The sequence below is a fragment of the Somniosus microcephalus genome, chromosome 10, assembly GCF_052327205.1.
Source record: "Somniosus microcephalus isolate GS21.2 chromosome 10, FLI_Smic_1.0, whole genome shotgun sequence".
Classification (NCBI taxonomy): Eukaryota; Metazoa; Chordata; class Chondrichthyes; order Squaliformes; family Somniosidae; genus Somniosus; species Somniosus microcephalus.
The window spans coordinates 93441679-93585857 of record NC_140996.1 but is presented as its reverse complement, the minus strand read 5'-3'; the positions used below and the strand labels follow the sequence as shown (position 1 = coordinate 93585857).

Below are 144179 nucleotides of genomic sequence, written 5' to 3'. Positions count from 1 at the left end.
GATTCACTCTATCAAAGCCCTTCATTCTCCTGGAAACCTCTATTAAATCTCCTCTTAACCCTCTCTGCTACAGTGGAAATACTCGCATTATCTTAAGCCTCTACTCATAACTATGGTTTCTCATTCTAGTGAATCTATGTCATACACTTGTTATAGCTTTAGTACCCCTTCTATTATGAAGAACCCAAAGTTGCACAAATGTAGTCTAACCATTGCCGTGTAACAAATGATCATATTCTCTTTGCTCTTATATTCTATACCCCTTTTTATACAACTCAAATGGTATTGCCCTATTTGATGGCTTACATGCACTTTCAAGAAAATATGTATAATGCTGAAACCTAACCCACGATGGACATATGTTCATGAACACATTCCAACCTGCAAATTTTCCTGACCAAACAATTAAAATCTGATTGACCTGAAGCAGTGTTTACTGAACAAATAATCCATGTGGCCCAAAGGAGACTGAGGGGGGAAATAATGAATTGTGTGTAATGCGGTATAATGCGCCTGTCTTTATAAAGCTGTGTATACTGTGCCTAATTATGAGCACTACCACAGGAGATCTGCTTTTATAAAAACGGAAGTACCAGCTGGTAAATCCAGTCCCCCTGTAACTGCAACAACCCTCAAAAAGTGATGGATTTGAACTTTTTGCTTGCTGAAGACTCAGTTTCCCTCATAGTGCAGAACACAAGCTTGCTAACATATCTTACTGGCCAAAACCTGAGCTATGTAGTTCCAACTGAGCTGAGGAGGAATTACAGGAACAGAAATATAATTATGAAAATCCTTCCTGGAATGCAGTACACAGAGCAGGAGGAAAGTGCACCTTTGGAGCAATGTCATAGCCTGGATACAAGCTTCAATACAAGTTGCACTTGTTCAGAGCACTTAGCAGGAGTTAAATCACGTTCAAGAAAAAAATGTAGTACTTAAGAACAAAATTTTCTGCTACTTTTCTTTGGCCTGCAAGGTAAATGGAGGAATGACTGCAATGGTTCTGAACCAATGGACCTCTTTCATAAGCTATTACTTAGATGACAACTCTACAAGTAGCCTTGGCTAATTTTTGTTTGGTTTTGGCCAACCAATCTGACAAGCAAAGCACATGGCCATCTACAATCCAGGCAGCCCACTGAGGGGATTAGAGACATCCTCTAATGGAGCACTGAAAAATGTCTTCTGTCAAGGATCGCATGTGTGTGCTTTTTAAATGCAGGAGTCCATTCCAATTTCAATTTCAATTTTATTGGTCACATAACTAAATACAAGAAGTGTAATCTAGTCAGTGAAATGTTTTTTTCTTGACAAGCCGAGAGCACCAAGCAGCAAGAACACTTAGCTGCCTGGTACGCACGGAGCTCGCAAGGACGGCAGCCATCTTCATCGGCGCCATCACAAAAAAACACATACCGACATATACACGCATACATACTTTAAAATATAAATTAAGCAGACATAAAATAAATAAAAGACATAAAAAGACAGCACATAAAATGAACAAGCAATAACGTAAAAAAAGTAATTTCTACAGTGATTACATTGATATTTCTACCCAGGCTTCTAGAATAATCTCTGGTTACAGGGTGACCGTACTGGGAGAGCATCGTGAGGAACTCACAACTTATAATTAAATAAATTAAATTAATTAATTAATTAATTAATAAAATTAAATAAGTAAAGTGCCCCCTCAGTCTTTCTCAATGTTTCCATCTTGGCCTCTCTCGATGTTTCCCCTCTCTCTCTCTCGATGTTTCCTCTGTCTTTCTCGATGTTTCCTCTCAGTTTTTCTCGATGTTTCCCCTCGGTTTCCTCCACACACCTGCCCTGCACATTACCCCTGGCTGTCCAACTTGGCATCCTGGTAACCGGGTTCCGCTCCAGCTCTCATCCTTCAAACTGTCACTCCAGCTCTCAACCCTCAAACTGTCTCTCCAGCTCTCATCCTTCAAACTGTCTCACCAGCTCTCGACCTTCAAACTGTCCTCTCTCCAGCTCTCGACCTTCAAACTGTCTCTCCAGCTCTCGACCTTCAAACTGTCTCTCCAGCTCTCGACCTTCAAACTGTCTCTCCAGCTCTCGACCTTCAAACTGTCTCTCCAGCTCTCGATCTTCAAAGGCAACATTTGGTCATTTATAATGTGATGCCTAAAGTACAAATAGATAAACTTATGGGATCAAATTAAAATGATTCAAGTTACAGTTGTTGTGAGGATAGGCTGGCATTAGTCTGTAGGGGGTGGCGGGTGGTGCGTGCGCCCAGTCAGTTATGCCCCTGACTGTTGGTGAGCGGTTCAAATTGCTCCCACGCCCCTGGGTTCTAGACACCGGACTTAGGTGCAGGCGGCAATACAGAAAAATCGAGTGGACAAGTGGTTTGGTGTAAGAAAACCAAGATTTTATTAAAACAGGAATAAAAACACAGTCATGAGAAATTACTGGTATAACGATTACAGGCATAAACAAATAACTATACTTATACAGGGAATGGGGAACACATGGCACATCGAGGGAAAAACAATTACTTTAACAATCCTCTTATCCTTATCCCACCCCCTATACCTAACTAGATTATGCTATGAGGGTCCAGGAATTCATGCTCACCAATCCAAGGCTTGTTGCCTTAACCGTTGCGAGTTTTGAGGTTTGGTCTCCTGTCCTTTGGGGTACTCCGTCGCCACGTGGTCTCAGGGCACGGTGCTGGAGCTGTTGCTGCGGCACACCTTTCCTCTCCTCAGCTACCATCATCGTCTCATCACGATGGGTTCTCTTCTTTTTCTCCCTCGGGCGGTCTTCGGTGGTAACGTTGCGTTGGCAGTCTTTACTGCTTAGATTTTCCTACCCATTATTAGAACGCCAGCATGTTCGTAATATAAATTCCTCCCCAAGCGGCAGTTTATAACTAGGCGCTCGGTCTTTATCAATACATCTTTCGCTGTCCTTCTCTGCTCTTGTCGGGTCTGTACCTTGTTCTTTGTCTCTTTTCATTTTGCCTCATTTCCTATGCCCTCTTTCATGGCCTGGGTGTCCTGGGTGACTTTGGACTCGGGTCTCGTTCCCCTCTCCGTGTTTGGTATGGATGTCCTTGGTTGTTAAAACAAAACGGAGAGCAAGAAGAGAACCCGCCACGAGGCCAGGGCACGAGTACAGGTGGCAGCAGCCCAAGACCAGACAGGAAGTCAGAGACAAGAGAAGAGAGTGATTGCTACTCATGGGCCTACAATTTTCCTCCTTCTGATGGCCCTTATCTGAGCGCCAAATCAGTTCAGTCTTTTTAAATTATCCATGCAGGGTCCCTTTTATTAATAACCTTGCGGGAATGTGGGAATTTTGTGAATCTTACACTCCCCCCTGTGATACTAAAACTTGCTTGAAGTATCATCCTTACAAGGTGAGCAAAATTTCTGACCCTCCATAGTCAACCTGCCCCTGCAATTACCTATCTAATATACCCACGACACATGCACTTCCCATTCCGTGAAAATGTAGTGTACATAAGTATATATAGAATAATTACAGTCTTTTACACACATCCAAGCATGGAGGGTGTCAACACCCCTGCACCACTTGGTACACATACATCTTTATTAACAACGCGTCACAAAATCTTTATTGAACACAACAAACAAAAAAACAACAATCTTTAATCAAAAATACAAAAACTCAAACAGGCGTATCTCCCTTCACCTTCACATAATGTTCCTTCCAGATCCTCTGGTTTGGAATTCTAGCATCTGGCCTTTTCCCTTGCACTGGATGCAGACTAGATACAACAGTATCCCTAACTGGCAAACCACGAGAATGTGGGAAGCCAGTCTGATCCTATTTTCTATGTTATTGAAAATGTCCCACCAGGGTGGGATCACAATATCCAAAATCTTAGACCCTATCTCTACTGTTTTCTGCTCTAGAGTGTAAAAATGTTTCTGCGAAACTATAACGGCTTTGAGTATTTTGGTAAGGTGTTCTCGGAGAGGGGGAATTTCATAGCCGAAATGCGCTACGTACTTTTGCAAATTGGTAAAATTCTCCTTCACAGTGAGGTGAACAGTGGAGGGTTCAGGTAGGGGACAATTCGCTCCTGGGCCACTTGAACTTCTGCCTTGGGTTTAAAGCAGAAACTGCTGTCACTTACCGGACACCAACTATGCTGTCCATGCTGGTAGTGGGACGCGCCTGTGGTGACACAATGTCCCACCTACTATATATGCTACCTGCAGGGGAACATGGCCTTGTGCCATTGCCTCCATGGTACAATTTATAGGTTTCACGCCAGCAGCTCTGAACCCGCACTGCAGTTTTGAATAGGCATTCAAGTGCTGGGGACACAGGATTATGTGTGCTCCCCGGCTCCGACACCCTGAGAGGTCAGTACCTGTCATAGCGTGCTCCCACTTAATGACGTAAGTCGGGACCGCTGTGAAACAAATGTGTGCACCCCCTTGAATGACTCCAATGTTCTCAACCCTGTATATCGGTGCGGGTCGAGCTGTCCTACCCATGACCAGCATCCTAACTACTACTCCCATGATCGTGTGGTTGGACTGTCCACAATCCACTGGGACTGGGTAGGCTTCGGAAGCTAGTCGGAGTTGGCACGGGCTTAATGCATTCTCAAACGGGTGGAGGGTGGGAGGTGTTTGTTGCTGATCCAGGAGGGGACTAAACCCTGTTTTAAATCCTCCAGATTACTGCGGCCCTCACCCAGCAACCATGCCCCGTATAGCACGCACACCTCGTTCTGCGCAGCCTGGTCAGAAGCATTTCTGTCCTCCCTTATGAGGGCATTTACCGTCTTTGCGTGCTTCACCAACTCCGCTATAACCTCCTTTAAATGGACCGTCATGGCCTGGTCCTCATGTAACTCTGAGCCCACTACCTTGTTCTCATCCATTAATATCTTCCTTAACTGTGTTTTTAAACCGTTTATCTGGGTCTGCATCTCTATGTCATCCAAACTGTTGATGACAAAGGACCCAGTATTAAACGCAGCAGAAACATCATTCCATACTACCCTTCTTTGTCTTCCTGCATTACCCAAAATCTCGCGGTGTGTGGTGTAGAGTTCGGTTTTGTCAACATTGGCGAAATCGAACCCATAAAACTTCTTGAACATGTCCTTTAATAGGGCCTGGTATAGCTGCTCTGTTTCTTTGGGACACCACTCTGGCAAATGTACCTCGGTGAGATTTAAAATCACGGAGGCTACCGCGTAGTGTACTCCCTGGTACAGCATCTGGTCGGTAGGCACTAGTACCAGTCCATTCCCTTGGTGGTGATGGGGCAGCCTTCCCTGGGTAAACTCGCCGCCTGCGCCATGGGTGGGGCACAAGCTCAGTGGCATTGACTGGGATCGGGGTGTATGGGACCGCACACACCTTCAGGCTCATATCCCACTTCATCCCCTCCCTGGTGTCTTGCCACTGTCGGTGGAAAGCAATGGATATGCCTGAGGGGCAGACCGTCTCTGGCCCCCACATACAGATGTAAATCCCTTGATCCGGTTCCCACCACTTGTCCCAACACACGCTTAATGCCCCGTGAGTCCCTGTAATCATCCGGTGGGTATTGTTCCCCAACCATTCCCACTCGACTGCAGGGTTTCTCATATCTTTACTCAACTTCCTGAGCCACCACCACCTATGCAGAGGAATGTGTCCCTTGCACATTAAACATACACGCTTCCCTATGGTGCCGCTGACCCTTGTGGTAATGACCCGTACCCTGGGGCACAGGAGGGAGGACTCCCCGTACGTGAGCCCGGTCTGGCTGGAGTACTGAGACGAATTGGACCCCAGCCACCCTGGCCACCTTCCCTTGTGGACGTAGATGGCGGTCTCCTCCACATCCCGTTCGCCGCTTCCGTCGGTTGCTATCGGCGCTCTGTCTCCTGAGCACCCATAGATGTGGGAGTCTTCTACGTCACCCCACTTTCCCAGGCTCAGTCCTGTCAGGGCGAGTAGGATTACGATCCCCTTCATCCTGAACGTCTTTCTGCAACAGATACAAAAACATGCAGCCAGGTCCCCAAGAGATTCTCTGGCTTGGGTGAAGCATAGTCGAGCCTTGCGGCATCGACTCAAATACACACACTCTTAGCAGATTACTACTTAATTAAAACTACCCATTACCTTACTTAACTTAAGCTAAAAAAAACACCCAAACTTAAGCTAAATACCTAACTTAAATTATAAACTTACATTACCTAAACTATGTACATCTGCCGCCCGTCTCTGGGCAGCCAGGCTAATTCCTGGTTGGACTGCGGCACACCCCTTCCTCCCGCGTGGCCGCACCGTCCTGCACTGTTGGTCCCTTGCTGCCCATGGCTGCTGGCTGGGGACCTCTGTCCTCGGACCTCCCCCTAACTCGAGGGGCGGCCCTTGGTAACTGGGGAGCTGGTGACAATGGCTTCCTTGGCTGGGGCATTCATGGGGACCTTCTAGGGGCCTTGGCGGGTGGGGCTTTCTTGGCCGATGGGCCTTTAACCCGAACTGCCGCTCCCTCAATCTTGACCTCTCCCGAACCTGGGCTAGGGGCAGGTAACTCCTCGCAGCCTGTTGCTGCAAGCTGAGAGTCTCCGCTCCCAGGTCACATGGCTGGGGTTTGCGACCTCAGGTCCCTCCTCCTCTACACCTGGGTTAGGGGCGGGGTTTTCCCCCTCGGGTCCCTCCTCATCTGGATCCCAGAAGAGCGGGGCAGTGTCCCAATCGGTGGGCGGGATGGCTCCTCCCTTTAAGCAAGCCACAGCGCCTGCCTGTGCAGTCTGTGAACTTGCTCCTGCTGCAGGCTGAGGACTTCTATCATCAGACCTTACCCCAACTGGCTGTTTTCTCCTTTCAGGTTTAAACAGTTTGCACTGATTAATGTGAAAACATTTTGTGCGCCGAGGCATCTTAACGGCGTATACCATGGGGCTGGCTTTGTCTACAATGCTGTAGGGCCCCATGTATGATAGTTCAAACTCCCTACTTGGGCATAGTTTCTCACCATGACCTGATCTCCTACCTCCCACTCGTGGTGCTTTCGGGGTTCGAGCAGCAATCGGTTGCTCTGATGCTGCTTTCCCATGTTCCCAGCCGTCTGCTCGTGGACCTGCTTCAGGTGCTCAAAGAGGTTTCGGGCGAACCTGTCTCGGATTACCTCTCTGAGCTGACCCTCCGTGAGCACCGGGGCTAGTATATGGATGGGGGTCCGCATAACCCTGCCAGTCATCAGCTCATACGGGGAGTACCCCGTGCTTTTAGACTGGCTGGCCCGGATCCCCATCAGAACCAACGGTAGGACCTCGGCCCATTTACGGGGCGAGTCCACCGTCTCCTTCCTCAATCTTTCCTTTAGGGTCCTATTCATTCTCTCCACAATTCCTGATGACTGCGGGTTGTGGGCCACGTGCCATTTCCCCTCGATGCCTAGCAGCATAAGGGTATTCTGCATCACCTGTCCAGTGAAGTGGCTCCCTTGGTCGGACTCCACATACTGTGGTAGTCCCCACCGCAAGAACACTTCCTGGACCAGGATCCTGGCAGTACCCAGAGCTGTGGCTGTTCTGCAGGGGAAGGCCTCTACCCATTTGGTGAACACGTCCACCAGGACTAGGCAGTACATATAGCCTCCCTGGGCGGTGGGCAGGGGCCCGATGTAATCAACTTGTATCGACTGCCATTGTCCCTCTACCCTCCTGATGTGTCCCATAGATACCTTCCTTTTATGGGGGTCAGGGTTATTAGCAGCGCACACAAGACAGCCTGCACAGAACTCGCGGACATCTTCCCTGAGTCCCGGCCATCATCCCGCCTGTTCCACCCGCTGCGAGGTGGTCTCAGGCCCGGGGTGTCCCGCTCCTGGACCCTCATGGGCCAGTTGAAGGAATTCCCTCTGGTGCTGCTGCGGCCCAACCCACTGTTCCCCCCGGAACAGCATGCCCTCTTTTACGGAGAGGGTTGCTGCGCTGTACGGACACTCTACCCTTTTTCCCTCAGTTACTGCACTGAGGACTGCCTCAAGGACGGGGTCTTGGGCTTGGACCGTCATAAGGTCCAGGGCTAACGCTACCCCTGCACTCCCTTGGGTCCCGTCCCTACCTCTGACCGCCGCCATGGGTCTGGACCCAAATGTGTCCCCTAAAGTGCCTGTGCGGGCACCCTCCTTGGCGAGCAAGTCAGCTTGCTGGTTGCCTTGGCCGCGGGGTTCTGTGGAGGAATGGGCTTTCACCTTGTGGATGAAAACCTCCCCTTCCTCCCCCACTGCTGCCAGGATCTTTTCCAGCAGGGGTTTTACTGTGAGGGGTCTCCCGTCGGCGGAGGTGTATCTGCGGCGGAACCAGATGGCCAGGTACTCCGTACATGAATTGCACGTGAACATGCTGTCTGAGAAAATCGTGTAGGGGGTGGGGAAGGACGTACAATACTGCGGACAGCTCAGCCTGCTGGGCGCTCATGGTGCTGGGGAGCTTAATCGCCAGGGCAATGTTTGGCGTTGGGTCGTAAACTCCACACCCCGTGAGACGCTCACCAGCAGATACCGTGCTGGAACTGTCTAAATAGATCTCGCGGCCCGTGGGATGTATCCCGGCCTGTAAACCTATGTTCCTTCCCAAACCCCTTCTATGGAACACCGGTGGGCTGTTCCAGGATATACCAAGTTGGCTGCGAGCTTTGGCTCAGAGAGACCCTTCACCTTAAGATCCATCTGCGAGAGGAGCAAGGTCCAGCGGGCAATGCAGGCACTGCTGACGGTTCCATCCTTGATCCTCCCATCCAGAAGCATCTGGGTGGGTGTGTGATGGGTGAGGAGGGTGATGGGAGAGGTGCCTGTGAAGATCAGTGATCTTTTCACAGCCCAATGTGTGGCGAAGAGGTGCCGCTCACAGTTGGATTAGCTCCTCTCCACATCTGTGAGTATCCTGGAGGAGTAGACCACCGGCTGCAGCCAGCCGTGCCGCTCTTGGAGCAGCACAGCACACAGGCTGTCCCCACTGGCTGCTACCTCCAGGAAAAACTCTTTCCCCCCATCTATGGCCCCTAGAGCCAGTGCAGTCTGCAAGTCCTCCTTGAGCCTGACAAATGCTGCCTGGCAACCCTCATCCCAAAGCCACTCCACTCCCTTGTGTAGGAGTCGGAGCAGAGGGGCTGCATAGTCCTCAATAAAGTCTCTACAGTACCCAGTTAGCCCTAGAAACGACCTCACACCCGTCACTGTGTTGGGGACTGGTAGCTCTTGTACCGCTTATCTCCTAGCCTTATCTATGGCCCTTTCTCCAGCGTGCACGGTCAGGCCTAGGAATTTCACCTCCTGCTGGCCGATCTGCGCTTTCTTGGGGTTTACCTTAAAACCCTTTTGCCCAAGCAGCTCCAGCAGTTCGGCCAATAGTGGGCCATGCTCCTCTCTCGAATCGGTGAAGAGAAGCAGGTCATCCACATATTGTACCAACTACCTGGGCTGGCTGAACTCTTTTAAACTGTTTGCCATGCACTGATGGAAAATGCTGGGGCTGTTGTGGAAGCCCTGAGGCAAGCAGTTCCACGTGTACTGTTGCCCTTTGAACGTAAAGGCAAACTTGTACTGATCCTCCCTCCTTAAAGGGATGGACCAAAAACCGTTGGAAATATCCAGCACCGTGAAAGTGGCCGCGGATGCTGGAATACTTCCTATCAGGTCGGCAACTGCTGCTACCGTGGGTGCAAAGGCTGGGATGTTACTATTGAGCACCCGATAGTCCACCGTGGCCCTCCAGGAATTGTCTGGCTTTCTAGCCGGCCACAATGGAGAATTCACGTGGGTAGCTATCGGGCTCAGAACTCCCTGCTGTACTATCGAGGACATGGCTGCTTCCATGTCTGGCTCTGCTTCCCTGGGGAAGTTATACTGTTTCTGTGGTCGTGCCATGGGGTCCCCGTCTACGCTGACCTCAAACCTTTTGACCCTCCCGCAGTCGTGTTTGTGTGTGGCAAATGTGGCCAGGTGGGCCTGCACAAATGCCTGGAACTCCTGTGGGGTGTTACTGACCATAAGCTCGAGGTTATAACCCTCTTTGGGCTTCATGGTGCACAGGGTCCCCTTCCCTTCCTTTCCTGGGATCACTACTACGATCTCTCCGTTCTTTCCTTTACCTGCCCCCCATAGGCAATGATTTCTCAAACCTACTAGGATCCCATGGCCTACAACAAAGTCGGCTCCCAGGACCCCTCTTCCACCCTCCACTTCCCATTTCATCAGGACACAGGTCCACTTAGCGCGGAGCGGTCCTAAACGAATGGCGAGCGGGATGGAAAACGAGCTGGCCTGTTCTTTGCCTGTGAGCCCCGACAGACTATATCGGACCCCGTTAGATAGAGGCGAGGTGGTGGGGTTAGTTGAGTAGACCACGGTGCATGATGCCCCCGTGTCCAACAGATAGATCCCCGTCACCTTTTCCACCTCCATCTCCAAGAGGGGTCTTTTCCACTCATCATACTGGAGAGAACACAGGTAAACAGGCTGCGCTGGCTCTAGTCAGGGCTGCGGGTTGGATGGGGCTGACGGGGTCAGAGCACCGGTAGCAGCTGCTACTCTCCCCTGGCCAGTCAATAAGGACCTCATGGTGGCCAAAAGTGACTCGACCACTGCGGGAGTGATTCCTGCCTCCGCCTTTTGGGCTGGGGCTGTGGAATTCTTTCCCTTGTTATCTTTCCAATGGTTCTTGCACTCCTTCCGCCAGTGACCATCCTTCCCGCACCTGTAACAATTCGTCTTTGTGTTAGGGGGGTTATTCCCTTCCTGGTGCCCCTCTTTCCTACCCAGTCCGGGTTTTACCTCATGCACCTTCCCCTTAGGTGGGTGTGCACCTTCCCCTTAGGTGGGTGTGCATCAGCTCCCCTACCGTTTTTGTAGGCTAGAGTCAACTGCCTGATCACCGTAAGCTCGGTGGTCTGGGGGTTCTTGTGGTCAAACCAGACTTCTGCCTTGGCCCGGACCTGTGGCAAGCTGTTCGCCACCAGGCAACGGAGCCAATGGGCCAGGGGATCCCCATTCAGGAACACCTGGTTCGGCGCCCCCGGACAGGCCCTCCGGTACACTGGCCACAACCGGTCCGCGAAAGCCTGCAGGGATTCCCCTGTGAGCTGGACTGTCTTCTCCACACGGGAGAAAGGACTTCCCTCATTCATCCCCATGGCCTCCAGAACCGCATCTCTAAGCTCCTCGTACCCGCTCTGCCCCCTCTCACACTCGTCAGAGAGGGATTGGAGGAGACTACTCTCCAGGGAGAAAAGCAGCATTTGGCCTGCTCAGCGCCATCGCATTTGTTGATGCTGGCTGCCTGCTCTATGTCCCTGAAGTGGATCGAGGGGTCTCCCTTTTTGGAGAGCTTTGGGATATGGTTGACCATAGCCCTAAGCTGTTGGGTGGTATAGGGTAATACGAACTGGCTTTGGAGGGGTCCCTCATCGTCGCCATTGACGGGAGGGCCGAACCTCCGATGCCGTGCTGGGCACATCGATCCCGGCGCCGACCTCTCTGGTGGGGGTTGCTCCACCTCCACCCCCCCTTGCTGCCAGACCTCGCTGAAACTTGGTGCTACGGGTGGTGGTCGTGAGACCTCCTGTCCCTCAACCGGGTCGTCCCTGGGCACTACCGGTGACGTTGGAACTGTCCTCCCCTCATTCCCCATAAAATCCGCCTGACCTGCCTTTGGGCTTATAAGGCCTTTTGCCTTCCTGAGGGCCAGGCTCAGATTTTCTATCTGCTCTTTACAGGGGCCGTGGTCTGCCTCCTCGAACCCCCGTTCGCTCACTAGCTTGTAAGCTGTACTTTCTCTTCCTGTTCCCTACCTTGCCTTGCCAAGCGAGCGTTCTTTTCCCACAACCTGAACTAATTTCCCTTGGCTTCGGTGACTTGGCACTGTAGGTATTCCAACTGGGCCTTGTGTTCTCCCATTAAATACACTCTCTCCTGATTCAGGTTCTGCAATGCTACCAATAACCTCTCCCCTGCTAGAGCCTTATCCTGGATCTCCAGGGCTGACTCCTTTAACTCGGCTGCCTGTGCTGCAACGAGCCTGTCCAAAAGCTGGACCTGCTTTTTGAAACACATCCGCCATACTGCCTTCTCTAAGGACTTCTTGTGTTCCTTTCCCTCTGTCCACTTAGCTGCTGTATCTACCGGATGCCCAGCCCTTAACAGAGTGGTGATCCACTTCTTTGTGATATTCACCTTGCTAAACACATAATCAGAAATCCTAACCTCCATCATGGTTTGCTTATCCGAACCATTGTCTACTGTATCGCAACCCTGCTGCCGGAGTCCTGCCGTGGTTGCCATTTTCTGTAGGGGATGGCGGGTGGCGCGTGCGCCCAGTCAGTTATGCCCCTGACTGTTGGTGAGCAGTTTGAATCGCTCCCACACCCCTGGGTTCTAGACACCGGACTTAGGTGCAGGTGGCGATACAGAAAAATCGAGTAGACAAGTGGTTTGGTGTAAGAAAACCAAGATTTTATTAAAACAGGAATAAAAACACAGTCTTATGAGAAATTACTGGTATAATGATTACAGGCATAAACAAATAACTATACTTATACAGGGTATGGGGAACACACGGCACATCGAGGGAAAAACAACTACCTTAACAATCCCCTTATCCTTATCCCATCCCCTATACCGAACTAGATTAAGCTATGAGGGGCCAGGAATTCATTCTCATCAATCCAAGGCTTGTTGCCTTAACCGTTGCGAGTTTTGAGGTTTGGTCTCCTGTCCTTTGGGGTACTCCATCGCCACATGGTCTCAGGATGCGGTGCTGGATCTGTTGCTGCGGCACACCTTTCCTCTCCTCAGCTACCATCGTTGTCTCATCGTGATGGGTTCTCTTCTTCTTCTCCCTCGGGCGGTCATCGGCGGTAACGTTACGTTGGCAGTCTTTACTGCTTAGATTTTCCTACCCATTCTTAGAACGCCAGCATGTTCATAATATAAATTCCTCCCCAAGCACCAGCTTATAACTAGGCGCTCGGTCTTTATCAATGCGTCTTTCGCTGCCCTTCTCTGCTCCTGTCGGGTCTCTACCTTGTTCTTCATCTCATTTCATTTTGCCTCGTTTCCTCTGCCCTCTTTCGTGGTCCGGGTGTCCTGGGTGACTTTGGACTCAGGTCTCGTTCCCCTCTCCGCGCTTGGTATGAATGTCCTTGGTTGTTAAAACAAAACGGAGAGCGAGAAGAGAACCTGCAACGAGGCCAAGGCACGAGTACGGGTGGCAGCAGCCCAAGACCAGACAGGAAGTCAGAGACAAGAGAAGAGAGCGATTGTTACTCATGGGCCTACAATTATCCTCCTTCCGATGGCCCTTATCTGCGCGCCATATCAGGTCAGTCCATTGTTTAACTTTGGCGGGCAGTTTTAAATGATTATACCAATGTAAACTAACTGGCTTTAGATGGCCGTTTATCACACCTGATGGCCTGATGTCTGAGCTGTATTGTCATTAATGCATTTTAATCGGCTTGTCCAGCCTTGGTGGCTTCCTTAAGCTGTTTCCGATTATTTATGCGGACAAACTAATGGCTTTACGCTTAGGCCTAACTGGGCTGATCTGTTCCAATCTGATGAAATGCATATTCAGTGTTTGCTTAACTGTCTGGTTTTGTTCAAACACAAAGTCCATTTCACAGAAATGTATTTTAAGTTTCGATTTCCCGAAACTGCCTGTTCTGTGCTGCAGAGTCCAAGCTTTTAAAATCTTACAGGCTTTTTGGTCACGAGGTGCAGACGCCATCTTTTGGGTCCCCTTTTTAAATTGTCCATGCAGGGTCCCTTTTATTAATAACCTTGGGGGAATGTGGGAATTTTGCGAATCTTACAAGTCCCACTCCAGAGACTTGAGCACATAATCCAGGTTTACATTGCAGTGCCATACTAAGGGAGTGCTGCAGTGTCTTTTGGATGAGACATTAAACCGAGGCCCTGTCTACCCTCTCAGGTGTTCGTAAAAGATCCCATGGCATTATTCACAGAAGAGCAGGGGATTTCTCCCAATATGTCCCTCAACCAACACCACCAAAAAAAACAGATTATCTGGTCATTATCACATTGCTGTTTCTGCGAGCTTCCCTTAAGTGTTTAAATACTGTAATGTAGCCTGCTTTAAGTGGTTCAACCTTCCCAAGTAAAGAGCTTAATTTACATTTTTCTGATAGTTTTGGGATTTCTCACGTGATTGCGTGGTACTCTGCTGTCAGAAAAAATTCTAACGTGTGGAATCTAACCCCCAATATGCTTTAATTTCAGCCTCAAACTACTAACTTTTGCTGAACCAGTGTAAATTTATCCTCTTCTCACACCAGCTTTTCTTATGGGATCTCAATGGAAGATTGCCAATTTTCTGCCAATTAGTGGCGTGCCAAACAAAAATGTCACTGAGGACCCTTGTGGTCTACAAAAAACATAGGCCTAGAAATTCAGTATAGCCACTTTTGGGGCGGTAAAGTCAGGCGGTCGCTAAAGTTAGCGCCCGCCGGAAAGTGCAGGTCAGTTCGCCGAAATTCAGTAGATTTGGCCAAGAGTTTGGGCGAGCGCTGAAACTGGCGTTGCACTCCTATCTTTAGGCGCTAAGCCGGCGGTGCGGACTGATAACGCCGAGGCCAGGCGCAGCACAGGTGCGGTCATGTTTTGATTGACAGCAGACACCCTGACGCCGGCCAGCTCTTAAAGGGGGAAGGGTCGACTTGGTCTGCAGCCACGCCCTGGATAGTGGAGCCCTGCAGCTAGGCCTGGACACTGCTGGTGGACCCAAATAGCGCCTGAAGCCATGGAGAAGGCCCGTGAATGAGCGCAGCGCTTCTCCCAGCATGCTTTGAGGGTGCTGGTTAGGGGGTTGGAAAGGTACAAAGAGATCTTGTGCCCGGACAGTGGCAAGAAGGCTCCCAGTAGGCAGTACAGGAGAGCCTGGAGGAAAATCGCCCACAGGGTGTCAGTCAACAGCGATGTCCCCAGGACTGGTGACCAATGCCGCAAGAAGTACAACGACCTCACTCGGATGGTCAAGGTGAGTACCCTTTCCAGTGTCCTCCTCATCCTTGCATGTGCACCTCACATTATGGGCAAAGGGACCTCAAAGGCCTAATGGCCAGCCCTCCTCCCGCAGCTATGGCACTGGCATGATCCTCAATAGCACTTTCTGCACTTAACACACTGGCCAAGCTATTCGACCATGGGAGGCAGTGCACACAACAACAGGCCACCACACTGGCCAAGCTATTCCACCATGGGAGGCAGTGCACACAACAACAGGCCACCACAATGTACTTAGAGGCCGTCCTTTCTCTTGCAGGCCAAGATGGCCCGGAATTTGAAGAGCCAGAATGTCACCGGGGGAGGCCGTGCCCAGTTCCAGGAGCTCAGTGAGCTGGAGGAGAGCGTGGCTCGACTCATGCGTGGCCGGGTGACTGGCCCTGTTGCCATTGGAGATGCCGACCCTGTGCTGCGACCCAATGGTAAGGACATGACCGTTTGGACCTCTCTCGTTCCCCTAGCGCATCAGATCTACATTCTTTGCCACTGTCCGACCAATGCGCTGAATGCCACCACTCATGCCTCCCTCGCTGATGCCCTGTCCTCACTCTAAAGCTACTCTTGTGCCTTCCTGCTTTCAGCTGGTGAGGAGGAGGTCCTTGAAGCTGAGAGTGCCAGTCCCTCGGAAGAGGAGGACGACGAGGACCAACAGGAAGGCGGCACATCGGGCGAAGCCTCATCCGCGCCAGGGGATGGCAATGGAGGGGAGACGTCTTGCCTGGAGGAGAGCCAGGGGGAAGTGCTGCAGGGGGGTGTAATTCCTGGGCCCAGTGGCATCCAGGCACGTGGGAAGGGTCGGGCAGAACGGCGGCCTTCTCCCCAGAGGGGGCAAGTGTTGCAGGGGAGGCCAGTTCCTGGGCCCAGTGGCATCCAGGCACGTGGGAAGGGTCGGGCAGAACGGCGGCCTTCTCCCCAGAGGGGGCAAGTGTTGCAGGGGAGGCCAGTTCCTGGGCCCAGTGGCGTCCAGGCATGTGGGAAGGGTCGGGCAGAACGGCGGCCTTCTCCCCAGAGGGGGCAAGTGTTGCAGGGGAGGCCAGTTCCTGGGCCCAGTGGCGTCCAGGCACGTGGGAAGGGTCGGGCAGAACGGCGGCCTTCTCCCCAGAGGGAGAGTCCGGCCTCCAGTCCGGAGACGGTCCTCGCCCAGGAGGTGCGCCTCCTAGATGAAATGTCCGCGGATTCTGAGCGCCGCCACAAGGAGTTCATGGGGGTTGTGGGACAGTTGCCTCAGCCATTGAGTCCCTGGCTCATAGTGTGGCCGCTTTCGGGGACTCACAGGCCAGGGGTGTCGAACAACTCGCGGCAGCACAGGCCAGGGGTGTCGACCAACTCGCGGCAGCACAGGACAGGGGTGTCCAGCAACTCGCGGCAGCACAGGACAGGGGTGTCCAGCAACTCGCGGCAGCGCAGGACGCGAGTCGCGAGTTCATGAGTGGTGCCGTGCAGACACTCATTGATCTGATGCGGGCACAGACCAGGGCAGTTCGGGCACTCACTTCTGTCACACTCGCTGTGTCGCGGAAGCATCGCCAGGGCACCTGCCGCCCTGCTGCAGCACAGCGGTCTGGCCTCCACCAGATTGCTGCGCTTGTTGCACTGCCAGCCCGGCCGAGTGCCAGTGAATCTGACGACCAGCGAGCGCCTGGCATCAGCTAGCTTGCCCCCATTGCTGCAGCTGCCACTGCAACTCCCCCAGCCAAGGTGCGACGAGCTGCTGCAGAGACTGATGCTGCCCAGCCACAGCTGCAGCAGTCAGCAGCCGGCCCCTCCAGGGCCGGTCCTCGTCTAGGCCGACCCCCAAGGGCATCTGCCGTCACGCATTCTGCCCCTCAGGAGCCTTCCCCCAGCCTTGCAACACCCACAGGGCCCAGGTTGAGGCGGAGCAACAGGTCGGGCAGGGGCCGCACAAGGCTGCACAAGGACCCGCCCTCTCGGCACACCCAGTAGAGTGTGTTGGCAACGGTTTTTTTTATATGGGGGTGTTTGTGTTGTGGGGGGGCTTATTTTGGTAAGGCCAAGGATGAAGGCCAATTGGATGGGCAAGTTTTGTTATTCCTCCCCAGGTTGTGGGAGTGAGATATTTTTGTGACTGTTTTTTGGGGGTCTTGTCTGTTTTTCTGTTTCATGTGGGAAGGGCCCTGAGTTTGTTAAATAAAGCTTTTTATTTATTCAGCTTGTCCAGGTGTCATGTTTCCAGTGGTTGTTGCGTTAAGCGGCTGAGGGCTTGCGGCGCGGCTGCTTTCAGGTGCGTTCATTGCCACAAGCCATTCCCTGACAGGGGGCCTAGAAGTGTCGTTCAATAAGCCGCCGGCGGACGGCCCTTGGACCTTGTGGCTCCCTCCTGGGCTGGTACTCCTCCTCCTCCTCCTCCTCCTCCTCATGGTCCTCCTGCTCGTCCTCCTGAGGTGGTGGTCCAACGTGGGGTGGCAGTGCCTGAGTCCTGCGGATAGCCAGGTTGTGCAGCATGCAGCAAACGACGACGAACTGGGAGACTCTATCCGGCGAATACTGTAGAGATCCGCCGGAGCGATCCAGGCAGCGGAACCATTGCTTGAGGACGCCAATCGTTTGCTCTATGATGTTCCTTGTGGCTTGATGGCTTTCGTTGTATGCCTCCTCCGCAGGGGTCCTGGGCGCACGGAGCGGGGTCATGAGCCATGTACACAAAGGGTAGCCCTTGTCCCCAATAAGCCATCCCCTTGGTGGAGGCTGTGCCTCGAACATGTCAGCCACAGTAGTCTGGCGCAGGATAAATGCATCATGGCTGCTTCCTGGAAAGCGGGCATTGACAGCTAGGATGCGCTGCCTGTGGTCACACACCAGCTGTACATTGAGGGAATGGTAGCCCTTCCGGTTGCGGTAATTCTCGGCATTGTCGATAGGTGCCCGCATAGCCACATGCGTGCAGTCAATGGCGCCCTGCACCATGGTGAAGTCCGCGATCCTGCCAAATCCGACTGCACGCTGCTCCTGCCTCTCTAGGGTCATGGGGAAGGAGATGAATTGGTGTCTCCTCGCGAAAAGGGCATCATTGACCTGCCGGATGCAGCGATGCGCGGCGAACTGGGAGATGTTCGCTATGTCCCCAGCAGCGGCTTGGAAGGAGCCGCTTGCATAAAAGTTCAGAGCCACCGTGACCTTCACTTCCACCGAGAGAGACGTCCTGCACATCAGCTGTGGACGCAGATCTCTGTGAAGCAGCTGGCAGATCTCTGCAACCACCTCCCTTCTGAAGCGCAGCCTCTTAACACAATGCGCGGCAGTCATGGTGAGATAGGACACCTGCTGCCGGTATTCCCTGAGTGGGTAAGGCCTACGTTGCCGACGCCTGATGGCCCCTCTGCGTCTAGGCATGGCTGGCCCTCTCACACAGCGTCTGCGAGCCCTTCGCACATAATGCTGGAGCTGAGGGTTGGAACCCCATACAGCCCCCATAATAAACTTGCAAACAGTTAAATCACAATGATTCAAATTTCCAAGCTCTGGCCAGAAACCAAAAATACCTCTCCTATGTTGTCCCAAATCAGTAAGCTCTGTTCCTTGGTCTCTGTCCAGAAATCCAAAGCACTGAAGTCATTGCAGCAAAATGGCTGGGCTTTATAGGTCAGTGTAAGTGCCCTTTAATTAGCGCTCCCCGAGGCCCACAGGGCCTCTGTTGCGTTCCACTTCACAGTTCTTAACAGCGCCACGGCCACATTGGCCGGGCACCACTGAATTTCCGGTTTGGGGTGCACAAACAGCGTTGCACGACGAAATGACGTCATAAGCTGTGCGCGCAGCTGAGCGGGCGCAAACACTTTGCGCCGGCGCTAAATGTCAACTGAAGTTGGGCGTAGGCGCAGATCGTTCTGCGCCCGGGCGCTAAGTGCCTAGCGCTGCAAATCTACCCCTCTTATGGCGTTAGCGGCTGGCGAACGCAACTGAATTTCTAGGCCATAGACTTTCATCCAATCAATCTGGGTTAAGTGTAAACCCAAATTCCTAAGGTGCACCATACTAGATATTTTTCCTTTCACTATGCTGGCCATGATATAAGTTGCATACACAATTGTCAAATTGGGTTTGACGACACCTGGGGATCACATGAAGACAGCTTCCATTCCCTCATAGATAAAAGTTCATGGGCTATGAAATCTAATGCAATTTGCCCATAAATAAAAATAATATGGGCATCGTTTTATATTTGTACCAAACCATTGCAACAAGTCAGGATGGATAGAAAATCCGCACATAATCAGATTTGCACGTAAAAATGGTTTACTGAATGAAACAAAGCATGAAAATGTTTTACTCCATGATCCTGCTCATTAAACCAAAACAAGTCCAATATTGAGACTGTGACTGAGTGAACCATACCTGGGAGCGGAGCTCAGTGGCGGACCTGCGAGAGGCACAGAGTCAGTGAGAGGAGAGAGAGAAGTAAAAAGTAATCGAAGTGTGACTTCGCCAGAAAGCAGGTAAGTGATTGGTAGGTAAGTATTTCTCTCATTTTTGCATTTTTCCAAACTTAATTTTTGTGGTTTATAGTTTCTAGGGTCTCTGTTGTGTAGTGGGGAGTGCTGGTAAACAAGGGCCCTTGAGTATATCATTTAATTGTAGTGTAATTAGTGGTATTGATTTGATTTAATTTATTTTGAATTAATTAAAGGGTAAGTCATGGCAGCACAGCTCGGCCCCATGGCATGCTCCTCCTGCGCTATGTGGGAAATCAGGGACACATCCTGTGTCCTTGACAACCATGTGTGCGGGAAGTTTATCCAGATGCAGCCACTGACAGACTGCATTGAGGCGCTGGAGCTGCGAATGGATACATACTGGAGCATTCGTGATGCTGAGCACATCGTGGAAAACACGGTTAGGGAGTTAGTCAAACTGCAGACAAAGGCTGCACAGGCAGGAGGGGAATGGGTGACCACCAGGCAGAGTAGTAGGCACAGGCAGGTAGTGCAAGGGTCACCTGTGGCCATTCCCCTTTCAAACAGATATACCACTTTGGATAATGTTGAGGGGGATGGCTTATCGGGGGAAGGCAGCAGCAGCCAACTTCCTGGCACCATGGGTGGTCCTGCTGCACAGGATGGGAGAAAAAAAAGCAGGAGAGCTATAGTGATAGGGGATTCTATTGTAATGGAGTTTAGAAGATTGAGAGGGGATCTCATCGAAACCTATAAAATTCTGACAGGCCTGGACATACTAGATGCAGGAAGGATGTTTCTGATGGCCAGGGAGTCCAGAACCAGGGGTCATAGTCTAAGGGTAAGGGGTAAGCCATTTAGGACTGAAATGAGGAGGAATTTCTTCACCCAGAGAGTGGTGAACCTGTGGAATTCTCTGCCACAGAGGGCGGTGGAGGCCAGTTCATTAAATATACTCAAGACGGAGTTGGATATATTTCTTAAGGCTAAAGGGATCAAGGGATATGGGGAGAAGGCAGGGGACAGGGTACTGAATTTGGATGATCAGCCATGATCTCATTGAATGGCGGAGCAGGCTCAAAGGGCCGAATGGCCTACTCCTGCTCCTATCTTCTATGTTTCTATTTCTGCAGCCGCAAACGAGACCCCAGGATGGTATGTTGCCTCCCTGGTGCAAGGGTCAAGGATGTCTCGGAGCAGCTGCAGGTCATTCTGGAGGGGGGGAGGGGTGAACAGCCAGTTGTTGTGGTGCATATAGGTACCAACGATATAGGTAAAAAATGGGATGAGGTGCTAAAAGCTGACTATAGGGAATTAGGAGGTAAATTTAAAAATAGGATCTCAAAGGTAGTGTAGGGGGGCTTCTTTTAACTGGTTTAAGGTAATTTACCTGGTCAGGCAGCCTGCTGCTCCACTGTAAACCAATTTCCAATAAACCAATTTTAAAACAGCGGTTTCGAATCGCTACCCCACCTTCATGTTCTGACTGCAGGACTTATAATTAATGATAATAAAATGGACACGTGGTTTGGATGAGAGAAAAATCAAGTTTTATTAACTAAAAGAAACTATAATCAAATATCAAACTATACCACACGAACACAGTAATTACAGTAAAATTGCTTAAATGGGGGAATGCAGACGGTAAAAATGAGGGGTAAGTGACTACAATGTTAATTAAACAATCTTAGCAATATCCCCTTAATTACCATCCCTCAAACTCCTTACTAGGTTGCTTTGCTGAGGAGTCAGAAACTCTGCTCACATGTGGTCCAGCGAAGTGAGAGAGAGAGAGGGAGAGGCTCACCTGTGGTCCCAGGAAGTAAAGAGAGAGTGATAGCTTCTCAGGAGCTATCGTATATACCTTGTGAGCCCCCGCCCCCCCACTGCTGTTTGCCTGTGTGGAAAATTCACGCCCAAAAAGTTCCAATTCACAAGAGAAAAGCTGTGATTGGCTAACTCAAAGTGGTTGGACTGGGTTAGTGTGTCTGCACTGTGGGGCCAAAATGTTCCCGCCCACATCCGGAGTTTACCTGGGCTGAAACAAAAGGGAATGCAACAGCCCTATTGTCCAGACTGATGGGTGATTTAAACACATTCAATGCTTAAACGGTTCCCATTCAAGATCCGGTTCCATGGTTTCAATGTCTCATTGACTGTGAGTGCCTTGAATTGCTGTGTAAACAAGCAGTTACAAATCGATTGTCCTGCGGTCAATTCTCAAGTGGGCAATTGCTTAAGTCAATAAATAACTTCAAGTGCTGAGAGGGAAACGCCCTTTGATTGGTAGGTCTGACTCACAGCCCCTGTATCCTCCCACTTTTTCACACAGGCAACTCGCTGTGAGCTGTTTTGCTGCTTTGTCCTTTTGGCCAAGCTTTCTGTGGCCATTTTAAAACCTTTTGTGATTGCCCAAACTCCAGGGAACAATTTTATTACTAAAAGCACTGTCTCAAGGTGTGTGAATATTTTGCACAGAGCTCTATGACTCCGGTGTTGTCCATGTTCTTTCCATCTCAGAATAGTCTTTTTGCAGTTCTAGGCACATTTTAAAACATTGTAGACAACTCACATCACCCAATTCTTCGTCCACGATGTGGACCAATATTTTCAATCTTCAGGGAAATAGGGGAAATTTTGCAACCCCTACAGTAGTAATCTCAGGATTGCTACCAGTGCCATGTGCTAGTCAGAATACAAATAGAAGGATATTTCAGATGAATACGTGGCTAGAGGAATGGTGCAAGGGGGAGGGATTCAAATTCCTGGGACATTGAAACTGGTTCTGGGGGAGGTGGGACCAGTACAAACTGGACGGATTGCACCTGGGCGGGACCGGAACCGATGTCCTAGTGGGAGTGTTTGCTACTGCTGTAGGGGAGGTTTTAAAATAAAATGGCAGGGGTTTGGGAACCTGTGCAGGGAGACAGAGGAAAGGGAAGCAAGGATAGAAACAAAAGACAGGAAGGAGAAAAGCAAAAGTGGAAGGCAGAGAAATCAAGGGTATAAATCAAACAGGGCCACAGTAAATAATAATTCTAAATGTTAAAGAATCAAGCCTGAAGGCTTTGTATCTTAATGCAAGGAGCATTCATAATAAGGTGGATGAATTAGCTGCACAAATAGATGTAAACGGATATGATATAATTGGGATTACGGAGACATGGCTCCAGGATGACCAAGTCTGGGAATACAACATCCAGGGGTATTCAATATTCAAAAAAGGACAGGAAAAAAGGAAAAGGAGGTGGGGTAGCATTGCTGGTTAAAGAGGAGATTAACACAATAGTAAGGAAGGATATTAGCTCTGATGATGTGGAATCTGTATGGGCAGAGCTGAGAAATACCAAGGGGCAGAAAACATTAGTTGGAGTTGTATACAGCCACCCAAACAGTAATGCTGAGGTTGGGGATGGCATTAAATGGGAAATTAGAGATGCGTGCAATAAGGGCACATCAGTTATCATGGGTGGCTTTAACCTACATATAGATTGGGCTAACCAAATTAGTAACAATACTATGGAGGAGGAATTCCTAGAGTGTATATGGGATGGTTTCCTGGAACAATATGTTGAGGAACCAACTAGAGATCAGGCCATCTTAGACTGGGTATTATGTAATGAGAAAGGATTAATTAGCAATCTTGTTGTGTGAGGCCCCTTGGGGAGGAGTGATCATAATATGATAGAATTCTACATTAAAATGGAGAGTAAAGTAGTTGACTCAGAGACTAGGATCCTGAATTTAAATGAAGGAAACTACGATGGTATGAGGCACAAGTTGGCTAGGATGGATTGAGGAATGTTAATTAAAGGGCTGACAGTGGAAAGGCAATGGCAAACACTTAAAGATCGCGTGGTGAACTACAGAATTTGTTCATCCCTGTTTGGCATAAAAATAAAACAAAAAAGGAGACTCAACCATGGCTAACAAGGGAAATTAAGGATAGCATAAGATCCAAGGAGAGGAGATATAATTTGGCCAGAAAAAGCAGCAAACCTGAGGATTGGGAGCAGTTTAGTATTCAGCAAAGGAGGACAATGGGATTAATTAAGAGGGGGAAAATAGATAATGAAAGTAAGCTTGCAGGGACCATAAAAACTGACTGTAAAAGCTTCTATAGATATGTAAAGAGAAAAAGATTGGTGAAGTCAAGCGTAGGTCCCTTGCAGTCAGAATCAGCGGAATTTATAATGGGGAACAAAGAAATAGCTGACCAATTAAATACATACTTTGGTTCTGTCATCACAAAGGAGGACACAAATAACCTCCCAGAGATGTCGGGGAACATAGGGTCTAATGAGAGGGAGGAATTGAATGAAATCAGTATTTATAGGGCAATGGTGTTAGAGAAATTGACGGGATTTAAGGCCGATAAATCCCCAGGGCCTGATAATCTACATCCTAGGGTACTTAAGGAAGTGGTACTAGAAATAGTAGATGCATTGCTGGTCATTTTCCAAAATTCCCTAGACTCTGGAACAGTTGCCATGGATTGGAGGTTAGCTAATTTAACCCTACTATTTAAAAAAGGTGGTAGAGAGAAAACGGGGAATTATATGGTGTGGTATACCGGTATGTCTGACATCGGTAGTGGGGAAAATGATAGAGTCCATTATAAAAGATGTAATAGCAGAGCACTTGGAAACAGTGACAGGATCGGACAAAGTCAACATGGATTTACAAAAGGTAAATCATGCTTGACTAATCTACTGGAATTTTTTGAGGATGTAACTGCTAGAATAGATAAGAGAGAACCAGTGGATGTGGTGTATTTGGGCTTTCAGAAGGCTTTCTACAAGGTCCCACTAAGAGATTAGCATGCAAACTTATCGCACACAGGATTGGGGGTAAGGTACTGTCTTGGATAGATAACTGGTTGGCAGACAGGAAGCAAAGAGTTGGAATAAACGGATCTTTTCCCGAGTGGCATGCAGTGACTAGTGGGTTACCACAGGGATCGGTGCTAGGGCCCCAGCTATTCACAATATACATAAATGATTTAGACAAGGGAACTAGATGTAATATCTCTAAGTTTGCAGACGACACAAAGCTGGGTGGGCGTGTGTGCTGTGAGGAGGATGCAGAGAAACTCCAGTATGATTTGGACAGGTTGGGTGATTGGGAAATGTAGTATAATGTGGATAAATGCAAGGTTATCCACTTCGGTGGCAAAAACAGGAAGACAGATTATTATCTGAATGCCAATAGATTGAGAAAAGGGGAAGTGCAATGAGACCTGGGTGTCCTTCTGCACCAGTCGCTGAAGTTGTGTATGCAGGTGCAGCAGGTGGTTAAGAAGGCAAATGGTATGTTGGCCTTCATAGCAAGAGGATTCAAGTACAGGAGCAAAGATGTCTTGCTGCAGTTGTACATGGCCTTGGTGAGATCACCTTGAGTATTGTGTGCAGTTTTGGTCGCCTTATCTGAGGAAGGATGTTCTTGCCATGGAGAGAGTGCAGCGAAGATTCACCAGACTGATACTTGGGATGGCAGGAATAACGTATGAGGAGAGATTGGGTCGTTTGAGCTTATATTCACTGGAGTTTAGAAGAATGAGAGGGGATCTCATTGAAACTTTTAAAATTCTAACAGGACTAGACAGGCTAGATGTAGGAAGGATTTTCCCGGTGGCGGGGGAGTCCAGAACCAAGGGTCACAGTCTAAGGATAAGGGGTAAGCCATTTATGACTGAGATGAGGAGGAATTTCTTCACCCAGAGAGTGGTGAACCTATGGAATTCTCTACCACACAAGACAGTTGAGGCCAATTCATTAAATATATTCAAGAAGGAGTTAGATATATTTCTTAAGGCTAAAGGGATCAAGGGATACGGGGAGAAAGCAGGGACAGGGTACTGAATTTGGATGATCAGCCATGATCTCATTAAATGGCGGAACAGGCTCGAGGGGCCGAATGGCCTACTCCTGCTCCTATCTTCTATGTTTCTATACTATTTACTCCTGCATTTTTTGGCCGACTGTTTACTGTAATCCTAAAGTGAGTACAGCTTTTGTATATCATCTACAGTTTAGATTCTTTAACAGTGATGAATATACAGTCCTGAGCATTAAACACTGATATCGGGTATTAAGGGATATGCAACATAGGCAGGTAAATGGAGTTAAGCTTCAGATCAGCCATAGGAACATAGGAGCAGGAGTAGGCCATTGAGCCCCTCGAGCCAGTTCTGCCATTCAATGAACTCATGGCTGATCTGTGACCTAACTCCATATACTCACCTTAACCCCATATCCATAATACCTTTGATTAATAAAAATCTATCAATCTCAGATTTAAAACTAACAATTGATCTAGCATCAATTGCCATTTGCAGAAGAGAGTTCCAAACTTCTACCACCCTTTGTGTGTAGAAGTGTTTCCTAATTTCACTCCTGAAAGTCCTGGCTCTAATTTTTAGACTATGCCCCTCGTCCTAGAACCCCCAACCAGCGGGAATAGCTACTCTCTATCTAGCCTATCAGTTCCTCTTAATATCTTGAAAACTTTGATCAAATCACCTCTTAACCTTCTAAATTCCAGAGAATACAACCCTAGTTTGTGTAATCTCTCCTCACAATTGATATCATTCCGGTTAATCTATGCTGCACTCTCTCCAAGGCCAATATATCCTTCCTAAGGTGTGGTGCCCAGAACTGAACACAGTACTGCAGGTATGGTCTAACTAGGGCTTTGTATAGCTGTAGCATAACCTCTACCTCCTTGTATTATTGTCCTCTAGATATAAAGGCCAGCATTCCATTAGCCTTTTTGATTATTTTCTGTATCTGTTCATGACATTGTAACAATCTAGGTACATGGAACTTTAATTCTTTTTGGACCTCCACCATTTTCAGCTTTTCACAATTTAGAAAGTATCCTGTTCTATCCTTGTTAGGTCCAAATTTGATGACCTCACACTTGCCTATATTTAAATCCATTTGCCACAGTTTTGTCCATTCAATTAATCTATTAATATCACTTTGTAACTTTATGCTTCTATCTACACAGCGTACAATGACGCCTATCTTTGTGTCATTGGCAAACTTGGATCTGTGGCTCACTATCCCATCATCTAAGTCATTAATGAGTGTGGTGAATAGTTGTGGCCCCAACACAGATACCTCCAAGACACCACTAGTCACATCCCGTCAATTAGTATACCTGCCCATTATCCCTACCCTCTGTCTCCTACTGCTCAGCCAATTTCCTAACCAGGTCAACTATTTGCCTTCAATTCCATGAGCTTCAACTTTAGCTACCAGTCTCTCATGAGGGACTTTATTAAATACCATCTGGAAGTCCATATATATAACATCCATCCATAGACATTCTCTTGTCCACTACTTATTCAATCTGGTTCGTCAGGCATGACCTACCCTTTAAAGTCCATGCTGACTCTCTCTGATAAGATGAACACTTTCAAGGTGTTCAGTCACTTTATCCTTAATTAAAGAGTCTAGTAATTTCCCAACAACAGATGTTAGGCTAACTGGCCTATAATTCTCTGGTTTCCTTCTCCCACCTTTCTTAAATTGTGACATGTGCAATTTTCCAACCTAAAGGAACAGTTCCTGAATCAAGAGAACTTTGAAAGATTATAGTTAGGGCATCTGTAATGTTCTATCCTACTTCCTCTAAATCCCTGGGATAGAAATCATCTGGCCCTGGGGATTTGTTACTCTTTAGTGCCATTGTTTTCTTCATTACTGTTATTTTGCTTGTGTTAATTTTGGTGAGTCCCATCCCTGATTCAATATTAGTTTCCTTGGGATGTCCAGCATGCTGTCCTCTTCCTCTACTGTAAATACTGATGCAAAGTATCTATTCAACAAGTCTGCCTTTTCTTTATTTTCATTTATATTACCGTTAGCAGTTTTCAAGGGGTTCAATTTGCTCCTGACCATGGACACAGACTATGCATGACACCATTAACAAACAGACAGCTTTGAGGCACATTTTTAAAATGAGAACATCAAAAAGCTAATGCCTAAAATTGAAACCTGGGAGACAGTGTACCATTCACACAGACGGTTCCAAATAAAATTTAGAAATATCGAGTTACATCGAGTCTACAGCATGGAAACAAGCCATTCGGCCCAACTGGTTTATGCAGGCGCTTATATTCCACACAAGTCTCCTCCCCCACTTCATCTAACCCTATCAGAATACACTTCTATTTTTTTCTACCTCATGTGCTTACATGTGCTTACATAACTTCCCCTGAAATGCATCTATACTATTTGCCTCAAATATTCCTTATGGCAGCACATTCCAGATTCTTACCATTCTTTGGGTAAGAAGTTCCTCCTGAATTCCCTATTGGATTTATTAGTGGATATCTTATATTTATGGCCCTTAATTTCTGAATCCCCTACAAGTGGAAACATCTTCGCCATGTCTACCCTATCAAACCCCTTCATCATTTTAAAGACCTCTATCTGATGACCTCTCAGCCTTCTCTTTTCGAGAAAAAAAAGCCCCAGCCTGTTCAGCCTTTCTTGATATTTGTAACCTCTCAGTTTTGGTATCATCCTTGTAAATCTTTTTTGCACCATCTCCAATACCTCTACATCCTTTTTATAATATGGAGACTAGAAATGTGCACAGTAATCCAAGTGTGGTCTAACCAAGGTTCAATACAAGTTTAAGATGACTTCTCTGCTTTTCAATTCTATCCCTCTAGAAATAAATCCCAGTGCTTGGTTTGCTTATTTTATGGCCTTATTTACCTGTGTCACTACTTTCAGTGATTTGTGTATCTGTACCCCTAGATCTCTTTGCTCCTCTACCCCATTTTGACTCTTATTAGCCAAACAGTATATGGTCTCCTTATTCTTCCTACCAAAATAAACCACATCACAATTAAATGTATTGAAATTAATTTGCCAGTTAAATGCCCATTCTGTAAGTTTATTAATGTCTTCCTGTATTTTGTCACAATCTTCCTTTGTATTAACTATACCCCGCAATTTGAGGACGTCCACAAATTTAGAAATTTTACTCCGATTCCCAATTCTAAATCATTAATGTAAATTGTGAACAACAGTGTTCCCAGCACCAATCCCTATGGAAAGCGACTTCCCACCTTTTGCTAGCCTGACTAGCTTCCCTTAAGCCCTACTCTCTGTTTTGTAGACAGCTTGCTATCCATTCTGCTACCTCTCCCCTGGCTCCACATGCTCTGACCTTAGTCATGAGTCCACTATGTGGTACTTTATCAAAGGCGTTTTGAAAATCCAAATATATTACATTGATTACATTACCCATATCTACTCTTTCTGTTACTTCCACAAAGAATTCAATAAGGTTGGTCAAGCATGACTTTCCCTTTTGAAATCCGTGCTGACTACTCTTTATTATATGTTTGGTTTCTAGATGTTTTTCTATTACTTTTTTGAGTAAAGATTTCATTATCTTTCCTATCACTGATGTTAAGCTAACTGGTCTATCATTCCCTGGACTTGCTCTATTTCTCTTTTTAAATACAGGAATAACATTCGCTGTCTTCTGGCACTATTCCCTTTCCTAATGAATTGTTATTTTTCCTGTTCTTTAGCAGAATATATTTATTTTGAACTCTATTGATCTCTGTTTTAAAAGTTTCCCACAGCTGTTTTATCTCTTTCTCTGTCAACAATTTTTTCCACTTTATCCTCCTGAGTTCCATTCTCATATGCTCAAAATTTACTTTTTTTCAATCTATTAGTTTGGTCTTTGTCTTACTTATGTCTTTCTCAATTATTATTTTAAAGCTTGTTATGTTACCATCGCTATTGCCTTGATATTCCCCTATGCTCACTTCTCTTATCTGCTCTGGTTCATTTCTCATTATCAGGTACAACAGTGATTCCTCTCTTGTTGAACTTATTATGTACTGGGTAAGAAAGGTGACCTGGACACACTGTAAAAATTCCAATCCCTTTTCCCCTTCATCTGCCTCTGTTGCCAATTTATTTGGGGGTAGTTCAAATCTCCCATGATTATTATTCAATGCTTTTTACTCAGTTGATAAAGTTGTCTACCTATTATTCCTCCACTTTCATTCCACTATTAGGTGGTTCACAGAATATCCCAATTAACATGATCTAGCCCTTCTTATCCTTTGTCTCGATCCATATTGATTATGCTTCTATCTTAATGTTAATTTTATGCCCCTTTTTTCTATCATCATTATATTGTCTCTAATTAGTACAGCTACCCCACCACCCATCCATTTTCTTTCCCAATCCTTTCTAAATACGTTATATCCTGCAATATTTAATTGCCAATCCTGCTGTTTATGTAGCCATGTTTCAGTTATCCCTACCAGATTGGGCTCCATGCTATAAATTATTGCCTCCAGTTCCCATGTTTTGTTTCGGATGCTGTGCACAATGAGGTACAGGCAAATTAATTGGTCTTTACTAAATGTTCCCCATGCTTTATTTTTAACAGTCATTTTATACTTATGTTCTATAAATAAATTAATTCCCTGACCATTTATGTTGTCCATATTCCTTACCTTGGTCTGGCCTATACTCTCTTCCTATTTCTTTTATCTTCAGACTTAAGTTATTTTCATCAGCTCCTTCCCCCCATCTTATTAGTTTAAAATCCTATCCACAACCCTATTTATTCTTTCCACTAGGAGACTGGTCCCATTCTGGTTCAGCTGAAGCCCGTCCCAGAAGTACAGCTTCTTCCTGTTTCGGTACTGGTGCCAGTGTCCCATGAAATGGAACCCGTCCTTCCCCCACCACTCTTTCAGCCACACATTCATCTTCCTGATCTGTCTATCCCTATGCCAATTAGCATGTGGGTCAGATTTCCACCCGTGAGACCCTGTTTTTTAAATTTAGTTCCTGACTTCTGATATTCCCTTAGCAGGTTCTCCTCCCTTTTCTTCCCTATGTCATTGGTCCCAACATGGACCATGATAACTGGATCTTTCCTCTCCCTTTCTAAGTTCTTCTCCAGTTGCTCCAAGATATCCTTTAACCTTGCACCCAGTAGGCATCACACCCTTCTGGACTGCAGAGGATGCTATCTATCCTTCTAATTATTGAATCCCCTATGACTACAACCTTTCTATTTTGCTCCATTCCTCCTTGGACCATGGTGCCATGGTTAGCATTCTGGCAATCCTCTTAGCAGTCTTTCTCCTTATCTTTAAATTTTAAAGAAATTATTGTTTTTTCTGATTTGCACTGAGAACGGCACCAGTGAAGGCTAATCCTTCAGTTACTAAAGCTCTGCTCTTAGAATCTCTTTCCTCAGACCACAATGCCTCCCTCTCTTTTATGTCTCCTCAAAACATCTACCTTCTTTTAACCTTGCCTTTGTTCTTTTCCTAACTTCCTTCATTTATTGTTCCAAATCTACTTCACCCCATTGTAAGTTGCTCTGAGATGGTCTTCTATGTGAGAGACTCCACGTAAATATAAACAGCAGTTGCATTTTCTGCAAACTCAAAAGTTTTTTTTCTAATATATTCCTCTGTCAGCTGTCATACACATCTAATCATTATACTGTTTTTTCCATCTGCTAGATCTGAATATCATTACTGATAACCTTCAGCCATGAAAAGTCACATCGCACTGCAGACCAACGATGACACAAGCAAGGCTTCAACAACCAGCCTATATATAATATATATATATATATGTAAAATTGAATGACCACAACAAAACAGAATGGAATTGGGAAGTAAATCAGAAAAAAAACATTTGGGTGTTGGACTTAAATTTCACAGCTTTTTAAAATAAGATTTTTGTTTTGGAAAGTCTTTGGAATGGGCACAGAGGAACCATCATAGATATCAAGATAGGCTAAAAGTTCTGGGACTCTACACTTCAGAGAAGCGTAGATTTACAAGGTTTATAAGATGATGAAAGGAATAGATTGTGTTCGAGAAAACAATTTGTTACAATTAAATAGGTTAGGGAGGTCCAAGGGTCATGATTTTAAGTTGTATAAGGCCAGATGGATCATTTGCCAGAGAATAGTGGACATAAGAACATAAGAATAAGAGCAGGGGTAGGCCATATGGCCCCTCAAGCCTGCTCCGCCATTCAATAAGATCATGGCTGATCATCAACCTCAACTCCACTTTCCCGCCCGATCTCCATATCGCTTGATTCCCCATGAGTCCAAAAATCTAACTATCTAAGCCTTGAATATACTCAAGGACTCAGCATTCACAGCCTCCTGGGACAGAGAATTCCGAAGATTAACAACCCTCTGAGTGAAGAAATTCCTCCTCACCTCAGTCTTAAATGGCCTAACCCTTATCCTGAGATGATGCACCCTAGATCAAGACACTCCAGCCAGGGGAAACAACCTCTCAACTTCTACCCTGTCAACCCCCCTCAGAATCTTGTATGTTTCAATGAGATCACCTCTCATTCTTCTAAACTCCAGAGAATATAGGCCCAATCTACACAATCTCTCATCATAGGACAGCCCTCTCATCCCAGGAATCAATCTAGTGAACCATTGTTGCACTGCCTCCAAGACAAGTATATCATTCCTTAGATAAGGAGACCAAAACTGTGCACAGTACTCCAGGTGTGGTCTCACCAAGGCCCTGTACAATTAGAAACATAGAAGATAGGAGCAGGAGTAGGCCATTCAGCCCCTCGAGCCTGCTCTGCCATTTAATGAGATCATGGCTGATCATCCAAATTCAGTACCATGTCCCTGCTTTCTCCCCATATCCCTTGATCCCTTTAGGCTTAAGAAATATATCTAACTCCTTCTTGAATATATTTAATGAATTGGCCTCAACTGCCTTGTGTGGTAGAGAATTCCACAGGTTCACCACTCTCTGGGTGAAGAAATTCCTCCTCATCTCAGTCCTAAATGGCTTACCCCTTATCTTTAGACTGTGACCCCTGGTTCTGGACTCCCCCGCCATTGGGAACATCCTTCCTGCATCTAGTCTGTCTAGTCCTGTTAGAATTTTATAAGTTTCAATGAGATCCCCTCTCATTCATCTAAACTCCAGCGAATATAAGCCTAATCGACCCAATCTCTTCTCATATGTCATTCCTGCCATCCCAGGTATCAGTCTGGTGAATCTTCACCGCACTCCCTCCATGGCAGGAATATCCTTCCTCAGATAAGGTGATCAAAACTGCACACAATACTCAAGGTGTTGTCTCACCAAGGCTCTGTATAACTGCAGCAAGACATGCTTGCTCCCGTATTCGAATCCTCTCGCTATGAAGGCCAACATACCATTTGCCTTCTTAACCACCTGCTGCACCTGCATGCTTACCTTCAGCGACTGGTGCACAAGGACACCCAGGTCTTTTTGCACTTCCCCTTCTCCCAATCTATTGCCATTCAGATAATAATCCGTCTTCCTGTTTTTGCCACCAAAGTAGGTAACCTCGCATTTATCCACATTATACTGCATCGGCCATGCATCTGCCCAATCACCCAACTTGTCCAAATCATACTGGAGTTTCTCTGCATCCTCCTCACAGCACAAACGCCCACGCAGCTTTGTGTCATCTGCAAACTTGGAGATATTACATCTAGTTCCCTCGTCTAGATCATTAATATATATTGTGAATAGCTGGGGTCCCAGCACCAATCCCTGCGGTACCCCACTAGCCACTGCCTGCCACTTTGAAAAAGAGCCGTTTATTCCAACTCTTTGCTTCCTGTCTACCAACCAGTTCTCTATCAAAGTCAGTACCTTACCCCCAATCCCATGTGCTTTAACTTTACACGCTAATCACTTATGCGGGACCTTATTGAAAGCCTTCTGAAAGTCCAAATATACCACATCCACTAGTTCCCCCTTATCTATTCTACCAGTTACATCCTCAAAAAATTCCAGTAGATTAGTCAAGCACGATTTACCTTTTGTAAATTCATGTTGACTTTGTCCGATCCTATCACTGTTTTCCAAGTGCTCTGCTGTTACATCTTTTATAATGGACTCTAGCATTTTCCCCACTACTGATGTCAGTCTTACCGGTCTATAATTCCCCATTTTCTCTCTACCACCTTTTTTGAATAGTGGGGTTACATTAGCTACCCTCCAATCCATGGGAACTGTTCCAGAGTCTATCGAATTTTGGAAGATGGCCAGCAATGCATCTACTATTTCTAGTGCCACTTACCCTAGGATGTAGATTATCAGGCCCTGGGGATTTATCGGCCTTCAATCCCATCAATTTCCCCAACACCATTTCCCTACAAATACTGATTTCATCCAGTTCCTCCCTCTCATTAGACCCTATGTTCCCCGACATCTCTGGGACGTTATTTGTGTCCTCCTTTGTGAAGACAAAACCAAAGTATGTATTTAATTGGTCAGCTTTTTCTTTGTTCCCCATTATAAATTCCCCTGATTCTGACTGCAAGGGACTGCAAGACTTCCTTACTCTTATACTCCAACCCCCTTGCAATAAAGGCCAACATGCCATTTGCTTTCCTTATTGCTTGCTGTACCTGCATGCTAGCTTTCGGTGTTTCTTGATGAAGGACACCCAAATCTCTCTGAACACCAACATTTAAAAGTTTCTCACCATTTAAAAAATATTCTGTTTTTCTATTCTTCCTACCAAAGTGAATCACCTCACATTTCCCTACATTATACTCCATCTGCCACCTTACTGCCCACTCACTTAGTCTATCTATATCTCTTTGCAGACTCTTTGTGTTCTCCTCACAGTTACTGTCCCACCTAGCTTTGTATCATCACCAAACTTGGATACATTACACTCGGTCCCTTCATCTAGGTCATTAATATAGATTGTAAATAGCTGAGGCCCAACACTGATCCTTGCGGCACCCCACTAGTTACAGCCAGCCAACCTGAAAAAGATCCCTTTATCCCTACTCTCTGTTTTCTGTCCGTTAACCAATCCTCTATCCATGCTACTATATTATCCCCAGCCCTAATCTTGTGTAATAACCTTTTATGTGGCACCTTATCGAATTCCTTTTGGAAATCCAAATATACTACATCCACTGGTTCCCCTTTATCTACCCTGCTAGTTACATCCTCAAAAAACTCTAATACATTTGTCAAACACGATTTCCCTTTCAGAAAACCATGTTGACTCTGCCTAATCATGTTATGATTTTCTAAGTTACTTGTTACCACTTCCTTAACAATGGATTCCAGCATATTCCCGATGACTGATGTCAAGTTAACTGGCCTGTAGTTCCCTGTTTTTTCTCTCCCTCCTTTTTGGAATGCATTTGCGACCTTCCAATCCGCTGGGACCATACTAGAATCTAGGGAATTTTGGAAGATCAAAACCAATGCATCCACTATCTCTTCAGCCACCTCTTTTAGAACCCTAGGACGTAAGCCATCAGGCCAGGCCCCATTAATTTCTCTAGTACTTTTTCTCTACTTATATTAATTACATTAAGTTCCTCACCCTCAGTAGAGCCTTGGTTCCCCACCATTATTGGTATGCTTTTTGTGTCTTCTTCTGTGAAGACAGATACAAAATATTTGTTTAATGTTTTTGTCATTCCCTTATTCCCCATAATAATTTCTCCTGTCTCAGCCTCTAAAGGACCAAGGTTTACTTTTGCTACTCTTTTCCTTTTTACATACTTGTAGAAACCTGCTTTTATATTTCTTGCTAGTTTTCTCTCATATTCTATTTTTTCCTTTTTTATCAATTTTTTGGTCATCCTTTGCTGGTTTCTGAAACTCTCCCAATCCTCAGGCTTACTATTATTCTTTGCAACATTATAAGCTTCTTCTTTCAATCTAATGCTATCCTTAACTTCTTTAGTTAGCCACGGTTGGCTCATTTTTCCCGTGGAATATTTGTTTCTCAATGGAATGTATCTTTGTTGAGAATCATGAAATATTTCTTTAAATGCTAGCCACTTCTTATCTACTGCCATAACTTTTAATCTATTTTTCCAATCTACATTAGCCAACTCATCCCGCATACCTGTATAATTGACTTTATTTAAGTTTAAGGGCTGGAATTTAATTCAGGGATGGTTGGGGTCATTTAATCCGCATTTTGTGTTATCCACACGAATGTAAATTGATGTGGGAGATTGATGCGAATTTAACTTAATTGCCCAATTGAGTTCCAATGTGTGGGAACCCTTGGCAAATGAGTTTTTCCAGTCTGAAAGTTGCCTCCAATGATGTCATCATTGCTGCTGCATTTAAGGTCTACAGCAAGCCTTGCTTCTTCTGCAGACTGCCAACCTTTTGGCCTTTGGTGTGGGAGGGACCTGGAGGCACCATGAGCAGCGGGAAATCTAAGTCTGCTCCCAGATTGGAAGATGTGGCACTGCAGGCATTAGTTGATGGAGCTAGAGCACATAAGGAGGAAGAAGCCTCCCCAGCAGACCAAGGCCGTGTGGATACAGGTGGCAGAGGAGGTCAACTCCTTAGCAATGACCCGCAGGACCTGGATACAGTGTAGGAAGAGATTTCATGACCTTCAGCGCACTGGAAAAGTGAGTATGATTTTCCCATCACCCTCAATCTGATCCCCATTGCCTTTCCTCACCAGCACTCAGCTTTAGCAATCTCTTCCACCACATCCCACTTGATACTGACATCCATGCACCCTTACCCATTCCCTTTCTCTCTATGGTCACATTCACCTAACTATTCGACTATGCAGCCCTCACACTCCTTATCACTGTGATGCTATGCAGACAACTGACAACACACAGGGAGGGCCCTTGGTCTTGCCACCTCACTCCATCTTTGTCTCCTTCTAAGTATCTATGCTATGCAATCCCTGCACTCACTCCTTCATTCTCACTCAACCTCCACTTGTCTCCCTCATTGCAAGAAAAGAGAGCTCACAATAAAAGAGAAAGAGCAAGGACAGGAGGAGGGACACCTTCAATAGCCCACCTCAACCTCTGGGAGGAGGCGGTCCTGGAAATCGTTGGAGTTGAGGACGATGCGCAAATGGGGGACGGACAGAGGGGTGCATCACAGAAAGCTGGTGACAGAATAGTTTACCATCTCTCTCTTTGACATTGCATGAGTCGCTGATAATGATTCTGAAGCTCTAACAGATGGACTTATGAGCATCTGCAATATGCAATGTGCATGTAACCTTGGCATCACATCTCTGACTCTTTCCTTTACTCCCCCACAGGACCATCGCAAGCAGCCGTCTCCACTAGCCAGGAGGAACAGCCTGAGCAGCCAGACTCCTCAGAGAAAGCTGCAACCTCTGAGGGCGCAGCGTCGGCAGAATTCAGCGCACCCAGCACCAGAGCAGACACTCACACCTCGGTGGGAACTTCGGGACATAGAGTAGTGTTGTCACGTGGTGTATCATAGCTCACAAGTGAGCATCAGCAGATTGTGGAGACAGGGACAGCAATGGAGAGTCCTCATCGGAGGGCGCAGGACTCTGCCAGCTCGGCTCAGCTGCATGTTGACCCTCTGCCTCTGGGTCCATCCATAAGATCAGCGGTGCTGGAACTCCAGGAACAGATGCAGGAATCTCTGGCAGGTTTTGTCTCTAGGGTCGCTGCGAGTGTGGACCGAATGGAGGAGTCCATAGCGAACATGAACAGAGCCTTTGTGGAGTCATTGACGCATGAACGCATCACCACAGAAAGGATGGCAACCTCCATGCAAATGATGGCAACCTCCGTTGAAAGGATGGCTAAAGTAGACGAGAGGATGGCTGCGGCCATGGAGGAGTTAAGTCGCCAGAGTGCAGGAAACATGGTGAGTGTTCAGAATAGAATAACATCTCTGGAGGAGCGATGGTCATCTATTGAACAGAGAAACCAGACCTTCATGGAAGTCCTTCTGAGTAGGACTGCCAGTGCAGACACGGGTCCCCATGGCCCCCCCTGATGTGCAGCAATGTGCTGTCAAGCCACCTGCAGGCGCTGCGGGGGCCCTGACCCATGAGAGGGAAGTTAGTGGCAGACATCAAGGAAGTGGGGGCTCCTCTCCAAGCACTCATACTTCCATGCCACTGCAGAGCCCTCGATCAGAGCCCCACCAAAGTCCACACCCAACTGAGATCGGCGTCTCAACCCCTGCACAGCCGCAGGAGCAGCAGACTGTTGTCGAGCCCTCACAGGCTCGCAACCTCAGAGGATGCCCGCCAAAGGTGTCGAGACAGGAGCAGCAGGAAAGTGAGCAAGGGGCCTCCACATCTACTGAAGCCACAGGGGAAGCACCACGTAGGAGCACGCGTAAGAGAAAGATTCTGGACAAATACTCACAAGGGTAGTCACTTGGGTGAAATTTGATGTATTGTTAGAAAAAGCCATCAGATTAATAATGTTAATAAAAATTCTGATGGCTACTGCTGTAGTTGTGGCGTCTGTCATTTCGCAAATGGGACTTTCACATTGAGGGCTTAGGATTACTTGCAATTGTCAGTATGCTGGTCAAATAGCTAGGAATCCGCAGGGTCTTGGCCATTGTCGATGCTCAGGTAAGAAGCTGTGAGGCAAAAGTGCTTGATCGGCTAGGCTAAGCAAATCTCGCCAAGATGAGTGCGTTCCTTGCATCCCGGGCAGCAATGTTCTCGCATAATGCTGCCGCTGGTTGATGGGCCTCTGCAGGATGTTCATTTTTGCCTCCTCCTCCTCCTCCTCCACCTCCTCCTCCTCCTCATCATCATCTGAGGAGGATATGCGAGGAGCCACTTGGTCCTCAGGAATCTGCAAGCCATGACGCTGTGCCATGTTGTGAAGTGCACAGCAAACAACGACGATTCTGGAGACCGTGGCTGCTGAGTACTGCAGGGCTCCACCAGATCTATGCAGGCATCTGAAGCGCATCTTCAGCAAACCGATGGTTTGCTCAATTATGGCACTGGTGGATATGTGGCTGGAGTTGTAGCTCTCCTCTGATCCTTGGATGGTCTCCTCAATGGTGTCATTAGCCACGGCCTCAGGGGATAGCCCTTGTCTCCAGGTAGCCATCCGTTAAGTTGGTCTGGCGGACTGAATAGCGGAGGCACACTAGACTGGCGCAGTCTGAAGGAGTCATGGCAACTGCCAGGGTACTTGGCACAAACATGCAAAATTTTCTTCTTGTGGTCACACACCAGCTGAACGTTAAGGGAGTGGAAGACCTTGCGGTTGACAAAAATACCTGGATCGCGAGGGGGTGCCTTAAGAGCCACATGTGTGCAGGCAACAATGCCCTGCACCCTTGGAAAGCCTGCCAGATTAGCTAATCCAACCGCGCGCTGTGGCACTAGCTTGATCCTTGGTGAAATGGATATGATTGTGCACAATGGCAAAGAGGGCATTGGTTACCTGCGTGATGCAAGTGTGTGTGGCCACCTGGGAGATGCTGCTGATGTCTGCTGCTGATCCCTGGAATGAGCCTGAGACAAAAAAGTTGAGTGCGGTGGTGACTTTGACGGCCACTGGTAAGGGTTGTCCACCTGGTCCTCTGGGCTGCAGGTATTGTTGCAGCATTGCGCAGATGTCACTCACTACCTCTCGCGAAAGTCGGAGCCGCCTTTGGCACTGATGCTCACTCATGTTGAGATAGCTTACCCTATGTCTGTAGACCCTGTTTTGGGGGGTATCTCCTGTGCCGACGGGCTTCCATGCGCTGGCCCCTTCTGTCCTGTGCAGCTTCAGGTGAGTGAGCAGCAGCCTGGCGCTCCTGTTGTTGCTGCTGTTGTTCCTGGTTCTGCTGCTGCCGCGGCTGGTGCTCGAGCTCATCTAATGCCCAGAAGGGAAGAAAATAAATGGCTCCCATGCTTCTGGTATATGCCTCAGTTAAGGAAGCGCTCAGTGAAGGTGGCGAGAGGGGTTTCCCAGGAGGTCACACTGCAGATGGGTGTTAGGCTCCAAACTTCCACAGCTGTGGTTAAGCCTTCTAAAAGTGCCCCCAGACCTGAAACAACAAATTCCTACCACCTGCAAATGATGGCTGATCAAATCTCCTCTTTAATGGTTGACCTGCAGCTGACAGTCAGCAATCCAATTGTGCTCCCGCCAGGTTTCACCGGCGTGTTTCACACCAGGCGTGTTTCACATGGGAAAAGGGTTAAAATCACAAAGGTCTTTCAAAATGGCATTATAGAGGCAATTTAGTGCTTGTTAAGGGCCTTAACGAACAGTCCTGCCTCTTGGAGGTGGGACGGAGACGGGTGTAAGGTTCTCAAAATTCCCACATTCCCCCAGGTTATTAATAAAAGGAACCTGTATGGACAATTTTAAAAGGGATACCCAAAAAGATGGCGTCCGCACCTCGTGACCAAAAGCCTGTAAGATTTTAAAAGCCTGGACTCTGTAGCACAAACAGGCAGTTTTGGGAAATCGAAACTTAAAATGCATTTCTGTGAAAAGGACTTTGTGTTTGAAAAGCCAGACAACTAGGCAAACACTGAATATGCATTGCGTCAGATCGAAACAGATCAAGCCCCGTTAGGCCTAAACATAAGGCCATTAGTTTGTCCGCATAAATAATCGGAAACAGCTTATGGAAGCCACCAAGGCTGGACAGGCCGATTAAAATGCATTAATGACAATACAACCCGGACATCGGGGCCATCAGGTGCGATAAACGGCCATCTAAAGCCAGGTAACTTAGATTGGTATAACGATATTAAACGAGCCCGCCTAAATTGGACAATAGACTGACCTGATTTGGAGCGCAGATAAGGGCCTTCGGAAGAAGTATAATTGTAGGCTCATCGGTAACCAACGCTCTCTTCCTCCTGCGCTCGCTACCTGGCCACCGCCCGTGTTTTCCCCAAATCCATCAGGGACGCCCGGTCTCGCACCAGGCAAACACGGGCAGACCAGGCCAGACGAGATGAGATGAGATGAGATGAGACGAATTGGAAGAAGATTGAAGAACGCTTCGAATAATCAGGCCTTCAATCCAGCAAACCTGCGACTAGCTTCATGCAAAATTCAACTGCTGCCACCCGAAGAAGAAGAGCCATCATCCCTGCGAGGTAAAGTACCCAAGCAAAACTTTAATCTTGGGGTACTTTACCTGGATGACGCCCTTGCAGTGCCCTGAGGCCACGTGATGATGGCAGGCCCCAGAGAGCACAAAGAGCAAACCCCAAACCCCACAACCGTTTTAACTCAGCAGATTTTGACTTGGTGAGCATGTATTCCTGGCTCCTCTTAGCTTGATCTAGTTAGGTATAGGAGTGGGATAAGGATAAGGGGATTGTTAATGTAGTTGTTTTCCCTCGATGTGCCGTGTGTTCCCCATTCCCATTTAAGTATATATTTTTTGATAAGCCTCTGACTACATAGTGATTTCTCAGCATTTGTAATTTTTATCGTTGTTTTAATAAAGTTCACAGTTTTCTTGTACCAAACCAATTGTCTACTCGTTTTTCCTGTATCGCCGCCTGCACCTAAGTCCGGTGTCGAGAACCCAGGGGTGTGGGAGCGATTCAAACCGCCCACAGGCAGTCAGGGGCATAACTGACTGGCCACACGCCACCCCCTACATGCGACCATTAGACATGAATGAATTAAAATTGCTCAGAGGCGGGATGGAGGCGGGGATGGTCCCGCCCACCAGTTTTTGTGATTTTAACCCCCCACACGCCTCCAATCCCATCTCCATGGCTCAATAAAAATCCTGCCCTAAGACTCTAGTTTCGGACTTAGGTAAGTCACTCTCCAAATTAAGGTGAAATTCTATCATATTATGATCACTCTGCCCCAGAGGATCCTTTACTATGAGAGTGCTAATTAACCCTGTCTCATTACACAATACAAGAGCTAAAATAGCCTGTTCCCTGATTGGTTCCATGACATATTGTTCTAGGAAACTGTCCCGAATGCATTCCATGAACTCGTCCTCCAGACTACCTTTGCCAATTTGATTTGTCCAGTCTATATGAAGATTAAAGTCCCCCAAAGTTATTGCATTACCTTTGTTGCAAGCTCCTACTATTTCTTGATTAATATCCTGTTCAATGGTATAGCTATTGTTAGGGGGCCTTTCTACTACTCCTACCAGTGTTTTCTGCCCCTTGTTATTTCTTATCTCCGCCCATACTGATTCTACTTCCTGATCTTCCGAGCCGAGATCCTTTCTCACTACTATCCTTATGTCATCCTTTATTATCAGGGCTACTCCCTCTCCTTTTCCAATCTGCCTGTCTTTTTGAAATGTTAAGTACCCTGGAACATTTAGTTCCCAACCTTGGCCACCTTGCTACCATGTCTCTGTAATGGCTATTAGATCAAACCCATTTATCTCTATTTGTGCCACTAGTTCATCTATCTTGTTATGAATGCTTCATGCATTCAAATGAAGAGCCTTTAATTTAAAGGCCTCTGGGACAAACTGCTGGCATGTTTGGTGAATGCTGATTTGTTGAATTCCTTCAAGCTAGAGCTGGACCTATTGCTGGCTGGGGCGGAGATCACCTCGTACAAAAGGTTGGTACATTAATCGGGGCCAGAGTGGTCTCCTAGATTAGTTTTGATCACCTAAGGGGGTCAGAGAGGAATTTCCCAGATCTTCTTTCTCCTAAATTGAACTGGGGACTTTATGTGGTTTTTCATCGCTCCCAGGAGTTCACCTGGCTTTGGGCAGGGTAAGGTGTATATATTGTGATACACAAGGCATCACAATTGTGTGGGACAGGCTGGATGGACCAGAGGGTCTTTTCCTGTCCATCATTGTTCATATGTCAAGTGTCAGCTGTGTCTCAGTTGATAGCACCCTTGCCTTTGAGTCAGAAGGTTGTGGGTTCAAGACCCACTCCAGGGACTTGAACACAAAAATTTTGGCTGACACTCCAATGCAGCACTGAAGGAGTGCTGCACTGTTGGAAGTGCCATCTTTTGGGTGGGACATTAAACCGAGGCCCTGTCTGCTCTCTTAGGTGGACATAATGGCACTATTTGAAGAGCAACAGAGTTATCCCTGGTGTCCTGGCCAATATTTATCCCTCCATCAACATCACTAAAACAGATTATCTGGTCATTATCACATTGCTGTTTGTGGGAGCTTGCTGTGTGCAAATTGGCTGCCATGTTTCCTACATTACAACAGTGACTACACTTCAAAAAGTACTTAATTGGCTGTAAAGCACTTTGGGATGTCTGGTGGTTGTGAAAGGCGCTATATAAATGCAAGTCTTTTCTTTATATATTTGTTCATCTTTATATGATGCATACAAACAAATGTGAACAGGGTCTGATATTAAAGAGCTCAGGTAAACAATGATTGAGTGTCAAGTTGTGAAGGAATAAGCAATGTACCTATTCAGAAAAATACACCATTCTATAAACGAATTCTGACTTTATTAAAACATGACATACTAGGTTTGAAAATCTACAAACCTAACAATGGAGGAGCTATAAACAGCATACAAGCTATTGAGATAAGATAAGTTGTTGACACTGAATCAATAACCTTGTTGAAACAGGAGGTTGGAGGTTCCTGATAGTCTGAAGCTTTGGAAAGAACACAATGGTATACCCTGTTAAGGTATCTTAAACCAACACTTTGGGAAGAATCACATAAGATTAAGAAACATATGCCTTCATAAAAATAACATCAAATGAAACACAGGAGACATGAGTCTGTGTTACAACTAGTTGAGGTAACTAAGAAGACAATGATACACCCGGTTGAGGTGTTTTTAATGTACACGTCGTAAAAAGACACAATCAGAAGAATTTGGTAAGAATGACATCAAATAGATGCACCTGCTCCACACCGTTTTTTATGTTAAGCTTCGAACACCTAAGGGTAGAGACATAATGCTTAATGCTACAAGCTGATCAAACTGTAAACATAGCAGGGCCAACAGAAAAATGACTAGAGGTAATTAGCTTACATCAGCAGAAAACTTCAAAGGAAATACCAATGCAAAAGGGTATAAAAATTGAACTTTCAAATGGGATAATAGATTCGCTGTAAAGAGGCAAAGCAATTCTCAGGCTTCAGAGGCAAGCTCTGTAAGTCTTCAACTCTTTGTATCTAGGGGATCAAAGTATTGTATTTGATTTTGGTGGATATCCTGGACTAAACTGAGAACTGTAAAACTAGTGAAGTTAAGATTTGAGAATAAGGATCTCTGATAATAGAAATTGTAAGTTTTTGTATTTGGAACTGTTAATGTTGCGATTGAATCACCAACTGTAAATTACATGTCGGTTCTTTAATAAATCTATATATTTTTAGAATTGTCTCACATAGTACTTCTGTATCAAGCTCGCAAACTCAATCTCTGTACACTCTTTGTTGAGGAGTTGCAGAATTCTGGGGGAGTTTTCCAGACCCTCATAATATCCGGAACATTACAGTCTAGCTAAACTTATTAGAAGTGCTATCTGGAGGACGGTAACATCTTTAGGTTGTTCCTTTCCTTTAGGGAGAGATAGTCTGGACCTTTAGACCCAATTAAGCATCTTTAGGATTTGGCTAGCTCTAACTTTAGTTGAAAGTGAATGTCTGGGGAATACGCCTGATCCGGGGTAGCCCTAAAGGGGCTAGGACTAGTAATTAGCCCTTCAAAGTGGCCCTCCGGATATTTATATTTACATCGTTATTGCCTGATGACATTAAACAACACACAATGAAACCAGATTATTTCAATGCTCAAGTGACAGCTCCTGTTGTACAGTGTAGGGCAATTTGTTTTTAGCAAGTAGACTTGACAAACTACTAAATGAAATATCAGCACAAATCAAAAAAGTGAAGTTGCAAGTGATCTTGCATCTGTATCAAGAATTACACATTAGTCCCAGTTGAGCCTTCTGTGAAGAAACCGGAATTTTAATTTGATAGTGACAAAAGACAACCTGTCAATGAATGTACAAACCGTATTCTATCTGCAGCCATTTCTTGTCTGATTTCAGCTCCAACATCAGTTCTTTAGACTGTGCAGCATGCAGATATATAGAAGATCTGATCATTGCCTGATTTGAACATCTTTCAGTTTGTACAATGTGAAAGAGAGGCTAATTTCTGAGTAACTATAACACTTGTCAAAACAGTGATAGTTGCATACGCAAAGAGCTGTCAGTAGTTTCCATATTATCTGATGAACACATTTCAGGCATGAGTGTCCAGGAATTCAAACCCATCAAATACAATCTGGACTAACAATGCATTTTCAAAACACATGGAGATTTGGAGTCATATATTCCCTGTGTGTCCTCAATAATACAGATACATATTAATTGACGCTCTTTTCCAAATACAATACTCCTCCATGTTGAACACGACTTGGAGGAAGCACTAAATGTAACAAGGGCACAGGGACTTCACCAAGAGTGGCTCAGTAGTACCACCACTGACCGAGCAAGTCAAGTCCTGAAGGACATAGCTGCCAGACTGGGACTGCAGCAGGTGGTGAGAGAAGCAACATGAGGGAAAAACATACTTGACCTCATTCTCACTAATCTAACTGTCGCAGATGCATTGTCCATGACAGCATTGGTAGATGTGACCACCGCACAGTTCTTGTGGAGATCAAGTCCTGTCTTCACACTGAAGACACCCTCCATCGTGTCGTGAGACACTACTACCGTGCTAAGTGGAATAGATTAAGAACAGATATAGCAGCTCAAAACTGGGCATCCATGAGGTGCTGTGAGCCACAGCAGCAGTAAGATTCAGGATCATAGGCTCACACGGATTACCCAACAGGGTTTTAGAAGTTGCAAGGCTTTTATTAAAGAGCTACAGTTTCAAAGCATAATCAGATATTACATATGGTTTAAGCTGAGCATAATAGACATACAACCCATGACAGTTACACAGTTACAACAAGTTCTCTACAAGCTCTACAGTTCTCAGGAGTTCATCGAGTTTGAAGAAGTTCACAGTTCTGGAAGCAGGTCAACACACAAGAAGAAACCAAAGCAACAGTTTCAGTGACTATCAGACACCTCACGGCAACAAGGGCCTTCCGAAACAACCAACCGAATATTACCACCAACCAACCAGGTAATATTGGGCCACCGCGACCAAAGAAAACCAATTTGGGAGAAAACCGAAGATTCGCAAGTTTTCCACTCTGCAATCTATTCCTGACTTAACCCCGGGTAAGATTTTTACTTAAAAAGACTCTAAACCCTATCTCTAACAGAAGAAAAGTGGGTACTCACACGATAAATCCAATACGCACCCTACCGCATCAGCGGACTCGCGAAGACTGACCAGACACGCAGTCAAAGTCCTCTACTGCATCCGGGGTACGGCAGGCACCAACCAAAACATCCAGCGAACCCCGAAACCGCGAACCAGCTCAACTGTCAAGGGTTCGTTTGGTGAGCATTATCCCTGGTCCTCTAGAGCCCAACTTAGTTAGTAAAGTGGAATTAGGAGGGGTGAGGTATTTTTCTGCTGTAATTTCCCTCGTGTGTATCGAAGTGTTCCTCATTTTATTAGAGTGTTAAAATTGTTGTGTTATGTTTTCTCTCTTGAATAAAGATCAAAGTTTCTTGCACCAAAACCAGTTGTCTGCTGCACATTTGTCACAACCCCCAAATAAGTCCAAGGTCTAGAACCAAGGGAGTGGGAGCGATTCGAACCGCTCATAAGTCAGAAATGATGCTGACACACACCAGCGCCCCCTACATAATGGCAACCGCGGCAGGACCTTGGCAAAAGGGATGTGATGCAGTGGACACTGTTTTTGAGGAGAGAACTAAGATGGAAGAGAGGATTTCCTCTTATGTGTTCGAGAAAGTAAATATAACAAAGAAATGGGTGCTCAGTCTGTTGCGCGCTGAGCGTCCAATGAACGCTGCAGCCAAGTGGACTGAGAGCAAGAACCAAAAGAAATCTGTGGAGAAAGCCATCTGGTTGGTATGCAAAGAAAGTGAAGTGGCAGTTATCCCAGAGAAACAGGGCAAGGGGACCTTGTGCACCCTAAAACCACAGGAGGGTTACGGCCTCGAACTAATGGTCAGTAACACTCCGGTGCATACCAGGCATTTGTGCGAGCACACCTCGCCGCATTTGCCACTCACAAACACGATTGTGGGAGGGTCAACAGGGTCGAGGTTAGTGTGAGTGGGGACCCAATGACCCGACCACAGAAGCAATACAATTTCCCCAGGGAGGCGGAGGCAGACGTGGAAACGGCCATGGCTTCTTTAGTAAAACACTGGGTATTGAGACCGATAGCCACCCACGTAAACTCTCCACTGTGGCCGGTTAGAAAACCAAACAACTCCTGGAGGGCCACAGTGGACTATCGGGTACTCAACCGTAACATCCCCGCCTGTGCACCCATGGTCGCAGCCGTCGCCGACCTTATTGGAAGTATCCCAGCCTCTGTGACTACCTTCACAGTGCTGGATATTTCCAACGGGTTTTGGTCCATCCCTTTACGGAGAGAGGACCAGTACAAGTTTGCCTTCACTTTTAAAGGCCAACAATACACCTGGAACTGCCTACCTCAGGGTTTCCACAACAGCCCTAGAATTTTTCACCAATGCATGGCTAATTGTTTGAAGGGCTTCAGCTGGCCCCGGCAGTTAGTACAGTATGTGGATGACCTGCTCCTATTCACCGATGAAGGAGAGGAACATGGTCCACTACTGGCTGAACTGCTGGAGCTGCTCAGGCAAGAAGGCTTCAAAGTAAACCCGAAGAAGATACAGATCGGCCAACAGGAAGTAAAATTCCTAGGACTGACTTTGCGCACTGGAGAAAGGGCCATCATTAAAGCTAGGAAGGAAGCAGTGCAGGAGTTATCAGCCCCCAACACAGTAACAGGAGTGAGATCTTTTCTAGGTCTAATTGGGTACTGCAGGGATTTCATTGAGGATTACGCAGCCACAGCAGCCCCTCTGCTCCAACTCCTACACAAGGGAGTGGAGTGGGTTTGGGATCAGGGTTGCGAGGCAGCATTTGTAAAACTCCAGCAAGATCTGCAGACCGCGCCGGCTCTAGGGGCTATTGATGGGGGAAAAGAGTTTTTCCTGGAGGTGGCAGCCAGCGGGGACAGTCTGAGTGCCGTGCTGCTTCAGGAGCGGCACGGCCGGCTGAGACCGGTGGTTTACTCCTCCAGGATTCTCAACGATGTGGAGAAGGGCTATTCCAACTGTGAGAGTTACCTCCTCGCCACTTACTGAGCTGTGAAAAGATCATTGATCTTCACAGGTGGATCTCCCATCACCCTCCTCGCCCATCACACGCCCACCCAAATGCTCCTGGATGGGAGAATCAAAGACGGGACAGTGAGCAGTGCCCACATTGCTCGCTGGACCCTACTTCTCTCCCAGATGGACCTAAAGGTGAAAGGTCTCTGCGAGCCGAAGCTTGCGGCCAACATGATTTACCCAGGGACTTCCCACCAGTGTTCCATTGAAGGGGTATGGGAAGTCAACATAGGTTTTCGGGCCGGGATACACCCCACAGGCCGCGAAATCTATGGACGGTTCGAGCACAGTATCTGCTGGCGAGCGACTTACAGGGTGTGGAGTTTATGACCCAGGGGTGGACATTGCCCTGGCAATTAAACTCCCCAGCACCATGAGCACCCAGCAGGCTGAACTGTCCGCGGTAGTGTATGTGGTTACACACCCCGAGAAAATCCCTACCCCGTACACGATTTGCTCGGACAGCATGTTCACATGCAATTTGTGTACGGAATACCTGGCCATCTGGACCCGTCGCAGATATACCTCTGCCAACGGGAGATCCCTGGCAATCAAGCCTCTGCTGGAGAAAATCATGGCGGCCATGGGGGAGGAAGGAAAGGTCTATATCCATAAAGTTAAAGCACATTCAAGGACAGAGCCCATGCGGGAGGGCAACCAAAAGGCAGATGAGATGGCCAAGCAGGTGGCCAGGGAAGGAGAGTTCTGGGATCCCTACCAAACAGGTTCGGTAGCTGCAATCCGGGACAAGGGAGGCACACAGAGGGTAGCTTTGGTCCCGGACTTAAAGCAGGCCCAAGCCCAGGATCCCGTCCTCAGAACCGTCCTGAACGCACTCACGAAAGGGGAAAAGGTAGAGGGCCCGTACGGCATGGCAGCCATCACCGTTAAGGAAGGCATGCTGTTCATGGGGAACAATGGGTAGTGCCGCAGCAGCACCAAAGGGAATTCCTCCAACTGGCCCATGAGGGTCCAGGAGCGGGGCATCCCAGGCCTGAGACCACCTGGCAATGGGTGGAACAGGCAGGATGGTGGTCAGGACTGAGGGAGCGGGTCCGCGAGTTTTGTGCCGGCTGTCTGGTGTGTGCTGCCAATAACCCTGACCCCCAGAAAAGGAAGGTATCTTTGGGACACATGAGGAGGGTAGAGTGACCATGGCAGTCGATCCAGATCGATTACATCGGGCCCCTACCCACCGCCCAGGGAGGCTACAAGTACTGCCTAGTCCTGGTGGATGTGTTCTCAAAGTGGGTGGAAGCTTTTCCCTGCCGAACTGCTACCGCTTTGGGTACGGCTAGGATCCTGGTCAGGGAAGTGTTCTCACGATGGGGACTACCGCAGTATGTGGAGTCTGACCAAGGGAGTCACTTTACCGGGCAGGTCATGCAAGACACCCTCATGGCACTCGGCATCGAGGGGAAGTGGCACGTCGCCTACAACCCGCAGTCATCGGGTCCTGTGGAGCGTTTAAACCATCCCATTAAAGAAAGGCTGCGTAAGGAGATGGGAGACTCACTCAGGAAGTGGGTAGAAGTCTTACTGTTGGTCCTAATGGGGATCCGGGCCAGCCAGTCGAAAAGCACGGGGTATTCCCCACACGAGCTCATGACTGGTAGGATTATGCGGACCCCCACCTGTTGTGTATGTCCATTTAAGGGAATAACTGGTCTCAGACTGCAGTACCGGCAGTGACCATCCCTGTATAAAAGGCTCTGGCAGGCTTCTGTAGTTTCAGTTTCCAGATTGTCTCCATTCAGTAAAGACTTGTTAAACCAACTCCTGCATTCCGTGTCTCCATTAACACACGGATTTAATACTGGCGACGAGTAAGAAACGAACTTACCTGCAACTCGGCAGCACCTCAGACGACGTTATTGAAGGTCGAAGCCAGAAAAGAAAAAAAAAAATCCAAAGAAACTTGAGAAACGGGCGTCGACCGTGGGCAACCGCCCTCCAAATCATCGGATTGAAAACTTGCAGGGGAGACTGTCAAGAGCCAGGCTTGGTTCCCCAGTCTGTGGTTTCCCAGCTAATCGGGCTGGTGGCAGGTAATACACTGATCCTTCCTGGGCTGCGGCGGGCTAGAGCTCGATCGGGTGGCTCTGCAATGGGGCCGGGCAGCGAGTCGGGAAGCAAAGAGAGAGAGAGGGTGGAGCACACAGGGCGCGGCCGGTGCTTCGCAGCCGGGCAGCGTTCGTACCTAAGAGAGAGGGAAGTGTCCCAGAGGGTCCGCTCCACGACGGGAACGGTTAAAAATAAAAATACCACAGAGAGCGGCGTTGACAGCAGCGGCAGCGGCGGGAAAGCGCGGGAGGCGCCATCTTAACTCGGCGGGGAAGAACGAAAAGCACGGGAAGCGCCATTTTGATCCATCGGGGGCGAAGGAAAAGTGCGGGAGACGCCATCTTAGATTTTCAAGATGCCAAAGACTGGCGATATCGCTGCCTTCGATAATGCAATAGAAGATTGGACCACGTATGTGGAAAGAGTCGAGGTATATTGCGAGGCAAACGAAATAGCCGAGGGGAAAAAGGCATCGGTATTGCTAAATTTAATTGGCACAAGAACGTACGGCCTATTGCGGGACCTGATTACTCCAGCCAAACCGAAGGCGAAGAGTTTTAACGAAATTGTTGCTATCCTACAGGAACACCTAAATCCTACACCGCTGCTGATAGCAGAAAGATTTAAATTCCACAGGAGAAATCAGCATAAAAATGAGAGCAATGCTGATTACCTTACGGAACTACGCAAGCTATCAAAGCACTGCCAGTTCGGAGCAGGACTGGCAGATACCTCACGGGACAAATTTGTCTGTGGACTCCTGAGTGAAGGAACCCAGAAAGAGAAAGAGCTGACGCTAGATAAGGATTTCAGTGTGGCAGTATCGTACGAAGCAGCAGCAAGGGGAGCTGCGGAAATACAACAAAAGCCACAGGAATACGGCACCCACGAAATGACATGGGGATTTGCAAAATGTTATCGCTGCGGCAGAACAAACCATGACCAGAAGGACTGCTGGTCCAAGGACAAAATATGCAGGCAATGCGGAAAGATGGGACACATTGCACGAGTTTGCAGGTCTGAGAAGAAGACCAACGACAATAAAAAGGCTACTAAGGAACCGTACAGGAAAGTACAAAAGATGACGGACAGTAGTTCCAAAGGCCAGATGAGCGATAGTGAATCTGGGAACAAGAGACTAAGCTGTCTCAAACTTCACAACGTAATCGCAAAAGAAGATCACCGAACCATTTGGGTCACCCTCACGATAGCAGGGTCTCAAGTCAAAATGGAATTGGATACAGGATCAGCTCTAACCGTCATGAATCGACGAGACTACGAGCGGCTATTCTCACACATACCCTTGAGAGAGGCATCCATTGTCTTGAGGACGTATACGGGGCAAAAAGTATACACCAGAGAAAAAATAAGGGTGCCTGTCGAATACAACGGCAAGAAAATACGGAAATTGTATCTCTACATTCTGCAAGATGGTGGACCACCGTTATTGGGACGTGAATGGATCAGAAAGATGAGTTTAGACTGGCACTCCATTCAGGCACTGACGGTGGCTGGTAAAAAGGATGACGACGTCACTCCTGGACGATTGTCAACAATCTTAGCTGACGCCAAAGAGGTATTTCAACAAGAACTGGGCACTCTTAAAGGCGTAACCGCCTCGATAAAAATAGAGGAGAATGCAATTCCCAAGTTTTTCAAAGCAAGACCGGTACCATATGCAATTCGCCCAGCCGTCGAGGCAGAGCTGGAGAATCTGGAGAATGCAGGCGTGTTATCTAAGGTAGACTGAAGTGAGTGGGTGACACCCATCATTCCTGTCATGAAGAAAACGTTAAACAATAAGTCTGAGGAGCCAAGGAAGGTTCGCATCTGTGGGGACTTCAAGGTGACAGTGAACCCAGTCCTTCACACAGTACAATATCCTCTTCCAAGGATAGAAGATATCTTCGCCTCACTATCTGGAGGGAAGCGGTTTACAAAAATTGACCTAGCGCAAGCATATTTGCAGATGGAGGTTGAAGAATCCTCTAGGAAGTATCTCACGATAAACACTCACAAAGGTCTTTACCAGTATAATCGACTGGTATTCGGAGTAGCATCAGCTCCGGCGATATGGCAAAGAACGATGGAACAAGTCCTGCAAGGGATTCCGAGGACTCAGTGTTGCTTGGACGACATCCTAGTGACAGGTGAAGATGACAGTGAACACCTTGCCAACCTAGAGCAGGTGCTCACTAGACTACGTGAACATGGGCTATGAGCCAATTGCCCCAAGTGCGAGTTTTTTAAGAAACAGATATCATATTGTGGCCACGTGATTGATGAAGAGGGGTTGCATAAGTCCCCTGACAAAATTGAAGCAGTAGTTAAGACTCCAGTGCCTGAAAATGTGTCACAACTGAGGTCATTCCTCGGATTGGTGAATTACTACCATAAGTTTTTGCCGAATTTGTCCACAATTCTGCATCCACTGAACGCTCTACTACGAACGGGAGTAGCATGGAAATGGAGCAATGAATGTAAGCGGGCCTTTCAGAAGAGTAAGGACCTAATCACTTCAAGAGAAGTATTGGCTCACTACAACCCATCACTACCGATAAGATTGGCGTGTGATGCGTCTCCCTATGGCATTGGGGCGGTACTGTCACATAAATTCCTTGATGGTTCTGAGAGGCCGATAGCTTTTGCGTCATGCTCGTTAACTTCAGCCGAGCGTAACTACGCCCAGATTGACAGAGAGGCCCTCAGCCTGGTGTGGGGGGTGAAGAAGTTCAATCACTACCTGCACGGTCAGAAATTTACTCTACTAACTGATCATCAACCTCTCGTCTCCATTTTCAACTCTCAGAAGGGCGTACCGATAATGACGGCACAACGGCTACAGAGGTGGTCCCTTTTCCAGGGGCACACCAATATGACATCGAGTACAAAGGAACTAAACAGCATGGGAATGCCGATGGATTGCCGCGCCTACCATTGCCGATGGTGGAAGAAGAGCTGACAGTGGATCCAGTGGAGTTATTCCACTCGACTATTGTCGAATGTCTCCCTGTGACGAATGCAAACATAGAAAAGGAAACACGAAATGACCCGACACTCTCCTGGGTCTATGATTTAACGGTGAAGGGATGGCCAGCACATGGCGAACCACTGCTGCCAGCATTCTCGCCGAGAAGAGAACAGCTGTCAGTGTGCAGAGGAACCTTGATGTGTGGATCCAGAATAGTAATTCCACCCAAATTGAATGATAGAGTGCTCAATGAGCTTCATGAGGGTCATCTGGGAGGGGTAAAAATGAAGAACTTAGCCAGAGCGTTTGTGTGGTGGCCGGGAATCAATAGAGAAATCGAAGAGATGACCAAGAGCTGTACAGGATGCCAGAAGGTCCAAAACGCCCCACCACAAGCCCCTCTACATCCATGGGAGTGGCCCTCATCTCCATGGCAAAGGGTGCACATTGATTTTGCTGGTCCCTTTATGGACTCGATGTTTTTAATTGCGGTGGATGCACATTCAAAGTGGTTAGAGATAATAAAAATGTCCTCAACCACCACAGAAAAAACTATCACAGTCTTACGAACCATATTCGCCAGGAATGGGCTGCCTGAACAGATTTGCTCCGACAATGGACCACAGTTTGTGTCTGAAGAGTTCCGGAGGTTCTTAAAGAACAATGGTGTTAAGCATTACACATCCGCCCCATATCATCCAGCCACTAATGGATTGGCCGAGAGGTTTGTTCAAACATTCAAGAAGGCTATCAAGGCAATGTGTAATGAAGATATACCCCTACAACACAAGGTGGATAACTTCTTATTTGCCTACCGGAATGCGACACATGCGGTTACCAACCAAACTCCAGCCATGATGTCCTTCAATCGAAGACTACGATGCTGCTTGGATTTGGTTAAGCCAAACGTCAGAAGAGATGTGGAGAACAGGCAGTTTCAGAATATGAATGAAAGGCCAACCAGGAGTTTTAAGATAGGTCAACCAGTTTTGGCCCGGGACTACCGCACAGAGAAATGGCAGCCAGGAATGATCTGTACACGGCAAGGACCTCTAATGTATACCGTGGACATTGGAGAAAGCATTGTAAGACGCCATGCTGACCAGATTCTAGAGTCACTGGAAAACCTCAACTCCACACCACGATCTGATACACCTGGCGATGAAACCGAAGTACCAATTGCATCTACCGCAGAATCGGTGATATTGGAAGCAGACGAACCAAACAACGACATTGATCCCGACTCAACCTTGCCAGAAGAACCTGATATCCCAAAGAGGCGTTATCCAGACAGAATCAGGAAGCCTCCTCAAAGACTGAACTTATAATTGCTTAACTTCAACTAATGTATCTAGCAACCGTAATTGTAATTGTAATTAGTTATTATTTAGTTGTTAAATGAATGTTATGTACTGTTTATCTAAAAGGGGAGGAATTGTTGTGTATGTCCCTTTAAGGGAATAACTGGTCTCAGACTGCAGTACCGGCAGTGACCATCCCTGTATAAAAGGCCCTGGCAGGCTTCTGTAGTTTCAGTTTCCAGGTTGTCTCCATTCAGTAAAGACTTGTTAAACCATCTCCTGCATTCCGTGTCTCCATTAACACACGGATTTAATATCACCCATGTGCTAGCCCCGGTGCTCACGGAAGGTCAGCTTAGAGAGGTGAACTGGGACAGCTTCGTCAGCAATCTGTTTGAATACCTTAAACAGATTCACTGGCAGGCTGCTAGCAACATGGGAAAACAGCACTGGAGTAACCGATTGCTGCTAGAACCCCGCAAGCACCACGATAGGAGATCAGGAATTTAAGGAATTTTGCCCGGTTAGGGAGTTTTGAACCATTGTACCTGGGGCCGTACAACATTTTCGACAAGGCAAGCCCCATGGTCTATGCCATAAAGATGCCCCGTCACACAAAGTGGTTCCACATTAACCAATGTAAACTGTACAAACCCGAGAAAGGGGAACAGTCAGCAAGGGTGGACCGCCCTAAAGATAGAGCTCCTCAGACAGCAGCTGTGGCAGACTCACAGACCGTACCGGTGGGGGCAGTGGCTTGTGTCACTGGAGGAGCCATCCCACCAATTATTTGGGACTCGGACACACCCCCGATAGCCGGAGCCTTAAGAAGGTCTCCTCGCATACCACAGCCTAAAGTACAGTGGTCACCAGCGCCTCAGTTTCAATGGTTCAGCCCCGGAAGGGTCGCAACCCGAAAAAGAATGCCCAAGGTCAGGGATCGTTCTAGGAATAGGGTTCCCCAGCCTGCAGCCTCCAATGGTGAGGGACTCACAGGAGAGGTAGCGGTGGGCAAAGAGAACGAGAGAGGTCCCCAGCCTGCGCCCTCAGGTTGCGAGGAACCCACAGGACAGGACAGGGACTCAGCAGTGACACCGAAGGGGGTAGTGTGCTGTAGTACAGGAGAGGACACTCCCCTGATCATCTGGGATTCAGGGAAACCCCCAGTTGTTTTAAGAAGGTCTCTCCGGGTCCTGCGGTACAGGCCACCTTACGCCCAGGTGTACAAGCTGCCCAGGAGCCGCAGAAGACAGAGGCTGAACAGGAATTAGCCTGGCCGCCCGAAGACGGGCGGTGGATGTACATAGCTTTTCTGATGAATTTTAGGTGTTTTTACAGTTTTGGTAGTTTTAGGTTTATTATTATTTAATTATTTTACAATAAGTAAGTTTAAATTTCGAGGCTCGATCACTTGTCAAGCCAGAGAACCTTCTCGAGGCATGGCTATCTGTTTTGTGTGTCACTACAGAGAGGAAATCGGCATGAGAAAGGTTCTGCTCCTGCTCGCCCTGGTGAGGGTGAGCATCGGTGACCGAGGTGACGTGGAGGACTCCCACATTTATGGGTGCTCGGGAGAGAGAGCGTCGATCGTTACTGCTGGGGGTGGCGAACCGGGTGTGGAGGAGCTTGCTATTTATTTCCATGAGTGGCCAGGGTGGCTGGGGTCTAACTCTACACAATACTCCAGCCAGACCGGGTTCACCTACGGGGAGGCCTCCATCCCGTGCCCCAGGGTACAGTTCATTGCTACACGGATCAGTGTCAAAGGGGAAACGTGTGTGTCTTACATGCAAGGGACAGATTCCCCTGGAAAGGTGGTGGTGGCTCAGGAAGCTGAGCAGGGACATAGGGGACTGTGTAGCCGACTGGGAATGACTGGGGAATGACACCCACTGGATGATCACAGGGGCCCAAGGGGGAGTGAGTGTGTGTTGGGATAAGTGGTGGGAGTCAGAACAGGGAATCTACCTCTGCATGTGGGGATCAGAGAAAGCCTGCCCCACAGGCATATCCATCATCTTCTCCAGACAATGGCAAGATACCGGGGAGGGGATGGGGTGGGATTCTAGCCTGCATGCATACGCGGTCCCACACTCCCCGATCCCAGTCAACGCCACCGAACTCATAGCATGCACCCAAAAGCTCCTGCCCACGACCTTGACATCACGGACAGTAATAGAGAGGTGTCCTACCAACACCAAGGGACGAGGGAATGGGTTAGTGCTAGTACCGACCAAAAAGGTACTATACCAGAGGGTACACTATGCAGTAGCTTCAGTTATCCTAAACCTTACCAAAGTACACTTACCTAAATGGTGCCCTAAGGAGACAGAACAGCTATACCAGGCCGTACTAAAAGAAATGTTTAGGAAATTCTACAAATTCGACTTTGCCAACATAGACAAAGCAGAGCTGTACACATTACACGCTAAGCACACTGTGGGCACAGGGAGACAAAGAAGGGGAACCTGGAACGATATTTTTACAACCTACGATACAGGATGCTCTGTAATAAATAGTCTGGATGATATAGAACTGCAAACACAAATAAATGGCCTAAAAACCCAACTGCGAAAGATCCTAATGGAAGAAAACACAGTGGTAGGCTCAGAGCTACACGAGGACCAAGATATGATGGTCCATTTAAGGGAGATCATTGCTGAGCTAGAAAGACACACAAAAACAGTAAATGCACTCATACGAGAGGATAGGAATGCTTCGGATCAGGCTGCTCAGAATGAGGTGTGTGTGCTATACGGGGCATGGTTGCTGGGCGAGGGCCACAGCAACCTGGAGGATTTAAAACAAGGTTTAGTCCCCTCCTGGATTAGCAACAAGCACCTCACAGCCCTCCACCCGTTTAGCAATTCGCTGAGCCCGTGTCAGATCTGCCTAGCCTCTGAAGCCTACCCTGTCCCAGTAGATTGCGGGCATTCCAATCACACTATCATGGGGATAGTAGTGAGGATGCCGGTCATGGGTGGGACAGCCCGACCCGCTCCAGTATACAGGGTGGAGAACATTGGGATCGTTCAAGGGGGTGCATACGTCTGTTTCGCAGTGGTCCCACCTTATGTCATGAAGTGGGAGCATGCTATGACAGGTACTGACCTCTTCGGGTGCCGGAGCCGGGGTGCACACATAATACTGTGTCCCCAGCACTTGAATGCCTATTCTAGACCACAGTGCAGGTTTAAAGCTGCTGGCGCACAACCTGTGAACTGTACCATGGAGGTAATGGCACAAGGCCATGTTCCCCCACAGGTAGCATTCATAGGGGGTGGGACATATTGTGTCACCACAAGTGCGCCCCACTACCAGCATGGACAGCACATCTGGTGTCCGGTGAGTGAGAGCAGTTTCTGCTATAAACCCAAGGCAGAAGTTCAAGTGGCCCAGGAACGAATTGTCCCCATTCCTGAACCCTCCACTGTTCACCTCACTGTCAGGGAAAACATAACCAACCTGCAAGACTATGTCACATTCTTCGGCTACAAAATTCCCCCTCTACCCGAACATCTTACTGCCCTACTCAGAACCGTAGAAATATCACAAAAACATTTCGATACTCTAGAACAAAAGACAGTCGAGATAGGGGCTGAGATTTCGGCTATCATAGTTCCACCCTAGTGGGATATTTTCAAAAATATAGAGGTCCCTTCCTGGATCAGAATGGCTTCCCTTATTTTAGTGGTCTGCCAGCTCGGCATAGTCTTCTACTTACTGTGCACAAAGTGCAATGGAGGGACAGAAGGCTCCGATCCCGACATGAGAGAGCATAGGACGAGCATTACATAAATTCTATGACCAGGTATGGGACACGCCTTAATCATTATTAAGATAACATTTTGTGACTGTGTGTTATTTTTCTATGTATGTACCATGTTTTTCAAGTGGTGCAGGGGTGTTGGACCCCCTCTGTGCTTGGAGATGAATGTAACTGAATTCTTACCTGTGTATGCATCTGAAAACTACATCTAAAGGGGAATGTATATTTTGGCTCTTAGATAGGTAAACTACAGGGGAAGGTTGGCTCTCGAGGATCAAGAATTTGGCTCACCCAGTATGATACTCTAGCAAGTAAAGTATCACAGGGGGGACTGTAAGATTCTCAAAATTCACAGATCCCCCAAAACTTGGAGAAAAACTCTAAAGAAAAGGACTTTGGACTCTTTTCTAACCACTTCAGGGTGATAAAATATTGGGCCTAACAGAGGGACATTCAAGGTCAAGGACCAAGATTTGTCATTTTAAAAGGCATGTTTCAGCTTGTAAAGAAAGCAAAGGCTGCAACCGGAAATGGGATCAGCCTCTGTAATAGACAGTTTGAGTATTCGAGTTAATCAAATACTCTGAGGAACTGTCTAAAGTCACTCAACCCCTATCAGACAATTTAGATTCTAACAATAGACCCACAGAAGAGCAGTCCCCACCCAAATTACAGGGCCCATCCAAAACATGCATAAAACAAATCACCTCGCCCAACTCCATAGAAATCTCAGGCCCAGTCAGGAAACTGGAAACCTGAGCACAATAACTACAATCAAGTAAGAGCTCAACAGCTCATGGAACCATCCCGAAACCACTTCACACATTCATTAAACAAGTTACTATTAACAAGCCCGCCAAAATCTTACAATAAACCAAGATTGATTTGGCGCGCAGATAAGGAGGCCCCAATTAGCATAATTGAAGGTCTGTTTTCTCAAGAGGTAAGAACAGTTCAGCAGGAGTATAGTTCAGCAATTACACAGTTACAACAAGTTCTCTACAAGCTCTACAGTTCTCGACAGTTCTCGGGAGTTCATTGAGTTCGAAGAAGTTCACAGTTCTGGAAGCAGGTCAACACACAAGAAGAAACCAAAGCAAAAGTTTCAGTGACCATCAGACACCTCGTGGCAAAAAGGGCCTTACGAAACAACCAACCGAATATTACCACCAACCAACCGCGTAATATTGGACCACCGCGACCAAAGAAAACCAATTTGGGAGAAAACCGAAGAGTCGCAAGTTTTCCACTCTGCAATCTATTCCTGACTTAACCCTGGGTAAGATTTTTACTTAAAAAGACTCTAAACCCTATCTCTAACAGAAGAAAAGTGGGTACTCACACGATAAATCCAATACGCACCCTACCGCATCAGCAGACTCACGAAGACTGACCAGACACGCAGTCAAAGTCTTCTACTGCATCTGGGGTACAGCAGGCACCAACCAACACATCCAGCAAACCCCGAAACCACGAACCAGCTCAACTGTCAAGGGTTCGTTTGGTGAGCATTATCCCTGGTCCTCTAGAGCCCAACTTAGTTAGTAAAGTGGAATTAGGAGGGGTGAGGTATTTTTCTACTGTAATTTCCCTCGTGTGTATCGAAGTGTTCCTCATTTTATTAGTGTTAAGATTGTTGTGTTATATTTTCTCTCTTGATTAAAGATCAAAGTTTCTTGCACCAAAACCAGTTGTCTGCTGCACTTCTGTCACAACCCCCAAATAAGTCCAAGGTCTAGCACCAAGGGATTGGGAGTGATTCGAACCGCTCATAAGTCAGAGGTGAAGCTGACAAACACCACCACCCCCTACAGGATTCTAGGACTAGGGGGCATTGTCTAAAAATTAGAGCCAGGCCATTCAGGAGTGAAATTAGGAAACACTTCTGCACACAAAGTGTGGTAGATGTTTGGAAATCTCTTCCACAAACAGCAATTGATGCTAGATCAATTGTTAATTTTAAATCGGAGATTGATAGCTTTTTGTTAACCAAAGGTATTAAGGGATATGGGCCAAAGGCGAGGAGTTAGATTGTAGATCAGCCATGATCTCATTGAATGGTGGAACAGGCTTGAGGGGCTGAATGGCCAACTCCTTTCCTATGTTCCTACATTCCTATGTCAAAGGAAGATGGTGTGGTGGTTGAAGGCCAATCATCTTAGCTCCAGGACATTGCTGCGGGAGTTACTCAGGGCAGCGTCCTAGGTCCAACTATCTTCGGCTGCTTCATCAATGACCTTCCCTCCATCATCAGGTCAGGAGTGGGGCTGTTCACTGATGATTGCATAGTATTGAGTTCTATTTACAATTCCTCAGATAATGAGGCAGTCATGCCCTCATGCAAAAAGACCTGGACAGCATCCAAGCTTGGGCTGATAAGTGATAGGTAACTTTCCGTGCCACACAATTGCCAGGCAATGAGCATCTCCAACAAGAGTGAGTCTAACCATCTACCCTTGACATTCAGTGGCATCACCATTGCTGAATCCCCCACCATTAACATCCTGGGGGACGCCATTGGCCAGAAGCTCAACTGGATCAGCCACATAAATGCTGTGGTTGCTAGTGCAGTTCAAAGGCTGGGTAGTCTGTGTCAAATGGCTCACCTTAAACATTCACTCCCTCCACCACCAGCGCACTATGGCTGCAGTGTGTACCATCTACACGATGCAAGGCAGCAACTCACCAAGGTGTCTTTTACAGTACCTCCTAAACCCGCGACCATTGTCACCTAGAAGGAGAAGGGCAGCAGGTGCATGGGAACACCACAACCTCCAAGTCCCCCTCCAAGTCACACACCATTATGACTTGGAAATATATTGCTGTCCCTTCATCGTCTCCGTGTCAAAATCCTGGAACTTGGAAATATATCGTCGTTCCTTCATCGTCTCTGGGTCAAAATCCTGGAACTCCCTACCTAACAGCACTGTGGGAATGCCTTCACCACACAGACTGCAATGGTTCAAGAAGGCGGCTCACTACCTCCTTCTCAAAGGTAACTAGGGATGGGCAAAAAATGCTGGCCTTGCCAGTGATGCCCACATCCCAGGAATTAATAAAACAAAACATTTGTAGATTCATAGAGGGGGTTGGCTGCAAAGTATTTTTTTTATTACACTGATAAATGGAAGGTCAAAACAAAAAAGCATTTTATATCTGTTAATGAATTTGTCTTGCTTTTAGTATTGGGTTTACTAGTGCAGTTAATTCCTATTGAAAACATGCTCAGTTTGCCAAGAGATAATACTCTCATATCAATTTATAATTAGGAATACTTTCTCTGTATCAGACGATGTACCAACCAAGTGCAGTGGAGACAACTGTAATAATGGCAGATTTCTTGCAAAATGGAGCACAAGACGTTTTAGTCGGCCACCACAGAGCAAGTTACAGGTAACCCACCTCCTGGTACATGGCCCAACATTCCCAGCTCAGCAAGTTATGGTTTAAACTGCTTTGAACTTTTTGAATATAATGGAGTGTCCCTGGGAGAAAGGTTCACAGGCAGGAATAATGTGTGAAGCTTTGCATTGAGCATTCAGCGTGGACTTCCTTAATAAATACAAAATTGCATTATTGACTAATGTTTTCGGTCTAGAATTCATTATAATAAATGAAATAATGAGATGGTATAGCACCAGTTTATTTGTTATTTGGTTGGCAAGATCAGGGAATGAATAAATAAATAAATAATCTGTTAATAAATGGGGATTAGGTTTTGCAATGGGTTAGTCCACTGTCCTTTTACCCCTTCGTTTAAGATCGGAATTCAGCCCATCCTGATGGAATGTAATATCTCCTCTCTCTGCTGACTCTAAAAGTCTCTGTAAAGTAAGTTTCCAAAGTCACAACATACAGTAGTTCCTAGTGGATATCGACTCACAGCACAAAATTGCCACTAAGTTTGTGTTAATTGATAATCTAACTCAGAGAGGTCCAAGAAAGTATAGAAATGGGAACTGGTCCAGTCTGAAGCCAGTGCTGGGACTAAGGCACATTGTTTGGGTCAGATAGAATAGACAGAGCTGTGTCCCACAGCTAGCTATAGTATATCTTGATGAGGAAGTGCTTGATGCTTTGCATCTTGTACTGTGCATGCATAGTGTCATATCTAGTCTTTGTTTCCATATGAAGTATGCTATTGATAGTGCTATTAGAGTGCTAGGGGGCATGGCCAATCATTGTTTCCTGGATGATATACTGCTGTGATCACCGAAAGACACAATACTCTGCCTACTAGTGGTGAACAAGCAGCAAATCACCCTCCCCTTCCCCTTCCCCAATAAATACATCTCAGAATCATGCGCTTCCATCAGCTTTAGTGACATTTTAATTTCCCTGTGCATGTTCAAGAAAGAAAGCAAGAACTTCTGTAGCACCTATTACATCCTCAGGACATCTCAAAGCACTTCATAGCCCATGAAGTACTTTTGAAGTGTGTCCCAGTTATAATGTAGGGACATGCAGCAGCCAATTTGCACTCAGCAAAAACAGCAATGAGCTAAATTACCAGATAATCTGTTTTCAAGTGATGTTGGTTGAGGGATAAATATTGACCATGACATCTGGAGAAGTCCCCTGCTCTTCTTCGAATAGTGCCATGTAAATATTTTACATCCAACGAAGAGGATGTAAACAGGGCCTCGGTATAACTTCTCACCCAAGAGATGTCACCTGTGACAGTTGCACTACAGTGTTAGCCTAGATTATGCGCTCAAGTAGCATTAAGCCTGTGATGAGTTGCTTCATTTCAAACAGGATGGCAATGGGACTGCTACAATGACCTTAGTATTCCCAGGCTAGGGGCAGGGATGGTGAGGGGAAGGGGGTGAAACTAAGGAAATAGGAACAAGAGTAGGCCACTCAACCCCTTGAACCTCTTCCACCATTCTATTATATCATGGCTGACTTGTAGCTCAACTCCATTTATGTGCCTTGTCTCCATATCCCTTGATGCCCTTAGCTAACAAAAATCTATCAAACACGGTTTTGAACATTTCAATTGACTCAGCATCCACAGCCGTTTGGAGGAGAGAGTTCCAGATTTCCACTACACTTTGTGTGAAAAAATGCTTGCTGATTTCATTCCTATCTGACTCAGCTCTAATGTTAAAATTATGCCCCCACCCCCATCCTGTTCTCGATTCCTCTAATGGAGGAAATAAATACTGTGCAGCTAACCTATCAAATTCCGTTATCATTTTAAATGCATCAATTAGATCTCCCCTCAGCGTTCTAAACTCAAGGGAATAAAAACCATTTATGCAACCTGTCATCATACTTTAACTCTTTAAGCCCTGGTATCAATCTGGTGAATCTGCACCGCACCCCTTCCAAGGCCAATATATTCTTCCTGAGATGGGCTCTGTACAACTGAATCATCACTTCCTCACTGTTGTATTCCAAACTCCTTGTGATAAATGCCAACATTCCATTAGCCTATTTGATTAGTTTTTGAATGAGGGGAAACAACATCACTGCTCCGGATCACCGTCATATACTCCTGCTCAAAGACGTGGGTTTGCTTGTGTGTAGAGTGTGATGAAATATTCCATTCATCACTCATCAGTATTTCTCTGCCTGTGACTGTGGTTGGTTTCAGTTTCATTTCCATTGTATTGTACTGTGTGTAGGGCTCCGCCCATACCTGGCTCCTATGTAAGCTGGCCCAGCCTGCAGCACATCCAGTACGGCAGACCTCTGGATGGAAGATACATTCTCCTCTGTGTGTTACCTTCTAAGTCAATAAAAGCCTTGTTTTGTTTCGCTAACATCGAGTCTCGGATTTATTGAGGCATATCATAGAGATTCAGCTCAGCCATGATTCTGCTGTGCCCCCTATCCTCATGATGGAAAAACCTGCTGACATATACTATCTGGACCCATGCCACTGGAGGGTTGCTGGTACCTGCACAACTATACTCCAGGATGGGTCAAAGCCTTCGGCAGGGGAAGAAAATTTAGGAAAAAGCACTCCAAATATGCTCACTCTTTCTGCAAATTTGTATTCAGGCTCTTTTATATAAAAAGGTGCATTTTACAATTTTTTTCAAAAAATGTGTTCTTGGGATGTGGGCGACATCTGCGAGGCAGGATTTATTGCTCACCCCTACTTACATTTGGGAGCATTAAAAATCAACATGTCATAGAGTCATAACGGCACAGAAGTAGGCCATTCGGCCCATCGAGGCCGCACTGGCTCTCTGTAGAGCAATCCAGTCAGTCCCATTCCCCCTCTCTATCCCCGTAGCCCTGCAAGTTTATTTCCCTCAAATGCCTATCCAGTCTCCCCTTGAAAACCGGCAGCGAGTTCCAAGTCTGCACCACTCACTGCGTAAAAAAGTTTTTCCTCACATTCCCCTGTATCTCTTGCCCAAAACCTTAAATCTGTGTCCCCTAGTCCTTGTTCCATCGACTAGTGGGAACAGCCTTTCCCTGACTAGCCTATCCAAACCCGTCATAATCTTGTACACCTCTATCAAATCACCCCTCAATCTCCTTTGCTCTAATGAAAACAAATCCAGCTTCTCCAACCTGTCCTTGTAGCTAAGATCCCCCATTCCTGGAACCATTCTGGTAAATCTCCTCTGCACCCTCTCAAGGACCTTCACATCCTTCCTAAAGTGTGGTGACCAGAACTGGACACAATACTCCAGTTATGGCCTAACCAGCACTTTATAAAGGTTCAGCATAACTTCTCTACTTTTGTACTCAACACCTCTATTTATGAAACCCAAGTTCCCATATATCCTTACACCCTTTCTTGAACAATAGTCCCTTATTTTTAGTGCTCCACATAAAAACATTCCTCTCTTGCCTCTCAGTCAGTCAGTCGTGGGTTCAAGCCCCACCCTGGAGACTTGAGCACATAATCTAGACTGGCACTCCAGTGCAGTACTGAAGGAGTGTTGCACTGTCAGAGGTGCTGCCTTTTGGGTTAAATGTTAAACTGAGACCCCATCTGCCCTCTCAGGAGGACGTAAAAGATCCCACGGCATTATTCGAAGATTAGCAGGGGAGTTCGTCAGGTGTCCCAGCCAACATTTATCCCTCAACCATCATTTAAAATAGATTATCTGGTCATTTATTTCATTACTGTATGTAAGAGCTTGCTGTGTACAAATTGGCTACCGCATTACTTGCACTTCAAAAGTATTCCATTGGTTGTAAAGCTCTTTGGGACGTATTAAGGTCATGAAAGGAGCTCTATAAATGCAAGTCTTTCTTTCTTTTTCTCCCATAATGTAATTCTAGCATGCTGACACAAAAACATGCAGGAAACAAGATGAAGCATCATACAGTATAATTCTCCTGGCACAAATTAGGGCTTCATTCCCTTCTGTGAACATTGAGGCATCAAAAAGCAGAGTAGTAAAGAAATCCTGATGGAAGTGTGATTTTCTTATTTCTTATTTCTCATCTGAATTTCACTTGACAACAAGCCCAATATTTATTAAATTCATTCAAAACAACTCACATTATCATGTGCTCTTAAACTTTCCAGCTATTTTCTTTCTGAAATGACATCAAGTTGACGTACTCCCACAGAAATGGGTAAACATACACTTCACTGCCGCTCACTAAACTAGGGAACAATTTTCTATTTTGCTCTGCTAGTAAAATACTAATTAAATGTTTTGATTGTGCAGAAGAAATATTTTAGGGCTTATTGGTTTGACAGAAATGGCATAATTAAGTATCATAATAATCATGACAAATATGCGGGAAGGAATAAAAAAAATGTTGCTGAGCAGCCTGTTTTCAGAGTATCTGTACAGCATATACTTATGTTCTGGATTATAATTATTTTTGTAATAGGTTACTGCAGCCAATAATCTTAATGGTTAATACTCCCAATTAGAGCAAAATAATCCTTCAAGGATAGCTAACAATTTTTACATAAGAACTAAAAATATCTTAAGTTTATCTCTGATAATGCTGATTTCCCATCCAGACATGCTGGATGAAAATTTTCCCTTTCTCTGACAGTTGGAAGTTTCTTAATGTAAAATAGATTTGGACAGTCTCAACCCAGTTCCTGGAGACAATTCACAGCACAGAACTGCACTCGGTGTGGCACTAATTGGTAGTAAACTGACAATCATCCTCAAAGAGGCTAAAAGGATGGCTGATGTGGAAAATGGAAAAGTTGCACTAGTGTAATAGATCATGCTCCTTTGAAGTTGACATTCAGATGCATTGTGATGGGCGTGCAGTGGGAGCTTTATTCGACATCCATCTTCTGCTATCCTTGTCCTGGAAGCACTTGATCCTGCAACTGTTACATAAAAAGTTTCAAAGTGTTGCATTCTCCAGCATGGATATCCGTCACCTTGGTAAACATCTCAAATATAACTTTTTCTTGGGATAGACTAGTGGATGTTTCATATGAAGCTCTCACAAGGTGATACTATACCAGTTCTCCTCCACGTTCCCCTCCAAGTCACACATCATCCTGACTTGGGCATATATCACCGTTCCTTTATTGTCACTGGGTCTAAATGCTGGAACTCCCTATCTAAAAGTATTGTGGGTGCAGCTTCGCCACACAGTCTCCAGCGCTTCAAGAAGAAGGCCCACCACCACCTTCTCAAGGGCAACTAGGGTTGGGCACTAAATGCTGGTCTTGCTAGTTGTAAGGTTTGCAAAATTCTACAGATTCCCCCCAAACCAAGAAGAGAAGAGATTTTTGACTGTTTAAAAGAATATTGGGCCAAAAGGGGCTTAAAGTCAAAACCCCAGGATTTTGGCTATTTTAAAAAGGACATGTCCAGGCCTGTGGAAGTCTGCGACAAAGGAGTTGGGATGGGCCCCTGTAAAACAAACAGTTTGAGTATTGGCATAGGCCAAACTGTCTGGGAATGTTCTGGACTGTCTCAGTCATTCCACATAAATGACAATAGGCCTATGGAAGGACAGTTACAGAGCCATCAAGAATATGAATAATACAGTACATGCCACTGACCAACAAAAGGGACCCTGACCCTAACAGGAGAAGACAAAACTCACTAATCAGACAAAAGTTTAAAAAGACATTAAACGCTAATTTAAGTTTCGACGAACCATCCCGAAACTAGTTTACACCAACTTCAGTCAATTAAAAGTAGATGGAACCAGCCAGGAACCCATTAAAGAATTTAAAACTATTAAAGTTAATGAGCCCACCAAAATTAACAATGGGCCAGAGAGGATTTGGCGGGCAGATAAGCAAAGCCTCAAATGGTATAATTGAGGCCTGCTTTTACACAGAAACAGTCAGAGAGTCATACAGACAGTCAGTGAAGGTTATTTGGATGTTGTGTGAACTTGAAGGTACAGTTCATACAGAAAGAGGCACAGCTCATTCGAAAGACATCAGCCTCGGGACAATCAATCGATGGAAGAACAACAGAAGGAGAACGGAAAGGAATCGCGGCAATCAAGGGCCCCAAGAAACAAACAACCAACAATATTACCAACAACTTGATAATATTGGGCCACCGCGACCAACAAGAAACCAACCTGGAAGAAACCGAAGATTCGCAAGTTTGTTTCCACTCTACAAGCTATCCTGACTTACCCCTGGGTAAGATTTGATGAAAAAGATTCTAAACCCTATAACTAACCAAAGGAAATTTGGTACTTACCCGATAGATCCAAATACGGACCCGACCGCATCAGCGGACATGCGAAGACTGAAAAACCAATGCAGGTGAAGTCTTCCACCATGTCCGGGGTATAGCAGGCCCCAACCGCCACACAAAGAGAACCCCAAAATCGCGAACCTCTACAACTGTCAAGGAAGTCATTTGGTGAGCATTTCCCTGGTCCTCTGGAATCCAACCTAGTTAGTGTAGTGGGATTGGGAGGGGTTAAGTATTTTATCTATTGTTATTCTCCCTCGTATATTCCGAAGTGTTCCCCCTTTTAGAGTGATAAGATTATTGTGTTGTGTATATTTTCTTGTCTCAAATAAAAACCAAAGTTCTTGTATCAAATTCAGTTGTTTGCTGCAATTTCATTACAACCCCTAAATAAGTCCAGGTCTAGAACCAAGGGAGTGGGAGCGATTCGAACCGCTCAGGAGTCAGAGGCAAAGCTGACCACACACACCACCCCTTACATAGTGATGCCCACATCCCAAGAATGAAATAAAAAATATCTTCCAGCAATGCTTTTGGTTAGCTTTTCAAGATTTTAAATATCCCTCAGGATGCAAATTAAAAGAATAAATGGCACTTTAACTTTATGATCAGAATTAAATTGCAGTTCAAAGCTTTCAGCTGAAGCTTTGTAAAAACCATGGAGAATGCATTCAGGAAGCCGTACATGAGATCTGTTGGTACATCTTTGAACAACACTCAACATGTAACTGCACCATTACCAAAGGAGTGGAGTTTCTGTTTCATGGGAAACTACATAATCAGCCTCATGTGTATCATGAAAACAGTAATATCATGTATATTAACATAAAAGCATATAATAAAATATTTTTTAACATAATAGACTCATTCCTTCAGAAAGAAAATGGCAGCATTCCATGGAGTGAGAAGTTATTTTGACCAGGTTTATGTTCTGTCCATAACAATTAAGGAGGAAACTGATAAAATAATTCCTCTTAATTATTATCTTTGTTGATTGCTTAAAGAACTTGAATTTAATCAGTAGAGGCATGCTTTCCGTTATAAGACTCTGGGGGTGATTTTCGTCTAATACTTTAGCACTAAAGAGCCTCCGAGGTGGCCAAGGTGGGGTCTTAAGCTGAAATGCCGGTTTAGCCTGCATTTAGCGCAAGACACCATCTTGTTAAAGGAGTTGAAGCCAGTGCTAGGAACAGCTGCCTGGAGGTGCATTAAACAGCTGATTGCCACTTAAAATAGCTGCTAGCACTTATTAAAGAGGCTGCATGGCAATTTGGTGGATAGCGCTTCAACTAACGCCTTCTCCATACAGCGACCACCTGTTTGGGCATAAACACGGCATTGATGTTGATTTCAAGTACTACTAAAATGGATACTCACTGCTTCATTGCTACTGAAGTTGTGAAGAGTACCTCTAAAACACATCGCAGGACTATCTCCGAAACTTTGTCAAGACTGCACCAACCTTGAGCAACATTTATTCCGGAAATTCTCAGAGGGCTTCACCTAAAAAGACTAAGGCCTAGAAATTCAGTAGCGTGCGCCAGCCGTTAGCGCCTTAGGAGGAGTAGATCTCGAGCGCTAGGCGCTTAGCGCCCGGGCACAGCGCGATCTGTGCTTCGCCCCAACTTCAGTAGACATTTAGCGCCGGCGCAAAGTCTTTGCGCGCGCCCTGCTGCACGCGCAGATTATGACGTCATTTCCTCGTGCAACGCCCTTTGTGCGCCCCAAACCGGAACTTCAGTCGCGCCGGCCCATTGTGCGCCGGGCGGCCCTAACGACTGTGGAGTGGAACGGTACACAGCCGAAGCGGGCCGCGGGGAGCGCAAATTTAAGGGCACTTACCCTGCACTATAAAGGGCTGCCATTTTGCAGCAATCACTCCTGTGCAACGGATTATTTGAAAAAAACCAAGGAAGGGAGCTTACTGCTTTGGGCCAACACTAGGACAGGTATTTTTGGCTTCAGGCCAGAGCTTGGCAATTCGCCTTCACTGATATCTCATTGTTTGCCAGCATATTATGGGGGCTGCATGGGGTGCCAATGCTGAGTTTCAGGATTATGTCGGAAGAGCTCGCAGATGCTGGGTTAGAGGGGCAGCCCTGGCTAGACACAGAGGGGGCAACAGGCGTCGGCAACGTGGGCCTTACCCACTCAGGCAATACCGCCAGCAGGTCTCGTATCTCAACATGACTGGCGCGCAATGTGTTAGGAGGCTGCGGTTCAGAAGGGAGGTGGTTGCAGAGATCTGCCATCTGCTTCACAGAGATCTGCGTCCACAGCTGAGTTGCAGGACATCTCTGTTGGTGGAAGTGAAGGTGACGGTGGCTCTGAACTTCTATGCCACCGGCTCCTTCCAAGCAGCTGCTGGGGACATTGCTAACATATCCCAGTTCGCCATCCATTGCTGCATCCACCAGGTCACCAATGCCCTTTTCAAAAGGAGACACCAACTCATCTCCTTCCCCATGACCCTGGAGAGGCAGCAACAGCGTGCAGTGGGATTTGCAAGAATCGCGGACTTCCCCATGGTGCAGGGCGCCATTGACTGCACGCATGTGGCTTTGCGGGCACCTCTGGACCATCCCGAGGATTACCGCAACCGGAAGGGCTACCATTCCCTCAACGTACAGCTGGTGTGTGACCACAGGCAGAGCATCCTAGCTGTCAGTGCCCGCTTTCCAGGCAGCAGCCACGATGCCTTTATCCTGCGACAGACTACTGTGGCTGATATCTTCCAGGCACAGCCTCACCCAAGAGGATGGCTTATCGGGGACAAAGGCTATCCTTTGTGTACCTGGCTCATGACCCCGCTCCGCGCGCCCAGGACCCCTGCTGAAGAGGCATACAACGAGAGCCATCAAGCGACTAGGAACATCATAGAACAAACAATTGGCGTCCTCAAGCAACGGTTCCGCTGCCTGGATTGTTCCGGCGGATCTCTGCAGTATTCGCCGGAGCGAGTCTCCCAGTTCGTGGTCGTTTGCTGCATGCTGCACAACCTGGCTATCCGCAGGACTCAGGCACTGCCACCTCACGCTGGAGCACCACCTCAGGAGGAGGAGCAGGAGGAGCATGAGGAGGAGGAGGAGGAGGAGGAGGAGTACCAGGCCAGGAGGGAGGCACAAGGTCCAAGGGCCGCCCGTTGGCGGCTTATTGAACGTCACTTCTAGGCCCCCTGTCAGGGCATGGCTTGTGCCAATGAAAGAACATGATTGCAGCCGCTCCGCAAGCCCTCAGCCGCTTAAGGCAACAAACACTTCAAAGATCAAACATGGACAATATGAATAAATAAAATGCTTTATTGAACAAACTCAGGGCCCTTCCCACATGAAACCCAAAAACAGACAAGACCCCCCAAAAAACAGTCACACACATGACTCACTCCCACAACCTGGGGAGGAATAACAAAACATTTAAACAAAAATGGCCTTCATCCTCGGCCTTAACAGAACAACCATCCCCAGAAACAAAACAACCATCCCCAGAAACAAGACAACCATCCCCAGAAACAAAACAACCATCCCAATATAAACAAACATTTGTCCACACCCTCTACTTTGTGGCCCGCGAGGGCGATTCCTTGTCCAGCCTTTGGCGGCCCCTGGCCGCCCTGCTGCTCCTCCTCAAACCGTGGCCAGTGGCTGCTCCAAGGTTGGGGGAAGGCTCCTGAGGGGCACATGTCGTCACGGCAGATGCCCTTGGGGGTCGGCCTAGACGAGGTCTGGGCCTCGAGGGGCCGGCTGGTGAATGCTGCAGCTGTGGCTGGCCAGCATCAGTCGGACCAGCATCTCGTGGCAGCTCCACTGGGGGAGTGACAGTGGCGGCTGGAGGAATGGGGGCAAGCTGGCGTATGGCAGGCCGCCGCTGGTCAAGTGACACACTGGCACTCGCCCGGGCCCGCACTGCAGCATGCGCTGCCATGTGCCGAACGACAGACCGCTGTGCTGCTACAGCGTGGCGGGTGTCCTGGCGATGCCTGGCTGACGCAGCGAGTGTGGCAGCAGTGAGTGCCCATGCTGCCCTGGTCTGTGACCGCATCAGACCAGCCAGTGACTGCACGGCACCACTGATCAGCTGCCCACTCGCTGCCTGTGTTGCCACGAATTCGGCACGACTTGCGTCCTGTGCTGCCCCGAATAGCTCCAAACTCCTGGCCTGTGAGGCCCCGAACTTGGCCACACTATGAGCCAGGGACTCGATGGCCTCAGGCATCCGTGCCACAACCCCCATGAGCTCAGTGTGCCGGCGCTCCGAGTCCACGGACATTTGATCGAGGAGGCGCAGCTCCTCGGAGTTGACCGTCGGCGGACTGGAGGCCGGACTCTCCCTCTGGGGAGAAGGCCGCCGAGCTGGCCGACCCTTCCCGCGTTGCTGGATGCCACTGGGCCCAGCAACTACGCCCCTCTGGGAAGAAGGCCACTGAGCAACCGCACACCCCCTGCGTTGCTGCACCCCACTGGTCCCAGGAGCGACACTCCCCTCCGACACTTCCCCCACGCTCTCCTCCAGGGAAGACGTGTCCCATACATTGGCATCCCCTGGCGCGGGTGAGGGTTCCCCTGATGGGCCGCCTTCCTCTTCCTCTTCCTCCTCCTCCTCCTCCTCCTCTTCCGAGGGGCTGTCAGTGGCAGCTTCAGGGACCTCCTCCTCACCATCTGAAAGCAGGAAGGGACAAGAGTAGCTTTAGATTGAGGAGAGGGCGTCAGCGAGGGAGGCATGAGTGGTGGCATTCAGCGCATTGTTCGGACAGTGGCAAAGGATGTAGATCTGATGCGCAAGTGGGATGAGAGAGGTCCAAAAGGTGATGTCCTTACCATTGGTGCCCAGAACAGGGTCGGCATCTCCACTGGCAACGGGGCCAATCACCCGGGCTCCCATGAGGCGACCCACGCGCTCTTCCAGGTCAGTGAGCTGCTGGTTCTGGGGACCGCCTCCCCCGGTCTCAGTCCGGCTCTTCTGATTGTGGGCCAGCTTGGCCTGTAAGAGAAAGGACGGCCTCTAAGTACAGTGTGGAGCCCTGATCTGGTATGCACTGCCTCCCATGGTCGAATAGCTTGGCCAGTGTGGAGCCCTGATCTGGTGTGCACTGCCTCCCATGGTCGAATAGCTTGGCCAGTGTGGAGCCCTGATCTGGCGTGCACTGCCTCCCATGGTCGAATAGCTTGGCCAGTGTGGAGCCCTGATCTGGTGTGCACTGCCTCCCATGGTCGAATAGCTTGGCCAGTGTGTCAAGTGCAGAATGTGCAATTGATGTTCATGCCAGTCCCATAGCTGCTGGATGAGGGCTGGCCATTAGGGCTTTCAGGTCCCTTTGCCCATAATGTGAGGTGCACATGCAAGGATGAGGAGGACACTGAAAAGGCTACTCACCCTGGCAATCCTCGTGAGGTCATTGAACTTTTTTCTGCATTGGATAGAGTTCCTGGGGACCTCGCTGTTGGCTGTCACCCTGATGGCGACCTCCCTCCAGGCTTTCCTGTAGACGCTGGTCGCAGGCTTCTTCCCACTGTCCGGGAACAGGTGTTTGCGTCTCCTCTCCAAAGCCCTAACCAGCACCCTCAAATCATGGCCAGTGAAGCGCTGCGCTCGTTCACGGGCCTTCTGCATCTTTCCCGGCGCTATTTCTGATCACCAGCAGTGTTTGGGCCTAGCTGGAGGGCTGCAGTGTCCAGGGCGTGGCAGCAGAAGGAATTGACCCTTCCCCCTTTAAGAGCTGGCCGGCGCCAGGGTGTCTGCTGTCAATCAAGAAATGACCGCACCTGCGCTGCGCCCGGCCTCAGCGGTTTCGCTCAGCACCGCCGGCTTTGCGCCTAAAGATAGTTGTGGAACGCCAGTTTTAGCGCTCGAGCAAACTCTTAGGGCGAAGCTACTGAATATCGGCGAAGTGGCCTCGACTTTGCGCCGGGCGCAAACTTTAGCGGCCGCCCGACTTTTCCGTCCCAAAAGTGGCTATACTGAATTTCTAGGCCTAAGTGCTCTGCTACTCCACTTTATTGGGCACCTTATAGGAGTTAGCAGGAGGTAGAGTGTGCATTTCACTAGGGGTCCCCCTTGGTCTTGATGAGAAATGGGAGGAGGATATGAGACCAGGCAGAGCAGTACCAGTTGCTGCAGGAGCAAGAGACAGGAGGATGAGATGGCGTCCTTCTCTCTGCAGGTACAGGACATCCTTCCTCCTCTGGACCACCTCCATCAGTATCTCTAGTGCTGCATCTGAGAAACTGTATGCCCTCTTCCTTGGTCCCTGAGCCATCCTGCAATGTGCCGCTGTGTGCCTGCCAGGGCACTCCACACCTTCAGTGGAAGTGGGTGCGAAGAGTCAACGTATAATTTATTTTGTATTCATTCATGGGATGTGGGCATCACTGGCAAGGCCAGCTTTCATTGCCCATCCCTAATTGCCCTTGTGAAGGTGGTGGTGTGCTGCCTTCTTGAAGTGCTGCAATCTGTACAGGGAAGGTACTCGTACAGTGCTGTTAGGGAGGGAGTTCCAGGATTTTGACCCAGTGACAATGAAGAAATGGCAATATATTTCCAAGTCAGGATGGTATGTGATTGGAGGGGAACATGGAGGTGGTGATGTTCTTATGCACCTGCTGCCCTTGCCCTTCTAGGTGGTAGAGGTTGTGGGTTTGGGAGGTGCTGTCGAAGAAGCCTGGGCAAGTTGCTGCAGTGCATCTTGTCGATGGTACACATTACAGCCATGGTGCACCGGTGGTGGAAGGAGCGACTGTTTAACTTGGTGGATGGCGTACCAATCAAGTGGGCTGCTTTGTCCTGGATGGTGTCGAGCTTCTTGAGTGTTATTGGCGCTGCACTCATCCGGGCAAGTGGAGAGTATTCCATTACACTCCTGACTTGTGTCTTGTAGATGGTGGAAAGGCTTTGGGGAGTCAGGAGGACAGTAACATGCTGCAGAATACTTAGCTTCTGACCTGCTCTTGTAGCCACAGTATTTATGTGGCTGGTCCAGTTTAGTTTCTGGCCAATGGTAAACCCCATGATGTAGATGGTGTTTTTTTTTACAATGGTAATGCCGTTGAATGTCAAAGGGTGGTGGTTAGACACTCTCTTGTTGGAGATAATCATTGCCTGACACTTGTGTGGCGCGAATGTTACTTTCCACTTATCAGCCCAAGCCTGAATGTTGCCCAGATCTTGCTACATGCAGGCATGGACTGCTTCATTAGTTGTGAATGGAACTGAACACTGCCTTCTCTGAGGAAGGATGTTCTTGCCATGGAGAGAGTGCAGCGAAGATTCACCAGACTGATACCTGGGATGGCAGGAATGACGTATGAGGAGAGATTGGGTCGATTGGGCTTATATTCGCTAGAGTTTAGAAGAATGAGAGGGGATCTCATTGAAGCTTATAACATTCTAACAGGACTAGACAGACTAGATGCAGGAAGGATGTTCCCGATGGTGGGGGAGTCCAGAGCCAGGGGTCACAGTCTAAAGATAAGGGGTAAGCCATTTAGGACTGAGATGAGGATGAATTTCTTCAACCAGAGAGTGGTGAACCTGTGGAATTCTTTACAACAGAAGGCAGTTGAGGCCAATTCATTAAATATATTCAAGATGTAGTTAGATATATTTCTTAAGGCTAAAGGGATCAAGGGATACTGGGAGAACGCAGGGACAAGGTACTGAATTTGGATGATCAGCCATGATCTCATTAAATGGCAGAAGAGGCTCGAGGGGCCAAATGGCCTACTCCTGCCCCTATCTTCTATGTTTCTGTACAATCATCAGTGAATTACCCACTTCTGATCTTATGATGGCAGGAAGGTCATTAATGAAGCAGCTGAAGATGGTTGGGCCAAGGACACTGCCCTGAGGAACTCCAGCAGCGAGGTCCTGGGGCTGATATTATTGGACTCCAACAACCACAACCATTTCTGTTTGTGCTAGGTATGTCTCCAGCCAGTGGAGAGTTTTCCCCTGATTTCCATTTACTTTAATTTTAATGGGGCTCCTTGATGCCACACTCACTCAAAATGCTGCCTTGCTGCCTTGATGTCTCGATGCTCTCACCTCACCTCTGGAATTCAGCTGTTTTAATCATGTTTGGACAAAGGCTGTAATAAGGTCTGGAGCTGAGTGGTCCTGGCGAATCCCAAACTGAGCATCGGTGAGCAGGTTATTGGTGAGTAAGTGCCGTTTAATAGCACTGCCGACAATACCTTCCATCACTTTGCTGATGATTGAGAGTAGGCTGATGAGGCGGTAATTGGCTGGATTGGATTTGTCCTGCTTTTTGTGGACAGGACATAGCCAGACAATTTTCCACTTTGCTCTACCAAATTGTGTCTAATCAGCACTTGAGTGCTAACCCTGCAGGTTTCTGGTTTAGCACCTCCAAGCAAGTTCAAATGATGGTAATCAGCAACTAGGACCAAAATTGTGTGCTAAATCCAGACTTTCAGACATGCTAGTCTTATTAGCACTGCACCCATTTAGCACCTGTTTTCTACCTTTGGCCAAAATAACCCCCAATAAATCCAGTCAGAATATTATGATTCAAACAGACCTGCTCTTATAGATGGTCACCCCATCAAAGAGCTCAAAGTTGCAAGGGACTTTACTGAAGGATGTTGGCTACATTCCTTTGTGTCATGTTACCGTGCAAGCTAAACTTGGGCTTTGGTCTTACATTGTAGCCAAGAACAAAACTATGGAGAATACCTTGCAAATGTTTTAAATGACCTCAACCTTACCATTGCTATTGCTCTCCTGGAAAGCAGCCTAGACGGAGAATAATAACAGCTCATAAAACTCTCTAACACAATCATGGAGGCTGTTCCAACAAAAAGCATAAGAACAGAAAACCTAAGCTGATGGTGACTGTCCTAGGTATCAAACACCTGATACTTAACAATAAACCAATAAAAAAAGGCAAAGACTTCATGTAGAAAGACACAGAGGGCTGTATTTTGTGACACCTACGGGTGTGTACGCGCCTGTGGGGGCCACGCAAGTTCCGGGTTTAGGATTGCGGTGTGCATGCATGAAAATCTGGCACTTGCGATCTGTCAAGAAGCCTCTCGACAGATCTCCGCCTGCCCGGGAAAAGGGTCTCCGCGGTCAGGGAGTTCTGCTTTCTGCACAACTTCTGCCCACTGAAAACCTTTAAAAAAATTACACCTAGTAAAAGCAGATGTAAGGCCTGCTTTTACTGGCATAAGAGTTTTGAATTGTTTTTAAAAAAAATTTCGCTCATTTATAATTTAAAAATACTTTTAAAAAAGGTAAGTTTATTTTTAGCCCCGTAAAAAACTTTAATTATTTTTTCAAAAAATTAAATTTTTATTTAAAATATGTAATTTAATGTAATTTGAACTAATTTTAAATATGTGATTAAAAAAAAATGTATTTAATGTTTAACTGTGTTTTTTGAATGATCCCCATTTATACTTTTGACGGTTCCGTGCATAGAGACCTGTCAAAAGTGTGATTCCCTTCTTTGATTGGTTCCCCATGGCCCACGTGGTCCCAGGGATGTTTGCAAACCGCATGCGCCCCTGGGATACCCGGGCCTCTGTGCATTTCGTAGAGCAGAGGCCCAGGATCAGAAGTCTCGGGACCTACGGACCCAGTAGGTAAGTGCGTAGAATTTTTCTGATCGGAGGACGCAGGAAGCCTCCGATCGGAAATTCAGGGCCATTTATTTTTTTAATTAATTTTTTGTTTAAAATATTTAATTAAATGGCATTTTAATTAATTTGAAATATGTAATTAAAAAAAAAATGTATTCATGTGTTGGTACATATGGAACTTCAATAAGTATGAATGGGGATTCCCTTCTTTTATTGGTTGGGCTGGCCCACATGATCCCAGGGGCATCTACAAACCGCCAGCGCCCCTGGGATATGAGAACCTCCACCCACGCGGACCCAGAGAGGCCCAGGATCGCAAGCCTCCGTATCTCCCGGGCCACCAGGTACATTCGTAGAATTTTTGCAGGTCGGAGCATCCGCCTACAAGGTATTCTGGCAGCTTGGAATATAGAAAACAGCCTCCATTATCTTAAAGATAATGGCCCAGAAATTGCGGTCGGTGGCGTAGCTATGGAGTATGCTGCCGACCTCCGGAAAGAATTCGCACTTACCTTGTGCGAGGCCCCACACGAAGACTTGCTGTTCGGCGCTGCAGAGTTGTGCGCAGCACATTGCATCACTGGGCCCAGGAGCGCAGCGTACAGCCTATGAGTTAGAAAATACATGCCCACAAAACCTGTCAAAACTAAGCCACGCCCTCAGAAACTTCTTTCAGTCTATAGCTTTATAATTACCTTTTAAAAACATTTAGATAAGCAACAAATTGTTCCTTAATATTGGCCCGTATTTTCCGATGCCTACGGGTGTGTATGAGCTTTGTACACACCCGTAGGGACCTCGCAAGTGCCGGTTTCAGGTTGCACGCCTGCCCTGGAGAAGGGCCTCTGCGGTGGAGAGTTCCGCTTTCTGCAGAACATCCGCCCACTGAAATCCTTTAAAAATCTTACGCCTGCTTTTACCAGCATAAGAGTTTAAAAAAGTAAAAAGAAAAATTGTTAATCACTCATTTATAATTTTAAAATACTTTTAAAGTTTATTTTTAGCCCCCTAAAAAACTTTAATTTTTTTTCAAAAAGTTAAATTTTTGTTTAAAATATTTAATTTAATGTAATTTTAACTAATTTTAAAAACGTGATTTAAAAAAAATGTATTTAATGTTTTGATATGTTTTTTGAGTGATCCCTATTCATACTTTTGACAGGTCTAAGCTGTCAAAAGTATTAAGGGAGATTCCCTTCTTTCATTGGTTCCCCATTTCCCACGTGATCCCAGGGACACTTGCGAACCGCATGCACCCCTGGGATACCTGGGCCCTGCACATTTCGTAGAGCAGAGGCCCAGAAGCGGAAACATCCGGACCCCTGGGGCCCTCAGGTAAGAGCATAGATTTTTTCCAGATCGGAGGCCTCCGCACGCAGGAAGCCTCCGATTGGAAAATACGGCCCATTATGTTTAGATGTAAGTATTTTACAGAAGATTCACATTACATATTTCATTGCGAGACAGTTACTGAATGCATTGAATGAAAACAAGTAGAGAAGATAGAATTGTTGGCAAAATATGTAGAACTGCATCGTTACCAAAACTGGCACTTGGACTTATTTCATATATCAGCATTATGTTAAAATTATGTTCCAAAATACCAACATTATGTTGATTTTTGAAATGCAGTATCCGTATAGAAACCCTTTGTTCTTTATTGAGTCTTGTACACAATCGTGTTTCACAGAAAATATCAACATCTTAGCCTTAAAATTTTCTTTATTGGCATTTCCATGACTAAAATTTTAAATTTCCTATATTTTTATTTGAAATATGAATTCTCAAATTCTTTGAAACGGAGCATGTCTGCAACTTGCATCACTATAGTTAGTGAAAAAATGTGAATGTACATCATTAATAATGCAAAATTTATCATAAGTGCCAACTTTTTCAGCAACTTTCAAAGTCCATCCGTTGTCAGGAACCATGGCAGAAAATGCCTGCAAGGTCTTCCGGGTTCCTTTCACAGTGAAGCAGGCTCCTGCACCTGCTTTCACTAACTGTAACATTTTCCTCCGTAATTGCTGGGCAGTTGGTGGGCAACTAACCCAACTCTGCACCAGCAATGAATATTTCCCCATCGGTGCAGATCATCTGTCAAGGCATACCTTGACAGATCGCAAGTTCGGGAACTTGCGGTCAATTTCAAAGGCAGTATGGTGGCGTACTCTCAGAGTACGCCATCATACCCACAGCAAAATCTGCCCCAATGCCTTCAAAGTCACCTGCCAAACAACTGTGTGCTACATAAGAACATTTGAAACAAGAAAAGACCAGTTGGCCCATAAAATGTGTTCCTTTCACAAACTGCGCAATCCACTTCATCAACTTTGCTCGGTCCATTTCATCCTTTGAAGAAAGGTCAGTTCAATAATAGTTTAATGGCTGCAGCAAATTTAAATCCCAGAGCTATTGAACTATCATGCCCTGGAAAGCAATCAGTCAAAGATGTAAAGTGTAGAATCCAAATTTGATATTCTTCAGTTTTGCATGCTTTGCTATTGCGGACCAAACAAACCTTTCTTATGGAGAATATGTAATAGAATGGATCGTGAACAGTTTGTGAAAGAAACAGATGAATTGTTCCTTTACCAACAACTAATATCAATTTCACTATGCCTCATAATGCCTTTACTGATCAGTGTTGTAATGAGAAAGAACTAGAATATTACAGCCAGTAATATTACAATAGAATGGATTCTGTGCTGCAAATAAAAGAATAGATGCTCGGAAGTTTCTGCTAGTGATGTGACTGATGTGCTCCTATCAAGTTCTTCTTCCAGGTATTTTAAGAGATGCATTAACCTGTTTGTTTTAAAAGAAAGGAAAGAAAGAACTTCTACAGCACCGTTCACAACCTCAGGATGCCCCAAAGTGCTTTGCAGCCAATTAAGTACTTTTTGATGTGTAGTCACTCTTGCAATGTGGGGAACGCCACAGTTTATTTGTGCACAGCAGGGTCCCACAAACAGCAGTGAGATAATGACCAGATAATCTGTTTTAATGATGTTGGATGAGGGATAAATATTGGCCAGGACTCGAGGGAGAACTCCCCTGCTCTCCTTCAAATAGGACCATGGGATCTTTTACATCCACTGAGAGGGCAGACAGGGCCTCCGTTTAACATCTCATCTGAAAGATGGCACCTCTGACAATGCACCACTCCTTCAGTACTGTACTGGAGTGACAGCCTAGATTATGTGCTCAAGTGTTTGGAGTGAGACTTGAACCCACAACCTTCAACTCAGAAGCAAGAGTGCTTACTGCTGAGCCATGGCTGACACCACATTAAATGGGTTAATGTATTTTAAAATAGCAGAGAAAGGAATTTGATATGAATGTCTTAAACATTCATATAGTAAAATCACTTACAGAAGATTTTTGACATATACGCCTTTATTTCCAACACAGAATGCACTCTATAGTAATCTTATTGCCTTTGTTAAGATAAACTAATTCTTAAAAGAGTTCAACAAACATACAGAAATAAATGTAATATCCCTTCTGGGTAACCAGCAGATATGTTCTGAAAGATCATTGTTCATCTAGTGCAAATATATAGTGATCTGACAAATTTCTCAAGAAGGATTGAATGTCTACAGTTGAAGTTGTAAGATTACTGGATAACCAAGGTAAATTGACACAGAACAAGAGACATTGGCCTAGAAATTCGATAAGGCTAAAAAAGATATGCCCGCGCCCATTCAAAAAGCACAGGCAGCACGTCAGCATCGCGCTGCCTGCTAATTATCATTCCAAAAGGCGTTTGATAAGGTGCCACATAATAGGCTTGTCAGCAAAGTTGAAGCCCATGGAATAAAAGGGACAGTGGCAGCATGGATACGAAATTGGCTAAGTGACAGGAAACAGAAAGTAGTGGTGAACGGTTGTTTTTCAGACTGGAGGAGGGTATACAGTGGTGTTCCCCAGGGGTCGGTACTAGGACCACTGCTTTTCTTGATATATATTAATGACTTGGACTTGCGTGTACAGGGCACGATTTCAAAATTTGCAGATGACACAAAACTTGGAAGTATAGTGAACAGTGAGGAGGATAGTGATAGACTTCAAGAAGACAGGCTGGTGGAATGGGCAGACACATGGCAGATGAAATTTAATGCAGAAAGTGCGAAGTGATATATTTTGGTAGGAAGAATGAGGCAAGGCAATATAAACTTAAGGATACAATTTTAAAGGGGGTGCATGAACAGAGAGTCCTGGGGATATATGTGCACAAATCGTTGAAGGTGGCAGGGCAAGTTGAGAAAGTGGTTAAGAAAGCACACGCTTTCCCACTACTGAGGTTAAACTGACTGGCCTGTAGTTGCTGGGTTTATCCTTGCACTGTTTCTTGAACAAGGGTTTAACATTTGCAATTCTCCAGTCCTCTGGCACCAATCCTGCACCTAAGGAGGATTGGAAAATTATGCCCAGTACCTCTGCGATTTCCACCTTAACTTCCCTCAGCATCTTAGGATGCATCCCATCCAGTCCTGGTGACTTATCTACTTTAAGTAAAAAGAGAGCCTTTCTAGTACCTCCTCTTTATCAATTTTTATTACATCCAGTATCTCCACTACCTCCTCTTTCACTATGACTTTGGCAGCATCTTCTTCCATGGTAAAGACAGATGCAAAGTACTCATTTAGTACCTCAGCCATGCCCTCTGCCTCCATGAGTATGTCTCCTTTTTGGTCCTTAATCGGCCCCACCCCTCTTACTACCCTTTTACTATTTATCTCCTGGAATATAGAACCATCAAAGTTTATAACACAGAAGGAGGCCATTCAGCCCATCATGTCTGTAAATGCTCTTCACTAGAGCAATGTTAAACCAATCCCACTGGCCCGCTCTCTGCCCCAAATTTAGCAAGATTCACCTTAAAAGATACAATGGTCTCTGCCTCAACCATCCCCTGTGGCAAGGTACTCAATGCTCCAACAACCCTCTGAGTGAATACATTTCTCCTAACCTAGCTCCTCACTCTCTCAGTGACAATTTTTAATTAATCACTCCACAATGCTTCCCAATCAGAGGAAATAGTCTTCTCCTACTCACTCGAACAAAATTCTTCATAATTTGAAAAACCTCCACTAAATTATCTCGTGGCCTTCTCTGTTCCAAAGGAAATAGACCCAACTTTCCCAGTATCTCAAGTCTCTCCTCATAATTATAGATTCTTATTCCATGGCAGAATCCTGGTTAATCTATGGTTTTAATGGCCTTTCTATACAACAGCAACAGCAATAACTTGCATTTATATAGTACCTTTGACATAGTAAAATTTCTCAAGGTGCTTCATAGCAGCGTATTCAGACAAATAAATTGACACCGAGCCAAAGAAGGAGACGTTAGGACAGGTGACCAAAAGCTTGGTGAAAGAGGTAGGTTTTAAGTAGCGTCTTAAAGGACGAGAAGTGGAAAGACGGTGACATTTAGGTCGTTATTTCCAGAGCCTAGGGTCTAGACAGCTCAAGTTACAGCTGCCAATGGTGGGGTGAATGAAGTGGAGGATGCACAAGAGCACAGAATTGGAGGAACGTAGAATCCTTGGAGGCTTGTAGGGCTGCAGGATGTTAGAGGTTGGGAGATGCAAGACCTTGGAGGGATTTGAACACAAGGATGAGAAATTCAAAGATTTGGTAGAACGAAAGCCAATGTAGATCAGCAAGGGCAGGGGTGATGGGCGAACAGGTTAGGATTCTGCGAGTTAGGATACTGTGCACACTACTTGAACTGTGGCCGAAACAATGTGTTATATAGGTTTATTTATGTTCTTCTGTTTTGCTATGGCAAGGCTGTCAATCAGCTAATAGGCGTGCATTTAAAAGGGAAGTCAACTGTTCCTTGATAACCGAGAGTTTTGACAAAAAGAGCCAGAGAGATCAAGACATTCACAGAAGCAAAATGCAGATGAGTGCTGTTGGCTTCACACTTTACAGCTGCAATAGGTTGTGAGGTGATACCGGGGCTTAGAGGGTTAAATTATGAGGACAGGTTGTGTAAACCCAGCTTGTATTCCCTTAAGTATAGAAGATTGAGGGGTGATCTGATTGAGGTCTTTAAAATGTTAAAAGGATTCAATAGGGTAGATAAAGAGAAATGATTTCCTCTGGCAGGGAAATCAAGAACTAAGGGACATAGGGCTAAAAATTGAGTAGCGCCTCCTTTGGGGCGCTAACTTCGCTGGGGCGTTACTTTTAGCGCCCCGGAAAAATTAGCAGCCCCGCGATGGAAATTGAGTGGTAGAGCCCCAAGAGGGAAGCAGGGCACTACTGGAAGCACCCGGCATCCCTCTTGGGGCGCTGTGAGGGAATATTGCGGCATGTCGCACCGCGGTATTGCAGACCTTCCTCACCTTCTTACAGGGGAGGGGCCTTGCGCAGCACGACCCAGAGCCCAGCTGGGCCCCCGGGGATCGGGAGTGCCGGCAAAAGAGACCGGCACTCAAGAGAAGTGCTGGGCTCTTGGAGCGCAGCCTGCACTCCGCGGGAGAGGCTGTTCAGGAGGCCGGGGACGGGAGTGTAGGCAGGAGCTGGCAGGCGGCCAGCAACAAAAATGGCCGCCCCACACCTCGCCTTTAAATAGCGCCTCCCCGGCAGCAGGTAGGCCCCCCTCACCCCGTCGGACATAGCATCTGGCGGTAAGTCAGGGGGCACTCCCGAAGATCGCGGCTGGGGCACGAGCGGGGCACTGTGCACGGCGATGATGTCATCGCTGGCGGCGCAGTGCCATGGGCCGCTACAAGTTAGCTCCGCCGCTAACCTCCCGCGGCGTGGGCGGCGCCGCGCCCGGGCACTAGTTGCTTTGCGCCCCATTAGCGCGCTAATGGGAGGCGCAAAGCAACCGAATTTTTACCCCATAATTTTTTTTTAAGTTTCTATATTTTTTAATATAATGGAGAAATTTGACACTCCACAAAATTAAAATGAGTTTTTCAGGGCCATAACCTTTGTTTAGCAGTCAAAACACCAGTTACACCTAATCCAACAAGGTCTAACTTTTAATTGGGTATTTAACAGCGATATTACCACAGAAAAGCCCAAGTTTTCATCAGTTTCACCGATTTCACTGATTACACTGATTGCCAGCTATGGTGCGAGGGCCACAGCGCAGCCAGTGTCGGAGCAGTGAATGACTGACTGTAACTTCAGGATTTCCACATTAGGGTGCGCATGCTGTAAATCCTGAAGTTATGGTCAGTTTCAAAGGGGTAATAACAGCGAGTGCTGCTCGTTCGTTGTTGTTATTACCCACCGCAAATTCCAGTGCTCTTCACTTGGATTGAACCTGAAATGTGTTCGACACTGAGCTGAATTTCAAATTGCATGTCTAGTCCACCACCAAGCTCCTCTGGAACATTGCTTGCCTATGTTCCCATCTCACCCACGCTGTCATTGTAACCCACATGTACGTTTTGTCAACCTAGTGCTTGACTTGTCCAGTGCTTCCCTTGCTACCCTTCCCAGTTCCACCGTACAAATTTCCAATTCATCCACTTCAGCATTTTCATTTTCATCTTCAAATCCCTGCAGTGCACTACTTCATCCCACCTGTGCTATTTTCTCCAGGTCTATATCCCAGCATGCACACTCCACCATTCCAATTCTGATCTGCTATGCTTCTGTCACTTACAGAGCCTTCAGCAACCATGCACTATGTTGTGGCATTCTCTCACCAAACCTCTTGGACTGTGCTTTTGGTCACTTCCTTAATTTATTTCCCAATCCCTGCAAAGTGCCTTCACAGAATCACAGAATCACAGAAACCCCACAGTGCAGATAGAGGCCATTTCGGCCCATCGAGCCTGCACCGACACATATCCCACCCGATCCCCGTAACCCCTACACCAACACATATCCCACCCTTGCCTTGTGACGTTTTGTTATGTAAAACTATTAGTATGCACAGTTTGTTTTTCCCCTACAGTCAGATCATCCTTTTTTGGAAAGGGCAGAGGAGGGATCCAAATCTGAATTCCAGAAACTTCAGTTATCCACTATTACACAAACTACATTCCATTTATACTGTGGCAGGAAAAAGCCACAGTAGCTGCTTTTTTGATTTCCTAAAGTAATATAATTTTTTTCAATGTGGAGTAGCTACCACAAGAATAAATTAGTGCCTGATCACAGCCTCCGCATCTTTAAGCATGTCTTCAGTAAGTGTTGCTAAACTTCAGCTGATTACTGCTGACATGCTCTTTTGTTAAGCTCTAATTGATTGAATCTGTGCATCAATAGTTATGTCTATCAGTCTTGATAGTATTGTTTAACAGTGTGACTCCAGAGGATAGTTACTTACGAACATACAAATTAGGAGCAGAAGTAGGCCACTCAGCCCCTTGAGCCTGCTCCGCCATTCAATAAGATCATGGCTGATCTGATTACTGCACATTCCCGCCTACCCCCAATAACCTTTCACCCCCTTGCTTATCAAGAATCTATCTACCTCTGCCTTAAAAATATTCAAAGACTCTGCTTCCACTGCCCTCTGAGGAAGAGAGTTGCAAATACTCATGACACTCTGAGAAAAAAAAATTCTCCTCATGTTTGTCTTAAATGGGCGACACCTTATTTTAAACAGTGACCCCTAGTTCTAGTTTCTCCCACAAGAGGAAAGATCCTCTCCACATCCACCCTGTCAAGACCCCTCAGGATCTTATATGTTTCAATCAAGTCACCTCTTACTCTTCTAAATTCCAGCAGATACAAGCCTAGCCTGTCCAACATTTTCTCATAAGACAACCTGCCCATTCCAGGTATTAGTCTAGTAAACCTTCTCTGAACTGCTTCCAACGCATTTACATCCTTCTTTAAATTAGAGCTAGGCTATTCAGGTGCAAAATCAGGAAGCACTTTTTCACACAAAGGGTAGTGGAAATCTGGAACTCACTCCCCAAAAAGTAGCTATTTATTTTGGGCATGGGGAAAGCGAAAGAGAAAGGCCTGCTAGGCCAGAGCATGTCAAAGCAGAGCAACATTTGGCTTTTTATGCTTCCCTGGAAAATTTTTACATTTTACATATATAAAATTATATATTCTGGTCCACTTTAAGCATTTTTATATTTTACAATTACTATAATAGATTTATAATATTAAAAAAGTAAACCAAATGGCATTTGAATTTTCAACAGACCAACCAGATATCCAAAAGTTACCTGAACAGTCAGCCTCCCACACGCAACCAACCATCAGTTCAGTTCACACTATACCCTCTGCGGACCCAGTTCACAGAGACACCGTGAAAAGATGAGGAGTTGGATGGAAGTTGGAGTACAGAAATACTGGCCCGGATTTTACGGGGCCGATGACAGCATATGCACAGCATACACTGTCATAGGTCCTCGCAATGGCCCCACTGCGCATGTGCGAAAACCTGGAACTTGCGATCTGTCAAGTTTCTCCTTGGCAGATCGTCCACATGCACCCCAAAAACACTTTCGCTGGTGCAGAGTTGGGATATTTGCCTAACTATTGCCCAGTGAATGCCCACAAAACCGTTATGCCTAGTAAAAGCAGGCATAGGGCCCGCTTTTACCAGCATAAGGTTTAAAATAAATGTTGAAATACATTTTTAAAACTGATTAAAACATACAAAAGCATTTCAAATTAGCCCATGTATATTTTGGTTCAAATTAAAATGGTTTTATTATTTTTCAAAAAAATTAAATGTTATTTTAAATGCTTAATCAAACGGACCTTTAATTAATTTTGAGCATGGGAATATTTATTTTTATTAGAATTGTGTTAATTATTTATTTATTAGGGGATTTCTCAAGCTTATGGGAATTCTGTACGTAACTGGAATCCCCATAAACTTATGAGGAATCCCCCTTTCTAATTGGTTGGCCTGGCCCATGTGATCCCAGGGACGCTTCCGAACTGCCTGCTTCCCAGGGATCCGTGGGCCTTTACGCAGGCGTATGCCTGGAGGCCCAGAACCCAAAGATTCCGAAGCTTCGGAGCCGCCAGGTACTTTCGGATTTTTTTTCAGGTCCCGCCTCTGACCGCAAATTTTGGGCACCTCTCATCTCTTCCAACTCTCTCAGATCATACTGTCATTCATTCTTCTCTCCCATCAATTCAACCTGACATTCTTTTCCACAGCTGACTCAGCTAAATTGGCACTCTTCCTCCACTCCCCCAGTTCAAACTGGCGATCTCGTTTAGTTAATACAGGCACGCTACAGCCTCTTCCACCTTCTCCTTTCTTCCTGTCCCTAAGTCACCACTCCCACCTTCTGATGCCTTCCATCTCCTTTCCATTACCATTCATTTCTCCCTTCACTCTATTGTCATCCATTTCCCACTTCACTCACTGCTTCATTGCTATCCATTCCCCCCTTTCATCCACTGCTCTCCTTACAGTCCTGTGCACTCTGCCCCATTTCACTCCCATCTACTCTGCTTTATTTACAGAGCCATTCTCTCCATCCCCCTTCCATTTCCATCACTCTACTCTTTCAGTAACATTCTTTCTCCCCCTTACCCCCAGCCCCCAATACCCAACTGCCACCCATTCTCCCTCTTGCATGCTCCTACCTGAGTCTAGTAGTTAATGCATTAGAAAGAGTTACTCTCTACTATTTGTGTCATTGCCAGTAGTAATGGCCAGGGTTCTGACCTGTCTGAATGTGGTTGGTGGGATCTCCCTTTCTAGTAAGGGTTCATGCCTACAAACTCAGCCATTAGTATTCGGAGCAGCACTGAGAGCAAGCAGGTCTCTGTTTCAGTGCATTAGCTACTGGACTTAGAGGAACCGAACTTGGGGGAGGGGAGACCTTAGCGTGCTGGTACACTGACTAGCTGGTATGTGACACTGCCTCAAAGATAGTAAATATATGAAAAAATTGCATAATAGGTCCACAATAAAGATTCTGTATAATGCCTTGTGTTTTTTATTTCACCATTTGCTCATACCTGTATATGAGAAAATGCCCTGTCTTTAGGAATGTCTGAATGTAGCACTCTTGTAGGGGGTGGCATGTGCCCAGTCAGCTTCACCTCTGACTGTCTCTGAGCGGTTCGAATCGCTCCCACACCCCTGGGTTCTAGACACTGGACTTAGGTACAGGCGGCGATACAGAAAATCGAGTAGACAAGTGGTTTGATGCAAGAAAACCAAAATTTTATTAAAGGCAGAATAAAACACAATCTTACTGAGAATTACTGATATAGTTACAGGCATAAACAATTACACTTATATGGGAATGGGGAACACACGGCACATCGAGGGAAACAAATACATTAAAAATCCCCTTATCCTTATCCCACCCCCTAATACCTAACTAGATTAAGCTACGAGGGGCCAGGAATTCATGCTCACCAATTTGAAACCTGTTGCTTTAACTGGTTGGGTTTTGAGGTTCACTCTTTCTGTCCTTTGGGGTTCGTCGTTGTCACGTGGTCACAGGGCGCGGCGCTGAGTTGTTTGTGCAAAGCACCCTCCTTTTCCTCCGTTAACGTCTTCATTGGGTACTTTGTCGCGATGGGCCTTCTTCTTCTTCGGGCGGTCGCCGATGGTATTGCTGCGGTTGGGGTTCGGTTGGCGGTCTTTACCGTTCCGATTTTCCTACCCAGCTTCGAATACCAGCTTATTCTTAGCTGTGCTATTAATGTCCATGCATCAAACGCCAGCTTATAACGAGGCCGTTTGTCTTGATTTCACTACCCATGCTTTGAACGCCAACTTATTCTTAAATTGGGGTTTTACTGTCCATGCATACAATGCCAACTTATTTATCAAACGCCAGCTTATAACTAGGCCGTTTGTCCCCCCAACGCGTCTTCCCGCTGCCTTCCTCTGCTTTCACCGGTTTTATCGTTTTCCTCATCTCGTCTTGTCTGTTTGTGGCCCCGTGTGTCCTGTGCATCTTCGAATTTGGGTCTCGTTCTCCTCCCGCGTTTGGCCCCAGTGTAATGGGCATCCTTGGTGTTGAGCGGCACGGGGAGGGAGAACAGTAAGGCGGAGGTTGGGGATGGCATTAAAAGAGAAATTAAAGAAGCGTGCAATAAGGGCACAGCAGTTATCATGGGTGACTTTAATCTACATATAGATTGGGCCAACCAAATGAGTAACAATACTGTGGAGGAGGAATTCCTGGAGTGTTTACGGGATGGTTTCCTGGACCAATATGTCGAGGAACCAACCAGAGATCAGGCCATCTTAGACTGGGTATTATGTAACGAGAAAGGATTAATTAGCAATCTTGTTGTAAGAGGCCCCTTGGGTCGGAGCGATCATAATATGATCGAATTCTTCATTAAGATGGAGAATGAAGTAGTTGACTCAGAGACTAGGGTCCTCAATTTAAATAAAGGAAACTATGATGGTCTGAGGAGCGAGTTGGGTAGGATTGATCGGGGAATGGCACTCAAAGGGTTGACGGTGGATAGGCAATGGCAAACACTCAAAGACCGAATGGATGAACTACAGAATTTGTTCATCCCAGTTTGGCATAAAAATAAAACAAAAAAGGTTTCTGTAGGGGGTTTTTCTGCTCTCTTGCCCGTTCTGGCCCCCTGCCAGGCTTCGTGCAAGAATTACCCTTGAGTGGTTCGACCCACCCCCCCTACGGTTCTAGACCTTGGACTTAGATGCAGAGAACAGTAGTGCAGAGAAGAGGACTCAATAGACCAGGCTGAATAGCACGAAATGGATGCTTTTATTTTTGAACATTTTGAAGCATTACAAAATACATGTCATAGGCACAGATTAAAGTAACTACAATCATGCACAAATTTATGAACTTGACTCTATGGAAATGGGGAACACACGGCACATCGTAAAAGGGGAAACACATTACGATTTCCCTTAACTCCCTCCCCTATACCTAAACTAAGTTTCGACCTGGGGAACTTGGGATCATGCTCACCACTCTCGAAATCGCGAAAAGGGGTTCGCAGACTTTTTGACACCGCTTCCCGTCGTCACGTGGATTGGAAGCTTCTGGCGCAGTCGATATTCTCTCCTCCCTCGAGGCGGTGGGGTAGACCCAGCCTCGATGAGCGCTCGTCAAGGTTGAGATCCACAATCGTGGATTTTGGTTCATGGAGTAGACCTAGATGCAGGTTATGCACATGGGAGAATCTTGTGGCATCGATCGCCGGTTCTCCAGAGGGTTTCTTCTCCGTCGGCCTGGGTCGTCGATGATCTCCCGACCCCAGTACCCGGGCCACCCTTGTCGTCTTCTCGTCGTGGCCGAGCCTTGTTTGGCTGAACACCGGCCACATTGTCCTTTTTCCGAAACCGTCCGTCTTTAAAAAGACAAAAACGTTTTCATCGATCTGCCGAAGTGGAAGAGGCGCCGATCCGGGCACCGTCCGCCCTTCGTTCGTTCCTCGTAGAAGAAAGTTCTTGAAGAAATGGAAGCCTGAAGTCACCCAACAAGAAGCCGTAGCAGTGAAAAAGTAACTTAGATGGACTTTCAATCCATAGTTATACTCTTTTGGGACAGTCTTATCTCCCGCCAAATCATAGTCCTGTCTTTGTATTCATTTTGGCGGGCAGAAATCTCTGCAGGGGCGCTTTGTCTTGTAACGGAGCCGGTGATAACTTGAACTGGCCTTCCTGGCCGATAATGTCTGTTAATGTCCTTTGCATTGTCACCGCGGCTCGGTTCGCATATTGATCGGTCCGGACATTTTCCTTGATGGCTGCTAAACGGTTTTTCCTTTGTACGATAAATGGGTATAAGTGTTTTTACATTGTCCGCCCATATCTTGATGGGCCCCATCCTGTACTTATAATCCATTGAATATGTATGCTGTTGCTCTGAGTTTCGGTTCCCAGATACTGGCTTTCGCGGGCTCACTGTCTTCAATCCACAAGCCTGTCTGGCTTGCAGTAACAGAAATAAAATGGTTCATAAACTGATCACGGGGCCTGGCGGCCATTTTGTATGCCCTTTTATCAAAGGTTTTTCTGTGCAAGCTTACTTTGGTCAATAAACAGTCTTATTTTATCCAGTTTTCTTGCGTGATTTTTGCTGAAAATTGCGAATCTTACAGGCCCCCCTGTGATACTGATAGCTTGCTTAAAGTATCAATAATCCTTGATGAGCAAATTTTCCCTGATTCCCCACATCCAAACATTCCTGGCACTTAGCTATCTATGACCCTCACGACACATGCAGTTCCCATTTCCGCAGAAAACGAAAATTACCTTTTGTACATTTGGACAATCATAGACAGCGTATTTTAAACTATAACACATTCACTTGTCAGATGTGCGGGGGTTGATACCCCCTGGCACCATCTGCATGCATCTTTTATTAATCCAAAAAAACTTAAGAACAACTAATAACATAACAATACTTATTTCCTTATAACCCAAAACAATCACAAAAAAATTTTAAATGGAGGGACGCTTAATCTTATACTAGCAGCTTAGAGTGGGGTATCTGCTTCCCCCATTCGCACATAGCGTTCTCTCCATTCTCCTGTGTTCTCGTGCCTCTGGAGGCGTTTGCCTCTTTTGCAATGCACGAAGAGCAAAAATATCACAATCAAAACCTGACATACTACTAGGATATGGGATGCTATTCTAATCCAGGCGGGGACCTCTATGTTGGTGAACAAGTCCCACCATGGTGGGATGGTTATGTCCAATATGTCTTTTCCTATCTCTAAAGTCTTCTGCTCCAGTGTGTAGAAATGTTTCTGCGAAATTATAACGGCTTTTAAAATCTTAGTGAGGTGTTCGGGAAGAGGGGGAATGACATAACCAAAATGCGCGACAAATCGTTGGAAGTCTGTGAAATTCTCTTTGATAGTGATGTGTACGGTGGAGGGCGCAGGAATGGGAACAATTCGTTGTTGTGCCACTTGAACCTCGGCCCTGGGTTTGAAACAGAAACTGCTATCACCGACCGAACACCACTCGTGTTGTCCATATCGGTACTGAGGCGCTGCAGTGGTGACGCAGTATGTCCCACCCCCGATATATGCTACCTGTGGGGGCACATGGTCCTCTGCCATTGCCTCCATGGTGCAATTCACCGGCTTCGCGCTAGCGGTTCTGAACCCGCACTGTGGTTTCAAAAAGGCATTCAAGTGCTGGGGACACAGGATGATGTGTGCTCCCCGGCTCCGACATCCCGAGAGGTCGGTGCCTGTCATCGTACGCTCCCATCTGATGACGTAAGGCGGGACCACTGCGTAACGAATGTGTGCGCCCCCCTGAATGACTCCAATGTTCTCTACTCTGTATACCGGGGCGGGCTTTGCTGCGGGACCCAACACCGGCATTCTTACTACTATTCCCATAATAGTGTGATTCGAATGTCCGCAGTCCACTGGAACTGGGTATGCTTCTGCGGCTAGCCTGAGCTGGCACGGGCTTAATGCATTCTCAAAAGGGTGGAGCGCTTGCAAGTGCTTGTTGCTGATCCAGGACGGGACCAAACCCTGTTTTAAATCCTCAAGATTACTGCGGCCCTCGCCCAGTAACCACGCCCCGTACAGCACACAGGCCTCGTTTTGCGCAGCTTGATCGGACGCATTCCGATCCTCCTTAATGAGTGCATTTACCGTTCTCGCGTGTTTCTCCAGCTCAGCAATTATGTCCTTAAAGTGTAGTGTCATGGCCTGGTCCTCATGCAACTCAGAACCCACGACCTTGTTTTCGTCTGTCAATATGTTCCTTAACTGGGCTTTTAAACCGTTGATCTGTGTCTGCAGCTCCACGTTATCTAGAGCGTTGACAACAGATGTCCCGGTATTAAAAGCAGTGAATATGTCATTTACAGTACCCCTTCTTTGCCTCCCGACTCGATCCAAAACTTCTGGCGGTGTGGTGTATAATTTGTCTCTGTCGATGTCGGCAAAGTCAAATTCGTAAAATTGTCTAAACATACGGGTTAACAGGACCTGGTATAATTGTTCCGTTTCTTTGGGACACCACTCCGGCAATCTTACCTCAGTGAGATTTAAAATCACTGAGGCCACCGCGTAGTGTACCCCTTGGTACAGCACCTGACCGGTGGGTACCAATACTAAACCGTTCCCGGGTCCTTTGGTGGTGGTTGGGCACCCTCCTTTCTGGGCTAGTGCTACTGGAAACGTGGGCAGGGGCTTGCGTGGGCGGGTGATGAGTTCAGTGGCGTTCACCGGAATAGGGGAGTATGGGGCTCCGCACGCTCGAGTGCTAACATCCCATCTCATCCCCTTCCCTTCATCCTGCCACTGCCTCTGGAAGAAGATGGACACGCCCTTTGGGCAGACGTGTCTCGAACCCCACATACAGACATATATTCCCTCATCTGGTTCCCACCATTTGTCCCAACACACACGTAATTGTCCGTGAGTTCCCGTAATAGTCCGATGGGTATTATTACCCAGTCGCTCCCACTCGACCGTAGAGTTTCTCATGTCCTTTCCCAGCTTTCGTAGCCACCACCATCGCCTTGGTAGTACGTTCCCATTGCACACCAGACAAATCCTCTTTCCCACGGTGACGCTGACTCTGGGCGCTAGGATCCTCACTCGAGGGCACGTTAATGAAGTCTCTTGGTAGGCAAAACCGAAATTGCTGGAATATTCCGTAGAATTCGTTCCCAGCCAACCTGGCCATCTCCCTTGGTGGAAGTAGGTGGCGGTTTCCTCTACCTCTCGCTCCCCCGTCCCATCCGTTGCGATGGGGGCCGTGTCCCCGGAGCACCCGCAAATGATGACGTCCTTGGTGCGGCCTCGGTAGGCCCACCCGCACCCGATCGCCATGAACGCGACGACAATCCTTTCCATCGTATCCCAGGTTTCTGTAACCAACAAAATGATGTAGCCGGGCTCCCGATAGGTGCTGGCCTAAATTAATTGGATGCGCGGGTTCCTGGACCCCGCTCCCTAACAAACACACATACCAGGCAGACCTCAAAATTGTACTCTTAACACCATATACTTTACATTCCTTAAACTATGACCATAATTACCTAACTTAACTTATGTACAGCGCCGCCCTCCGTGGGGCGGCTTTCCGAATCCCTGTGAGGTCTGTCGTGTGCCACACCCTGCGGTGGGGCTGCATTGATCTTTGGCTTTGATCCCCCGCAGCCTGTCGCTGCTGAACGGGGATCATGTCTTCCTGGGGCTGCTTTAAACCGTGGTTGGGGAGGATGGGGAGAATCTGGCCAAAATTTTCTGGGCTGGGGCGCTCGAGCCGACCTACGAGGGGCTGCTTTGGGTTGGGCTCCCGGGGCCGATGGACCGGGGGTTGTGACTGTTACCGTTACAGCCTGTGGTTCCTCCACAGCTGCCGGCTCCAGCTCCCCTCCCTCAGGCTCCGCCCCCCGGGGTCGGGATCTGTGGCTTCCGACTCCACCTCACCTGTCCCTACAGGTAACGAGTCTCCACCCCCACTCCCTACCTCCCCCAAGCTTGAGTCGAGGGCGGGACTGCCGTCCTCTGACTCTTCCTCCTCCGTGATTGGGTCTAAAGCGAGGTTGAGCTGTTCGGGCTCTCCCCTGCCTAAATCCCATTCAAAAGATGAGACCTCCCACTCCAATGGGATGGCCTCTCCCTTCACGCAGGCTACTGCTCCAGCCTGTGTGGTCTGTGACTCTGTTACAGGCTGAGGATCTTTGTTCTCAGACCTGGTCCCCTTTGGTGGCCCTTGTGTACCCGGTTTAAACAGTTTACACTGGTTGATGTGAAACCATTTGGTACGTCGGGGCGTCTTCACTGCATAAACCATGGGGCTGGCCTTGTCTACAATGCTGTATGGCCCCATGTACAGTGGTTCAAAACTCCCTACCCTGGCGTAGTTTCGGACCATGACCTGGTCTCCGACTACCCACTCTTGTTGTTTCCGAGGTTCCAACAACAGTTTATTTCCCTGGTGCTGTCTTCCCATGTTCCCAGCCGCCTGCCCATAAATCTGTCTCAGGCGCTCCAAGAGGGTTTGGGCGAATTTGTCCCGTTTCACCTCTCGGAGCTGGCCCTCAGTGAGCGCCGGGGCTAGCACATGGGTGGGTGTTCGCATGATCCTTCCAGTCATTAACTCGTGCGGGGAATACCCCGTGCTTTTGGACTGGCTGGCTCGGATCCCCATGAGGACTAAAGGCAGGACCTCCGCCCATTTCTGGGGCGAGCCCATTGTCTCTTTCCTCAGCTTTTCCTTGAGGGTCCGATTCATACGCTCAACAATCCCGGATGACTGGGGATTGTATGCTACGTGCCACTTTCCCTCAATGCCCAAGAGCATGAGGGCGTTCTGCATTACTTGACCGGTGAACTGACTCCCTTGGTCGGACTCTACAAAACGGGGGAGTCCCCACCGTGAGAACACTTCCCGAATCAAGATCTTAGCAGTACCCAGTGCCGTAGCTGTTCTGCACGGGAAGGCTTCTACCCATTTGGTGAACACATCTACCAGGACAAGGCAGTACTTATAGCCTCCCTGGGCGGCGGGCAGGGGCCCTATGTAGTCGACCTGAATCGACTGCCATGGTCCCTCTACCCTCCTGATGTGCCCCATGGGCACCTTCCTTTTGTGGGGGTCTGGGTTGTTAGCAGCACACACAAGACAGCTTGCGCAGAACTCGCGGACATCGTCCCGAAGTCCCGGCCACCATCCCGCCTGCTCCACCCGTTGCCAGGTGACCTCAGGTCCGGGGTGTCCCGCTCCTGGACCCTCGTGGGCCAATTGCAGGAATTCCCTTCGGTGCTGCTGCGGCACAACCCACTGCTCCTCTCGGAACAGCATACCTTCTTTGACTGTGAGGGCTGCCGTACTGTACGGACCTTCTACCTGTTTGCCCTCTGTGATGGCTTTTAGGACTGCTTTTAGGGCGGGATCCAGGGTTTGGACGGTCTTTAGGTCTGGGGGCGGTGTCACCCCGGTGTTCCCGGGAATTCCCTCCCTGCCTTGGATCGCCGCCACGGGTCCGGGTTCGTATGGGTCCCAGAGAATGCCGTTGCGGGCACCCTCCCTGGCTAGCGCATCCGCTTGCTGGTTGCCCTGACTGCGGGGTTCTGTAGTGGAGTGAGCCTTCACCTTATGGATGAACACCTCTCCTTTCTCCCCCACAGCTGCTAGGATCTTCTCCAGCAAGGGCTTAACTGTTAAAGGCCGCCCGTCCGCGGAGGTGTACCCGCGTCGGGACCAGATGGCGAGGTACTCTGTACACGAATTGCACGTGAACATGCTGTCTGAGCAAATCGTGTATGGGGTTGGGAAAATCTCGGGGTGGGTAACCACGTACGCCACCGCGGACAGTTCAGCCTGCTGCGCGCTCATAGTGCTGGGGAGCTTAATTGCCAGGGCAATGTTTGCCGCAGGGTCATAAACTCCACACCCTGTGAGTCGCTTGCCGTCAGCTACAGTGCTAGAACCGTCTACGTAGATCTCGCGGCCCGTGGGATGTATCCCGGCCCGTAAACCTATGTTAACTTCCCATACCCCTTCTACGGAACATTGATGGGCTGTCCCGGGATATGCCATATTGTCTGCGAGCCTTGGCGCGCAGAGGCCTTTAACTTTGAGATCCATCTGGGAAAGGAGGAGGGTCCAGCGCGCAATCCGAGCGCTGCTTACGGTCCCATCCTTAATCCTCCCGTCCAGAAGCATCTTCGTGGGGGTGTGATGGGTGAGGAGCGTAATGGGAGAGGTCCCTGTGAAGATCACTGCTCTGTTCACAGCCCAATGCGTGGCCAGGAGATGCCGCTCGCAATTGGAGAAACTCCTCTCCACATCCGTGAGCACCCTGGAGGAATAAACTACTGGTCTTAGCTTGCCGTGCCGCTCTTGGAGCAGCACTGCGCTCAGGCTGTCCCCACTAGCGGCTACCTCCAGAAAGAACTCCTCTCCCCCATCTATGGCCCCTAGGGCTGGCGCGGTCTGCAGATCTCTTTTCAACTTCTCGAATGCTGCCTGGCACCCCTCGTCCCAAGACCACTCGACTCCCTTGTGTAAGAGTCGAAGTAGCGGGGCCGCTGTGGCAGCATAGTCCTCGATGAAATCTCTGCAGTACCCGGTCAATCCCAAAAAGGACCTTACACCCGTTACTGTGTTGGGAATTGGCAGATCTTGTATAGATTCCCGTCTGGCCTTATCTATGGCTCTTTCCCCAGCGCGGATGGCCAGACCCAGGAATTTAACTTCCTGCTGGCCGATCTGGGCTTTCTTTGGGTTTACTTTGAAACCCTTCCTTTCTAACAGTTCCAACAATTCGGCTAACAGTGGGCCGTGCTGCTCCCTTGTATCTGTGAACAGGAGTAAGTCGTCCACATACTGCACTATCTGGTTGGGCTGGCTGAACTCTTTCAAACTCCCCGCCATGCACTGATGGAAAATGCTGGGGCTGTTGTGAAAACCCTGTGGTAAGCAGTTCCAAGTGTACTGTTGCCCTTTGAAAGTAAAGGCAAACTTGTACTGGTCCTCCCGCCGCAGCGGAATGGACCAAAAACCGTTCGAGATGTCCAGCACCGTGAATGTGGTCGCCGATGCTGGAATACTCCCTATTAAGTCTGCAACTGCTGCTACCGTGGGCGCGCAGGCTGGGATATTACTATTGAGGACTCTGTAGTCCACCGTGGCTCTCCACGAATTGTCCGGTTTCTTTACCGGCCATAATGGGGAGTTCACGTGGGTGGCTATCGTCCTCAACACGCCCTGCTGTACCAATGAAGATATTGCTGTCTCCATGTCGGGTTCTGCCTCCTTGGGGAAATTATACTGCTTTTGGGGTCGGATCATGGGGTCCCCGTCTACGCTGACTTCGAACACAGTGACTCTCCCGCAGTCGTGCTTGTGGGTGGCGAACGCGGTCAGATTTTCTGACACACGCGCCTGCAAGTCCGTTGGGACGTTTGTTATCATGAGCTCGAGATCGTAACCTCCTGACGGCTTCATAGTGCACAGGGCCCCCTTTTCTTCCTTCCCCGGGATTACGACTACCTTACCTAAACCGCCCTCGGCTCCCCAGAGACAGTGATTTCTCAGGTCCACGAGGATCCCGTGTTCCACCAAGAAATCAGCCCCGAGGATGCCTTTCCCCCCCCCCTCATTCCACTTCAATAGGATGCACGTCCATGTGGTGTGGAGCGCTCCCAACTGAATGGAGAGCGGGAGGGAGTACGCGTCAGCCTGTTCTCTACCTGTGAAACGCGCTACTAAATATGGAGCCTGGGCGGACAGAGGTGAGGCAAAAGGTTTGTCCGTGTGGATCACGGTACATGAAGCTCCCGTATCCAACAGGTAACTACCCCTTTGTTTCTCCACCTCCATCTCCACCACAGGCCTTCTCCAAGCGTCATAGCGGAGCGGACACAAGTAGACGGGCTGCGCGGGCGTCAGTCATTTAGGTGTTTCGGCTGGGGTCTCGGGGGCGATAGGGCTGTTAGCAACCGCTACCTTCCCCTGCCAGGTCATCAGAGACCGCATAGTCTCCAAGACTGACTCGATCGCAGCGGGGTCCACAACCGCACCACCCCCTTTATTCGGGGCAGAGGCTACGGTTGGGTTCTGGACTGGTGTTGGGGCAGCGGCCTGCACTTGTGGTTGTGCTGGTGTTGGGTAAACTCTCGGGCCGTTGGCGACTCGGGCTTGGGCTTGATCTTGGGCTGCGGCGAACGCTCTCTCCCTCTTATCCTTCCAAGGATTCCTACAGTCCTTGCGCCAATGACCCTCCTTCCCACACCCGTAACAACTGCTATTTGCTTGGGGATGGCGATTTCCCTCCTGACGCCATTCCTTTTTAGCAGAGGCTGCGGGTCTCACCTCATGCACCTTTCCTTTCACAACAGGCGTTTTCTTGCCCTTGTTGTTTCTATAACTGATCGTGAGCTGATCTAGTACTACTTCCTCCGTGGAGCGGGCGTTAGTGGGGTCAAACCATGCTTTGGCCTGTTCCTTCACTACTGGCAGGCAACCTGCTACCAGGCACCGAAGCCAGTGAGCCCTTTGTTCGCCATCCAGCCCGGCCCGGGCCGGCCCGCCCGGGCAGCTGCACCGATACACTGGCCACAACCTGTCGGCGAAAACCCGTGGGGGTTCTCCCTCTAGCTGCACTGTCTTTTCTAAACGGAGGAACGGAGTTCCGTCCCCCTCTCCCATGATCTCCAGAATCTCATCCCGTAGCAACTCATAGTCCCTGTGCCCTCTCTTGCTCTCGTCAGGGAGACACTGGAGGAGCGAACTGTCCAGGGAGAACAGCAGCATTTTAGACTGTTCAACCCCGTCGCAGTCATTGACTGCTGCGGTCTGCTCCACGTCCCTGAAATGCACGGAGGGATCTCCTGACTCGGAGAGTTTTGGGATGTGACTTATCATCTCTCTTAGCTGTCGTGCGCTATGAGGCATTTTGATCTGACTCTCAAGGGGTCCGTCATCGCCATTTTCTTCATTTGGACCGATCCTCCGGTGTCTCGTTGGACACATTGGCGCCGGCCCCGACTCTACTGTCTGGGGTTGCTCTACCTCAGGGCTCTCTTCCTCTTCCGTCTCCTGTCCCGGAGTCCAAGACTCCTCATAGGCAGGAGGCGCAGAAGGTTCGGGGGTTGGTACCCCAACTGCCTCTTGTGGAATCGGTCTTTTGGATTCCTTGGCTAGCAACAGCTGACTCGCTGGTGGATTTATGAGACACACCAACCCGTTTGCCTTCGCAAGGGCCTTTCTCAGGTCCTCTAGCTCCCGGCGGCAAGCGCTGTGGTCGGTGTTCTCAGATCTATCCTCCATGGCCATCTTATATGCTGCCCTGGCTCCCAGGAGCTTTTCCTCTTGGGCATCTACTTGTTTGGCTAGACGGAAACACCTCTCTCTCATTCTACCTTCACTGGCCTTGGCCTCAACGACCTGACATTTTAAATATTCTACCCGGGTTTCGTGGCAGCGAATTACAGAGCGGCGTTCCTGATTCAGCGCGTCAAGCGATTCAATCAGTTTTTGACCTCCCGCAACCTTTTCCTCTACGTCTTTAAGCAAGCCGTTGATCTGGACTGTCTGTGCTGCAACTACCTGGTCCAAAAGCTGGACTTGCTTCTTGTAGCACATCAGCCAGACCGCCTTTTCTACAGATTTCTTATGCTCTCTACCCGCTGTCCACTTGATGGCTGCGTCTAGCGGGCGCCTATCCCTTAGTAGATCAGATATCCATTGTTTTGTGAGGTTGACTTTTCCGAAAACATAATCTGCTATTCTTTCATCCATCACATTTCGTTTATTCAGATCTTGATCTAACACACTACTTTCCTGCTGCCGAGGTCCTGCCGCGGTCGCCATTTCTGTAGGGGTTTTTTCTGCTCTCTTGCCCGTTCTGGCCCCCTGCCAGGCTTCGTGCAAGAATTACCCTTGAGTGGTTCGACCCACCCCCCCTACGGTTCTAGACCTTGGACTTAGATGCAGAGAACAGTAGTGCAGAGAAGAGGACTCAATAGACCAGGCTGAATAGCACGAAATGGATGCTTTTATTTTTGAACATTTTGAAGCATTACAAAATACATGTCATAGGCACAGATTAAAGTAACTACAATCATGCACAAATTTATGAACTTGACTCTATGGAAATGGGGAACACACGGCACATCGTAAAAGGGGAAACACATTACGATTTCCCTTAACTCCCTCCCCTATACCTAAACTAAGTTTCGACCTGGGGAACTTGGGATCATGCTCACCACTCTCGAAATCGCGAAAAGGGGTTCGCAGACTTTTTGACACCGCTTCCCGTCGTCACGTGGATTGGAAGCTTCTGGCGCAGTCGATATTCTCTCCTCCCTCGAGGCGGTGGGGTAGACCCAGCCTCGATGAGCGCTCGTCAAGGTTGAGATCCACAATCGTGGATTTTGGTTCATGGAGTAGACCTAGATGCAGGTTATGCACATGGGAGAATTTTGTGGCATCGATCGCCGGTTCTCCAGAGGGTTTCTTCTCCGTCGGCCTGGGTCGTCGATGATCTCCCGACCCCAGTACCCGGGCCACCCTTGTCGTCTTCTCGTCGTGGCCGAGCCTTGTTTGGCTGAACACCGGCCACGTTGTCCTTTTTCCGAAACCGTCCGTCTTTAAAAAGACGAAAACGTTTTCATCGATCTGCCGAAGTGGAAGAGGCGCCGATCCGGGCACCGTCCGCCCTTCGTTCGTTCCTCGTAGAAGAAAGTTCTTGAAGAAATGGAAGCCTGAAGTCACCCAACAAGAAGCCGTAGCAGTGAAAAAGTAACTTAGATGGACTTTCAATCCATAGTTATACTCTTTTGGGACAGTCTTATCTCCCGCCAAATCATAGTCCTGTCTTTGTATTCATTTTGGCGGGCAGAAATCTCTGCAGGGGCGCTTTGTCTTGTAACGGAGCCGGTGATAACTTGAACTGGCCTTCCTGGCCGATAATGTCTGTTAATGTCCTTTGCATTGTCACCGCGGCTCGGTTCGCATATTGATCGGTCCGGACATTTTCCTTGAAGGCTGCTAAACGGTTTTTCCTTTGTACGATAAATGGGTATAAGTGTTTTTACATTGTCCGCCCATATCTTGATGGGCCCCATCCTGTACTTATAATCCATTGAATATGTATGCTGTTGCTCTGAGTTTCGGTTCCCAGATACTGGCTTTCGCGGGCTCACTGTCTTCAATCCACAAGCCTGTCTGGCTTGCAGTAACAGAAATAAAATGGTTCATAAACTGATCACGGGGCCTGGTGGCCATTTTGTATGCCCTTTTATCAAAGGTTTTTCTGTGCAAGCTTACTTTGGTCAATAAACAGTCTTATTTTATCCAGTTTTCTTGCGTGATTTTTGCTGAAAATTGCGAATCTTACATGACCCAACCGTGGCTAACAAGGGAAATTAGGGATAGCATAAGGCCCAAGGAGAGGGCATATAAATTGGCCAGAAAAAGCAATAATCCTGAGGATTGGGAGCAGTTTAGGATTCAACAAAGGAGGACAAAGGGATTAATTAAGAAAGGGAAAATAGAATATGAGAGTAAGCTTGCAGAGAACATAAAAACGGACTGTAAAAGCTTTTATAAATATGTGAAGAGAAAAAGATTGGTGAAGTCAAGCGTAGGTCCCTTGCAGTCAGAATGGGGGGAATTTATAATGGGGAACTAAGAAATGGCAGACCAACTAAATACATATTTTGGTTCTGTCTTCACAAAGGAGGACACAAATAACTTCCCAGAGATGCCAGGGAACATAGGATCTGATGAAAGGGTGGCACTGAAAGAAATCAGTATTTGTAGGGAAATGGTGTTAGGAAAATTGATGGGACTGAAGGCCGATAAATCCCCAGGGCCTGATAATCTGCATCCCAGGGTACTTAAGGAAGTGGCCCTAGAAATAGTAGATGCATTGCTGGTCATCTTCCAGAACTCGATAGACTCTGGAACGGTACCCATGGATTGGCAGGTAGCTAATGTTACCCCACTATTCAAAAAAGGTGGTAGAGAAAAGGCGGGGAATTAAGCTTGACATCGGTAGTGGGGAAAATGCTAGAGTCCATTATAAAAGATGTAATAGCAGAGCACTTGGAAAGCAGTGACTGGATCGAACAAAGTCAACATGGATTTACAAAAGGTAAATCATGCTTGACTAATCTACTGGAATTTTTTGAGGATGTAATTGGTAAAATAGATAAGGGAGAACCAGTGGATGTGGTGTATTTGGACTTTCAGAAGGCTTTCGATAAGGTCCCGCATAAGAGATTAGCGTGCAAAATTAAGGCACATGGGATTGGGGGCAAGGTATTGACTTGGATAGAGAACTGGTTGGCGGACAGAAAGCAGAGTTGGAATAAACGGGTCGTTTTCTGAGTGGCAGGCAGTGGCTAGTGGGGTACCGCAAGGATCGGTCCTAGGACCCCAGCTGTTCACAATATATATTAATGATCTGGACAAGGGAATTGGATGTAATATCTCCAAATTTGCAGACGACACAAAGCTTGGGGGGAGGGTATGCTGTGAGGAGGATGTCGTGAAACTCCAGCACGATTTGGCCAGGTTGGGTGATTGGGCAGAAACATGGCAAATGCACTGTAATGTGGATAAATGTGAGGTTATCCACTTTGGTGGCAAAAACAGGAAAGCAGATTATTATTTGAATGGTAATAGATTTGGAGAAGGGGAAGTGCAAAGAGACCTGGGTGTTCTTGTACACCAGTCGCTGAAGGTAAGCATGCAGGTGCAGCAGGCGGTTAAGAAGGCAAATGGTATGTTGGCCTTTGTAGCAAGAGGGTTCGAGTACAAGAACAAGGATGTCTTGCTGCAGTTGTACAGGGCCTTGGTGAGACCACACCTTGAGTATTGTGTGCAGTTTTGGTCACCTTACCTGAGGAAGAACGCTCTTGCCATGGAAGGAGTGCAGCAAAGATTCACCAGGCTGATACCTGGGATGGCAGGAATGACATATGAGGAGAGATTGTGTCGATTGGGCTTATACTCACTGGAGTTTAGAAGATTGAGAGGGGGTCTCATCGAAACCTATAAAATTCTGTCAGGCCTGGACAGACTAGATGCAGGAAGGATGTTTCTGATGGCCGGGGAGTCCAGAACCAGGGGTCATAGTCTAAGGATAAGGGGTAAGTCATTTAGGACTGAAATGAAGAGGAATTTCTTCACCCAGAGAGTGGTGAACCTGTGGAATTCTCTGCCACAGAGTGCGGTGGAGGCCAGTTCATTAAGTATATTCAAGAGAAAGTTGGATATATTTCTTAAGGCTAAAGTGATCAAGGGATATGGGGAGAAGGCAGGGACCGGGTACTGAATTTGGATGATCAGCCATGATCTCATTGAATGGCGGAGCAGGCTCAAAGGGCCGAATGGCCTACTCCTGCTCCTATCTTCTATGTATCTATGTATCTGTAAGAGGGCCCGCCACGCGGCACGAGAGCGAGAGGCAGGAGCCCGGAGCAGGAGGCAAGCGGCAAGAGCTGAGAGATAAGAGCAAGAGAGAGATGACCACTGATGGGCCTACAATTATACCCGGTTCTTCACCCTTATCTGCGCGCCAAATCAGGTCAGCCCTTTGTCTAACTTTTGGCGGGCTCGTTTCAAATGATTACAGCCATTTACTTTAACGACTTCTGGGGCAGTTGTCTCCTGGTATAATGGCTTCGATACCCTGGCTGTTTGTCATTTATGAAACTTAATCGGGTTTCCTGGCTTGGCAGCTACCTGTGAGCTGTTACCGATTATTTATGCGAAGAGTTGATGGCTTTCAGATTGGAGCCATCCTGGCTTGATCTGTTCCAAGGTGAAGAATGCATATTCTGTGTTTACTTATCTTTCTGGCTTTACAACATCTTTTCACAGATTCCTGCATGCTAGGTTTTGTTTCAGGGCCTGCCTTTTTGCAGGGCCTTGCTTTTGAAATCCTGTCGGTTTTGGTCACGAGGTCTCGGAAGCCATTTTGGGTACCCTTTTTTAATTACTTGTCCATACAGGGTCCCTTTATCCATAACCTTCGGGGAATGTGGGAATTTTGAGAACCCTACACTCTTGGATGCCTATATCCTTTCTGCTTGGTCCCAGCTAACTATGAACCAATCAGATCTGAGAATTACGTTCCAGAACAAATACAGAAAGCAGCTATTGCCCTTCAATTTAGTATATGACACTGCTGAATGGACAACATTGTAACTTACTTACAGTTTATGTGAGCTGCAGTAAATGTTAAATGGTCAAATGTCCAGATTCAAACTCACATGTTAACAAAGTCAAAGGGCTGTATTTGGTCACACTCTGGGATTTAATTTATTTGCAGGCTGAACCAGAGGCATTAGCTGCTGAGCTACTCCTATTCAGGTACAGGAGTATACTCCTATACTCCTATGAGCAAAAGGTGAAATAAATACTAGCTTATCAATATGCTTTGCTTATAGACATGAAATTAAGGTGAATGCCATAATAGCACTGACAAGGAATATTGATGGCAGTTATGGAAGATTGGAAATTCCAATGACAAAATAGCTCAGACACTAAAAATCAGACACGTGTACATATTAGGACTAATCAGAATATTTGGAAGTGTGTCAAAGGTTGCAACACTTTCTCCAAATTTGGATGATGTCATTTAAATCCCTTGAGTATATTATTACCTTGTTATGCACCCTATGCTTATGGAGGGAGTCACAGCACACAGGGAGGTTCTCTTCCCTTCCAATGGGCAGAAGAGGCCTCCCCAGGAGATTAACACAGCCTGGCTGCACATTGCACAGGAGGGCACAAGCAGGGATGTGGTCAGGAGGATCTGGGTGTAGTGCCGCAAATGTTTCAATGATCTCAGTAGATCACGAAATGTTAGTACAAAGCCACACTCAACCTCATCCTGCTGCGCCTCTCATCACATCCTCATCACTCTGCCTTCCCTACCCTACTCCTTGCGGTATGCTGAATCTGTTGTGGAAATGCAGTGAGGAACAGCTTGTGGCTGAGGGAAGATATCTCCATAAGGTGGGAGCTTTAACATTACATTTGAAGCTGTCAACTCAACAGCTGATTCAATGGTCACTGAACTCCCACCTCAGCTTGACAGACGTGGCCTACGACCAGTGTGGACCCCGTGGACGAACTGGCAAATGCAAAAGGTAAGCTGAAAATCATTCTTGATGGCTCTAAACAAGCCACTAATTACTTGAATTGGGTCGCCCGCCGCTGCCTGTCAGGTCTGCTCAGCACTGGCAGCCCCGGCATTGGGAAAGGCGCGTGGCAGCGGGTTGAGAATGGGTTCCATCCGACCCGCCACCAATCAGACCCGCTGACCCCCCACAAAATTCCGGCCTTCAATTCTGCTCTCTCTCTCTCTCTCTCTCTCTGTCATCCCCATTTTCTCCAATTCCTTGTTCTTTTCCATTCTCTCTCCCATTAAAAAAAGTTATACATTTTCTTTACCTAATTAATCCTATTTCTCCAACTATTATATCCTAAGAAACCATTGAATAATTTTACAACAGCAAAATACTGCAGATGCTGGAAATCTGAAATAAAAACAGAAAATGCTGGACACACTCAGCAGGTCAGGCAGCAGCTGTGGAGAGAGAAAGAGTTGACAGTTCAGGTCAATGACCTTTTGTCAGAATTGGAAAAAGTTAGAGATATAACAGGTTTTAAGCAAGTGCAGAAGCAGGGAAAGAGGGGAGAGGATGAAAGAACAAAAGAGAACGTCTGTGATAGGGTGGAAAGCAGGAGAGATTAAAATACAAAAGGGACGATGGTGCAAGGAGATGGTAAAGGGATAAGTAAGGAAACAAAAGATGGGTCTAGAAGAGATGTAAATGGGAATGGCAGAAGGACCAACAGGTGCTGTCTGAAAAAATGAGGGCAGAGGTTATGATTTGAAATTGTTGAACTCAGTGTTGAGTCCGGAAGGCTGTAACATACCTAATGGAAAGATGAGGTGCTGTTCTTCAAGCTTACGTTGAGCTTCATTGGAACAGTGTAAGAGGCCAAAGACAGAGAGGTCACGGTGGGACTGGAACGGTCCCTGCGGTAGCAAATGTAACCCAACTTTTCAAGAAGAGGGGGAGAGAAAACAGGGAATTACAGGCCAGATAGCCTGACATCAGTCATCAGGAAAATGCTGGAATCCATTATTAAGGAAGTGATAACAGGGCACTTCGAAAATCCTAATATGATTAGGCAGAGTCAACATGGTTTTATGAAAGGTAAATCATGTTTGACAAATTTAGTATAGTTTTTTAAGAATGTATCTAGCTGGGTAGATAAAGGGGAACCAGTGGATGTAGTATATTTGGATTTCCAAAAGACATTCAATAAGGTAACACATCAAAGGTCGTTATGCAAGAAAAAAGATCATGGGGTTGGGAGTAATATATTAGTATGGATAGAGGATTAGATAACGGACAGAAAACAGAGAGTAGGGCTAAGTGGCAAGTAACATTCATGCCACACAAGTGCCAGGCAATGACTATCTCCAACAAGAGAGGTTCTAACCACTGCCCCGTGACATTCAACTGCATTACCGCCACCAACTCCCCCAACATCAACATCCTGGGGGTCACCATTGACCAGAAACTTAACTCGACCAGCCACATAAATACCGTAGCTACAAGAGCAGGTCAGAGGCTGGGTATTCTATGGCGAGTTTCTCACCTCCTGACTCCCCAAAGCCTTTCCACCATCTACAAGGCACAAGTAAGGAGTGTGATGGAATACTCTCCACTTGCCTGGATGAGTGCAGCTTCAACAACACTCAAGAAGCTCGACATCATCCAGGACAAAGCAGCCTGCTTGATTGGCACCCCATCCACCACCTTAAACATTCACTCCCTCCAACACTGGTGCACCGTGGCTGCAGTGTGGACCATCTTTACGATGCACTGCAGCAACTCACCAAGGCTTCTTCAACAGCACCTCCCAAACCCGCGACCTCTTCCACCTAGAAAGACAAGGACAACAGGCGCATGGGAACACCACCACCTCCATGTTCCCCTCCAAGTCACACACCATCCTGGCTTGGAAATACATCGTCATTCCTTCATCATCGTTGGGTTAAAATCCTGGAACTCCCTACCTAACAGCACTATGGGAGTACCTTTACCACATGGACTGCAGCGGTTCAAGAAGGTGGCTCACCACCACTTTCTCAAGGGCAATTAGGGATGGGCAATAAATGCTGGCCTTGCCAGCAATGCCCACATCCCAGGAATTAATAAAGAAATTGGGCATTTTCCGGTTGGCAAACTATGGGATGCCGCAAGGATCAGTGCTTGGGCCTCAGCTATTTACAATCTATATTAATGACTTAGATGAAGGGACCGAGTGTAATGTATCCAAGTTTGTTGTTGATACAAACCTAGGTGGGAAAGTAAACTGAGGAGAACACAAAGAGCTTGCAAAGAGATATAGACAAGTTAAGGGAATGGGCAAGAAGGGAAGCACTCCTGCTCCTCCTGGCCCACAAGCAGTGCTGTAAAGGCACTTACCTGATGGATTCGGCCCATCACGCCTCTCTTCAGCTGTTGGGTTTACCGAGGTCGAGAAAACCCGGCCTGCAGGCATTAAAACTAAAAATGAAGTTGAATTGGAGGCATGTAGCCCCCTTAACATACTTTATGACCAACCCGCCACCTGAGTGTGACGCCACTAACGCCTCCTGCGAAATTCAGTAGTAGGTTAGCAACGGCGGTAGCCGGTAGCGCCCCGTAGTGCTGCGCTGCCGGCGATGACATCATCGCCATGCGCAGCACCCCGCTCGCTCCCTTACCACAACCTTGGGTCGTGCACCCTGACCTATCCCCGAGCGATATGTCCGACAGGGTCAGGGTGGCATTTTTGCAGCCGCGGCGGCGATACTTAAAGGACAGGTATCGGGTGGCCATTTTTTTTTGGCCAACTGCCAGCACCTGCCCCTTTCCCCTTTGTACTTCGGGGTGCCGGCCACGATCGCTCAGGCCGGCACTCCTCTTGAGTGTCAGGCTGTTTTCCTGGCACCCCGCTATCTGGTGGTCCAACAGAGTGCTTGGGGTGCTACTACTGAATTTACGGCGCAGGGGCGCTAACTTTTTCACGGCGCTAAAATTAGCGCTCCGGCAATGTTAGCATCCCAAAGGGGATGCCACTGAATTTTTCCCCCCAAGTTTCTTCAGTCTTTCTCATAACTGATACATGGACTACATTTTGTGGCTTTTTCTGAACTGACGCTGTGGCTTCAATGTCCTCCTTGTGTCTCAGTGCACAGAAATGAACAGAAACAGAAAGCTGAATGATTCATAATTGTGCTTTACTCACCAGAAGCTTATTGACTAATAAGCCCCAGAACTGATTAACAAGAAATAATACAGTCAGAATACATCAGAAAATGATCAAGAGGTGTTCATCATTTATGAATTAATGGTCAGTGGCAGTGTTGCATAACTCAATTACCTAGATGTATACGATTCTGCTGGGAAAAGCACATTCATGTCATTAACACATCTCATCAATGAGGAGCTCTATATGTGCCATTACTCGCACAACACCCCCATTGTAATTTGTTCATGCATGAGGCACTTGTGAGTTATGAGTCTTTCACACTTATGAAAGAACCACATAAGTCACCATCACCAGGAGATATTCTTTATTATAAACTCACCATCAATGTCATTGCTAAGGAGACTTGTTTTGACCTGAGGCATTCATCAATTTTAATAAAGTACTCATGCAATATACATATTTTTAAGAGCTAGTTAATTACTACAAAGGCATTATAGTGCAAGCTGATATTTGTATGCTTCCTCAGTTCTAAGTTCAATTTTTGAAGAAACCAGGGATCTCTTGAGTTTTGAATATAATACATTATGTATTAAGTACCAGCTGTATAATGAATTTCTGTTGAATTCTAATATTAAATATTATAAAATATAATGAAAGAACGTACAGAACCATTAAACATTTATAATAGCATGGCTGGTTGGTTAGCATCATTAGACTGACATGCCTACAAATGTACAATGTATCCAGCTGGATTAGGATCAGAGATGATATTGCATAGGATTCAGGAGGAATTCCTGTATTTGAAGTGACAAGAGATAAGACTTGACTCATGGATTAAGCAGTCTCTTTCACTCATGGAACAAACATTAAGTTACGTTCAGTAACTTTCTTTGCAGTATTTGATTCATCTGATGCACAGGTAGCTCTACAATGAAAAAGAGGCCACTGATCATGGCCGGGAATCGTCTTGGAGATGCTCCTGCTCCGATGCCGTAATTTTGCCGAAAGTGCAGCGTAAACCACTCATATGCACGTAAATGAGTTTTCCACTACATTCCTGACCTGTGATTGGCAGAAAATCTAGCCCTTGTGTTTTAAAATAGAACTGGTGCAAGAGAGGAATGACAGAACTCCACAATGGTGATATTGTAGTGTGACACATTCACTACATGTGAATAAGTTCTCCCCCACTTCTCTCAGTGTGCAGGTGGTCTCCTCCCAATACGTTGTTCAAGATGTATTGTCAGTTCTGAGCGACCATTGTGTTCTTGCAGTACCCACCTGGTTTGACATTTTTTTCAAAACAAGCATGGGAAAATATTAATTTAAATGGAAATAAAAATCGGGAGAGAAGTCTAAATGTGTTGAGTTGATTGACAGCAGAGACAGGAGTGCTTGTAGTTGATTTCAGAGCTAACCGCCATGGCATGGTCCTCCCTTTGAGCATACTAACTACTATTTGCTGTTTTCTCAGCAGCCTTAGTATTGCTTTAAGTTTTTTTTTACTTTATACAAAGAGAAATTCTAAATTTTTATTTACCTAATATAGAGAGATAGGGGGTGTATTTTCCACCTTTACTTTTGGAGGAATGAGCGAAAGTCTTTCTAATATATAATGCAGTGTAGTCATTGCATAAGAACATAAGAATTAGGAGCAGGAGTAGGCCATATGGCCCTTCAAGCCTGTTCTGCCATTCAATAAGATTATGGCTAATCTTTGACCTTATCTCCACTTTCCCACCCGATCCCCATATCCCTTGATTCCTCTGGAGTCCAAAAATCTATCTATCTCAGCCTTGAATATATACAATGACTCAGCATCCACAGCCATTTGGGGTAGAGAATTCCAAAGATTCACATCTCTCTGAGTGAAGAAATTCCGCCTCAGCTTAGTCTTAAATGGCCGACCCCTTATCCTGAGACTATGCCCCCTAATTCTAGACTCCAGCCAGGGGAAACAACCTCGTAGCATCTAGCCTGTCAATCCCCATCAGAATCTTATATGTTTCAATTAGATCACCCCTCATTCTTTTAAACTCCAGAGAGTATAACCCAATCTACTCAATCTCTCCTCATAGGACAACCCACTCATCCCAGGGATCAATCCAGTGAAGCTTTGTTGCACCCTCTCTAACGCATGTATCTCCTTCCTCAGATAAGGAGATCAAAACTGTGCACAGTACTCCAGGTGTGGTCTCACCAAAGCCCTGTATAATTGTAGTAAGACTTCCTTACTCTTGAACTCCAACCCCCTTGCAATAAAGGCCAACATGCCATTTGCCTTCCTAATTGCTGGCTGTACCTGCATGTTAACTTTCTCTGTTTCCTGTATGAGGACACCTAAATCTCTCTGCACACCAACATTTAATAGTTTCTCACCATTTTAAAAAAGTATCCTGTTTTTCTATTTTTCCTACCAAAGTGAATAACCTCACATTTCCCCAGATTATACTCCATCTGCCACCTTATTGCCCACTCACTTAACTTGTCTATATCTCTTTGCAGGCTCTTTGTGTTCTCCTCACAGCTTACTTTCCCACATAGCTTTATATCATCAGAAAACGTGAATGCATTGCACTCGGCCTTATCATCTAGGTCATTAATTTAGATTGTAAATAGCTGAGACATAAGCACTGATCCTTGCCGCACCCCACTAGTTAAAGCCTGCCAACTGGAAAATGACCCGTTTATCCCTACTCTCTGTTTTCTGTCCGTTAATCAATCCTCTATCAATACTAATATATTACTTCCAACCCCATGAGCCCTTATCTTGCATAGCAACCTCTGTGTGGCACCTTATCGAATACCTTTTTGAAATCCAAATATACTACATCCACTGGTTCCCCTTTATCTACCCTGCTAGTTACATCCTCAAAAACTCTAAGGGGGAAAAATTCAGTATTGCCCCGTTTGGGGCGCAATTATCAGCTGTGCACAAAGTTTAGCGCCTGGCGCTAATTATCACCTCCGACTGCAAACTTGGCTTTTATTGTCCCTGGAGGTGATTGGAGCGCTAAATCAGGCGCTACACACCTGTCTTAAGGCGCAAAGGCCGAGGAGCGAGGCACTACCTCAGAGTGCTGGCGAAGCTCATGTGATGTCAGTCAGTAATGGAAGAGACACAATGGCGTCAGCCAGTTCTTAAAGGGGAGGGTTGATCTTGCTCTCCATCCACATCCTGCTCATTGCAGCCTTGAATTTCAGCCTGGAGAGACCTGTACATCAAATCTGCTGGAAAGAACAATGGAGAGGCCATGGGAAAGAGCTCAGAGTGCAGCCCCCACAGACTCTTCTAAATCGATACAAGGAAGGGCAAATCAAAATGAACCTGTAAAGTACTGCTCAGTACCCAAAACTCCTTCACACAGCGTTGAATCTCTCCAGAAATCTCTCTCTCTCAGAATGCGTGGTGCAAAAATGTCACCAACAAAAAAAGGCAGGAAGTGGTCGCCTTTAAATAGCGCTCCCCCAGTCCCTTCCTGACTGTAAAATGCTCCCCTCAACCTGTCGTTGCTAGTGGCAAGTGGTAAGGCTGGGAGCGCCACTCAATATACTGTCCAGGGCGCTACCGGGGCATTGTGCACTCGACTGATGTCACGATCTGCCGGCGCAGGAGATCGGGGCGGTAGTGTTTAGTGCCGCCACAAAATGTTTAGTTAATTTCGTGAGTGGCACAAACATCGCCGCCCATGGGTGCTAGTCGCTTTGCGCCCCATTAGCGCCCTCTTAAGCGCTAATGGGAGGCGCAAACCAACTGAATTTTTCCACCTAATAAATTTGTTAAACACGATTTCCCTTTCATAAAACCATTTTGACGCTGCCTAATCATATTATGATTTTCTAAGTGCCCGGTTACCACTTCCTTAATATTGGATTCTAGCATTATCCCGACGACTGATGTCAGGCTAACTGGCCTGTAGTTCCCTGTTTTCTCCTTACCCCCCTTTCTTGAATAGCGGGGTTACATTTGCTACCTTCCAATCCACTAGGTCCATTCTGGAATCTAGGGAATTTGGGAAGATCACAACCAATGCATCCACTTTCTCTGCAGCCACCTCTTTTAGAACCCTAGGATGTGGGCCATCAGGTCCAAGGAATTTGTCGGCTTTTAGTCCCATTAGTTTCTCTAGTACTTTTTCTCTACTGATATTAATTACTTTAAGTTCCTCACTCTTATCCGCCCTTGGTTTCCCACTATTTTTGGTATGCTTTTTGTGTCTTCTACTGTGAAGACAGATACAAAATATTTGTTTAAAGTCTCTGCCATTTCCTTATTCCCCATTATAATTTCACCTGTCTCAGCCTCTAAGGGACCAATGCTTGCTTTTGCTGCTCTCTTCCTTTTTACATACTTGTAGAAGCTCTTACAATCTGTTTTTATATTTCTTGCTAGTTTAATCTTGTATTTTATTTTTTCCCTTTTAATCTATTTCTTGGTCATCCTTTGCTGGTTTCTAAAACTCTTCCAATCCTCAGGCTTACCATTATTCTTTGCAACATTATAAGCCTCTACTTTTAATCTAATACTATCCTTAACTTAAAATAAAAACAGAAAATGCAGGAAATACTCAGCAGTTTAGGCAGCATCTGTGGAGAGAGGAACAGAGTTAACGTTTCAGGGGGGAGGAGAGGAAAGAACAAAAGGGAAGGTCTGTGATAGGATGGAAGGCAGGAGAGATTAAAAGACAAAAGGGATGGTGCAAGGCAAAAGGAGATGGTAATGGGACAAGTTAAGAAACAAAAGATGACTCTGGATGAGGTGTGAATGGCAATGGCAGAATCATCAACAGCTGCCATGTGGAAAAAATAATAGGGGGCAGAGGATATGTTCTGAAATTGTTGACTTCGATGTTGAGTACAGAAGGCTGTAAAATACCTAATCGAAAGATGAGGTTCTGTTCCTCGAGCTTCTGTTGAGCTTCATTGGAGCAGAGTAAGATGCCAAGGATGGAGTGGTCAGAGCAGGAGTGGAGCAGAGAATTAAAGAGACAGGCGAACGGAAGCTCGGGGTCACGCTTATGGACTGAGCGGAGGCGTTCCACAAAATGGTCACCCAATCTGCGAAATACGCACTTTGCAGCCTTTAATAGGCCAATTAATAGGAAGCGGGTCTGATGATGTCATTTGCTGATGTGTCATCAACTGGCTTCCTTAAAGGGACCATGTCCAAATTGATCTTGACAGTTCTGCTGACAGTGTTCTACAGCATTGAGGTGCTGCAAACACCGACAAGCACTGCACAAAGGTGCACGGCTGCTTCCAGGCTCTCCCATGACTCCTTCCATATGCTTATGGAGGGTGTCACAGCACGCAGGGAGGTTCTCTTCCCTTCCCATGGGCAGAAGAGACCTCCCCAGGACACCAACGCAGCCTGGTTGCGCATTGCACAGGGGGGCACAAGCAGGGATGTCGTCAGGAGGACCAGGCTGCAGTGGCGCAAGCCTTTCAATGATCTCAGTAGATCACAAAATGTTACTGCCAAGCCACACTCAACCCCATCCTGCTGTGCCACTCATCACATCCACATCCCTCTGCCTTCCCTATCCTACTCCTGCACATCTTTACTCACACCAACTTACCTTGCACCTCCACCCGTCCCTCTCTATCTACATTATCACTTCCCCATCTCACTAGCCACCCCTCACACTCACCCTCATCCTACTGCAAGCATACCACAACAACACACAAGAGTAGGCACTTGAGAGGTTTAGCCAATGTCCATGTGATGTTTCTGGTAATGTGTTGTCATACATCGAAATCTATATTTTCAACACTTTATCCTATTGGACAGAAATGTGCCCACCTTTGGAAGTGTCTTAGTGAGTTCCAATGAATGTTGAGACATAACTTCCACCTTCCACCCCTCCCCCCCACCCCCCACAATTGTGATGAGTGTGAAAGGAATGGCTTGGACATAGTAGGGTTGCTTTATGGTGCTGGTGTGGAAAGGTGTCAACCTGGCGCATCATGGTGTACAGCATCAAGTGAAGTAACTCTGGCCATGGTGATGCCATCACTGGCCTCCCAGGCAGCAGTGTTGTCAGGTGCTGATGTCCTGTGTCCTGTGCAGCATCAGGTGATGACGAAGAAGCTTGGTGATGTTGTTGGTGATGTTGGTGTGCCTGGTGATGTTGGTGTTGGGGCTGATCATTGAAGGATTTAGAGGACCAAAGTGTGATTTTTTCAAGGGCACCGTTGTTGCTGGAATAGATCTCCTGGGGAGGTCTCTTCTGGCCATGGGAAGAGAAAAGAATCTCCTTGCGTGAGCCTGGGTGCAGACGTGCACCTTTGTGCAGTGCTTGTCAGTGTTTGCAGCACTTCAATGCTGCAGAACACTGGCAGCAAAACCATCAAAATCAAGTGGTCATGGTCCATTTAAGGAAACCGGCTGATGACGCGTCATCAAATGACGTCATCAGACCCGCTTCCTGTTAATTGGCCAGGAACCCCGCAGGGTGGGCTTAACAAGGCCTATCTATGAAAAATCCTTTTCAGAGAGCGGCTGCAGACAGAAGCGGGTCCAGAACGCGCCAACCAGCTCTCCCGCCGCCATCCCACCTCCACAGGGAAAATTCAGCCCAAAGTATTTGTTTAATTTCTCTGCCATTTCCTTATTCCCCATTATAATCTCTCCTGTCTCAGCCTGTAAGGGACCCACATTTACTTTCGCTAATCTTTTCCTTTTTACATACATATAGAAGCTTTTACAGTCTGTCTTTATGTCTCTCGCTAGTTTACTCTCATATTCCATTTTCCCTTTCTTTATCAATTGCTTGCTCCTCTGCTGAATTCTAAAATCGTCCCAATCCTCAGGCTTACTATTCTTTTGGCAACATTATAAACCTCTTCCTTTAATCTGATACCATCTTTAATTTCTCTTGTTAGCCACAGTTGGACCTTTTTACCGTGGTGTTTTTACTCCTTAAGGGAATGTATATTTGTTACAAATTATGAATTATTAGATACATAGATACATAGAAGATAGGAGCAGGAGTAGGCCATTTGGCCCCTCGAGCCTGTTACGCCATTTAATGAGATCATGGCTGATCATCCAAATTCAGTAACCTGCGACGTAATAAAACTCACTACGCACTTGGTTTGAGCATAAAGCAAGGCTTTAATCAACTTGTTTCAGAACATGGAAGTCTAGTTGTATTTCACTAGCTCCTTGTCTTACAAAATGTCCCTGAAAGCTGGGGCCCACGCCCAAGTATTTATACTCCTTAGATGGCGCCACCAGCTGGCCGTCCAGCGTTATTTCATAAGTAGTTTCTTGATGATGAGATTTATAACATTCTTCCTGCCTAAAAGATTTGGAAGTCCGATGACTTCCTCTTAACGGATTAGGCGGACCACGAATAGACGCAGTCTTTTAGATTTTTGTTTATGGCCAGAAGGCACGTCTCCCCAGACCGTGTCTTGGTCCCTGGGCCGCTTGATCCATACCGGTGGATCAACAGGGCCCGTGTTGCTCTGATCGACCCGAGGGAGGCTGGGGAGATCGTGACTCCGGGTGCGGGTCCCCACAGGCGCAGAACTGACTTCGTCCCGTTGGTTAGCCGGGGATTGACCAGCGTCCTGGCCCGGGGTGGCCATCCCATGTGGAGCGCTTGGCTCCCTGAGCAGATCCGGCGGGGCAGCCGGCAGATCCCTCGATGTCCCAGGTAGGGCGTCATCCTCAGGGGAGCGCAGAGTGTCGGCCTCATCCCCGCGGGTCCCTGCATCAGTTGGGTCCACGGAACCGGCCAGACAGAGAGACAGGTCCCGGAGCGAAACGGTGGACTCCTGGCCATCCGGGTACCGCACGTATGCGTAAGTGGGGTTGACGTCCGTAAGTTCTACCTCATCGACTAGAGGATCGGTTTTCGATGATCGGACGAATCTTCGGAGCAGCACGGGGCCGGGAGCTGTCAACCATGACGGCAGAGACGTCCCATGGGTGGAGCGACGCTGGAAGCTGAAGAATCGCTCATGAGGTGTGACATTGGTAGAAGTAGAAAGGAGGGACCTGATGGAATGCAACACGTCAGGGGGCATAGTTTCCCACTGCTGGTCTGGTAGATTGCGTGACCTCAGCGCAAGACGAACAGTATTCCAAATGATAGCATTGTATCTCTCAACCTGTCCGTTACCGATGGGATGGTACGGTGTTGTTTTACTTGTGGCGATTCCCCGTTGGGCGAGATAACTTTTGAGTTCGCTTGACATGAAGGAGGGACCCCGATCAGAGTGGATAAAATTGGCCGTACCGCAAAGGGAAAAGATTTGATCAAGGCATTTGATCACTGTGGAAGTAAACATATTGGGACAGGGTAAAGCAAAGGGAAAGCGTGAATATTCATCCACCATAGTCAGTAAGTAGGTGTTCCACATTGAGGAAGGCAATGGCCCTTTAAAGTCAATGCTGAGTCGCTGCATAGGCTGCATAGCGTGTATGAGCGAGCCATCTGATGGATGGAAGAATTGCAGTTTTTACTCCGCACAAATTTTACAGGAGGGGCACGTTCTTTTCACATCTTCCGTAGAAAATGGGAGATTTTTAGATCGCACAAAGTGCAACATACGGGTAACGCCAGGATGGCATAAGTCAGTATGAAGATCCGCCAGAGTCGAAGTTGACATAGAAGAGCAGAATGCCTGTGTGAGGGTATCCGGGTCACATTCTCTTTGCCAGGTTGATAATGTATGGTATATCCAAAGGCAGCCAATTCCATCCTCCAGAGTTGTATTTAGTTACTTTTGATCTTAGTGCGTTTCCGGTTATCCAGCATAAAGGCCACGGAGCGCTGATCGGTTATAAGTGTGAAATGGCGACGAGCGAGAAAATGACTCCATTTATGTGCCGCTTCGATGATGGCCGTAGCCTCCTTCTCGACAGGAGGGTAATGGAGCTCGCTACCCTGCAAAGTTCTGGACAGAAATGCAACGGGTCGACAACCTTGATTCAAGGTAGCAGAGATCGTCACATCCGATGCATCGCACTCAACCATGAAAGGCAGATTTTCATCAAAGGAATGAAGCATGGCTTTTTCCAGTTGTAGCTTGAGGAGGTTGAAAGCTGAAATAGCCATTGCCTCCAACGGAAATGACACAGCGTGAAGCAGGGGCTGGATCTTGTCAGAGAAGTGCGGTATCCATTTCGCATAATAGGCGAACATGCCGAGTGCCCGACGAAGAGAGCTGAGGTTCGTAGGGGGAGGGAGCTCCTGAAGCAGATGAAGTCGCTCCAGATCCGGTTTGATGACACCGTTGCCCACCCAGTAGCCAAGGATGTTGACTGATGGTACTGATTTCACAGATTTGGACTCATCTAAGGTTAAGTTGCGATGAACGAGAACGTCAAAAAATTTCTGGAGGTTGGCATCATGATCCTTCTGGTCATGACCAGCAATGGTGATATTATCCAGATATGGAAAAGTGTCCGTTAAGTTCTCCTGTTTGACTAGGCTATCCATTGCCCGTTGAAAGACGGCCACCCCATTGGTGACCCCAAATGGAAGGCAACAAAACTGGTAAAGCCGACCATTGGCCTCAAAGGCTGTATACTTTTTGTCAGAGTCCTTTAACGGTACTTGATGATATGCGCTCTTTAAATCAAAAGTTGAAAATACCTTGTAGTTGGCAAGGTTATTGACCATGTCTTCAATGCGTGGTAGTGGGTAGGCATCCAGGTCGGTATACTGGTTAATAGTTTGCGAGTAATCGATGCAAAGACGTTTCTTGTGTTGCTTCAGAGGATTTTTAACAATGATGACTTGAGCACGCCAGGAAGATGAACATGGCTCAATGATACCGTCAGCTAGAAGGTGAGAGATTTCTGCCTCGATAAAGGCTCGATCATCTTGGCTGAAACATTGTGATTTAGTGACTATGGGTTACATTGGGGGGAAAGATTGGCAAACAAGGAGGGCTCGTCAAGCGAAGCCGCTGAAAGCGCACAAAACGGTACTTTGGAAATAGTAAGCTCTGGCTTTGTCCCTCCAAACTCAAAAGTGAGTCTTTTGTATTGTTTCTGGAATTCCTGTCCCAGGAGCACATCACTGCATAGGATCATGAGCACCCCGAGCCGGGTGGAGAAATAAGGTCGACAAGACAAAAGCTGGAAGAATTGAAGATCAGTGTCATCAGAGCCATTGCAATTTCCCTGTCCGAGGGGTAAATACGCAGTTTTAACTTACTGAGCCCACTCACTAATGAAGCTGTCAGAGCTACATGAGTCGATTAGTGCACTCAAAATATGTCCATTTACCGAAACCTTCATGGCTGCATGGGGCAGACTTTGGGGAAAAACAGCTGTTTTACCCTTGACAGCTGTAACCTTAGTAGTGGCTCTCGGGGGAGGAGCAGTTTTATAGATAGTAGCTGCAAAACTAACAGGAGCTCTCGACCGGTACCTTAGAAAAGTGGCCTTTCTTACTAACAGTGGCTCTTGACTGGCATACCTTAGAAAAGTGTCCTTTCTTGCTGCAATGATTGCAGGTTGCGTTGCGTGCAGGACAAAATTTCCTATAATGGAATGCACCTCCACAGAAGAAACACTTCCTTCCGGATTGCCAAGATGCCGCTAGGGCGGGGTCGTCATCAGTGTAGGTTTCTAGGGTAGGGTTGCCATCAGCCAGATTGGAGACATCATCCGTGAGGGCTTCCGCCTTAGGCCTATCAAAGGAGTCACTAAAAGTGATAACAGCAGCCCGTGCACATGGTGAAAGATAGGTATCTGCATTCTTCTTTGCTAAGTCCAGAGAACATGCCTGGTCATAGGCAGCCTGTAACTTGAGGGTTTTATTCTCCAACAGACGCTGACGTATGAAGGGAGACGCAATCCCATTAATTATGGAATCACGACTTAACCCCTCCTGGTACTGCTCAGCTGTGACAGCTTTAAGATTACAATCCTTGCTGAGCCTGTGAAGTTTCTGAAGGAATTCGTCAAGTGATTCCCCGGGTTGTTGTCGAGTTGTGGCCATTAGATGCCGAGCAAAAATTTCATTTGGGGACTTGACATATAGCTGCTGTAGTATTTTGATAGCGGTGTCATAGTCTACACAGTCTTCGATATAATCAAACACATGAGGGGATACATAATTCGCAAGTATCTCTAATTTATCAGGAACATTTTCACCACACACCCTGAGGAAGTTGCTGAAAGTACGATACCAGTTTTTCCATACCTTAGCAGCTGTAAGTGAATTCGGGTCCAGGTCGAGACGGGCGGTGCTGAGTAGTTTCTCCATGATGGATCGATTACTTGTCTGAGTTCCCTTCTACAGTTCGAGTCGTAGCTGGCTGTTCCCGAAATCACCCAAAGTGTGGAGTCGATAGCAAGTGGATTAAATTGACCTAATAAAACTCACTACGCACTTGGTTTGACCATAAATCAAGGCTTTAATCAACTTGTTTCAGAACATGGAAGTCTAGTTGTATTTCACCAGCTCCTTGTCTTACAAAATGTCCCTGGAAAGCTGGGGCCGACACCCGAGTATTTATACTCCTTGGACGGCGCCACCAGCTGGCCGTCCAGTAGTTTCTTGATGATGAGATTTACAACATCCTGTCCCTGCTTTCTCCCCATATCTCTTGATCCCTTTAGCCTTAAGAAATATATCTAACACCTTCTTGAATATATTTAATGAATTGGCCTCAACTGCCTTCTGTGGTAGAGAATTCCACAGGTTCACCACTCTCTGGGTGAAGAAATGTCTCCTCATCTCAGTCCTAAATGGCTTAACTCTTATCCTTAGGCTGTGACCCCTGGTTCTGGACTCCCCCGCCTCCGGGAACATCCTTCTTGCATCTAGTCTGTCTAGTCCTGTGTGGTAAACCACTGTTTGTATTCCACTGTGTACATGCCTGGACATGCCTCGGCTGACTCCTCCCACAAGTCCTAGTATAAAGGTGACTGCTCCCCAGCCCCCTTTGTATTCTGGACCGGTCGACCACTCGAGGCAGACCTTCATTCTTTTGTTAATAAAAGCCTTTAGTTACTCTCTTAACTCTCAGTCTTTTATGAGTAATTGATAGCGCATCAATTTTATTAACAAAATTTTTATAATGGAGAAGATCCTCACACCAGCATGCCTGGACTTAGATCATCGGGAGGCGGACTCATCCACCAAGTTTACTCACTGGCTTAAGTGTTTCGAAAAATTCCTGACCGCCTCCGCAGCAATCAAATCGGACGAGGACAAACTGGATGTCCTGACCTCCAAAGTGAACCACCGAGTGTACTCGGTCATCCAAGACGCGACCTCGTACGCGGACGCTATCAAGCTCCTCAAGGACCAGTACACGCGCCCAGTGAACGAAGTGTACGCCAGGCACCTTCTGGGGAGTCGCAAACAACAACCTGGGGAATCGACCGTGGAATACCTTCAGGCACTGTCTGTGCTTGGCCGGGCCTGTGGTTGTAAGGATGTAAAGGCCGCCGTGTACACAGAGGAACTTATCCGGGATGCTTTTGTAGCGGGCCACAGATCCAATTACACCCGACAGCGACTGTTGGAGCAGAGTGACCTCGACCTCAACAAGGCCTCTGAACTCGCACTATCACTGGATGCAGCCTACCGGGGCATGGATGCCTACTCCTCTGCACCGTGGACGCCGCGGGGAATGACAGCCTGGGACACGGTAGGACCGCCTCATAGCGCCGTGCCACCCCAGCCACACCCCAGCAACGGCCCAACTACCGCAGCAGTGTCCCAAGGCCAGACAGCAGTGCCCCAAGGCCAGAAATGCTACTTCTGTGGCCAGGCAAAACACCCCAGAGCGCGCTGCCCGGCGAAAAACGCGATCTGCTCAGGCTGCGGGAAGAAGGGACACTACGCTAGCGTCTGCAGGGCCAAAGCCACCCCGAACCCCAGCAGCGCTGTGTGTGGGCCATGCGGGCCGCCATCTTGGGCCTCCCCGGCCATGTGCGAACCACCGGTACAGCAGCCATTTTGGACGCCTCCAGCCACATGGGGATCATGGACGCCGCCATCTTGGACGACAGCCGGAACGCAGCAGGCCCCCGACACCGCCTCATCTGATACCCGCAGTGACACACCGACCCCTACGCTGGCATCCGTTACACTGGACCAGGCGAGACCGCACCAGCTGGCCAGCTCCACAATGGACATTAAGGTAAATGGCCATGATACAATCTGCCTTTTTGACTCTGGGAGCACGGAGAGCTTCATCCACCCCGACACGGTGCGGCGTTGCTCTCTCCCAGTCCTGCCTGCGCACCAGCGGATTTCTATGGCCTCCGAGTCCCAGTCGGCGGACATCGGCGGCTACTGCGTAGTGACACTCGTAGTAGACGGGACCGTGTACAATCATTTTAAACTTCTGGTCCTGCCCGACCTCTGCGCTGCCGTCCTGCTGGGGTTAGATTTTCAGTGCCACCTTAAAAGTGTTACGATGGCGTACGGTGGACCCCTACCCCCACTCACAGTCCGCAGCCAGCAGCTCCCAAATTGCCCGCCGCGCACCAGGTGCAACCTCTCCACACTCAGATTCACCACCCCCCCCCGCACTGTTTGCTAACCTCACCCCCGACTGTAAGCCCATCGCCACAAAGAGCAGGCGATACAGTGCCGGGGACAGGGTTTTCATTAAAACCGAAGTGGAGCGGCTCCTGAAGGAAGGGATTATTGAGGGCAGCACCAGCCCCTGGCGAGCCCAGGTTGTGGTCGTTAAGACCGGCGAGAAGCAACGCCTGGTCATCGACTACAGCCAGACAATAAATCGCTACACCCTGCTGGACGCCTACCCACTCCCCCGCATAGCTGATATGGTCAACCAGATCGCGCAGTACCGCGTCTTCTCGACCATTGACCTGAAATCAGCGTACCACCAGCTCCCTATCCACCCTGAGGGCCGCCAGTATACTGCCTTTGAGGCAAACGGCCGCCTCTACCACTTCCTTAGGGTTCCCTTTGGCGTCACCAACGGGGTCCCCGTCTTCCAAAGGGAGATGGACCGGATGGTAGATCAAAATGCGTTGCAGGCCACTTTCCCATATCTGTAAATGTGACCATCTGCGGCCGTGACTTGCAGGACCATGACGCAAACCTCGAAAAATTCCTCCGCACCGCCCAACTCCTGAACCTGACATATAACAAGGAGAAGTGCATATTCCGCACAAACCGCCTCGCCATCCTTGGCTGTGTTGTGGAACACGGAATCATCGGCCCCGACCCCGACCGATGCGTCCCCTAATGGAACTCCCACTGCCCCACTGCCTCAAGGCCCTGAAGAGGTGCCTAGGGTTTTTCTCCTATTATGCCCAGTGGGTCCCCTACTATGCGGACAAGGCCCATCCGCTGATCAAGTCCACCTCTTTTCCCTTGACGGCAGAGGCCCGCTTAGCCTTCCACCGTATCATGGAAGACATTGCCAAAGCCACCATGCACGCAGTGGACGAATCCATCCCCTTCCAGGTGGAAAGCGACGCGTCCGACTTTGCCCTGGCCGCTACCCTCAATCAGGCGGGGAGACCCGCGGCCTTCTTTTCACGAACCCTCCAAGGCCCGGAGATCAGACACTCCGCTGTTGAGAAGGAGGCCCAGGCGATTGTGGAGGCTGTGCGTCATTGGAGGCACTACCTGGCCGGAAAACGATTTACCCTGCTCACTGACCAACGTTCAGTTGCTTTCATGTTTAACAACAAGCAGAGGGGCAAAATCAAAAATGACAAGATCTTGAGGTGGAGAATCGAACTTTCCACCTACAATTACGAGATCTTGTACCGGCCCGGGAAGCTCAATGAACCCCCGGATGCGCTATCGCGTGGCACCTGCGCCAGCGCGCAGATCGATAGACTGCGGGCCCTCCACAATGACCTCTGCCACCCGGGGGTCACCAGGTTCTTCCACTTCATCAAGGCCCGCAACCTGCCTTACTCTATTGAGGAGGTCAGGACCATGACCAGGAACTGCCAAGTCTGCGCTGAGTGCAAACCGCACTTTTATAGACCAGACAGGGCCCACCTGATAAAAGCCACTCGCCCCTTCGAGCGCCTGAGCGTTGATTTTAAAGGGCCTCTCCCCTCCTCCGACCGCAATGTGTACTTCCTCAATATTATTGATGAGTACTCCCGTTTCCCGTTCGCCATCCCCTGCCCGGACATGACCAGTGCCACGGTCATTAAATGTCTGAACGACCTCTTCACCCTGTTCGGTTTCCCCAGCTATATCCATAGCGACCGGGGCTCATCGTTTATGAGCGACGAACTCCGTCAGTACCTGCTAACTAGGGGTATTGCCACAAGCAGGACCACCAGTTACAACCCCCGGGGGAACGGACAGGTGGAAAGAGAAAATGCGACAGTTTGGAAGGCGCCCTGCTAGCCTTAAAGTCTAGGGGCCTTCCAACCTCCCGCTGGCAGGATGTGCTCCCCGATGCGCTCCACTCTATTCGGTCACTGCTCTGCACTGCCACTAACGCCACCCCTCATGAGAAAATGTTTGTCTTCCCAAGGAAGTCCACATCGGGGACATCGCTACCGCCATGGCTGACGTCCCCAGGGCCGGTCCTACTGAGAAGGCACGCGAGGACCCATAAAACGGACCCCCTGGTCGAGAGGGTCGACCTCCTCCACGCCAACCCCCAGTATGCTTACATTGCATACCCGGACGGGCGGGAGGACACAGTCTCCATAAGAGACCTTGCACCCTCGGGGGCCGCAGTAACCCACTACTCACTACCACCCCCCCCCACGATCCGATATCCAGCCCCAGCAGACGGCAGGCCTGGGCCCAGCGACCCGCTCGACACCTACGAGGACGACACGCCTGTGCCACAGCCTACGCGGGACTCGACGCCGGAAGCTCCACTACCCCTGCCGTCGCCACGCCGATCACAGCGGCAGACAAGACCTCCGGAGAGACTCCAATACACTAACTTTTAATACACTTCACCCCGCCGGACTCAATTTTAAACAAGGGTTGAATGTGGTAAACCACTGTTTGTATTCCACTGTGTACATGCCTGGACATGCCTCGGCTGACTCCTCCCACAAGTCCTAGTATAAAGGTGACTGTTCCCCAGCCCCCTTTGTATTCTGGACCGGTCGACCACTCGAGGCAGACCTTCATTCTTTTGTTAATAAAAGCCTTTAGTTACTCTCTTAACTCTCAGTCTTTTATGAGTAATTGATAGCGCATCATCCTGTTAGAATTTTATAAGTTTCAATGAGACCCCCTCTCATTCTTCTAAAATATAGTGAATATAAGCCAATCGACCCAATCTCTCCTCATACGTCATTCCTGCCATCCCAGGTATCAGTCTGGTGAATCTTCGCTGCACTCTCTCCATGGCAAGAACATCCTTCCTCAGATAAGGTGACCAAAACTACACACAATACTCAAGGTGTGGTCTCACCAAGGCCCTGTACAACTGCAGCAAGACATGCTTGCTCCTGTACTCGAATCCTCTCGCTATGAAGGCCAACATACCATTTGCCTTCTTAACCGACTGCTGCACCTGCATACTTACCTTTAGTGACTGGTGCACAAGGACAACCAGGTCTCGTTGCACTTCCCTTTTTCCCAATCTATTGCCATTCAGGTAATAAACTGTCTTCCTGTTTTTGCCACCGAACTGGATAACCTTGCATTTATCCACATTATACTGCATTTGCCATGCATCTGCCCAATCACCCAACCTGTCCAAATCATACTGGTGTTTCTCTGCATCCTCTTCACAGCACACACACCCACCCAGCTTTGTGTCATCTGCAAACTTGGAGATATTACATTTAGTTTCCTCATCTAGATCATTTATATATATTATGAATAGCTGGGGTCCTAGCACCGATCCCTGTGGTACGCCACTAGTCACTGCCTGCCACTTGGAAAAGGACTCGTTTACTCCAACTCTTTGCTTCCTGTCTGCCAACCAGTTCTCTATCCAAGACAGTACCTTACCCAAAATCCCGTGTGCTTTAAATTTGCACACTATTCTCTTATGAGGAACCTTATCAAAAGCCTTCTGAAAGTCCAAATACACCACATCCACTGGTTCTCCCTTCTCTATTCTACCAGTTACATCCTCAAAAAATTCCAGTAGATTAGTCAAGCATGATTTACCTTTTGTAAATCCATGTTGACTTTGTCCGATCCTGTCACTGTTTTCCAAGTGCTCTGCTATTACATCTTTTATAATGGACTCTAACATTTTCCCCACTACCGATGTCAGATTTACTGGTCTATAATTCCCCGTTTTTTCTCTACTAAATTTGTTAAATAGTGGGGTTAAATTAGCTATCCTCCAATCCATGGGAACTGTTCCAGAGTCTATAGAATTTTGGAAGATGACCAGCAATGCATCTACTATTTCTAGGGCCACTTCCTTAAGTACCGTAGGATGTAGATTATCAGGCCCTGGGGATTTATCAGCCTTTAATCCCATCAATTTCTCTTACACCATTTCCCTACAAATACTGATTTCATTCAATTCCTCCCTATGTTCTCCAACTTCTCTGGGAGGTTATTTGTGTCCTCCTTTGTGAAGACAGAATCAAAGTATGTATTTAATTGGTCAGCCATTTCTTTGTTCCCCATTATAAATTCCCCTGATTCTGACTGCAAGGGACCTACGCTTGACTTCACCAATCGTTTTCTCTTCACATATCTATAGAAGCTTTTACAGTCAGTTTTAATGTTCCCTGAAAGCTTACTCTCATAATCTATTTTTCCCCTCTTAATTAATCCCTTTGTCCTCCTTTGCTGAATCCTAAACTGTTCCCAATCCTCAGGTTTGCTGCTTTTTCTGGCCAATTTATATGTCCCCTCCTTGGATCTTATGCTATCCATAATTTCCCTTGTTAGCCTTTTTTGTTTTATTTTTATGCCAAACAGGGATGAACAAATTCTGTAGTTATTCCATGCAATCTTTAAATGTTTGCCATTGCCTATCCACCATCATCCCTTTAAGTAACGTTCCCCAATACTTCCTAGCCAACTCGTGCCTCATACCATCATAGTTTCCTTTATTTAAATTCAGGACCCTAGTCTCTGAGTTAACTACTTCACTCTCCATTTTAATGAAGAATTCTATCCTAGTATGATTGCTCCTCCCCAAGGGGCCTCGCAAAACAAGATTGTTAATTAATCCTTTCTCATTACATAATACCCAATCTAAGATGACCTGATCTCAAGTTGGCTCCTCAACATATTGGTCCAGGAAACCATCCCGTATACACTCTAGGAATTCCTCCTCCACAGTATTGTTATTAATTTGGTTAGACCAATCTATATGTAGATTAAAGTCACCCATGATAACTGATGTGCCCTTATTGCACGCGTCTCTAATTTCTCATTTAATGCCATCCCCAACCTCCGCATTACTTTTTGGGGGTCTGTATACAACTCCCACTAACATTTTCTGCCCCTTGGTATTTCTCAACTCTGCCCATACAGATTCCACATCATCAGAGCTAATATCCTTCCTTACTATTGTGTTAATCCCCTCTTTAACCAGCAATGCTACCCACCGCCTTCTCCTTTTTTCCTGTCCTTCCTGAATATTGAATACCCCTGGATGTTGAATTCCCAGTCGTGGTCACCCTGGAGCCATGTCTCCGTAATCCAAATTATATCATATTCGTTTTCATCTATTTGCACAGCTAATTCATCCACCTTATTACGAATGCTCCTGGCATTAAGACACAAAGCCTTCAGGCTTGATTTCTTAACACTCTTAGTCCTTTTAGAATTATTATTTACTGTGGCCCTGTTTGATTTACACCCTTGATTTCTCTGCCTTACACTTTTGCTTTTCTCCTTCCTGTCTTTTGTTTCTATCCTTGCTTCCCTTTCCTCTGTCTCCCTGCACGGGTTCCCAACCCCCTGCCATTTTAGTTTAAACCCTCCCCAACAGCACTAGGAAATGCTCCCCCTAGGACTTTGGTTCCGGTCCCACCCAGGTGCAAACAGTCCAGTTTGTACTGGTCCCACCTCCCCCAGAACCAGTTCCAATGTCCCAGGAATTTGAAACCCTCCCCCTTGCACCATTCCTCTAGCCATGTATTCATCTGAAATATCCTTCTATTTCTACTCTGACTAGCATGTGGCACTTGTAACAATCCTGAGATTACTACCTTTGAAGTCCTATTTTTTAATTTACCTCCTAACTCCCTATATTCAGCTTTTAGGACCTCATCCCATTTTTTTACCTATATCGTTGGTACCTATATGCACCACGACAACTGGCTGTTCACCCTCCACCTCCAGAATGCCCTGCAGCCACCCCGAGACATCCTTGACCCTTGCACCAGGGAGGCAACATACCATCCTGGACTCTCATTTGCGGCCACAGAAATGTCTATCTATTCCCCTTACAATAGAATCCCCTATCACTATAGCTCTTCTGCTTTTTTTCCTCCCGTCCTGTGCAGCAGGACCACCCATGGTGCCAGGAAGTTGGCTGCTGCTGCCTTCCCCCGATAAGCCATCCACCTCAACAATATCCAAAGTGATATATCTGTTTGAAAGAGGGATGGCCACAGGGGACCCCTGCACTACCTGCCTGCGCCTACTACTCTACCTGGTGGTCACCCATTCCCTTCCTGCCTGTGCAGCCTTTACCTGCGGTGTGACCAACTCCCTAAACGTGTTATCCACGAAGCGCTCAGCATCACGAATGCTCCAGTATGTATCCATTCGCAGCTCCGGCGCTGCAATGCGGTCTGTCAGTTGCTGCAGCTGGATACACTTCCCACACACATGGTCGTCAGGGACACAGGAAGTGTCCTTGATTTCCCACATAGCGCAGGAGGAGTATGCCATGGGGCCGAGCTGTGCTGCTATGACTTACTCTTTAAGAAATTCAAATTAAATTAAATCAAATCAATACCACTAATTACACTACAATTAAATGATATACTCAAGGGCCCTTGTTTACCAGCACTCCCCGCTACACAACAGAGACCCTAGAAACTATAATCCACAAAAATTAAGTTTGGGAAGAAGCTTAATTTTTTCCAAACTTTAATTTCTTTTGAATGAATGCAATTGCTTTTTTACTGTCATATCTTTTAATATAGTTTCCCAAACTACCTTAGCCAATCCTCCTCTCATACCTATGTAGTTTGCTTTGTTCAGGTTTAGGAACCTAACGGGGAGAAATTCGGTTGCTTAGCACCTCCCGTTAGCGCCTCCAGACGTGGCGATGTTAGCACCGCCGGCAAAATTCACCTGGCGGTTTGCGGTGGCACTAACCACTACTGCCACGATCTTCTGTGCCCGGGGATCATGACATCATCCAGCCGTGCATCGCCCCGGTCCGGATCGGAAATTCATTTTCGCCCCCTGCCTCAGCGCCTGCCGTTAGGAATGACAGGTAGAGGAGGCGGTTTGCAGTCAGCTGGGAGTGCTTTTTAAAGGCAAACACTTCCTGTTTTTTTTGTCGGCAAACAATGCTGCCTTGTCAGTTTGACAGAAGCAGACAGGCGTTTTGACCCATTTGAGGCTTTCCTACTTGAAAGAGTTTTGCTCCTGACAAAAATTTATCAGGTTAATTTGTCTTACTTTTGATTTGCGACATTTCAAACACTGAATGAGGGCTGTACTGGCATGGGGCCTCGCCCTCCAGCTTCACCATTGGAGGTGGAAAGAAAGATTGGAAACCATGGCCAGAGGGAGGAGGGCCAACAGGGCGCTCAACAGGAGACCTTACCCTCCTAGGGTATTCTGGGAGCAGTTCTCCTACATTCATCTGTCTGAGGAGCAGTGCCTTAGAAGGCTCTGCTTCAGCAAGGAGGTGGTCACAGAGCTCTGCCACCTCCTGCAGGCAGAGCTCCAGCCTCAGCTCAGGACCAGGATATCTCTGTTGGTGGCAGTGAAGGTCACAGTTGTTCTCAATTTCTATGCCAGCGCTCCTTCCAAGCTTCAACAGGGGATATTGCAAACATTTCACAGTTCGCCATCCATTGCTGCATCTGGGAGGTGACAGATGCTCTGTACAGAAGGAGAAGAGAGTACATCTCATTCCCCATGACCAGAGACAAACAGCATGAATGCTCATGTGGCTTTGCAAGGATAGCGGGCTTCCCCATGGGTCAGGGCGCCATTGACTGCACCCACGTGGCATTGCGGGCACCTCATCACAATGCAGAGGTATTCCGTAACCGCAAAGGCTACCACTCTCTGAATGTTCAGTTGGTGTGCGACCACAGACAGGCCATCCTCGCCGTCAATGCCCGCTATCCTGGCAGCAGCCTATCCACTCGCCACCTGGCTGATGACACCCCTCCGCAACCCCAATGGCTCAGCACGCATACAATGAGAGCCATAGTGCCACCAGGAACCTGATCGAACACACTATCGGGGTGCTAAAGCAACGGTTCCGCTGCCTTGACCGCTCTGGAGGAGCCCTGCAGTACTCACCTGATTAAGTCTCACTTTTCATCGTTGTGTGCTACATGCTGCAGAACCTGGCCATTCTGAGGGCCCAGCCATTGCCACCAGGGATTGCAGGTCCACCTCAGGAGGAGGGAGAGGAACAGGAGGAGGAGGAGGAGGAGGAAGATGAAATTGAGGAGGAGCAGCACCAATGTAGGAGGGAGCCACTCAATGTTGTTTCTGCAAGGGCCATTCATGAACGTCTCATTACACAGCGCTTCCAATAAATGAGATACAGCATGGCATTTGTGCAGAACAACCACATCATTACAGCCAGCTCGCAGCCCCTATCACCAGGCAAAGCTCAAATAAAAAACATCACAAATTTTACTATGTCGAAATAAACATTTATTATTCCGCACAACTTTCTTATCCAACACAACCAATAATAAACAAACACAACAATTTATGAACAAACACAACTGGTTCTTAGCAAACGGAACTACTTCTTACCAAACTGAACAATATATTTACAAACACATCAACTTTTGTACACACACTCCCCCCATTTGCTATTAACATTTTATTTACTGGGCCTTCCTCAATGATTTCCCTCCACTTGGCAATTCCCCCCTCCCAACCCTACTGCTCCTCCGTAATGTGGCCCCAGATGCTGCAGCAAGGCTGATGGAAGGCTGCTGAGTCTGGGAGCCAGAGACTGCATATGGCCTTGCAGGACACCCTTGAACAGATCTGGGCCTGCAAGGCCCGGCTGCAGACTGCAACATCTCAGCATGGGTGGCAGCAGTCTGGGATGGCTGGGTTACAGGCTGCAGCAAGTACAATGGCGGAGTGGCAGTGGTGGGCGCATGAATGCTATCATCTTGCGAGAGGACAGCACCTCCCTGCTTGACCAACACACTGCCACTACCCTGGGGCAGAAACTCAGCATCCGGAGCATTCTGCTCGAGCACAGGTTGCTGGCCTACTGTGGCACTGTCAGATCCCCGGTGGTCAGTGGGCGACCCAGCGATGATGGTTGCATCAATCTGAGTAGTCTGAGATTGGATGCCACCAGCCACTGACTCCATTACAGCACTAAGCCGTTGTGTTGCCTTGACTGTGCTGCAATAGCTGCTGCCACCTCACCCATGACACGTGGCATGAGGTCTGGGTCCCCACGGTCTCTCTGCAAGTTGGCCATCCTCTGCAAAGTCCCAAGGATGGGCTCGATGGTTTGCACAGATATGAGAGCAATGCTAGAGGTGGACTCCTCCACACTCCTAGCCAGTGCATTCATGCTCTCAGGCACCCTTGCCATTGCACCCATGAGCTCAGTATGCTCATCGCCTGTGTGGTCATCATCTCAACATTGAGGTCCTCATCTGAGTTCTGTGCAGTAGCTCTTGTGCGCGCACTCACCCTCCGGGAAGATGGCCCCCGAGCCTCCCTTTCCCCATGGTGTTGCTGCAGCCTGCTGAGTCCCGGAGCTTCACCTACATCAAAGCCATTTCCTCTGCTCTCCTCCAGCGATCGCGTAGCCCCATTATCCGATGTGTCGCCCTCGGTAGACGCAGGCAGTGAGGCTCTGGCTTGGTGTTCCTCCTCCTCTCCTGCGCCGCTGCCACTGGGAGGCTGAGGGACAGGCTGGTCAGATGGTGGCTGATTTTCTGAAAGCATTAAGGCACAAGAGTGGGTTTAACATCAGGGGAGGGGGGCAGGAGGGGAGCAAAGAATGGAGACAGTGTACTTAGATGGAAAGTCGGAAGGGCTGGTGTTGTGAGGCTGAAGTGGTATGAGATTAGAGGGAAAGGTGATGAACATACCGTTATTGTCCCCAAGGGGGTCGACCTCTCCGACTGCCACAGCGCCCACGGCCTGGGTTGCGATGATGCTGCGCACTCACTCTTCCAGCTGTGTCAGGGGGTGCTGCTCTGCCTGACCTCCTCCCGTGCATTGCTGCTCCCTTCTGTTATGAGCAAGCTTGGCCTGCAAGAAAAACGACAGCGTGTGAGTAAGTGTGCAGCCATGTGTTTGGCAGCTGTGTCTACCATAGTTGAATAGCTGTTAATGTATGCAAGGCGTGAGATGTGGATGTCTTTTAGTAGGTGAGCATAGTTGTTGTGTGAGTGTTGGGGATTTGGCGCTTTATACCGTCTGTGCACAGAGTGAGGTTGAGATGGTGGCATGTAGAGGTTTTTGAAGCATGTACTCACCCTGACCACCCGAGTGAGATCGTTGAACTTCTTGTGGCACTGGGTGTGAGTCCTGTGGACCAGACTTCTGGCCAAGATGTACTGGGCGACCTCCCTCCACATTCTCCTGAAGTCCTGCGGCAATGGCCTCCTGCCTGTGTCCAGGAAGAGCACTGTGCATCGGTGTTCCACGGCCGTAACCAGAGCCTCCAAAGCCTGGTCGCTGAATCGGCGAGCTCTCTCCCTGGGCCTTTGATCAGCCATGAGATTTGTGGTTGATGGATTGCACCACCTTGCAGGCCCAGGTCACAAGCAACAATGATCAGAGTGACGATCGCAAAATACTGCAGATGCTGGAAATCCGAAATAACAATAGAAAATGCTGGAAAATCTCAGCAGGCCAGGCAACATCCGTGGAGAGAGAAATAGAATCAACGTTTCAGGTCGAAACCCTTTCTCAAGACTGAAAGGCCAAGACTGGCCTTTTAATCTGTTTCATTTCCCGAGCTTTTTCAGTCTTGACAAAGGGTTTCAACCTGAAACGTTGACTCTATTTCTCTCTCCACGGATGTTGCCTGGCCTGCTGAGTTTTTCCAGCATTTTCTGTTGTTATTAATGATCAGAGTGAGGCTGTGCAGCATAATTGAACCTCCCTTTTAAGAACTGGAAGGCGCCAGTCTGTCTGAGTACTTGTAATTGACAGCGCCTGAACTTGAGTAGCGCTCTGCGGTAGTGCCCTGCTCCCTGATGTCAGCGCCCTAAGATAATTGTGTAGAGCTCCACTTCCCTCTTAGGGTGCTTAAACTGAATTTCATGGTCGCCGTCGCTTTTGCACCCGGGCGATGTTAGCACCCCAAAATGGTCGACACCAAATTTTTCCCCCTAGTTTTGTACTTAACTAAATCACTCTCAAACTCAACATAAAATTCTATCATACTAAGATCAAGGCTCCCCAGAGGCTCCTTTACTACAAGGTTATTCATTAACCATATCTCATTACACAGTACTAGATCTAAAATAGCCTGTTCCCTCATAGGTTCCTTGACATACTGATCTAGAAAACTATCTTGAATGCATTCCATGAACTCTTCCTCTGCACTATTTCTGCAAATTTGGTTTGCTCAGTCTATATGAAAGTTAAAGTCCCCCATGATTACTGTATTACTCTTGTTACATGCATCACTAATTTCCTGAGTTATACTCTGCTCGACACGAAACCACTGTTAAGGGGCTTATAGGCTACTCCCACTAGTGCTTTCTGCCCCTTGTTGTTTCTTAGCTCCAACCAAACTGATTCTACATTGTGCTTTTCCAAGCCAAGATCCTTTCTCTTTACTGTCTTTATTCCCTCCTTTGTTATCAGGGCTACCCCTCCTCCTTACACAAACACATTGCACCACACTCACTGACACACTTCCTTTTCTCTTGCAGGCAAAGATGGCTCACAACTGCCAGGAGCAGCAGCAGACGGATGGAGGGGAAGCCAGACTTTAGAATCTGATGGAGCTGGAGGAAGCAGCTCTGGACATAATTCAAAGGGCAGTCACAGAGTCTGTAGCGAGCGGGGAAGTTGAAAGCATTGCTGATGATGACGGTGTGCTCATACCTAATCATTCTTCTCACATCTCACTTACCCCTCATCCCACAATCTCTACTCACTTACAAGCTGCTGATGGTGTATGCATGGATATCCTGCTTTCCCTCTTCTTCCCATATCACAACCCACCCTGCTGCCTTTCTCCTTTCAGATACCCAAGAACTCCAACCTGGCCAGCCATTTCCCAAAGTCATGGAGGAGGACAGTGACAGAGGCGAAGACACACCATCACTGCATCTGACACTCACAGGCAACAGCTCAGAAAATGGCACTACGCAAACTTTAAAGCGTAGTATATGTTGAGTCTGTGTGTCCCAGTTATGTTTAGGATCAATCACTGGACACAGACAACAAGAATAACTTTTAACAGGTCTTTACTATTCGGAGGTCAGGGCTGAACTGCCCAGCAAATCCCGACACAACACTTATATACCGGTGTGGTCACCACCGGTATTACAGTATTACAGTATACAGCAGCCAAGAGAAAGTAGTACATCTCTTAAGGTAGTTCTCTTAAGGTGGAACAGGTTACATACACCACAATCCTCCCTTTTTAGCTTAACAGTTATATCCCCATTTAACATAACATAATAACATATATATATATACAACTTCATGCAAAACAGTTCAAAGATTCAGTCTCTGAGGAGGCCTCCTGATTCGAGTTGGATAACGCCTTTCAGGGGTCTCTGATTCTCGTTGCTGGGGTGACTCATCTAGTTGGTCCCTTATGGATTGGACATCATCATCAGGTACATTCACTTCTGAGGTAGATGCTTCAGGTTCACTAACTTCTTCCACGGTTGTCTCTGCCGTAACCATGGGTTCGACCCTTGTTCTCGATTCTACCAGTTGGTCAGCATGACGCCGTATTACATTTTCACCAATATCTACCGTGTACATCAGGAGTCCTTGTCTGGCCCGAATCGTTCCAGATTGCCATTTCTCGTTTTTATAGTCCCGGGCTAACACTGGTTGTCCTATTTCGAAGCTCCGAGTGGTCTTGTTATTTATATGCTGGAACTGTTTGTTTTCAACTTCCCTCCGCACATTTGGTTTTAACAAGTCCAACCTGGACCGCAACCTCCTGTTATAGAACATCATGGCAGGACTTTGGTTTGTCACTGCATGAGTGGCGTTTCGATATGCCAGTAGGAATTTATCCACCTTGTGTTGTAGTGGAATCTGATCTTCGCTCATGGCCTTTATTGCTTTTTTAAACGTTTGTACAAATCTCTCGGCCAACCCGTTTGTAGCCGGATGATATGGGGCAGAGGTATAATGTTTCACCCCATTCTTCTTCATGAATTTCTGGAATTCTTCTGACACGAACTGCGGTCCGTTGTCTGAACATATTTGTTCTGGCAATCCATTTCTTGCAAATATCGTTCTTAACACCGCGATCGTCTTTTCCGAGGTAATGGTAGTCATCTTAATCACTTCTGGCCATTTAGAATGTGCGTCCACCGCAATTAAAAACATGGAGTCCATGAAAGGACCAGCAAAGTCAATATGTACACGTTGCCATGGGGTTGAAGGCCATTCCCATGGATGCAGCGGTGCAATCGGAGGTGCATTTTGCACTTTTTGGCACCCTGAGCAGCTTTTCGTCAGCTCCTCTATCTGTTGGTCGATACCCGGCCACCACACATAAGCCCTAGCAAGGCTTTTCATCTTGACTCCCCCCAGATGACCTTCATGCAGTTCCTTTAGAACTCTCTCTCTTAACTTAGGAGGAATAATCACCCTTGTTCCATACATCAATGTTCCTTGACAGACGGACAGCTGTTCTCGTCTTGCTGAGAATGCCGGTAACAGTGGATCACCATGTGCTGGCCATCCCTTCACTGTCACTTCGTAGACCCTGGACAGTGTCGGGTCGTTCCTGGTTCCTCTTTCAATACTTGCATTGGTGACTGGTAAACATTCGATGATGGTCGAGTGAAATAACTCAACAGGGTCAACCGTCGGTGCCTCCTCCTCTGTAGGTAGTGGCAGGCGCGACAGCCCATCAGCATTACCATGCTGCTTTGTACCTTTGAATTCTATCTGATATTGATGTGCCCCTAGGAAAAGGGACCATCTCTGGAGTCTCTGTGCTGTCATCACCGAAACACCCTTCTTAGGGTTAAAAATGGATACCAACGGCTGGCGGTCTGTCAGAAGCGTAAACTTTTGGCCCTGCAGGTAATGATTAAACTTCTTTACTCCCCACACAAGGCTGAGAGCCTCCCTATCTATCTGAGCATAGTTGCGCTCAGCGGAGGTCAATGATCTGGATGCAAACGCAACTGGCCTCTCCTGGCCATTTGGCAACTTGTGTGAGAGTACTGCCCCAATACCATATGGAGAAGCATCACAAGCCAAACGAATAGGCAGCTTTGGGTTGAAGTGAGCCAACACTTCCTCTGAGGTGATCAATGCCTTGCTTTCGCGAAAGGCCCTCTTACAGTCCTCGCTCCACTTCCATGGTACTCCCTTCTGCAAAAGAGCGTTCAGCGGGTGCAGCACCATGGATAAATTTGGCAGAAACTTATGGTAATAGTTAATCAACCCTAGAAACGACCTCAATTGGGATACATTATCCGGAGCGGGAGCCTTCACAACAGCTTCGATCTTGTCAGGAGACTTATGAAGCCCCTCCTGGTCAATGACATGACCACAGTACGAGATCCGCTTCTGAAAGAATTCACATTTCTGGCGATTAACTCGAAGACCATATTCTTTCAATCTGGTGAGTACCAGTTCCAAGTTTGCAAGGTGTTCCTCGTCATCATCTCCTGTAATCAGAATATCGTCCAGGTAACATTGTGTACCTGGAATTCCCTGTAATACCTGCTCCATGGCCCTCTGCCAAATTGCTGGAGCCGATGCCACTCCAAAAACCAGTCTATTATACCGGTACAAGCCTCTATGCGTGTTGATCGTGAGATACTGGCGTGACTCTTCCTCAACTTCCATCTGTAAGTACGCCTGCGCCAGGTCTATCTTGGTGAAGTGTTTCCCGCCAGACAACGAAGCGAAGATATCCTCCATCCGCGGAAGCGGATACTGCACCGTGTGAAGCACCGGATTAACAGGGATCTTGAAATCGCCACAGATGCGAACCTTCCCCGGTTCCCCCGGCTTGTTGCTCGATGAACGCTTCATGACGGGGACAATGGGCGTGGCCCGCTCACTCTAGTCTACCTTAGACAGTACTCCTGAACGTTCTAGCCCTTCCAGCTCAGCTTCCACAGCAGGTCGTATTGCATAAGGTACCGGTCTGGCTTTGAAAAATTTTGGGTTTGCATGTTCTTCAACCTTGATGTTTGCCGTAATTCCTCTCAGTGTTCCCAGTCCCTGTTGGAACACCTCTTTAGCATCGTCCAATATTCTGGACAATCGTTTAGGTTTGATATCTTTTGTACCGGAATCTACCGTTAGTGCTTTTAAGGAATGCCAGTCCATATTTATTTTCCTAATCCACTCCCATCCCAGTAGTGGTGGGCCTCCCTCAGGTAGCACATATAAGTCCATTCCTCGGCTTTCTTTGCCCTTGTGGACCACCTTTACCTCTATCTTCCCGATGGGGTATACTCTTTGCCCCGTGTATGTTTTCAATACAATCTCCGTATCCCGTAGGGGAATATGTGGGAATAACCTTTTGTAATCTTGCTTATTCATGACCGTCAATGCCGATCCAGTGTCCAATTCCATCTTCACTTGGACTCCTGCTATCTGAAGTGTGACCCAGATTGTTTGGAGGTCTGCTTCATTACCAACATTGTGTACTCTTAGACTTCCCAGTTCATTACTGCTGGAGTCTGAATTTGACTTCTGTTCGTTCGAACTGTTCTCTGTCACCTTGTGTACCTTTCTGTACTTTTCCTGCGGTGACTTTTTGTTGCTGGTCTTCTTTCCTGACCGGCATACTTTAGCGATGTGACCAAGCCTGCCACATTTTCTGCATTCCTGATTTTTGAACCAGCACTGGTTCTGATCGTGCGTTGTCTTTCCACAACGATAACATTTTACTGTACCCAAGACCATTTGATTGGTGCCGAGTTCCGGTGACCGTAGCTGCATTTCCGCAGTGCCTCTCGCTGCGGCTTCGTGCGATGCTGCAATAGTGACAGCTTTATCAAGCGTAAGATCATTCTCCTGAAGCAGTCGCTTTTGTGTTCCTTCTTTTAACAATCCACACACAAATTTATCTCTCAGCGCATCTGCTAGTCCTGTTCCAAACTGACAGTACTTTGATAGCTTACGCAGTTCAATTAAAAATTCAGCGTTGCTTTCGACTTTCAGCTGCGTTCTTCTGTAAAATTTAAATCGTTCCACTATCATCAGCGGCGTGGGGTTTAAATGATTTTTCAGGACAGTAACAATATTCGCGAAAGTCTGATCCACCGGTTTATCTGGTGATAGAAGGTGCTTCAATAGCCCGTATGTCTTCGCACCCATTGAGCTTAATAAGGTTAGTGCTTTCTCATCATTTGGTACCTTATTTGCTTTACAATACTCTTCCATGCGTTCTACATACGTGGTCCAATCTTCGATATCGCTATCAAAGGTATTAATGCTCCCATGTTTAGTCATCCTTGCAAATTTTTAATTTTTTTTTCTTTTTCTCAAAATGGCGGCTTCCCGCGCTTGTCTTCTTCCCCCGCCTACTAAAATGGCGGCTTCCCGCGCTCGTCTTCTTCCCCCGCCGACTACAATGGCGGATTCCCGCATTTGCCTTCTTCCCCCGCTGGCTGCAATGGCGATTGCCTTGCTGCTGCCGTTCTCGCCTCCCCAGCGGTTCTCACTCCCCGACGCTGCTTTGCCTCGCAGCCCCGCTTGCAGCCCGGTCCTGTACACCGGCTGCGTTTGAGTTCTCCGCGGCTCTCGAGCCTTAAGCTGCCCCAGTCGCTGCGCCTCTTGGCCTCGATTGCAGCCCGGCCCTTTCTACCGGCCGTGGTCGAGCTCTCCGCCCTTATTCCTCCGTTTTCCCTCCCCTACTCCACAGCCAACACGGCCGACTTTCTGCTCGTGTCGCTGATTGGCTTACCCACCGCCGTGGTAGAAGGGAGGATCACTGCCTGTCGCTGATGGAGGGCTTCGTGGTCAGAATTGTTTTTCTTTTTAACCCGGGTTCTCGATGCCTCCCGTGCGATGGTGCTCAGCAGGATGATGAGGGCGGATGCCTCTTCTCGACGCCCGTTCTGAGGACGAAGCTGCCTTGGATGTAAAATTGCCTCAGGGTAAGATCGGACTCATCGCCACTGTTGAGTCTGTGTGTCCCAGTTATGTTTAGGATCAATCACTGGACACAGACAACAAGAATAACTTTTAACAGGTCTTTACTATTCGGAGGTCAGGGCTGAACTGCCCAGCAAATCCCTACATAACACTTATATACCAGTGTGGTCACCACCGGTATTACAGTATTACAGTATACAGCAGCCAAGAGAAAGTAGTACATCTCTTAAGGTAGTTCTCTTAAGGTGGAACAGGTTACATACACCATAGTATAGAGACGGGATCTGCATGTGGTGAGTCACTGGGCAGGAGTGGGCTGCAGCCAGGCCAGGGGGAAAGGGTAGCTTGAATGCCAGCTGCCTGTGTGCTGCACAGGACTCAGATGATGACCTCAATGGGGTGGCCTTCAGAAGATGGGCATGCACACAGAAATGCCTGGTGCAATGGTAGGCCTGCCAGACAGCCTCTTGTCAGTGTCAAGGAGCATGGAGGAGTCTGGCTCCAACATTTCACGGGGCTTTGCGCGGAGCTTGGAGCCCAGGATTTCCAGGATGGGGGAACACTCCTAGGAGCACTAGAGTAGGAAAGGGAACACAAAAGACAGACACTAAAGGAATGCACAAGGGTGATTAGTTGACGTTGTTTTGATTTGGATTTGATAAATTTATAAATTATGTTTGGAATGTTTGTTTTGTGGTGGCTCTCATTTCACCTTTGTGCCCAGGGGGACATTGTGATGTTCCGTGACAGAGGGTTGGGAAGATGGGGAAGTGGTGAGAAACGGAGATCTGGGGTTTCATTCACTGGAACCAGGGTCTGATGAGGCGTTCATGGAAATCTCATCCAGAACAGAGTTCTGCTGCCTGCCTTCTCCCTTCCTCCTCCTTCTCCTACTTCTCTTCCTCTTCCTCTTCCTCCTCCTCTTCGTCCTTCTACTCCACCTCCTGATCTGGAACCCGTGTTGTCAAGGGCTACGCTTTCATAATGGTCAAGTTGTGAAGCATGCAGCAGACCACGATGAAATGGGACACCCGCTCCGGCGAGTACTGGAGGGCTCCTCCCGAGCGGTCAAGGCAGCGGAACCGTTGCTTTAGCACCCGATGGTCTGCTCGATGAGGTTCCTCGTGGCATCATGGCTGTCATTATACGAATGCAGGCCATGAGTGGTGAGGAGCGGAGGGGATTCATCAGCCAGGTATAGAGCGGAGAGCCCTTGTCTCCGAGCAGCCACCCTCAGGTTTGACGTGGTGACTGGAAGATTGCTGGCACACCAGACTGGCGCAGGATGAAGGCATCATGACTGCTGCCAGAATACCGGGCATTCACCATCATGATGTGCTGGGCATGGTGCCATACTAATTGCACATTAAGTGAGTGGTAGACTTTGCGGTTACGGAACAGCTCAGTATTGGTATGCAGCACCCGGAAAGCCACGTGTGTGCAGTTGATGGTGCCCCACACCATGGGGAAGACCGATATCCTGACAAAGCCACATGTGCGCTCCTCCTGCTTCTCTCTGTTCAGAGAAAAGACAAAGAAGTCCCTTCTCCTAGATTACAGGGCCTCTGTGACCTACCGGTGCAGCGATAGATGACAAAGTGAGAGATGTTAGCTATGTCTCCTGCTCCAGACTGGAAGGATTCGGTGGCAAAAAAAATGAGAGCCACAGTGACCTTGAGGGCCACTGGCAGCGCTGTCATCGCTCTGCTCTGAGGCTACAGGTCTGGTTGCAGGAGGTGGCAGGGTTCTGTGACCACCTCCTTGTGAAGCGGAGCCTCCAAATACACTGCGCCTCCTTAAGTACAGGTAGGGGAAGTTCTCTAGGAAGACCCTAGGTGGGTAAAGCCTCCTGCTGAGAGCCCTGCTGCCCCTCCTCCTCCTCCCTCTGTAAGCATCTTGTCCTCTTCTTCACTGCCTCCGCTCCATCTCCCTGTCATACTCGGGCGCGTGGGGGACTGCAAGTAAAGCCCCCACGACTAGGAGCATGTGGTGTGAGCAGAACCTTTTAAATAAGAATGAAGGCGTTCTCCACTTGCAGCAACACTCCCTGTCACCTCACCAACTTTAAATATCTGTAGAAAGCTCCAAACAGTTGCACAAACTTACACAGAGCCAGCAGAAATGAAAAACCAAGTCAGCTGCAAGTTGTTGATGATCATTTAAACAGAGCTAGTGGGGGGTCCTTCCTACTGCTGAACACATAGTCAGCTGTTCGTGATTTGGAGAGGGCATTAAATGGAGTGCGACGTCCAAAATGGCAGATCGTGTGTCAAATCAGCTTTGCACACTCATTGACATTACGATCTGCTTCATCTAAATATCTGCAGCAAGCGCAGGCAACGGCAGCGCTGCCGACCTGCCCAAAATGGCGGCTGCCGTGGGGCTCACCAGAAGCAGGCAGCCAGCAATTTTCTTTGAAACCGGTCTTAATGGCCGGTGCAAAAGGCTCCAATTTCACGGCCACTGAATCTCCAATCCTGTGCATTTAGAGATTGACAATTACTCAATGGGGGAAGAAAAGACAAATAAAATTAGTTTTGATGAAAGCATTGCTATAGAAAACTCTCTCAACCATTGAATGCAGTCTTCTACACTTGATTCAAATTATCTGATGATGATTCAAAGGAATAATTTTTCATCTTCACCCCCTGGGCGATAATCTGACCGAACAGATCGCCTGCCAGTTGTATGGAATGAGAAGCTGGCGGGTTCTTCAATAGGCAGATGAGTGCTCTCCCAGATTACTGGCCAGGTAATGAAGGTAAACATTTACCACAATTTTGCTTTAAGCACTAAATTCCAACTTTGATGTATCATTTGCCTTGCTTAAATCAAATTATTGGACCATTCGAATTTTTGTAATGCGCAAACAAAAATTGGAATCATCAGTATACTGTAATAAAGAAGGGAGGTTTTTTTTAAGTCACATTATTAGCTGTTTGATTTGTCTGTAATCAATTCATCCCAACTGTCTTATGTTCAAAAGTTAGGTTTTTTGCAACTATCTATTTGCCTGCAAAACTCTGATAGATGCAAACTGTGGGCTGATTTTAATAAACTCATTTCAATCTTTAAATACAACCTAAAAATATATTTTCTATTTTAAAAACAGTGAAATTAAAGAACAACACCTGAAGTTTTTTTTTCAGGGGACTTCTCTCTTGAAGATTTATATATTGATCAGAAGCTGCCATCCACAGCTAATTATTAAACAGGCACCGTTCTTCCATCTGCTAGATCTGCATATCATTACTGATAACCTTCAGCCGTGAAAAGTCACATCACACTGAGACTGCAGACCAAAGATAACGCAAGCAAGGCTTCAACAACCAATCTATAAATACGTTGATAAGAAGGCCTTATATCTCAGCAACCAAAGTGATCAAAACTGGGTCACTTTTCTTATCCCTGAATCAAATAAAAGAACACGATGTTGGTTACTTTGTGTTAAATCCCTACATTACAACAGTGACTACACTTCAAAAGTGCTTCATTGGCTGTAAAGTACTTCGGGATGTCCTGAGGTCGTGAAAGGCACTGTATAAAAATACAAAATTCTTTCTTCCTTCTAATCCTCAGTTTTGAGTTTTATGCTTTCATGTAGCCTACAATGCCTTCCACTCCATAATATGGTGCTGAATCATGACAGTTGTCAACAGCAGTATTCCCATATATTGATTCAGGAAATGTCACTCCCAGCACCGATCATAGTACGGCTGGCATGAATGCCAGCATCATCTCGGAAAGAGACAGCTTCACAGTGTGTGAGGTCTCACATCTAATGGGTTACATCCAATGTCAGAGCTGGATCTTTTTTTGGAAATTACACCAAATTTAATTAAGAAAGGAAAAAATGACACCTCTCTGACCTCATGCTCTTAGTATTTCTGTTGCATTGGAATTATTGCATCACATTTGGGCTATTGCGTTGTTGCCAGTTGGAAACTAGGTTTTGACTAAAACTGAAGTAGACACTGCACTGCACCTTTTTATAGGAGCACTGTTTCTATTCCCATTCCTGCTTCAGCAGCACATGTACTGACTTGCTGGCTAACTGAATCTCAGTCAGACACTCACCCAATGAAAAACCTCTGAGAACAATGCCCTCAGATGGATGCATAGATAAATATGTAAGTTAAAAAAATTACCCCCAAGAATTTCCATGGTGGGAGGTTCTCCCGATCGGCTGCTGTATTTTCAGCAGAAAGAGATGGATCGACACGCAACTGATGTTTCTGCTGATCGAGAGAACCCTGAGGAAATTCCCAGTGTACATTCCTTCTTGTTCATAAGATTTTGATAAAGGCTCTCTGCTCAGGTATTGTCCACTCTCTCCTTCAAATCTGCCGTCATCACCCCCTCCTCAAAAAAAACCCTTGACCCCTCTGTCCTTGCAAACTATCGCCCATTTCCAACCTCCCTTTCCTCTCCAAAGTTCTTGAACATGTTGTCCTCTCCAAAATCTGTGTCCATCTTTCCCAGAACTCCTTGTTTGAATCCCTCCAATCGGGTTTCCGCCCCTATCACAGTACCAAAATGGCTCTTACCAAGGTCACAAATGACATCCTAATTGACTGCGACAAAGTTAATCTAATCCTTCTCATCCTTCTCAGCCTGTCTACAGCCTTTGACATGGTTGACCACAAAATTCTGTTCCAATGCCTCTCCACCATCATCCACCTGGATGGGACTGCACTCGCCTGGTTCCATTCCTATCTTCCCAGCCATAGCCATAGAATTAACAGCTTCTCTTCCCACTCTTGCACCATCACCTCTGGTGTCCCCCAAGGATATATCCTTGGCCCCCTCCTATTTCTTACCTACATGCTGCCCCTTGGTGACATCATCCGGCGACACAGTGTGATTTTTCGCATATATGTTGATGGTGCCCAGCTCTACCTCTCCTCCACCTCTCTCAAACCATCCACCATCTCTATACTATCAGATTGCTTGTCCAACATCCAGCACTAGATGAGTAGAAACTTCAATTAAATATCGGGAAGACCAAAGCCATTGGGCTGGATTTTGTCAATGGGGACATGATGGAGGCAGGACTCCCAATTTTTTGGTTGTAATCCCGCCTCCATCGATTTGTGGCCAACCCATGCGATTTTCCCTTGATTGACCTTGTTGAGCCCACCCAGCGGGCTCAGCAGGCCAATTAAGGGCCACCCGGTTACAAGTGACATTAGGGATTGACATTTCATCTGTCAAGAGCTTTTGACAGATGAAATATCAGCGTTTGACAGCTCTGTGAAGCTGACAAACACTGACAATCCGACTTCTAACTTGAGTCCTTCTCCACAGACTCAGTTGAAATCTCTCCAGAACAGAAAGCTGAATGCTGCAACATTTGA

The 144179-nt window shown here is 47.4% G+C and overlaps 1 protein-coding gene across 1 annotated transcript; it reads left to right on the top strand.

The window, feature by feature from the left end:
* Positions 1-56207: 56207 nt before the first annotated feature.
* Positions 56208-133493, top strand: LOC147111575 (uncharacterized). Its single transcript, XM_085998276.1, has 2 exons — positions 56208-57191; positions 133431-133493. Exons 1-2 carry the CDS (start codon positions 56208-56210, stop codon positions 133491-133493), a joined length of 1047 nt encoding a protein of 348 aa, XP_085854402.1.
* Positions 133494-144179: the final 10686 nt, after the last annotated feature.

Bases quoted from the DNA above. Each gene is read 5' to 3' on its own strand.
- LOC147111575 (XM_085998276.1), top strand. From the start codon at position 56,208: ATGTTTAGGAAATTCTACAAATTCGACTTTGCCAACATAGACAAAGCA. The intron at 57,192-133,430 runs GTGAGTGAGAGC...TTTCTCTTGCAG, and splicing joins GACAGCACATCTGGTGTCCG to GCAAAGATGGCTCACAACTG.